Source organism: Stylophora pistillata, chromosome 4, assembly GCF_964205215.1.
Source record: "Stylophora pistillata chromosome 4, jaStyPist1.2, whole genome shotgun sequence".
In the NCBI taxonomy this organism is placed as follows: Eukaryota; Metazoa; Cnidaria; class Anthozoa; order Scleractinia; family Pocilloporidae; genus Stylophora; species Stylophora pistillata.
In genome coordinates this window covers 22486723-22628115 of record NC_142522.1, presented here as the reverse complement: position 1 = coordinate 22628115, position 141393 = coordinate 22486723, and the positions used below count along the sequence as shown (strand labels likewise).

General features: G+C 38.9%; 11 protein-coding genes and 2 long non-coding RNA genes across 22 annotated transcripts in view; 8 read left to right on the top strand and 5 right to left on the bottom strand.

The window, feature by feature from the left end:
- Positions 1-12400, bottom strand: part of LOC111323659 (hamartin) — a 16452-nt gene extending 4052 nt beyond the window's left edge. For both annotated transcript variants that reach the window (XM_088756555.1, XM_022927065.2), the window contains exons 1-14: positions 11977-12400; positions 11777-11866; positions 9434-9496; positions 8562-8706; positions 7325-7479; positions 6429-6502; positions 4447-5979; positions 3881-3927; positions 3215-3381; positions 2883-2959; positions 2493-2546; positions 1773-1869; positions 1128-1223; positions 121-262 (exon numbers count right to left, since the gene is read on the bottom strand). In XM_088756555.1, the coding sequence (XP_088612681.1) occupies positions 121-262; positions 1128-1223; positions 1773-1869; positions 2493-2546; positions 2883-2959; positions 3215-3381; positions 3881-3927; positions 4447-5979; positions 6429-6502; positions 7325-7479; positions 8562-8706; positions 9434-9496; positions 11777-11866; positions 11977-12207 (2971 nt within the window). In that variant the 5' untranslated portion in view covers positions 12208-12400. The remainder of the gene's footprint in view (positions 1-120; positions 263-1127; positions 1224-1772; positions 1870-2492; positions 2547-2882; positions 2960-3214; positions 3382-3880; positions 3928-4446; positions 5980-6428; positions 6503-7324; positions 7480-8561; positions 8707-9433; positions 9497-11776; positions 11867-11976) is intronic.
- Positions 12401-26889: 14489 nt separating this feature from the next.
- On the bottom strand, positions 26890-31882 carry LOC111323672 (uncharacterized). The gene is made up of 4 exons (XM_088758342.1): positions 31705-31882; positions 30288-30532; positions 28701-28780; positions 26890-28103 (listed from the first exon to the last, which is right to left on the bottom strand). Exons 1-4 carry the CDS (start codon positions 31769-31771, stop codon positions 27983-27985), a joined length of 513 nt encoding a protein of 170 aa, XP_088614468.1. The 5' UTR covers positions 31772-31882; the 3' UTR covers positions 26890-27982.
- Positions 31883-31905: 23 nt separating this feature from the next.
- LOC111323673 (uncharacterized) lies at positions 31906-34598 on the top strand. Its single transcript, XR_002694183.2, has 2 exons — positions 31906-32317; positions 33765-34598. It is a non-coding gene; the product is annotated as an uncharacterized LOC111323673 (long non-coding RNA).
- Positions 34599-35670: 1072 nt separating this feature from the next.
- On the bottom strand, positions 35671-68844 carry LOC111323639 (hemicentin-1). 2 transcript variants are annotated; one of them, XM_022927034.2, is made up of 33 exons: positions 67771-68844; positions 66215-66426; positions 64444-64774; positions 63594-63818; positions 62973-63230; positions 61194-61460; positions 59642-59896; positions 58884-59153; positions 58220-58489; positions 57584-57856; positions 56849-57127; positions 56065-56340; positions 54939-55187; positions 54046-54315; positions 52533-52784; positions 51290-51325; positions 50222-50482; positions 49745-49915; positions 48941-49111; positions 48043-48508; positions 47231-47412; positions 46121-46183; positions 44942-45064; positions 43311-43442; positions 42868-43008; positions 41779-41892; positions 40666-40797; positions 39448-39576; positions 38881-39003; positions 38217-38339; positions 37873-37998; positions 37255-37375; positions 35671-37043 (listed from the first exon to the last, which is right to left on the bottom strand). In XM_022927034.2, the coding sequence occupies exons 1-33, from the start codon at positions 68036-68038 to the stop codon at positions 36677-36679; spliced, it is 6936 nt and encodes a 2311-aa protein (XP_022782769.2). In that variant the 5' UTR covers positions 68039-68844; the 3' UTR covers positions 35671-36676. The 2 variants fall into 2 exon arrangements, with proteins under 2 accessions (XP_022782769.2, XP_022782770.2); XM_022927035.2 differs by having other exon boundaries at positions 66215-66411; positions 67771-68842.
- Positions 68845-69745: 901 nt separating this feature from the next.
- On the top strand, positions 69746-78194 carry LOC111323680 (tubulin polyglutamylase TTLL11). Of its 2 annotated transcripts, none has more exons than XM_088755810.1 (5): positions 69746-70194; positions 71473-71572; positions 72065-72956; positions 73257-73424; positions 73768-76298. In XM_088755810.1, the coding sequence occupies exons 1-5, from the start codon at positions 69844-69846 to the stop codon at positions 73784-73786; spliced, it is 1530 nt and encodes a 509-aa protein (XP_088611936.1). In that variant the 5' UTR covers positions 69746-69843; the 3' UTR covers positions 73787-76298. The 2 variants fall into 2 exon arrangements, with proteins under 2 accessions (XP_088611936.1, XP_022782823.2); XM_022927088.2 differs by having other exon boundaries at positions 69748-70194; positions 76162-78194.
- A 169-nt stretch (positions 78195-78363) lies between these two features.
- LOC111323701 (kynurenine--oxoglutarate transaminase 3) lies at positions 78364-94206 on the bottom strand. Of its 5 annotated transcripts, none has more exons than XM_022927111.2 (15): positions 94016-94206; positions 88548-88615; positions 87694-87745; positions 86901-86999; positions 86279-86356; positions 85423-85494; positions 84343-84429; positions 84124-84240; positions 83912-84032; positions 83499-83575; positions 82483-82572; positions 82151-82337; positions 80951-81027; positions 79884-79970; positions 78364-78837 (listed from the first exon to the last, which is right to left on the bottom strand). In XM_022927111.2, exons 1-15 carry the CDS (start codon positions 94124-94126, stop codon positions 78772-78774), a joined length of 1389 nt encoding a protein of 462 aa, XP_022782846.2. In that variant the 5' UTR covers positions 94127-94206; the 3' UTR covers positions 78364-78771. The 5 variants fall into 5 exon arrangements, with proteins under 5 accessions (XP_022782846.2, XP_022782849.2, XP_022782847.2 ...); XM_022927114.2 differs by having other exon boundaries at positions 93994-94102; XM_022927112.2 differs by lacking the exon at positions 94016-94206 and adding an exon at positions 90458-90587.
- Positions 90554-93409, top strand: LOC148732896 (uncharacterized). 2 transcript variants are annotated; one of them, XR_015999604.1, is made up of 3 exons: positions 90554-90653; positions 91381-91465; positions 92022-93409. It is a non-coding gene; the product is annotated as an uncharacterized LOC148732896 (long non-coding RNA). The 2 variants fall into 2 exon arrangements; XR_015999605.1 differs by lacking the exon at positions 90554-90653 and adding an exon at positions 90957-91098.
- A 59-nt stretch (positions 94207-94265) lies between the features above and the next one.
- LOC111323630 (Na(+)/H(+) exchanger beta-like) lies at positions 94266-118100 on the top strand. The gene is made up of 27 exons (XM_088755809.1): positions 94266-94648; positions 94803-94848; positions 96182-96223; positions 96934-97002; positions 97623-97704; positions 97922-97949; positions 98064-98164; positions 98470-98545; positions 99097-99167; positions 99352-99463; positions 100236-100317; positions 101323-101418; positions 101888-102009; positions 102706-102782; positions 104355-104483; positions 104675-104764; positions 105148-105213; positions 107490-107602; positions 108313-108369; positions 108621-108677; positions 110148-110189; positions 111300-111358; positions 111842-111921; positions 112866-112936; positions 114296-114464; positions 114830-114960; positions 115680-118100. The coding sequence occupies exons 1-27, from the start codon at positions 94408-94410 to the stop codon at positions 115861-115863; spliced, it is 2493 nt and encodes an 830-aa protein (XP_088611935.1). The 5' UTR covers positions 94266-94407; the 3' UTR covers positions 115864-118100.
- A 1214-nt stretch (positions 118101-119314) lies between these two features.
- LOC148732895 (uncharacterized) lies at positions 119315-120589 on the top strand. The gene has a single exon (XM_088757935.1). It carries the CDS (start codon positions 119315-119317, stop codon positions 120587-120589), a length of 1275 nt encoding a protein of 424 aa, XP_088614061.1.
- A 2231-nt stretch (positions 120590-122820) lies between these two features.
- On the bottom strand, positions 122821-125920 carry LOC111323699 (transmembrane protein 223). Its single transcript, XM_088758789.1, has 5 exons — positions 125788-125920; positions 125135-125419; positions 124708-124787; positions 124352-124473; positions 122821-123003 (listed from the first exon to the last, which is right to left on the bottom strand). Exons 1-5 carry the CDS (start codon positions 125863-125865, stop codon positions 122882-122884), a joined length of 687 nt encoding a protein of 228 aa, XP_088614915.1. The 5' UTR covers positions 125866-125920; the 3' UTR covers positions 122821-122881.
- Positions 125921-127405: 1485 nt separating this feature from the next.
- On the top strand, positions 127406-131446 carry LOC111323697 (histamine H3 receptor-like). Of its 2 annotated transcripts, XM_088758138.1 has the most exons (2): positions 127406-128813; positions 130398-131446. In XM_088758138.1, the coding sequence occupies exons 1-2, from the start codon at positions 128451-128453 to the stop codon at positions 130419-130421; spliced, it is 387 nt and encodes a 128-aa protein (XP_088614264.1). In that variant the 5' UTR covers positions 127406-128450; the 3' UTR covers positions 130422-131446. The 2 variants fall into 2 exon arrangements, with proteins under 2 accessions (XP_088614264.1, XP_022782841.2); XM_022927106.2 differs by lacking the exon at positions 130398-131446 and having other exon boundaries at positions 127406-130184.
- Positions 131447-132162: 716 nt separating this feature from the next.
- LOC111323629 (beta-2 adrenergic receptor-like) lies at positions 132163-135695 on the top strand. The gene is made up of 2 exons (XM_022927022.2): positions 132163-133502; positions 133862-135695. Exon 2 carries the CDS (start codon positions 134103-134105, stop codon positions 135198-135200), a length of 1098 nt encoding a protein of 365 aa, XP_022782757.2. The 5' UTR covers positions 132163-133502; positions 133862-134102; the 3' UTR covers positions 135201-135695.
- Positions 135696-137557: 1862 nt separating this feature from the next.
- LOC111323698 (histamine H2 receptor) lies at positions 137558-140256 on the top strand. The gene has a single exon (XM_022927108.2). The coding sequence runs from the start codon at positions 137848-137850 to the stop codon at positions 138886-138888; it is 1041 nt and encodes a 346-aa protein (XP_022782843.1). The 5' UTR covers positions 137558-137847; the 3' UTR covers positions 138889-140256.
- The last annotated feature ends 1137 nt before the right edge of the window (positions 140257-141393 follow it).

Here is a 141393-nt window from a genome sequence, read left to right as displayed (position 1 = left end):
AATTCTAATTTATCATCACACATCTTGGGTCCAATAGTCCTTGACTTTGTAGAGTACACCACTCACAGTATAACAGCAAAAAAACAGTATACAAAAAAACAGTTTTCTTAAGGTCTTTACCTCCCAGTTCCCTGTGACAACTATGTAACTGCATGGTGCTTTCTGGATTCTGCCCCTCAACTAGACTAAGTTTCTTAATTGTCTCTTTCTGTTGTTGATTTAATTCCCCCATGATCAGGAGTTCCTTGACAAGCTGACCCATCTAAACATACGGTAGAGAAACAAATATAACAACAAATATGTAGCTTAATTTTCAGATATTTACCAGTGCATCAATTCTCATTTTTTTTAATGGAGAAGTACTGGAGAAGTATTTCCAAAAAAAAAAATATTTTCTTTTCTAATGATTTGAAGATTCCATGTTAGTTCAAAGTCCAAACATTTTCCATTCCTATACAAGTCACATGTGTTTACATCATTTTTCAAATAATAATAATAATAATAATGATAATATCAAAATATAGTTATAGCAACAGAAATTAGATAAATAATAATAAATATTCAAATTTAAAGTATGGCTGTTTTGAAAAACAGAAATGTATCATCCAAGTCTTCATTCCAACTTTCTGAATCACAATAATACAAACATTTAATAGCCAGTTTAAAGCAGTGTCATTGAGGATACTAAAGGAAATTCATTACCTGACAAGGGAATTCTAAGTTAAATTGCACCCAAAAACTGATGTCACATGAATCACAAAGTGAAAATTGTGATATGGGTTTTCAAGTGTGTTTTAATGTGAAATTCCTCAGTCAGGTAATGGATTTTCCTTGATCACATAATTGAATAAAAATAAGAAAAAAAGAAAACAGCCATAATACTATTTGTTTTTATCGCGTTCAAAACAATAGATGTGGAGCAATATCACTAAGCTTTGACTCGCAATTCCATGCTAAATACCTCACTTGGTTAACCTATCAGAATGTAAGACTTAATTCAATTATGAAATTCTAAAATCTAAAATGATTTCAAAGGAATGTTGAAAATGTATGATAAATCATTGGCAGTACAAAAGTGAAAAATCAACCAGACACAGGTGGCATCCTGTTATGCACGTTTGCTGTACCTGATCTGATAGCCGGTCTTTTTCTGTTAAGCATGTTTTCAGTTGATCTAACTCTTTTTCCAATGTGAATATCCTGGCTTTTGCCTGGTTAATCTCCTGAAATTACAGAATGTACATTTTCAACAATAGCAAAATACACGGTACCATATTCAAAAAGTGGCAGAGTGCCATTAGAGCAGGGTTAATCAACATCTAGAATTATGGAAAGTGGTCACTTTTGGGAGATAGTCCCTTAGGAGAAGCCATCCTTTACCATGCTTTATGCACAGCACTTTCAATTAAGCAAAAAAAAAATCTATAAATTCCCAAGGTCTTTATTGAGGCTTACTGGTACTATATTGAGCCTACTTTACTCAACCCAATGATGCAGTAACCATTAAAACTAGTACCTAAGGATACAGATAGAAGCTGGATGTCGGGAAATAAACTTTTCATTTAGTTTGTGCAAAGAATAAGTTTTGTTCAGCTAGAGCATTTAAAGTGGAATTTTCATCCACAACTTAAGGTGTTGATCTTGATCTGGTCTAATCTCCCATGGTCGCTGTTTGATCACTGTGGTAATTTGTTTTCTTCTTTTTCTTCCTTTTTGTTGGGCAATCTTATGCAAGCACAAGAAGCTTTGAAGTTAACATGATCACCACTTACAGTTTGCTTTGTATCAAAATCTTTCTGCTGCACTTCAAGCTTCTCCAACAGTTCCTTTTGGGTGTATTTTAAATGAGCATTCTCATTCAACAAATCCCTAAACCAAAGAAAGAAATGAAAACATGTTGACAATCATAATTATGACAATGACAGATTCAAAGAGTACATTCTCCATATTAATATAATTATAATACCCTTATGCCCTTTACAACACTTTGCAGGGGAATTTGGCCAGATATACAACAATATAATCATATTATATCAATATAGAAATTTATGGAAACAAGAGCAGGCCACAACACTGGGAACTACATTCCCCACTCTTCAAGGTAAGTGTATAGGTTCTTTAACATCCTCTGCTAACCAGTATAGAGAAGATGGCCGAGCACCTCTTTTTTTTTACTCTTCTTATGTTTTCCTCACCTAGACTGCCACCATTCATACAACATTTTTTATCCAACTATTTCATCTACATAAACCATCATAAGTGTTCCTATTATTTGTGGTAAATACTTTCTTCAATAAAGGAATCACTAGCTTTTCCAGCTAAGCAAGTTCCAATTTCACCAAACTATTTTATTCTTACTCAAACTAGAAAGAACATGCTACTTGTACAACATCTTTGCCCCTTACTGGCTCAGATCCTTAGCAGATATCAACTTGGAATGGGATTTGTCTTAGTGAAATTTTTTTTGTGTGCAAAAATAGCTGACATCTCACCTCAGCTTCAATTGTTGTTGATGATCCCATGCAGAAGTAATTCCCTTAAATTCCCTGATTTTTGCAGAGAAAATCAAATGTTAAAGACACAAATCTCTAAAACAAAAATGCTACCAGACACAGACACACAAAAGGAGTTAAAAACTGAAAGTAACCATCAGATTCATGTAACAATAAGGAAGTTTTTAATGCACTTACATTGACCACTGTAAAAAGATTTGAGCTATAGAATCTCTTTACAGTGGCCAATTCACTCTAACAACTCTGTTGACTAAAGCAAATTATTTTTCAATATCCCTACTGATGCATTACCATAGTCTCTTTAAAGACTAACCTCCTAGATACAAGAAAATTTGTTTACATATACCCTCTAGTAACTTTATGCCAAACCTGTTTGCTTCCTCTCTATTTTTGAGTGCGTCAGTAAGTTCCCGCATTTTATCTTCTTGTAGTCTCAGCTGATCTTTCTAAAATGTAACAAAGATAAGTACACATAAATTGGGTTTGTTACTTAAGCCCTTGCTAAACAGTCAAAAATTTTCTTCCAACATCAGGTTTGATGGACAAGGTTGACCCGTTATTTACATCTCTCAACGATGCATTCAAATGACTTCCTTCCCTACTCTGTTCAGGGTGTTCCCTGAATAGAGGAGTCTCAAAGACACAGTTCTACTTGCACCTGTATTTTAAAACACAGAAAAGATCACAATCAACATACATACCGTGGCCTGAAGTTCTTCCTGATATTGTACAGCCTTGAATGTCTTGCCTACAAGTCTTCTGTTACGGATAGCATGAAGATCACACTTGTGTCGTTCAAACAGTAGCTGATTATGAAGCAACTTCACTTGTCCTCTCAAGATCTCTACTTCATCTACTGGGGGATCACCTACAAATTTGATAACCATGATAGAAATAGCAGACATAAACCATCATTAGCTATTTCTGCTGGGATTAAATTAAGTCACAAGTAATCAGACAAAGTGTTAATAAGTAAAGTAACTGATCACTAAACCAGAAAGACGAATATATCTTATTAACCAAGCGCAAGGGCCGTACTGGGAGAATATCAGCCCGAGGTCTTGACAGTACGGACCGAGCGCAGCAAGGTCCGTACAAAAAAGACCGAGGGCTGATATTTTTCCAGTACGGTCCCGAGCAAGCTTGGTTAATAAAAGATTTATTATACAACTGAAGTTCAAAGGGACACAAGTGCAGTATCATTCGGCACCATTCAGGACAGTGCCCGGTCCAATACTTAGAGAATATTGGACTGGCAATAGAGCATTTTGATTGGTTGATTTTAGTTATTGGCCCTCTGACTGCTCAAGTCGTGTAATAAGTGAAGTAACTGATCACTAAACCAGAAAGACAAAATCTGGTTATACCTCCAAAATGTGTCCAAACTGTACCAGCTTCATTGACAAGAGGAATCCTGCAGAAGATACAAAAGGAAACAAATTTTATTCCATCATTCCTAAATAAATACTTGTTTAACTCAAAATTTTAACAGCTGGCAAGGGGGCCTCCAAAAACCAAGAGGCTTACTAACAAAATTATCACCTGATCTCAATATTTCAATGATCAAAAATCATTTTAGTTTTTCAATTCTTGAAAGTGACTGGCTACAGATACTTTACAAAAAGTGATCTTTGACAAATAAATACATGGCTTCCATAAAACCATTCAAATTTTCCTTTACTGTTTTCTACACGGTTTTTCATTTGAGTTGTTTTCCCTCCAGTTACCATGGAAACCAGTACTTAAGTTTTGGCTTTATGACATTCAGCCAGAGAGTGCTCTTGACAGGAGAGTGTCAGGGGCAGTAGGAGTGGCACTGGGGCGAGAGAAGGCCTTTTGAAAATCTAGCAAAGAGTGGGAAAATCTATGATAGGAGTTTGTAGCACAACAACAATCGGAACAAAACTTAAGTAAGAGATGGACATGACCCTACCTTGAGAGCTCACCATAGTGTACGCTCTTGCCTGTTTTCAGATAATCATCAAGAATCTCAACTGGTGTTACGTCATGCATCTGCTGTTGAATTCTTGAGGATATCAAGTCATCTCCATCAGCCAAAGAACTATTAACAGTCTGCTCCTGGTCATTTCTAAGCAATGGCAACAGGTATGGAAAAGCTGCAACCAAGTCACACACTTGCAATGGAAGGTGGTTCTGCAACCCAGCTTGAATTAGAGAGTGAAGTTTAGAAACACTCGATGAACATTCATCCCACTTTAGGCTTGTTTCATTTTCATCCACTTCTCCCAATTTTGTTGGCTCCTGGTGTGCATTTAAATCAGGTTTACTCACTGGAGGCTTGTTTGGTTCTTTATTCATTAATGAAACATCAGGGACAGGATAAGAAAGATAGATATCTGTTTCCTGAGCTTCTGTACAAGGACAAGCATTTGGGGATTCGTTGGTTTTGTCAACAGGTGTGTTTGATAATGTTTCTGCCTCTAAAGATTGACCACAAACAGGGGTCAATGCATCTTCCATAACATCAATACTAATCGCATCCTTCAATGGCCCAATTGTCTCCAGTTTTCTTCCATCTGGGTCGCAATCCTTTTGGCCATTAGAGTCTCTAAATTCCTCCTTGGGAGAAACAATTAAATCATCCCTATGAATTTTTTCTGGACTTAAACTTGTGAGATTCTCTTTAAATACCTCCCCTTGTACTTCATTGGTACTTAGGGAAGTTGATGAATTTTTTCTCTCAAATAGAGCTGTGTCAAACTGGTCTTCCTGATATTCTGAAGAATCTCTTGGTGTCGATGTTTGTTGTTCCCCAATGGCTGCAGGGGCCGAATCATAACTTTGCCCAGCTAACACAGAAATTAAACTTTTCGTCAATGCTCCTTCCTGACTCCAAGCCTTCCCACCTTTAACAGAGTTCCCCTTTCCACCATTTATCCCCTCTGACATCACAACCTTTCCTCTACTGCCAGCAGTCAAAGAGGGTGAGCTTGAATATCCTAGTACGTCATCCCCAAGAGATGTTGTTGGGGATTGCCCTGGAGTGTCAACTATTCCTGGGGTACTGCAATGAGACTGGATACGAATAGATGATACCAGATCAGGATAGCTTGTGGAAGGCGACATCTGAGATGATGGCGGGGTGTTAAGCCCACAAACATCAGAAGGACTCCAGCCAGGAGTTGCATTTAATTCAATCCCGTCAGTAGCAATCACTGGCAAACTATCAGACTCCGTACCACTGTCACCACTTTGTAGAGATTTACCAGTCTGTGTTGCAGAGTCTGACATGCGACGTTCTTTTAATCTGCTTGTTTCAGGTCCTTGACTATCACCTGATGTTGTCAACATAGGGCTGATGGATTTGTCTGAAAAAAGTTCTTGGTGACTATGCATGAAAGTCCATGATGACATCAAACTTCCCTTCTCTTGCATTCTGTCCACTGGGTCCAGAGACAGCTTCATACATTCTATTACAATATCGTGAGGCTCCTTTTGTCGCCACCTGGATCACATTAATGTTACAAAATCAGAAATAGAATACACCACATTCATATAAACAGTGCAGTACACCATAAATTCCTTTTAAATACACTGCTAGACAAAATTAGTCTGGACACTTCTTCAGAACAACACCTACAACATTTTTTCACCCCTCACCCCTTCCAATGTGTGCATGTCATTTCAGAGACCATCACTGAGATGGGCAGGGGAGGTGATATGCATTCCAACAAATGAGTCTGGAAGGGCACATGAAGGTTGCAGAGAAATACAATAGTGTTTCAGAGTTTGAGGTTTTAATTCCACTCTAGAAAATCCTGTATACCTTGGGTCAACAATTCCCCACTGAGATTTCGGATACTGTGAAAGCCTGCAAACATGATACTTCAAACCAAATGACCTGACAGCGTATGCTACAAACTAATGTCACTGCTGGTACATTCATCAGCTAACCTGTGTTTTTCAGTCTCTGTATGCACAGTTTCTGTAATAATACATGGGTGAAGTTTCACATGCTCCAACATTGGCTAAGAAAATTAAACAGAAAGTAAGTCTGGGTTTTTATTTATATTTTCGTGATGGATATTAGGATCTAAAGTCAAACTACAATGTCTACATTATATAACAAGGAGGAAGTGGGACTGAATAGGGTGTACGCTCATGAAACCAACCAGACATGTAAATCAAGCACTGTGGTGAAATTTATTTAACAACAGCATTGATGGCAATCTCAGGAATACCCAGAGGAGAACTACACATGACAAGGCAAGGCAACTCTTGAGACATAAGGAGAAACTCTCCCAAAACAGCGTGAGATAATAGATTATTTCCATGGACTATAATCATATGAGAGTGTTGGAAAATAAGTTACAATGTAAATCAAATAAGTAGCTTAATTCTGATTACCTTTTGCCTCTTTTTCAAAGTGTTCCTGGAGCTCATCCTTTCATATAATTAAAAGTTTCATTCCCATGCTAGGCCTTATTTTGAAAAGAGGCCAAATGGCCTATTGTCTCTTCTTAAGTATCTTAACCCTTGAGCTCCCACAAGTAATTAACTTGTAACTTTCTCTATAATTAGATGCATATATTAGCTAACAAACAGGTAACGAGATCATGCACACAGAGTTATCAGGCAGAAGTTGTTATCTAGATCTAACACCAAATACTTGTAACCAATTTACAATGAAATCTGTAGTAGTTAGTGGGGAAAATTCATTATCAGATCTTGGGAGTAAAAGGGTTTTAAAAGTTGATGATGGAAGTTGCAAGTCTTGTTGACTGTAGACTGTATTTCAAAACTCTGCCGCTAAATGAAGAAAAGACTTGTACTCAAATTAAGATCCTCACCTTGATTGTCTTCTGGAAAAGTTTCTGTTTAGGAGGCTTACAGTAGGTCACTCTTAGATATGCCAAGAAATTGTTAGGATACATGGCATACAGACGATGAAACAGCATGTATACTGCAACATGAAGGTGGAGAAGGTGTACTTCCGGGGCATTACCTGGGCAAAACAAAAGTCATTCACATTACAATTGAAGGGATGCATGCAGTAACCTTGACTGACTTTTGCCACCTTTTAAAGGTTAAGTGCCAAAGCAAATTTTATTATAAACACTGCGAAACCTGCAACCTGGCACAATATTCAGTCTCTGTTGACACCTACACATTTTTGTTATTATTCTGTCATTCATTTACACAATTTGCTGAGAGACTTTATTTTTAAAAGAAGGATGAAGATAATAAATATTTTTAGAATTCAATTCATAAATGACATTGTGAATTTGCAGATGCTTACAATTATAAAGTATGAAAACTTGAAAAAGAAAATGGACAACCTCGGTTTTATAAATAACCAATGCAAAAATTTCATTTACAAAATGTAATTAAATCAAAACACAGTTGTTCTTTTAATAGTTTGTATGAAATAGCTCTCCTTTAATCTTCATCAGAACTGCTAGACAAGACATGGAGTCTTTTTCATGGCGGATTTTCTGGTGGGTTACTTTGGGTGACTGATTAATGGTGTTAATAAATTCATTGTAACTGGGAACTGTCCCCCTTGGATCACTCGCATTCCTGAACTTCAACTTTCTCTTTCGTTCCAACGAAGGGCTAACGCTCGAAACGTCAGCTTTTGCAATCATTACGGTGGCCAATTTACCATTTCAACTTTGTTGATATATCCAAATTATTCTCTTAAGAAAGGTTTTTAGTAGGCTTACATCTCAGTTAGTCTATGCCCTCAAGGTTTTGTGTTTTTGCTCATCTATTGTTCCTTCTATTAGAGCAAATCTTGGCACCTCTTCCTCCCTACTGTATTTATAGAAAGCCATGCTCTTGTTGCCCACCACTGTGAATAACTATTAATTGTGTCTCTGACTGGACGAACGATTTATTTTCAAAGTCATTTGCTTTTCTGATTGGTTGGTTGTGTATCATACAAATTCTTAGCTGGCTTTTTCATGAATAAATCTCAGTATGTAAGAAATAAATTAAATTACACAACTATCAGTTTGGCCTGATTTCTACTATATAAAGCAATGTAAGCACTCATGTGTACAGGTTAGTATAAAAGCATTTTACCTGAATGACGAACTCTAAAGTAGGATAGCCTTGAAAATATTTCAAACAAGTCCTGTAAACAATGACCAATGTAGGCTGGTACCAATGGTAACAAAGTTGTAATGGTTAAAATTCCACTTGTTAATACCAATACATCTTCATCTCCCTACAAGTGAAATAAAGAATTACTTCAGCCAATTTAATTGCACATTTTTAAAGATACATGAATTTAAAACAGCAAATGGTTTGGACCCAGGGGTAACTTGTGACTAATAAAGCTTGTTAAAAGAAACTTGCTTCTCTTCTCAGTTACATGTATGGAAACACATCTTGAAAGCCAACTGGGAGTATTCCACAGATCTTCTCGAGAAGGATAATGCTCAAGGCAAGACCAATAGAAACTATGTTTAAAATACATTTTAAGGGCAAAGTCCTGGAAATCCCAGGGAAAAAAACTTTGTCCTAAGGTAACAAATAGCTTCCAACTGAGTGAAAAAAGGTACAGTAGATACTCAAGCCAACTGCCAAGCCAGAGCTTATCCCGTTTTCCTTATCCTGGGGCAACAAGGAGTATCACCACTCCCCCCTAGCTAGGAACATAGTCCATCGCAAAGTTACCAGAATTTCATCAGGGTTCCCCGATAATTTACTGGTACCCATTTACACTCCTGGGCGGAGAGAGGCACTGTGAAAGTAAAGTGTTTTACAGCACCAAGTCTTGCACTCAGCTCTCTCAACCTAGAGTCCAGCCAACTAGATCTCCCACAATTAGCAAAGTGAGGGTGGTAGTTAAAGTACCACAACCCTTACAAAATGAGAAGCAATGTAGAACAATAATTATTCCTAATAATACAAGGGGTGTGATGTATTTTTGGACAAAAGGTGGTCTTTACCTTCATGCACTTCAAAAGACTTTCAAACAAGGACGTCTTGATAATCTTGTACAACCAGGAGGGCTACAGTAAAAACACAAGTTTTCCTAAAGGGACTTTTGAGAACTAATAGACTTTTGAGTTAACAAAATTAACACTTTGTGACACAAATGTGGACAATACTTGAATCATCATTCTCTTACCAATTGACAATTCTAGACTAAAAAGGCAGATAAGTGAATATTTTTGGGGATAATTTTATGTACAACCCCATACTATTCTAGTATAGAACCTCACTCCCAAAGGTAAAATTATCATCAGGTAATCTAAGTTTTAAGGTGAATTTCTAGTCGGATGGCACAAGCTGTTTTGTCAACTGATAGCTCCCAAAGTTCAGTTTTCCTTGCTTTTACTGTGGTATTTCAGTTTTCTCTTGACTCAATAATTCAACATCCCTGACAGAAAAGGGTAACTCAGAAGTTGGCAAATAGAATCCATGTTGCCATGCGTCTGTTCCGTTACAGATCACAGATAACATCAAAATGTGGTAAGAACAAACAGTGTCACACAGGTACAGCCAAATGTGTCACATTTGACATCTTCTATGATCTGTCGCAACAGTAACTGTAAAGATCCATGGCAACATAGAATCTTTTTGTTTTATAAAACAAAAAAAGCAAAATTTTGTCCATGGTGAAGTCATCTATTCATCTTTCCTCCAATTGATCATAAAATAAGAACCAATCAAAATACTTGTAGTATCCAGTTCACTGTATAAAATCAATTATTAAAAACTGGATCAATGGATAATGCAATTCAATACTTTTTATTGGCTTAGCCATTGTGGTATATCAGGGTTCGACAACTCCGCTAGCCTGGTAGCCCGAGGCTAGTAAAAATTTGGTCGGGCTAGTAAAAAACCATGTTTATTAGTCCTCAGGCTAGTAGAAAAATTGAAAGAAATTATATATAATTAGTTCACTTGAAGTTCACAGTTGATTAAAAAACAAGAAAGATTAAATTGTAATTATAATACCAATAAACAAGGCAGAACCCTTTCATCTTCTGGTGTCTTTTTTTGTCTTGCGTGTCGATCGTAAACATCCTTAAAATCCGAGACTCTATGCTTAATGGTCAATGTTTTCCCCAGTCTTCTCCCTACCAATAATGCGATGCCTTGCACATCACTAAACACGATCACTTCGCACTTGAAGCAATTGTACCATTCTTTATCATTTTAAAAGACCAATAAGTTTAGAGAAAGATTTGCATGTTTGGGGTTGAAGTAGACCTCAAGCGAAATTGATCTGGGCTATCAAGTTGTGTTTCGGGCCAGCAAATTTTAGAAATCACCAGCCCAGTGGCTAGTAATGCAGAGAGATAGGTGTCGAACCCTGGTATATGAGCCAATATACCATAATCTACAAATATGGTAAGCATATATGCATTAGCTTAAAATTAAAAGGGAGCTAAAAAATTTAATAAAATTTAATAATTTAATTTAACATTTTTTCATAAAACAATCATTCTACTCGCGCATGTTGGATATAAGATGATTATAGCCTCATACACGCCTCATTGGCTATCTATCATCTCATATCCAACATGCACCCATGGGATAATTGTGAAATAGAACACTGAAGATAATGGTTATATTGAATTTAGACTTAATTCTATTACATAGTAATAATGAACCTTGTTTAACACCTCCCTGAGAAGGAGAAAATTAATTTAACCTCTTCACTCCCAAGATCTCATTAATAATCCTCCCCTCTCTCTGGGATACAATTCTTATGATGTTCCTTTAGAGAACTTGGTATCTGATCAACTAATAATCCCCTAGTTGATATTTTTCTTTATTCTCATCACTTGTCTTCTTAATATTGTATTGGCACTGTAAGGAGAAATTCTGTCTTGGTCACACATGGGAGTGGAAGGGTAAACACCCTAATTGTCTGAGAAACAAGAGCTTGGACATTCACAACATGAAAATACTTAAAATAATAGTAACACCTTTTCCTATCTTTGCAGTTTAACAGTTCGCAGGATCAGGTGAGGAATTTTTGAGCCAAAATCAACCAGTGACAACAGCATATGAGGAAGTAGGTGTTAAAAGGGTGATTAACAGCAGACAAGTTGGTTAACCAAACGTGATTTCAACTTCAGCCGGATCTTAAACTAATAATAACCCTAAATGCAACACATGTGCCAGTTTGTTAAGCTGTCGAATTTATTTGTCATGCTTGGGGATTCCATCTCAAACGATTTCAACATGAATCTATAGCTATTTAGTTAATCTATAAAGCTAAGGGTACGTTGTTTCGTCAACAACTAATTTCAAATTCCGATCATGGTTACCCTTACCTGCCTTCGCACGATATGACCGAGAAGTGATAGGGTGTCCAAGCGGGACGGCGCCTGTTTCAGGCATTCGTTCATTTTCTCAAATAATGCCTTTGAAAAGAAAACAACACACAGCTAAAGCACACTGTAGAAACAGGTGTGTACTCGGACAATGAACAAAGCCTCTCAGAAAAAAATCCAATTATGGAAGATCAGCTTACCTGAGCTCGTGCTTCGTGGATGCCGCTCAAAATCTGCAGACATGCAGGGGAACGCGTTTTTAGATAATACTCCACCATGGTATTTAACAACCCCGAGTCACGAGAAGAATGAAGAATTTCCTGAATCCGCGCTTTAGTCTCTTCCACAGTGTTCAAGTTATCTGCATCTAGATCGAGCAGGGAAAACTCTCCCTGACTTGGAAGAATCAAAGTCTCTGCGGCTGCGTGCATGGTATTGAGCTACCGAGCTTGACTCGCGTTCTGTGGTAATCACGAGAAAGAGAGGTGAAGTTGAGGCATCGTTCCACGAGGCAACACTTTCGCTGCCTTTATTCATCGCCAACAGCCCACAACATTCGAAGCAAGTTCACTGTCAGAATCATCTTCGGTCGCCATTGTTGTTTGATATATTTTGGAGAGTCACGTGCTGTCTGGGCACACATTCCATGCAAATACCGCTATCCAATACGTGCTCACGTTCACGTCTTCTTACGTTCGATCACGTTTGATGGCAGAACTGGACAATGTCTGTGCATGCGCTAGATTTTGGCAAGGAAAACCGATGGTGAGGCTTTTTAGAGACTTCACCGCCTTGACCGGGATTGGTTCTACAATGCCAAGAACCCCAACTCTTTTATGAAAAGAAAACCATAATTTAATGAATATATGTTTTTTCTCCAAATGAAGTCGTTCGTAGCAGTGTTCAGTGCGTTAACAATAACTAGGCCCTGAATTAATAACCATGTCTTGACTGCCTATCAAATTTGTCATCCCCGAAGGTCTCTTGATGAGGGTATGAAAAATTGGAGAGAAGGTTTTTGAACGGGCCATATGTTTATATTTTTCTTTTTTTAAAGGAGTTATTGAAAGCTATGAAGAGTAACGGTTGTAATTTTTTAATCGAATTTCGATCGAACGACACATTACGAGTTGATTAGGAGCGGCCTCCACAAATCTGTGGTCCAAAAGAGTCCCACTATTCGGCGATCACCTTTAATTACATGTACAACCAAAATATTACATCTTAATTGAGTTATCCATGATCTCATTTGTCACTCACCGTTGACGTGTGCGGGTCAAATCTAAATGCTGGTAGACGAACAAAAGGAGCTCATGAGATATCTATTGTTTACTTCCACCAGCATGGTGGCATGAGGTAACGTGCGAACCACCTACTTCGATCTCAAATTTACCGCCACAAATAAAGACAGTTTCCATTGGAGAAAGGAAATACAAATCTCAAAAATTCTTGTATTGTGATGAAGACATAAAATAATTTTGGGGAATGCGCCCGCTGTTCACTGCTTTGGAGTAGCTGTAGCTCAAGCTGACTTGACTCTAAGAGTTCTACATCACACGACGGTTGATTGAAAAATGGTCCAGTGGTACCTAAGGCTCCTTTTATAGCGCGCCTTTGTGTTTAAGCCATACCCACATAATTCGTAAAATAGGATACCCAGCGCTAGATAGTTGACATAACCCAACACAAACAATAGAAAATACTCTTTAAATTTAGAGTATTCTATCATGCAAACTCAACATCAAGTTTCTGAACATCCAACAACAAATGTCTTACATTCTAAACTCAGTAGTTTAAAATTTTACATCATCAATACTTGAGGTTTATGTCGCGAAAATCCATGCGATCGTCGGTCACTATTTCCCGACAGTCCCAGATTTTTCCGACACATGAAAATTCGAAATCATAGAGACGCTTGGCGACAAATTTTGAAAATGGGGAACGGAAAATGTTTATTCATGTTGATTTGCCTATCTACTGTTCTTAAATCCGACCCTTTGGCGTCCCATTTTTGCGTCCTATACGCATATGAAAGGCAACCTTAGCGTCTCTTTTTTCAGTTGTATTTTAGCAATTCGAAGGATCTTGACCGTTGATAACTTTGTAAACCTGTAACCTTTGGCGCAAGTGGGACCAATATGTAAGTTTGATTCTTTTATTTTGCAAAGGTTTAGTTTTCTTTTATTTTGATCAGATCGTGAAGATACTCAAAGTTATATTGTGCTATGTACTTTTTTAATGGCTTTATGATAAGTGGCGAAAATCACTCTCAAAGTCTACGAGTCAACACCTTCCTTATAGTTTTGAGAACGCTTGAGCTATTAACTACCTGTTTGCGTGAATCTCTGAACGTACTTATTTTTTTATTTTTTTTTTTGCCTTTTTTACATTTTTTATCGCGATTTGCGTCGTATTTAAGTTAGAGTTGTTTTACATGCTTTTCTCTTATATTTCGTAAGTTTTCACCTCAATTAATAGAAACTCGTTGTATTGCCATTATTTTTAGTCATTTGGCTGTTTTAGCTACTTGGTCGTCGTAATATCTTGGTCGTTTTAGTATTCTGGTCTCATCGACAATACATCTCCGTAAGCGACGCCTCGCTTGAATTAAATTTTTGTTTCAGCCCCCGCAAGCGTAACAAGTGGGGGGGGGGGACAGGGGGGTCGGGGTCTCCCGCTTCCCGTGCCACGCTCTCCCGCCTCCCGTACTTGTGTGCCCCCTTGCCTCCCGACTCCCGTCCTCCATTGTGTTGCTCCCGTCTTCAGGTTAATCAAGAGGATCAGAAACCCGGGTTTAACTTTCAACCAGAGCTAAAAGTTAATATTCTTGTTCATTTCGGCTGGCCTTTGTTTTGGCTGGGGATCATTAGCTCCCGGTGAAAGCTACTACTGGTCAGTTTTCTTACTAAACTAAGTTCACAAACCGGGTTGTCACAGTTTGATCGTCGCTTCTCAAACTCATGAATAATTCTTAAAGTCAACTACAAATCACTGCATGTATACTACATCACGTGCATGTATTTGGATACCCAATGAAAAACTGGATAAAAATCTTTAGAGATTTGGATACAATATCCAAATGTTTACTGATTCTCGGAAAATTAATCATATGACATCAATAAATTAATTTGAAGTAAATGACATCTCAAGCAAACAACAAAGTTTTATTTCCTTCCAAGATTGTAACAAAATAGTTGGGTATTTCACATGTTATCGCAGTTCGTAGAATTTATAACGAGTTTAACAATACATTTATCGAAAATTAGTCCCTGAAATACTGAACTGACATGATCTGTATCGCCCATTTGTTCTTGTAAACCGTAGATTTCGGAACAGAATTGATAATAGACGCGTTTTCCTCGTCAGAAGTTTTGGGAATCCGAGACCTTCAACTTGACTCGTCCATCTCGCACAGTAAACTGAATTGATAAACTGTAATAAGTTGCATATGATGCACAATCCTCGCAGTAGATAGCGCTATTTAAGCAATAGCGAAAATCAGACCTGAAAAAAATCAGGCCTGTACGGGATTCGAACCACTGACCTCTGCGATACTAGTGCAATAAATAGCGCTATCTACTGCGAGGATCGTGCATCTTATGTATCTAATACCGCAGTTCAAAATATATGAACTTCATATATTTCATTGTATCTGATTTATCACTTTCACGGGTTTATTACGAATCAACTTAACGGCCTGCTCCCAGTTGGCTTGTTAGCTCAATTGGTAGAACGTTGCACTAATATCGCAGAGGTCAGTGGTTCGAATCCCGTGCAGGCCTGATTTTTTTCAGGTCTGATTTTCGCTATTGCATAAATAGTGCTATCTACTGCGAGGATCGTGCATCATATGTATCTAATACCGCAGTTCAAAATATATGAACTTCATATATTTCATTGTATCTGTAATAAGTTGGCTAACTCCCAAATGGAACATTCCAACGAAACCGTACCATTTTTATCACATTCTCTAACTATTGTTTCCAAACAATAATCGGCAACTCGTTTCAGAAGCTATACCAAAAACTCGTGCTTCGTGTTTCATCAGGGGTAACAAACACCTCCAAATAACAAAAGCACTCAGCCTGCGACCTCGTCCTTTCATCTGTTTCTCGGTGTTTAGAACCCCTGATAAAACACTCGCACCGAGTCGTTTTTGATATATTACTTCTGACATCTCGTCATAGAGACGAAAGTCTCAGCGCACTATGTGATGTAATAGCTATTGCCAATTCAAAGTCAAATGAAAAAATCTAGAGGTAGACGTGACGTTTAGCGTTTGCTTCTTCTGTATTCGTGCTTCCTTTCCCTTTTGGACGTAAGTAGGACTAAGTATTCGTAGTTAGTACATCAACTGTTGAACCGTTTGCATTTTGAGCGTTCAGTTTAATTGCTAGTGAAGCATGATTGAACAGTCTTGTTCGACCGATTATCAGATTTGTTGGATGGTTTGAAATCGTCTTTTAACCTTTGCGGTTAGAAAAAGCCTTCCTTGCGCCGGGGAGGCCACACTGACCTCTCCCTACTCCAAATTTTGGTTAGAGTCTGTTCTTCCTCCGAGTCAAGGTAACATTCTTGATTTTCTTCAGTTTCATTTGTTTCTAAGTCACATTCCCCTCGGCAGTCTGAACGGTTCTGGCAAAATCTTTCTTCAGTTAGCTCTAAACGCCCGTTGAATAATCGTATCAAATCTTCACCAATTTCACAAATAACGTCACTTTTCTTGCATTTTGCTTCTTCGCTAGATGTTTCGAAGAGAAAACAGCTTTCATCTGTTATGATATATGTCATAGTACCAAAGAAATCATTTGCGTCTATCGCACGTAAAATGAAGATAGAGAAAAAGTTGGATTTGTATTTGATTGCGTAAATTCCAGTATGTGATGACTGATACGTCTTGTGTTCATACCGAGGCAAGGGTACGGGCTCTACATCGTTTCTATAGTTAGTACCTGATGGATGCACTTGTGTATCTGCCTCCTTTTCAGAACTCATAGCCTTAAAAAGCTCCTGTATTGATGTAAGAGCTTGTTTCTCGGTGCTGTCGTATGCATCCACTGAAGTGTACATATAGAAGGAGAGAGTGCCAGCTTTGTCTTTCGTGAAAGAATTTCGCACGGACTGTTGCCTGACCCCTCGTCCAAAATCATTTCTCCAATTGTTAAGGCGTTTGATGTCCTCTTTATTCAGGAACGTAGCTGGCTCTCGTGGCACCGGAAGTAAGTCTTCGTACTTGATTGAAAACTGTGATGGTAGCTCATAGTGTTGTTTCTCTCGAGTGAAGCAAACATAACCAGGCCAAGCAATTCTCTTTAAGGTATCATCTGCTGCCTCAACGAAATTCATCGCGCAATCCAGCACAGTAGGTGTGTCTGTCACCTGTCGCATTTCACTATTGAAATACTCGTTAAGGAGTGTAAGAAATGTTCTTACATCAACAACTTCGAGCAGATGAGGACATTCTTTACTTAATCGCGTTCGGAGGCGATGGAGGAAGTTCTTGATGGAAGTTTCTTGATGAAAGGCGACTGTCTTCTCAGCTGGAGTTCCCTGCGTCGAAAAGTGGACCACTCCGCACTCTCCGGCGCGCTCACTGAAGCGGCATTCTTTTGAAACAAGTTTGCACCACGAGGCAAAATTTTCAGTAATTTGGGAGGTTCAGTCATAAGGAGCGAGCTCCCAAGAAGGTCTTCCATGAACGGATTTTTCGTGGCCACAATGGAAAATACTGAGACCGATTAATATGGTCTTTGACGACATTTGTCACAATTGACCTGAATGACCCTGAATCACTTTCTTTGTTGGAGATTTTCGACAGCCACAACTTACCAGACACTGTACATGTCATGCTATCTCATGACTAATGACGTAATCAATTTGAAGGGATTCACAAATTTACCGGAGGTAATGCTGTTTTCTTGCCTCCGAAAATGTTTTTAAGCATTGGTAGATGTTGACTGGAAATTAAAAAACCTTGCTATATAAGTGTTTATGACTGAGTAATATCCGGTAATAAACAACAAACTATCGCCTTATTTATTTCTGCTCCCGGTTCCCGCCCTCGTGTAGATACCGCTTCCGGCCCCTTGTTCTCCCGCTTCCCTCCCTCTCCCGCACCTTGTTCTCCCGCTTCCCTCCCTCTCCCATACCTTGTTCTCCCGCTTCCCTCCCTATCCCGCACCTTGTTCTCCCGCCTCTCTCCCTCTCCCGCACCTTGTTCTCCCGCTTCCCTCCCTCTCCCATACCTTGTTCTCCCGCTTCCCTCCCTCTCCCGCACCTTGTTCTCCCGCTTCCCTCCCTCTCCCATACCTTGTTCTCCCGCTTCCCTCCCTATCCCGCACCTTGTTCTCCCGCCTCTCTCCCTCTCCCGCACCTTGTTCTCCCGCTTCCCTCCCTCTCCCATACCTTGTTCTCCCGCTTCCCTCCTTCTCCCGCACCTTGTTCTCCCGCCTCTCTCCCTCTCCCGCACCTTGTTCTCCCGGTTCCCTCCCTCTCCCGCACCTTGTTCTCCCGATTCCCTCCCTCTCCCGCACCTTGTTCTCCCGATTCCCTCCCTCTCCTGCCCCTTGTTCTCCCGCTTCCCTCCCTCTCTAGCACCTTGTTCTCCCGCTTCCCTCCCTCTCTAGCACCTTGTTCTCCCGCTTCCCTCCCTCTCCCGCACCTTGTTCTCCCGCTTACCTCCCTCTCCCGCACCCTGTTCCCCCGCTTCCCTCCCTATCCCGCACCTTGTTATCCCGCTTCCCTCCCTCTCCCGCACCTTGTTCTCCCGCTTCCCTCCCTCTTCCGCACCTTGTTCTCCCGCTTCTCTTCCTCCCGCTAATTTGTTGTCCCTCAGTTTTAGAACTATAGAAAGTTTCGCAGGTTTTATTTAATCCGAATGTTGTGGTTATTTTAACTCATATCTCATTTAATACATGTTTTCTTCGGAATTTGGATTCTAGCCTCCTTTTTCGTTATTATGTGACTTAGGATGTTACGAGGAATCTAACCCGGTAGTCAACGGGCGATTAATCTATCAAAGGTGAACACGGCCGATAGGAGTTGAAAATGTTCTGTTGTCGTGTACTCATTCCCAGGGCTCCGCGCAGCTTCAGTTGATGTTTTCGATGTGTTTTCAAATTGTTTTTGGATTGACTCTTCGTTTCCATTTATTAGGATTCTCATTTAAAGAATTAGAGACTAATTACATTTCTTTCGGACACCTCTGATCTAGTCAAAACAACACGGAATCTAGTCTCGCTGACAGTTACTTGTTTTTTGTTTGACTGTATATTTAGACGGAAAGGGAAAGTGTCTTAATTCAAGATTTGGAGAATGATTAAAACGCTTTTGTCCAGGTATTCCTGGTTAAGTCAAAACAACTAATGTTATATAAGTATGGATCGCGAAAGGCTGTATGTCTACTTGCAAGGCTCACGTCCCACAAGCATCATGTTCAGGCGCCTTCCCATCTTTAAAAGTCGCAAGGCGAAACTCTACACTCGAAAGAGAGAAAAGCTCGCAAGCGGCCGCCCAAAAACCTGGGTTTGTTTTCGCCTTTGGAAATCTGGAACACCCCCTGAAGAAGAAAAATAATGAAATCAGTCACCCCATTGCAGCGGAAAACAAAAAGTATAATAATGGTCCTAACTGTTATTTCCCATCGTTGTGGTCCTTGGCTAAAATAATTAAGTAGACTTAAAGTGGTAAGATGGAATATTCAAAGGGCCAAGCAACTGAACCAAGCAACTGAACATGATCAAGTTTCTCAGCGTGATCAGGAATTGAGAAAACTGAACGTGGCGCCAGCCGTGGGCACCTGTTTGTGACATGAAAAAGAAATATGTTAGATTTCCTGCAGGAAAAAACTGTTTTCTCACTTTTCTGTTGCATTTTGGCGGAAGGCAAAGAACTGAGAATTTGTCGAGTGCTGTTCCCTTCAGCGTCGATTTTAAAATATGTTTAAGTCTAAGGTTATGTTCAAACATAGAAAGCGGCGTTTAACAGAATGCGCAAACTTGGCTTTTAGATCTTTTGAATCACCTGTGTTGTGGATAGTTTCTGGAAGTTTTTAGAGTGCTTGGGCAAGGCAATGTGGATACTTGAACTTTATGCCATACCATGGGAATTTCTTGAATATTCTATTAGCTCATATAATTGTGATATAATAATTATGTAATGTAGTAGTGATGTAATTATGATGTGATTTTCTGTCAGAATAGTTGACACGTGTTGTAGGCATCCCGAATGTTCGTTATGAACGAACATTCGTTACGTTATTCGGTACGTGAACATGAAAAAAGGACTCAGTCATGCAGGAATAATGGTTGCTGTTAGCGGCAGAGACCAACTGTCTGGAAGGCTATTGCGACAGAGAGCTGCTGCGGTCTACTTTGACCGAAGAAACAAAATAAGTCCTATGATATCGTACGCCAACATAATGGACTTTCGTAAAAAAGCAGGCCTTTGATTTTCATAACCAATAATTGAAAAATGTTCTTATTTCTTTATTTTATAACATTATCCGGCTCGAATAGAAATTTGCAAACAAACTAGATCTCTGCTATGATAATAACTTCAGTCATCTCGAAGCGCAAAGATTTTTCTCCCGTAAAACATAGAGCTACCAGCAAGTCGCAAGCTGAAATTCCCGTAACATTATCGCATCTATATCACATAGATCTTTCAACTCTGACCACAATCTTCCATATTTTGAGGGCCGCCTATTTCCAGCACTCTTATTTCAACATTACTTATGCCTCTTGGGAACCTTTTTGTGCAAACATTGCCCCACAGTAGTAATATTGGACGAAGTTCCTCGCTTCTTTCCCATTTTTTGCTTTTTAATTCAACCCTTTCATTTTTGCATGTACTCAATTACTCCTTTTTCGGTCTGACTAAGTCCTTAGATTTTTCGCAAAGGAGGTTTGATTTTCTCCTAATTCCTGGGTTAAACTTAGCAGCTGATTCGTTTTTAAATTGAAATACCTTGCAAAGGGCTTTAGATATCCTTTACCAACACGGCGGGGGTGTGCAAACTTTGTAATTACCAGGTGGCACGCTATGAGTCTGTCAGAATCAGGTTCTCTCACACTAGTTACAAACCAACGCACAAGGCAATAAGCCAGTACGGTGTTTTAATTAAAGAGGGTGAAAAGACTTTGCAAAGCTTGAAACATAATGGCAAATCAACAGGATAGCCTTACTAAATATGCTTTTTGTACGAAAGGTGTCGACTTTTCCTCTTCTTCGCGTTTGTTTTTATAGATTTCAATGAAAGTTTCAATTTTGAACTTTCATTTTGCGAACGAGTGTTTGTGTCTTATGCTTTCCGTTGAAGTTTTGCTCTGGAAATTGGTGCGCGGTCGCTCAGAATTGATCCCCACGCGCATGCCTGACGTTTGACCATCGCGTAAAAAAATCCGTAACCAAAAAAGGGCTAGAGTCCAAACTCCGTCGAACTATGTACTGATAAAATATATAATAAATTGACCAAACATTCGGATTAAATAAAAACTGAGAAACTTCCTATAATTACAAACTGATGGATAACAAATTAGCTTCAACGAAAACTCAAAAAAACAAAAAACAACTAACTCCGTAAAAACAAACAACAAGAAATACACGAGAAAAATATTCAAGTTAATTTTCCAGGTCAAAGTTACAATTCTTTAATGTAATTGGCTAATTTGTGAAATGACGCGCACCGCGCGTTAATGCAAAAAGAATTCAAAGGGGAAGAGGAAGAGGAAAATTTTAATTTACAACTCATAACCGAAAGAGATTCTCTTTATGCCGTGTTTCCCTTTACCTCAACAATTTTCACGTCCGGAGGGTCCCTTCATCTGTCTTTGTCCATCAATAAAACATCATTTGATAAAATTATTTTCGACTGAAGAGAACTTTGAGCTTTTATCCTCGCATTACTAAGTGCGCGATGTTGCTGGTTCGAAAAAGTATTATTCGGGCGTAAATTCTGTTTTTGTTACAACTTTTGATAAGTAGTTTTTTTAGAAAAGCTTTTCAAGATAAAAATTAGTGATAATAATTTTGAACGACGTTTCGACCTCGCTGAGGTCATTTTCAAGCTGATGAAAAGGACAATTTTTACTTATATGTACTAAATTCAAGACGTGGGAAAGATAAAGGCGCTAAAATATGGAAATATGTAAACGCTAGGCGTAAAATAGAAGTGATAAAATTGCAAAGGAGACAATACGAATAAATTAATATGAGAGTTGACGAAAGTAAAACTATAAATTCTATGAAGATACCGTAAATTATTATAAAAATAGCTTTGTGCGGATTGAGTCTGACTGTTTGTTCAAGCTTGGCTTAATTTCTTTTATAAAAAGCATCTCGTAAATTAGGCAGTCCAGTTTACTTTTGCATTTCTTCAGGATTTTGAAACTGTGATGCAGGTCACTTGGGGTATGCCCATGCCGCTCTTTAATGTGGTTCTCGATTGAAGACTGAGACGCTTTGTGTTCTTCTGCACGTTGGTAGAGGTACCGGCATGTTTAGCCGACATAGTCTGCATCGCACAGACCACACTTAAAATAATACACAACGCACTGCTGATTGATGATGTTGGGCTTCTTTTTCGTTGGTTTTAACTCATATCCGATCTTTCTGTTGGTGTACACAGGAGAAATGTCATTTCCAATTTTTCGGCTTAGGTCGCCAAGTTGCTCAAGAAGAAGCCCAACATCATCAATCAGCCGAGTATTTTACGAGTTTTGCCAATTTTGACGAGCCCGTAGGGCTAGTCAAAATACAAATAACGAGTAAAAATACTCAGCGATACTACACAACAAAACGTCTAATAAGTTATTTATTATCCAACACGCCAAACCGTTATTTCAGTGCGGGCGAATTTCGCGGGATATTTATAGCGGAGCTCCCACGCGTGGGGCACAGACACATTACATATGATTGAAATTGTCTGCCATCTGTTTTTTTTTTCGTAACTACAATCCAATTCTTCGCTCGCGCGATGCGAGAAAACCTGTTTAACCGGTACTACAATAGACGAGTACAAATACCACGTGATATTTGTACTCGTCTATGGCGTTATTTGAACTCGTGCAGGTGTAGTTGGATAATAAATACGAATATATATGATTTCTCTCCGCTAAGGAGTTAGTATATGTATCAGTTAGATGTAAGAGCGGGCCTTCTGGGAAAAGTGACCGGTAACCATGACACCTTGTTACTCTTACATAAACAAGTCAGAAAAGGGGACCTTGTAGACTTGTTCAGAAGTCGCTATTTTGGGCAAGTAATTCATGGCAGTCTCCATATAGACTCCCTGTTACCCAGTCTCCATATAGACTCCCTGTTACCCACTCTCCCTGTGTACCCTGTGTACCCGTCTGTACCCTGTGTACCCTGTGTACCCGTGTGTACCCATGTGTACCCTGTGTACCCTGTGTACCCTGTGTACCCTGTGTACCCATGTGTACCCTGTGTACCCTGTGTACCCTGTGTGCCCTGTGTACCCGTGTGTACCCTGTGCACCCTGTGTGCCCTGTGTGCCGTGTGTACCCGTGTGTACCCTGTGTACCCTGTGTACCCGTGTGTACCCAGTGCACCCTGTGTACCCTGTGCACCCTGTGTACCCGTGTGTACCCTGTGTACCCTGTGTGCCCTGTGTACCCGTGTGCACCCTGTGCACCCTGTGTACCCTGTGTGCCCTGTGTACCCGTGTGTACCTGTGTTTACCCTGTGTACCTTGTGTACCCTGTGTACCCATGTGTACCCTGTGTACCCGTGTGTACCCATGTTTACCCTGTGTACCCTGTGTGCCCTGTGTACCTGTGTGTACCCTGTGTACCCTGTGTACCCGTGTGTACCCTGTGTACCCGTGTGTACCCGTATGTACCCTGTGTACCCTGTGTACCCGTGTGTACCTGTGTACCCGTGTGTACCCGTGTGTACCCTGTCTACCCTGTGTACCCGTGTGTACCCTGTGTACCCGTGTGTACCCTGTGTGTACCCTGTGTACCCGTGTGTACCCTGTGTACCCTCTGTACCCTGTGTACCCGTGTGTACCCTGTGTACCCTGTGTACCCATGTGTACCTGTGTGTACCCTGCGAACCCTGTGTACCCTGTGTACCCGTGTGTACCCTGTGTACCCATGTGTACCCTGTGTACCTGTGTGTACCCGCGTGTACCCTGTGTACCCATGTGTACCCTGTGTACCGGTGTGTACCCTGTGTACCCTGTGTACCCGTGTGTACCCGTATGTACCCTGTGTACCCTGTGTACCCGTGTGTACCCTGTGTACCCTGTGTACCCGTGTGTACCCGTGTGTACCCTGTGTACCCTGTGTACCCGTGTGTATCCTGTGTACCCTGTGTAGCCGTGTGTACCTTGTGTACCCTGTGTACCCTGTGTACCTGTGTGTACCCTGTGTACCCTGTGTACCCGTGTGTACCCTGTATACCAGTGTGTACCCTGTGTACCCTGTGTACCCGTGTGTACCCTGTGTACCCATGTGTACCCATGTGTACCCGTGTGTACCCTGTGAACCCTGTGTACCCGTGTGTACCCTGTGTACCCGTGTGTACCCGTGTGTACCCTGTGTACCCATGTGTACCCTGTGTACCCATGTGTACCCTGTGTACCCTGTGTACCCTGTGTAACCTGTGTACCCTGTGTACCCTGTGAACATACAAAACGAGATTGTGGACAGCCAGAGAGCTTCCATTCATTCCAACTGATGTTCGCCAGGTTTCCTGTATACACGGTATACAGGGTATAGTTAGGTATACATGAATATACAGGGTGTACAGGGTATACAAGGTGGACAGGGTATACGAGGTATACAAGGGTATACATGATATGCATGGGTACACAGGGTACACAGGGTACACAGGGTACACATGGGTACACAGGGTACACAGGGTACACAGGGTACACAGGGTGCACAGGGTACACAGGGTACACAGGGTACACACAGGTACACAGGGTACACAGGGTACACACGGGTACACAGGGTACACAGGGTACACTGGTACACACGGGTACACAGGGTACACGGGTACACACGGGTACACAGGGTACACAGGGTACACACGGGTACACAAGGTACACAAGGTACACAGGGTAAACACGGGTACACAGGGTACACAGGGTACACAGGGTACACACGGGTACACAGGGTACACAAGGTACACAGGGTAAACACAGGTACACACGGGTACACAGGGTACACAGGGTACACACGGGTACACACGGGTACACAGGGTACACGGGGTACACAGGGTACACAGGGTACACACGGGTACACAGGGTACACATGGGTACACGGGGTACACAGGGTACACAGGGTACACAGGGTACACAGGGTACACACGGGTACACACGGGTACACACGGGTACACAGGGTACGCAGGGTACGCAGGGTACACAGGGTACACACGGGTACACAGGGTACACAGTGTACACAGGGTACACAGGGTACACACGGGTACACGGGGTACACAGGGTACACACGGGTACACAGGGTACACAGGGTACACAGGGTACACACGGGTACACACGGGTACACAGGGTACACAGGGTACACACAGGTACACAGGGTACACAGGGTACACAGGGAGAATGGGTAACAGGGAGTCTATATGGAGACTGGGTAACAGGGAGTCTATATGGAGACTGCCATGAATTACTTACCCTATTTTGAGCACGCAGCGCGACAGTGAGCACAAAGCGCGAGCGAACTGAGCGAGCGAAAGCGCGACGTTCGTGCGGGTCCTACCACACCAGAACAGAAAACCAAGCGAACGACTTTGAGAAAGTCTAGGGACCTTGAGATCAATGTCAGTATCTGAGCAACTGCTGAGCTGGCCATCAAATTAATTCGACATAAACTCATAAGATGATAAATCAAACTACAAACATATGAAATGCATATATATGAACTGCGGTTATGAAACGTATATGCGCACGATCCTTCGCAGTAAAGCACTATTTAAGCAATAGTGAAAATCAGACCTGAAAAAAATTTTTTTTTTTTTTTTTTTTTTTGGCCTGTACGGGATTCGAACCACTGACCTCTGTGATACTAGTGCAGCGCTCTACCAATTGAGCTAACAAGCCAACTGGGAGCTGGCCATCAAATTAATTCGACATAAACCCCTAAGATGATAAATCAAACAACAAACATATGAAATGCATAGATATGAACTGCACTTATGAAACGTATATGTGCACGATCCTTCGCAGTAAAGCACTATTTAAGCAATAGTGAAAATCAGACTATCAGAAATTGGTAGAGCGCTGCACTAGTATCGCAGAGGTCAGTGGTTCGAATCCCGTACAGGCCCAAAAAAAAAAAAAAAAATTTTTTTCAGGTCTGATTTTCACTATTGCTTAAATAGTGCTTTACTGCGAAGGATCGTGCACATATACGTTTGATGAAACAATTACCATAAAAGCCTGGAGATTATCCGCAGCTCAAAATTTTGGAAAAAAGGTTCGCACGTTCTGGATACAAGATTGGTTACAGCCAACTTGATGCTACATGCCTTGTTGGCAATGCTCACAATATAACTGTTAAATAACCATGTTTACATTTAAAATTCATTCTCTGAGTTTAACTTAAATGATGTAAAGTTGTGTCCTAAACAACAAGTCTTAACACATCATGTCCATATGAATGATGGATATAGGATCTTGCATTAAAAACTGTGAACCGCCTTATCATCCCATGAATACTTTGTCTTCACATCATTCTGCATTACAACTCAATTTGTGTTATTCTAGGAAAGCCTGATTACCGCAGTTGCTTCAATCCTTCTGGGATTGAAAAAAGGGGAAGGAAAGCAAAAAAACATGGAGCTTGGATTCATTTGCCATATAGGGTTGCAGGGGTTATCAGTCACTTGGCCAACATGTCAACTTATCGACATCACCTTCCCTACAACTTTGGTCGACTCGCTGACAGTAGTTTCTATGGTTTAACTTGCTATCAAAGACCAAAGATGACTGTTAGAGAGTCGATTTCAGGTGTCAGTGAGTTGACCAATGGTGTGGGTGGGTTGACAAGTTGAAGAAGTGACTGGATTGGCAGATTTTCTGCAATCCACAAAAACAAGTTACCACAAAATAAAACCTCACAAGTGAATTTTCTTTGAAATTTTGCTACTTTACTTCACCTGTAAATATATATATTTGCCAGTGCTGGATTAGGTGCTGTCACTTAAAATCTGTCATTGAGCTATTTGCCCCTTTCAGCAAGTAGTAAACCAAAGAAAAAGTGTCTGCAAAGAAAATTTCATGTGGTTCATGAAATATCATTACATTTAATTATCTAGGATCACCTGGTAGATTAATGTGTGGATAACAGTTGCTTATAAATATCAACTTTTAGATATTATACCCAATTCTTTAAACTTGGCAAGTTTCCTGTGGTTCATGAAAAACTGTTACATCTAATTATCTTGGATCACCTAAAAGATTAATGTGTGGATAACAAATACTTACAAATATCAACTTTTAGATATTGTACCCAATTCTTTCCAAAATTATCATAATGCCTGTTAGTACATAAAAAGCGGCTTAAGTTAGTGGGTGTCACTAATTTGTCACAAGCAATTCTAAATTTTTCCATTAATAATCAACAATGAGTCCTATTAAGATATTAAGACATGTTGATAAGTAAAAATTTTGACTTAAGTGTTAGAATGGACACTCTTCTTGATACCCAGATGGTTTCCACTAAGCCAAGTTAACACTGTAACACTATAAGACTTTCTAACTTACTAAAATAAATAAAACTACTCAAAATGAATAAGATATGGTGACACTGTAAGTAATTCATCCTTATGCTCCTACACACCTAAAGGAATGCTGAATGGTTCAACAAGTTATGTGCAGGAGGACTTCAAAGCAAGGGGGAGGAAATCTGTTCCCAGTGCCGTGCCATGCACCCCCACTCTCTAAAGAATTAATTTCATCCCTACTTACAATAGGGATAGATAGGGCTGTTTTTCATCCCCAATTGACATTTAATAGATTGTATTGGGATTACCTCCTACATTTAACTGTTATTAGGACGATGAAAGTTTTTCCTGGATTTACTGCACTGAGATCAAACAAGTAAACAGGGGTTGAATGCATGACAATTTCTTGTATTGCTAAGGCTCCTTGATAGCTACTAAATGTTTGTATCTCTTAACTTTACTCTGAGGTAATTAATACAATAATTTTAGTGTGATCTATTTCAATGGTCGTTTTGCATCTTTCACGTCAAACAGTGTCAAGTCTTCTTCTTCCTCCTCAACATCTCTGTCTAGTGGCTGTAGTTCCGAGGATGCTGCCCCATGAATTACCCCATACCTGGGAAATTTAAAAAAAAAAAAAGGAAAAAAAATATGACAATTAAATCATGATACTTCAGGTAAATCACACTTTCATGTACACTAAAAGTAGCAAATGCATATTATTAATAAGCTATGAGCTGGTTCTGACTAGCATTACTGCACAAGTATCTCAACGCTTCTTCAGAAGGGCAAGAGAATCAAGACTGTGACAGGCACAGTGCAGAGGGAGGGTTCCGTTTTTTTCCTGATGCATTTTCCATCACTTTAAAGGAATCCAAATTAGAATTTTCTTGTAGAACATGAAATTCATGCATACACATTTGCCTCTACACCCTGCCCCCCCCCCCCCCCAACACGTGAAAGGACTCACTGAGGGCCTGGTGCAATGGGTCACAGCAGACCCCTCACTGACCTCTTGCAAGTAGCTTGCTTAACTTCCTAACTTCTGGTGACTTAGCAAGAAGTTCATGATAAAAAGTGAAAGGATTGCTTCCTTGCAGGAAACAGCAATGACGAGGAAATAGAACACACACCACAGAACAATTAAAAACTGGATGAATTTAAAAAAAAAGACAAATAAAATTACTTTAATGAGTTATTTGTTAAAGCTTACTTCTTGGCTTTCCGTCTTCTTCTTGTTTTGATGGTTCGGACGATTAAGTAAAGTGCAACAAGAGTACTGATTCCTATGGCCTGCAAAGAAATTTGTTTTTAGAGGCTCATTGTGAAAATGAAAAGAGCAGAGTTCTACTTAGCAAGAAATGCCTTTACCAATTGTAATTTCTACACAATGTAACATGTTAAACATTAACCTCAGTTAAGAAGGAACAAAAGCCGTTTCACATGATACACCTTGAAGACAAAAGAATGGTTACCCCTATGATATTTCTCTAAACAATTATTAAATACTGGAGTTTTCCTGTGATCATCATGTTTAAAGTTATTTAAACTATGATACCTTAGAAGCTATGGGCAAAAAAGGAAGGGTGGGAGTGGAGGCTACCTCTACCAGTTTTAAAAGCAATAGTCAGCAATGTTTAAGAATAAACACTAGCGAGAAAAACACACAACGTTTCGATGACTCCATGTCATCATTCTCAAGTGAGAAGAGAATAAAAATGAATAGTTAATTTATACCGTACGAAGGTGGCAAACGTAAAAAGTTTAAAATATTTAAAATATTTAAATAAATAATTGCGCGTGTTAAGTTCATAAATGTAAACTATTAAATAAATAGTTTCGCGCGTATGGAATCCGATTGTTTGTTCAAAGAGGGCTTCATCTTCTTTATGAAAAGCATTTCATGAACTAAACAGTCCAGTTTCCCGGTGCACTTTTTAAGTACGTTGAAATGCTTGGTCAGGTTGCCGATGGTTTGTAGGCCGTGGTCGTTCTTTAGATGTTTGCCGATGGCCGAATTACGGTGCTCATTAATACGTTGATGTAAATGCCGGCTGGTGTACCCGACGTACTCTGCATCACACAGATCACATTTATAATTATATACAACGCATTGTTGGCTAACTATAGGAGTCAGCAATGATTTCATAAAATCATGGAGAGTATCTAAGGATAAAAACAGAGAAACCACACACCAATGTATGCTGCCATGGATGTGCCCAAGAAGTGCAAGAAAACAAAGAACTTTTTGAGGACTTGATGTCTCATGTATTTTTTTCACCTTTTTTTAACTACTTATGGTGTAAAAAGTTGTGTTTCCTTGTAACAGCTTAAGTAAAAATCAATGAGTTAACTGGTTAATGATCATATATATCCAATGCCTGTCAACTTAATAAATAGAAATAAGAGGCAAATGCTGCTTGTCAGCTCCACCTAAGGTGTGGAAGTTAAGTAATACCCCATTCACACCAGCAAAACAGTTTTAGTTGAGTCAGTTTTGACCTAATATAAATTAGCAATAAAAAACTGAAAGACTAAATGGTACAAAGGGTTCAAGCAGTCACTAACATTTATTTTCATTGTGTTATTTGAAGTCAACAAACATCATTTTATGAGAAAAATTTAGAACAATGTTTGACAAAACAGCTTTAAAACATTTTAGAATTGGTGTGATTGAGGAGTCAGTCACACTTTGTTAGTGTTAAATGCAGCGAAGGAAAAGCTTTGATGGTTGAATAGAGGCAGGATAAACAGCTTATTGTTTGATCAGGACCTGTTATTTTGAATACATCCTACTTACCACATATAATGACCTTTGAAGCATACCATCAGTAACCATACCACCACTGGTAGGGTGAAAACTACCACTGGTAGGGTTAAATGTTACCACATTAGTATGGTTAAGATGATTTTTTGGACTTGAGGTTGAATTCACTTCTTTCGTGTTGTGAGAACTTGTGGGTGTAGAAAGTGTGGTTTCAATAGTTTCATTTCTCCCCAAGGATTTCGATGTAGATGTGTTGCTGATGTTCTGTGCCTTAACTTCTGTGTCAAGACAAGAAGAAACAATGGTCATGTCTTGCTTACAGGTATTATTTTCATTTAAAAGTATACCTGTTAGTTATTTCGCTGACAAGAGATGCAATGGTCATTACAACGAATGGATGTGATATTTCTCTATATTGTAAACAATTTATTTACACAAAATTCGTAAATTGTTTGATCCTTCAAGTGAACTTCGATCAGATTCTAAAGCATACATTTTAAAACTACCAAGAACACAAGAATTTGATTTTTGTGCATATTAATGATGGGTGATTGTTTCTTTTCAATAGGCCATTTTACAGTTGTGTACTTAGTTGCCAAGCCTTTGATTCAGAGTAAGGCTGAAGGTGACCTTGTTGTGATAGAGACCTGTATCTAGTTAGCATGATAACAAAGTGACTCACATTTGAAAGGCAGCAAGCTTTGTATCATAACAAGGTCACCCCTAGCCTCACTCCCATTCAAAGGCTTGGCAACCAAGCACACAACTGTAAAATGGACTATTCAGTCACCATTTGCGATTGTGAAAATGCGAAATACAAGATAAGAAGTACAAGTACTGACAGGCTTAGTGTTGCTCAAATAGATCACGAGTGTGGATGGAAGCAAAAAGGCATTCAAAAAACTAGTGTTTGAGCCTAAACTAACATAATTAAAAGCAACTAAACAAGCAACTGATCAAAAACCTTAGGCAGTATTTCTGCGGACATGATGATAAAACGAAACTTTTATTTTCATGCAAGTGTTGAACCCGGCTTTATAAAAGCAATCAGAGTTAAAAATCTCCTAAAATCACTGATACTTTATATGATATGCACGTGTTTCAGCTTGTTATCGAAAGCAACTTAACATTTGACGTTAACTGTGCACGAAGAACGAACTATTATTAATTATTTTATTTTACACTGAAAGGGCCATTATTACATTCGATGTCAACCGAAAAATTCTTGTTTTTTGATGATGCAAATATAAAAATTAAAACAGCTTAGGGCGTTTTTAACACTAAACTAATTACAAATACTAAAAACACGTTTATTATTTTTCCAAACGTTTGTGCTTGATAGCGTTTTAATTATTCAAATTTACGAGAAATTCAAACGACGTGTCATGGCAAGTGCAGTACCGGTCAAATTGATTTTACACAAATAAAATCGCGTTAAAATTATACGCACCTTGCAATTCTGAGAGAGCTAAAAAGACGCAAACGGCGAAGATCACCAACTTCATCAAGACGTTCATTTTACAGACACTAGTATGTTAAAGCGAGATAAACTGTCGTGTCTTTGAAGTCATAAGACATCAGGAAAGCGCTCGATTTAGACGAAACATGTAAATTTGTTGGGAATACTATGTAACCACGCCTCATGTTAATAAGAACTAGTGCTTACAAAGATCTCGTGGATTTTATAGGCCAACACTTTTTGATTTTAGATTTTCGTTTTCTTCTTTTTTTCCTTTCAACTACAGGTGTGTTGAGATCTATTTCGTGGTATAAATGTAAGTTGATAATTCAAACGAGGCTTTAGATTTCATTCAAGGAGCAAGGAACATCCTTCGGAGGAACTTTATCAGTATCTTCGAAGCAGGTCCCTCTCCACCCTCTCTATGTTCAAATAAGGACACTTCCGGCTTTGTTCCGCTTTTTAAGGCTGGAAAGAGAAAACCTTTGGAGTAGGGAGCTGAATAAAGATATAAAAGGCTTTGAAGCAAGGAGCTAAAAAAGGATAGAAGTTCTACCTAAGATCAGAACGCGAATTTTTTACTGTCGACGAAAGCACAAATCAGGTAAGAGCAGTGAAATTACTGAATAAGTTTCTCGGGGAAAACGTCTGCAGTAAGAGGATAGTTTGATCGATTGAAGACATTTAGTTGTGAAAAGGGAAGAGGAATCTAACATCCGCACCCAACGCTTTGGGCCGTTTTTATTGCTTCTCGCGTTTAACCTTTCTTCACTATGCACTGTCCACTTGTTTTTACATCCCTTTTACTAAGTCGATATGCAAGGAAAAAAAGCAGAGGGATGAACTTGAGTCGGTGAACATGATTACTTCTTAGATTTACCTGGTAACTGAGCTGAAAAAAGTGATTTCTATAATATCACGCTCATTTTCTCTTTCTCATGCGCTCATATGTAGACAATGGTCAACATCGATATCGTTCTCTATCAGTATAGGTGATACTTGCTTCATTTTTCCTTTCCCTTAAGTATATCACGGCTATTTCCTCCTTTGGAGGCGAAGCCATAATGTTGTCCTGTTGAGTAAGTGAGGGTAACAATAGAATACGAACGACCTTCTAGCTCTTGGTTATGCTTGTTTCGGAGCATCTTTGGTCGTTTAATGCTTGGTGAAGATCTCTTTGGATCGCTTCGAATGTTACTCGGAATTAGCAAGTGACCACACTGTTTCCCGGTGCTACTTGTTGTTTGTTTCGGAGTACTACGGAAGACAATAAACATCTCACAATCATTTCAGGATGGTGCGTGTAAAAACAAAGCTTTACCTTGTAGAAATGTCTTTAAAGGTGTCATCGGGGCATCATGAAAATTTGAATGAAAATTTTTTTCTTTAAGGAGAGAGGATTTTACCCTTTGAATCAGCGAATTATGCCCAGTAATTGCGAAGATATATTTTTTCCAGTTCTTGCCGTGATACCACAAAAGATATTAAACTTCTCAAAGTAATTTCACAGTGGCGACATCGAAAAAAATATTTTTACGTGCGGAAAATGTCTAAATATTATCTTTATTCGAAAACGGTGCATTTTACCATTTCAATCAGCGACAAATGCTCAAAAGAACCACTAAATTTGCGAAACGAGCAATACCTTGAGTTTAACACGGTGACCCTATTTGATAGAACGATGGAACGGTGGAATTATTTATAATTGACTGAAGAAATTAAAATTAAAAGAAGTCTAGTTTAATCATTATTGGAGCCTAGAGGATAGATCGATAGAGGAACAGTGAGGTTTTTGAGCTAGTCCTTATAAGTTATCATTATTATTACAGTACTATTATTGTCATTATTATTATTATTATTGTCATTATTGGTGTCATCATATTTTTATTGCTAATAAGATTATTTGTGACCATCTTATGATTGATTGAGTGTCAATTAGTCACTATATTCTTGAATCATCTTTCTCTTGTGGAACACGGTTCTCGTAAATATGCGAGATGCGGCAGTAGTAGCCATACGCAGTCTGAACTGCCTGTTTTTTCTCTCGTCAGAAAGATGCCGTTGGAAACGCTGTCTCTGAAATGTCCTTGTGGCTACATAAAACATGACGTAATGTGCTTAGGTCTTTGGAAAGACAGCAACCGGCGACTCTTACAGTTTTGTGGCGGGCTTTTCATTCTTAACTCTAGTGGCGATGGTGTGACGTGCCGGAAGTGCAGCACTACAACAAAGATGATAGAATTCCACTGCTCGTTCTGTGACAGAGTAACTCATATTGGTGTGCAATATCGATTTAAGGTGAATACAGTGCGCGCTGTGCACATGCAGATGGCAGTACACAAAACTGTGGTTTTTTCCAACTAACTCGGAACCCCACTTGGGTCATAAGCGTAAAGTAATTAACAATTACTGGATGAGGTTGAGCATGATAGCGATAATTATCAAGGCCAAAGTTTGTGTTATCTGCCGAAGACGAAGTCTGAGGTGGATAACCCAGAATGAGGCCTTGATAATTGTCGCTATCGTGCGAAAACCAAATCCAATAATTGTTTTATTATGCATATTCCTGAGCTGCACTTGTAAAGACAAGAGCGCGTAAAACTATTGTCTGTAGGTATGACGTCACTTCTACATATATGAGATCTATTGTCTGTAGGTATGACGTCACTTCTACATATATGAGATCTATTGTCTGTAGGTATCGTGTAAGAGAATGTATAATAATCAATATTGTACCGCAAGATCTAAGTTTAATTGCGAAACATGCGAATCAACTGAAAATTCTTGTCATCTGGGTACTTGCCGTTATGATCGTCCAAGTTATCATTGTAACGTTATGAATTGTCTAGTACACTCTTGAATTTTGAATTAAAAGTTAGCTTTTATTTGTGATTTGCCTTTCCTGATCCAACTAATTCGTAGACACCGAGGGAACCAAGAAGGCTGTAACAACCCCCTCCCCCAAACCCTGCACGCAGCTGGCACTCATTTTTGGTGTTGCGACACGAGCTGCAAAGCCTGCGAGATTCGAGCCGGTAGAGAAGTCAATAAGGGACTTGGCACTAAGAATGAACCCTCGTGGATTTCTCGTGCGTTCACATCGCTCGCCGGCTAGAAACGCGTGGGCTCGCCGCTCGTCTCGCGCGGCGCCAATCACAGCCTATTCCCAAGTTGCCCCCCTTTGGTTAGCGTGGAACGAAATTGAAATGACTTTCTTAATAGCAAAGATGCCACTAGACTTTCATCTTAGTTTTGGCATGATTGCAAGTAGGACGCGCGTGTGCCTCGTCACTTGCGCTTGCTGGTCTAGATTGTCTGTTCCTACTCAACTGAAGCGCGTGCAACGTATGACGTCCTTAACAAATCCTTGTCCCGCCGTGCCTACCATCTTCAATCCATTGCACTATAAATTGTGAAGAGACACTCAAAAACCACCCCCCGCTTATTTTGAACGATAAAAGCGCGGCGTTTAATTCACATGCTCTTACACAATTCATTCAATACGCGATTATGTGGTATTCTTTTGTGAAGCTCTGATCATCAAGCCTAGTCACTTTCCATAATTTAATTTTTAATTTATTAGATTCGCCGAAAGGCAGGGACACCGCAACAGCTTGCGCCAATTACTGCGGGCCCAATAAGCCCACCCACCCACCCCAGGGGAGGACATCCACCCGACAGTAATCTCGTGCGTGGGAAATTAATGTCTCCTACCCCTAACCCTGCAGGAGACGGGGCCTACGGTTTATTCGTCCTTGTCCTAGAAGACTAGAATATCTATCCATTTCTTGATGTTATAGAAAGGTAGCAAATTCTCGTCTGTTATTTTAAGACGCTGAGTGTTGGTCCGGCCGGGGCTTGAACCCTAGACCTCCCGCACAACAGTCCGGCGCTCTACTTTATATTATTTCGCAAGTTACACCTATACCTCGTTGTGTAACGTTCTCTAGACAGCAGTTGTAAAAGTAAGAAATTTATTGTGTTGAGTAGTAAAATGAGTGGCGAATCCTCAGGATGCACGACTATGACAAAAGGATAAAAATGAAAACAAATTGCTTACTTAAATGGGCTTTTTTAAAAATTATACCATTTACACTGGTTGGTTTAAAAACCAGTTTAACGGCTTGCTGAGCGCACATAAATAGTTGGAAGAGTACAGAATATACAACATAGAGATGTATTCGAGGAAGATGAACTTCAGTTGCAGCGCAATTCAACTGAGTATCCCTAAAACAAAACCAGCACCGGAGTAATCTTCAAGGCCGATCAAAAGAAAGTCTATTCCCAGCGTTCAGTTGGCGAAACGGAGCAGAATAGTAAACGGCGCCAAAGTAGCGGAGGACAGAAAAGGCGAGAGAGATTTGGGTCGGGCCGAATAAAGAACAGCTGAGTAAGGACTGGAACCTATTATTTCCGTTCATATATCTTTCATATAGACCTTCACCGAAAAATTTTTATTCATTTCCAGTCCTTACTCGGAAAGCTGATTTTGGAGTATCTATTTAAGTCACAACTAAATAACATCACTGTTCATTACCTGACCCAAACTTCCCTCGAGTTTTTGGTTCCTCTGCTATTGTGGCGCTGTTTATAATCGCGCTTCGTTTGACCGACTGAACACCTCGAACAGTTTAACTCGCTTGAAGCACGACAAAAAGTAAGAAGGAAAGTCACGTCTGTTATAAATTGGTTAGGAAAGTAGCGCTAGTTAGGATTTGTACATCAATCACATAGCAGAGTTCTGTAAAAGCTATACATTCTCTGATCACCTTCGGCACTCAGTTGTAAAATAGCTCCAAGCCCGAAGTTAGGGCTAACCTAAGCATTTAAAATTGCGTGATTGTAGGTAAACAAAGTGTGACTGCCGCATTTTCAACATAGTCTGGGACAACTCACGCCAAGACCTTCGTCACGTCAAAATACATTTGGATATAAGTATCAACTGCTGTTGTACATCAAATGTTCAAAAACTAAACTTAGAAATGTCTATATACACGGTAAACACAGTTCTGCAGGCCAGCGTTCCATCCATATAGTGCAGATCTGCAGTGACTTGCAACTGATGGATATCCGCTTTTTCCAGCTTCTGTTTTGTGTAGATCACTGCCTCGTTTCCAAGCATCCTGATACCGAACGGAGAGGGCTGGGTTGAGAACACATACTGAAACTGGCAGTAATAACGAAGCGAAGCCATGTATGGCGGGAAAAATGGGATCAGACGAGCAACGTCAGTATTGGCGGGAAATCCAAGCGGTAGTGTAAACACTTCCTGACGCGTTGCTTGAGCCGTGCAGTAATAGCCTGGGGTCGAACATTGATTTACGCAGAACCTGAAGTAGAAAAAGACATCTTCTAAATAACAGTGTTTGATCCCGAAAACTCAGACAAATTAAGGAAAACAACAAGATTATTAAGGCCGGTACAAAGCCGACTTCTTAGGGAGTATACGGAATGTAGGTAATTCCCATTGAAGGTCGATACCTGATCGGAAAATGAGGCTAAAACGATCGGAAACCTTCGGGAAAAGCTCGGGTTACTTACCCGCTTCTAACGTTGTTATAATACCGTGGACATGAAGAAGGTAGACATTGATAACTGCCTCTCGTGTTATAACACTGATTCTGATTGCAAGGTCCACCCGTCAGCGCACATTCATCAACATCTAATGAATCGACAAAAAGGCGAAGTTAACTGATACCTTAATTAACTAAAAGATAGTAAAAACCTCTGCGTTATAAATTCATGTTACCTACAATAGCGCGATCTTTACTCTCAATAGTTTGGTGTAAAAAAATAATACAAAAACCTGGCATAGCTAAGTTATGCCTCAGTGAAACAGAAAGGGGCCCTCTTAGCGAGAGCTTAATTGAGTCCATAGGCATTTCTTTAAGTTCAATCATCTACAAACTATCAGCAGCGGACAAAATCTCTTTGAAACGAAGACAGAAAACGTCTTGAAAGTTTAAGGAAGAGGAAAGGAAAGCCGGAAAAAGGAATTAACTTCAAAACATTGCGTTCTTTGTAGCTCAAGGAAAAGCGACATTCATTTCGCGTCAAATTAAATTTTCGGGCGAGGCTCGACTCAAAAAAATAGAGACAAAAATTAAAAATAAAGAGTGTTCGCGAAATGACTCAGTAATAAATGGCGGATCAGTTTACCTTGACACTTCTTGCCGTCAGCACTGAGATGATAACCAACCGGGCATTGACATCTGTAACCTCCGAGTGTGTTTATACAGGCATACTGGCACGAGTTGGTGCTGTTGGATGAACATTCATCCACATCTGGCAAAGTAAGATGAGACAAATGTAACAATAATTAGCAAAACATTTCTTATAACTTCGTATAGTTTATAACATAACTTCGAGTGTCAGTTCACAAAAACAAACGCCGTGATATTTTCAGCTTTCAGAATGTCTCTTCCTTCCCCCTCTATTTCTGTTTGTTTTCAGGCAGTCACCCTTCTAACTCGAAATTAATTGGATAATCTGTTAATTCGTACCTATACAATCTTGCTTGTTGTCAGCGAGTCGGTATCCACGCGAGCAGGAACACTTGAACCCTTGCGCAGTAAAGTCACACTGTTGTTCACACTTTAAATTTTCAAGGGCGCAACCGTCCACACCTGGGAAACAAGTTTGTACCCACAGGATAAAAAAGAAAAAAAACTTGGTATCCACTTGCGTAAAAACAATTGAAAAAAAAAACAAAACAAAACGCAAAACAAGAAAGGTGCTTTATGGTGCTGTCACGAGCGCGGTACAAGGAAAAAAAATCCCGAATGCTCATGGGGAATCGTTCTGATCTATGAATTCTGCGCTCTGACGCTCTACCACGGAGAAACTGAGACTCTATGGTGAGCTGGACCATTATTAGATTCATATGTAATAATAATAATAATAATAATAATAATAATAATAACAACGCCTCTATTTAGACACGATAATGTTTAAAGCTGAACAGCTTGTGGGGTCGTGTGTAAATGCAAATAAACTCTAAATTAAATAAATTCAAATGATGATGTAACGCGTCCTGCATACCGCTAGGTTCAGCAATATCAAAAGCCTCGGCTGTATTTATAAAATAAGAAAGAGAGTGAACTCATTTGAATTCAAACGAAGTTAGTGATGATACCAGAGTTGACCAAGGGTTGTTTAGACACTTACCTGAGCAGGTTCGTTGATCGGGATTAAGGATACCGCCACCGGGGCATCGGCACTCGAAACTGCCGATAGTGTTAACACACTGGTGCTCACAAATACCTTGAAACTGTTTACATTCATCCACATCTACAATGAAATGGTTGGTTAGTTAATATGTTTAATCGTTATTGTACTGTAGCTGCTTCAAGACTGTGGAATAAAGCTCTAACGGAGATTTCTCTTCTAGTGTTTTTTTTTTTTTGTGTACGCGCATTCCACACAGGAAAGTGAAATAGCAATAAGATCGAATTAAAAGTACTCTTTTCATCACAAAACCAACCCTTGTAGAAGCTAAACTGAAACTTGTAAGAAAACTATTCTGCCACGACGAAACTCGACAAACAATGACGATTTGGCGATACGGAATGGTGTTCAAACTGTTGAAAGCATTAAACAACACATCAAAGTCGCCCGATGATGTTTTTTTTTTGTCTTCCTATGGCTAAACTGCATGTGCTTTCTGTTGCCATTTTCTGCGGAGAAACAGCTAACAAGCTAAAGTCACTCAACTTTGCAGTGCGCTGTTCTTACCTTTACAAGGTGAATTGGCCGTCTTGGCTGAATACCCTCTAGGGCATACACAGTAGAAACTGCCGTATGTGTTCATACACATCTGGTTCGACTTGCAGTTGTGTCGGCCTTCATCACACTCATCAAGATCTAAAACACACACGAAATCCAAGAAGAAATGTAAATTGAACTATTATTTCCCGGCGAAAGCATACGTCTGCGCGGAAAGAACCAACAGGTGGAGATACGTCGACTTTCGCAGGTTTAAATTTTCTTGCATAGGTGCAAGAATTTTACTGACACTGATTTATTGCACTGACCGAAAAAGGTCTCTCTTATCTATTTACTACTGAATATTTTTTTTTTCAGAGGTTTAAAATTGTATTGACAATCGTAAGACTACATCTCAGCTGTTTTTCAAAATATTGTTCGAAAAGATGGGCTTAAGAGCAGTAATGATGGAGAGAATACCATATTGTCAAGTTAAATGGATTTTAAGACTAAAACCTCATCTGAAATGAAACTAGTCCAACTACTTGGTTATAAAAACGTTTACCCTTTACACCTTAACATAAGCATCTATATTCTCCCTACTGTTCTCTCCACATTTCCTATGGCCCTAATAAGGAGAATTTGGTTAAAATTCAAGAGCTTTTCAAGTTCATGATCATTCCCTTAATTCTCACGAGCGGCGTCGTACTCTGATTCAGCAGTGATAAATGGTTAACAATTTCACTCATCTTGTAACCAAAGAAGAATTTTACCTTAGAGGGCTGCTTCAATTTCCAATGGAATTTTGAGGAGCAGGAAGAATCATATCGAAGAATGGACCTTGTTTCAACTAACTTAAAATTCTCTGAGCCAAAATTACAAGAATTGCAAGATAGACAGTATCGATAATGAATCGTTAGACACTAGGAGGGTTATGACGCCATTACACTACCGAGTTTACCTTGGAAGTGGACTTGTCCAGAAAACTCCGGATAAAGTACCCTTGTCTAAGAAAAACTACAAAAGGATGGAATTTCCTTTGAGCCATCGACTATTTCCTGGAGCAGGGTCCAGGTTAAATGAACTTCAACAATAAATTTATGCTTGAAAAATTCAGTATCCTAGACAAAAGTAAAATTTGTCAAACTGGTCGTGGGAAACTTGCTGGTGTAGTTACAGTAGTGTAGATGATGTAGGCAGCCCAAGGACGGAATGAGCACGTTATTTCTTACGCAAAATATGTCTTACCCACACATTCCTTATCATCCATGGTTCTTTTGAAGCCCAAGTCACACTTTCCTAAACACTGAAAGCTGCCGGGTACGTTCACGCAATGCAGACTTCCACAAAGAGTGCTGTTCTCTGCACACTCGTTCACATCTTAAAGTCAATGAAAAAACATCAACAAAAGAAACATTGATTTTCCACAGTATGACCTAAGCAGCAGATAGTGACACTACACCGAGTTCCGAACTGTCGCAACTGTACTGAACACGCTGTAAACTACTTACAAGAAATTTGGCTTATCATATCGGAGGATCATCTTATAATTGAGGTCTTGTCTTCAACTCTTTTTTTAATAGTAAGCCAGAATAAATTCTTGAATTTTCTGTTGCTAAACTTTAAACGATAATGTACAAAAGCAAATTGCCTTCCATTTCTTACTGCCAATTGAAAGCAGTTCCTAAATTTGGTTTGGGTATCGCGTCTGAAAAGCCTCACAATGAATTACTGCAGATGTAAGAGTTACTTGAAATAGAATTAGCTCTCACTGATTGCAACGATTGGTTTTTAGGTTTACACTGACAGGGATTTATGCGCTGCGGGACAGCGCGTCATGTAGGAATATATCTCTTTAGTATATACCTTTAGTGATTACTAAAACAGTGAATGAAAATTCTCGTCATGAAGTTTACCACTGAGCAGAATACTTCGTTCAAATTGATGTTCGGGTCGCTATTGTATTTGTCATCTGCAGGTTTCATATATCCTCAGTACTTCTTTTTAATCGATTATTTTACCGTTGTTTTTATACCCTTGGATACGCGAAACAAAGAAACAACGGCTCGATAAATATCCTCCACTTGCCACCTCCAATTCGGTGAATAGTTGTTGATTAATACTTGTCCAACAACGAAACAAATAACAGGAAAGCGTCGCAGTAACTTGTGTTGAACTTGTGTTGAACAGGTTAGAAGCCGAGACAACCTCGTTCCCAAGGTCTCTCATCTTCCCGCCCCCTCTCGCTCCAGGGGACGCGCGGGCGGGAAGATGAGAGATTTTGGGAACGAGGTTGAAACTGGGACCGCGTTTGGTTTTAACATTTTCACCTTAAAAATGATAAAACGATGCTTAACTCACCCACGCACTGGTTGTCAGATACGTAGCGATATCCTTGAAAACAGAAGCATGTATAGCCACCTTCAGCGTTTGCACATCCATGGTCGCATAGGCTGGTACTACACTCATCGATGTCTGCAAGCATTAAGATGCAATAAAGCAAATTCTGATAAAGTATTGTTACGTGAAAGCAAAGTAATCACATCGACCAATCAGAAAAAAAAGCTGCTCGAAACTCGGAGAAGTAGGAGTGACCAATGTTAAAGAAGGATTTGTTCATATAATAATCCTTTTCCCGCCCTTTTGTGGTTTTGCCGCTGAGGACCGCGGGCTTCGGTACTCTTTGTATCCTCCAGCGGCCATCTTAGTTATGTTTTGAGCTCGAAATAAATTACTTTATTTGACGACTTGTTCCTGCTTATTCAACTGTTCTAGTATCGAGAGCAACAAACTCAGGAATGGTTTCAGCTTTCAATCTGATTAATTATGGTGAGGCAAATTCAGTTAACGGTGAAGTAAAGCAAAAACTTATACAATCTTGGATTGCATCACACGGATCGTGACGCTGAAGATAGATGTTAAAAAGGATCGGAATCCTATCTGAGGTTCCAGCGCAGGAGGTTGCACTCAGTGATCTCTGAAGACGGAGCTACAGAGCTCGGCCGTATGATGCCTCTTCAAATAACTCTTTAGATATGTGCAAATGTTTTCGTCCCCCCTCAATCTGCCTTGTAAAAAGTTTAAGTTTGCAAATAACTGACAAAACCACAGGGAGAATAACTAGTATTTAACCGTAACGGTTCAATTGATCCTTCAGCATCACCTGGCTGCTCTGTTGAACTCATTATATTATTCACTTCATTATTATCGTTTTAATGACCTTTGCGCTCTTGAGGTAGGATTCCTTTGTTTTGAGACACTTAAACCAAAGACAGAGTACCCACGGCATATTCTTAGTCCAAACGAAGGAGAACTTAATTGCCGATTTAAACAATGCTTCGTTAAAATAGGAAACCAGTGGTCGATTAAGTGTTTTCATTGTTAGTTACTGCCAGATTAAAGCATGGCTTTACCACGTATCAAAACAACATCACGATTATTTTTTCAAACCTTCACATCGGTCTTCCCTCAGGTGATATCCGTCCTTACAATAACACCTGTAAGATCCTGGTAGATTCTCGCACTGATGTAAGCAGGGATCATTCCGGTGAAGGGAGTCCGAGGAATTTGCAAACTCGCACTCATCAATATCTGAGAGAAAAAACGGGTGACATATCTACGTTTATTATCCAACTGTGCTTCGTGGAGTACAAATAACGCCCAAAACGAGTACAAATATATCTCGCGGTATTTGTACTCCAGAGAAATTCGCCCGCATTGAAATAACAATTTGGCCGTGTGTTGGATAATAAATCTCTTATTAGACGTTTTCTTGTGTAGTATCGCTGAGTATTTTTACTCGTTGTTTGTATTTTGACTCGCACTACGGGCTCGTCAAAATACGGCTCAACTAGTAAAAGTACACGGTCAAACAAGAGAAGCACAAAAATTACCAACACAGGTGTCATTTGCAGTCATAAGAAATCCGTCGGCGCACTTGACACGACAGCGGTATGAGCCATCAGTGTTGACACATTCTTCACCTGAAGGACACGAAGCAATACCCAGTGTGCATTCGTCTATATCTGGAAGAAAAGATATCCCAAACTATGTCTATAAGGAAGTTATGCAGGGATACATTAATTCATTGTGGGCATATAACAACACATTTTATTTAAATTGAAGCAAACCTAGGAAGATAAGCCCCCACAAAAGGTATGAATAAACTCTATTACACGACTCGGGCAGTCAGAGGACCAATAACTAAAATCAACCAATCAAAATGCTCTATTGCCGGTCAATATTCTCTCAGTATTGGACCGGGCACTGTCCTGAATGGTCCCGAATGATACCGCACTTGTGTCCCTTTGAACTTCAGTCGTATAATAAAATCTCTTATTAACCAAGCTTGCTCGGGACCGTACTGGAAGAATATCGGCCTTCGGTCTTTTTTGTGCGGACCTCGCTGCGCTCGGTCCGTACTGTCAAGACCTCGGGCCGATATTCTCCCAGTACGGCCCTCGCGCTTGGTTAATAAGATAGATATTAACCCTTTAACCCGCGTTGAATCAAACATTAGGGTTATGAGAATAAAGGAAACGATCAACCACAAGAGAAGCTCCTGATCGTTAAACAAATTCTCCATGTCAGCACCATACCAAATGTATAGAGAACAGTGTGAAGAATACGCATATCAATCTTAGAGTCTAAAGGTCTAAAGGGTTCAATTTCCTTAGATGTTCAGTGGAAACGAGACCTGTGTCCTTTAGGGGTGAGTATTATTGTTAGGTAAAAATCAGTTCGTGGAACCCCGCTGAGCAGAAGATACCATCACTAATGAGTGCCCAAAAACGACTTCTGTAATATGTTTCTACTGTAATAACTTTTACAACTACTGGGTAACCACAAAGCTACGAGATTGTATGCTCGCTTGACTTTGATTCTCAACCTCCGAAGCTGAAGATCATTATTTGGAGCAAGTTTCAAGTACACCTGGTCAAAAGTGGCTTCACCTGTGCTCTATGAGAGATAACAGCACAGGAAACATTGCAGCATGACCAAAACGAGAAGTCTTAAATCCAACGATAACTTCCTTAGTTAGAGAACACTTACAAACGTAACCCATGCACAACAACCTGCAGATAACAATCGTTACACAAGAGAAAAAAAGTGGGACAGATCAAGGACATATTGAAGACTCAATAGAGGTTTTGCACGGCAGCCATGTTGCATGGCAGGAACAATGAAAATATTTTGCATAAGAAAGAAAATTTTTTCCCATGAGAAAAATAATATATTGTTCCTGCCATGCAACATGGCTGCCATGCAAAACCTCTATTGACAGGACACACGCAGATATGACAGTTTTTCCTACGGTGGACTAAAGAGACAGCCCCTCCCCTTCTCAAAAGAAAACACTGTACAACCAAAAGGTGAAAAAAGATCGTATCCAGGGAAATTACCCAAATGCTACCACTTTCTCCCTCCCCCCCCCCCCCCACACTCAAAAATATAATGGTAAATCCCTTACTGAAACACATGAAGTCCGTGAAGAGACGAGTAACACAATTCAAGATTAACGAACCTTCACAAGTTTTATTTTCTGAGGCGAGAGCATGACCACCAGGACAGGAACAACGGAATGATCCAAAAAAGTTTTGACAAAAATGAGAACACACTCGAGGAATAGCAGCACATTCATCGATATCTAAACATTTAACAAAAAGACAGCATTCAATATATTGCTGAATGATCACATTGGTCTGTACTCGAGCCCAGTGTCCCCACCCGGCCGGAGTTTATCTCTGTTTCCTTAGCACAAAGCCACTAGGAGTATTACCACTCCCCCCCCTGGATGGGATGCTAGTCCATCGCAAGCTTACCCCCCCTGCATTTCATCAGGCTTCCCTGACAATTTGCCGGAACGTATTTATAGTCCTGAGGGGTGAGACGCACTGTGAGTGTAAAGTGTTTTGCCCAAGAATTCAACACATTGACCCAGCTAGGTCTTAAACTAGGACCTCAGTGCACTGACCATTAGGCCAGTGCGTCTCTTGAATGAACACATTATGAAGGGAAAAATTTTGAAAACACGACCAGTTAACTAAAAAAAAAAAAAACAAACAAACACAACAAGGAAAATTGCAAGCGCTGCTGACGAAGTAACAAACAACAAAATACAGTAGAAATAATCTGTTGAGTTTCCAAAGTAAAATGAGATTGGAATTGGTTCTGTTTCACTTCGCTGAGCGATTGGTCAACGGATCAGCTACTCAACCAATTAGAAACAAGAGTCAGGAAAATTGCGACTTGGTCATTCGCTTTTCACCACGTGACCTTAATACATACAGACCCTGTATTAAGCGGTCACCCACGAAGGTATCCTGAAAAACGATACAAAACGCCACTTTATGCCATAGTTGACTTTGATTTTGGGAGAGAAACATGGATTAAAAATTACTTGAAAAATTATTCTTAGTTTCATTAAAGTGGCCCTCCCTTAAGTGACCATTCAATGTAGGCGGAGGATAATACAAAAACGGTCGTTACGACTTAGTTAAGGGTGACTGCGACCATTTAAATAGAATTGATCGCTTAATAGAGGTGAAAATTACAATGATTAAAGAGAAACATTCTGGATATTGACAACTGACCGCTAAATACAGGTTTGATTGTATCAACTTATTTTCCCAATGGCCATTGTGAATACACTGATTCTGGTCGCACAAAGGTAAATATAAATACGCTGTAACACAAGCTTTACCTTCACAAAACTGTCTGGTGGGATGAACAGCTAAACCTTCTGTGCATTGATCGGATACTGAAGCTGGATCAAGATTCAAAAGACTGATGTTACACTCAACTCTTTGTAATTCGTACCGTTGGGTAACTCGAATCAAGCAGCAATTGAATATCAGTTGATTTGCCCTATTTTATCTCTATCACGTTATTGTTTATTGTAGTTTTCTCTACATTCCACGCTCAGTTATATCATAAAAAGAAATACTTGAAATATTTACGAATTTTCAGAGGTTCAGAACGCCTCCTTAATTATTAGTGTGGAGCCGCTAGATTTTATTGACTCTTAATTATTATCAGTATGATTATCATCATTATTAGAGGAAGTTGTCAACCACTTGTCTCTTCTGATCTGTTATTTCGTTTCGTTAGCAAAACATCGTTACACTTTTAACCCTTGCTGTTAAATAAATCTCAAATATCACATAACTATCATTCATTTCAGTCACTTCCTATTCCATGATTACTCCAAATTTACTATTGGTAATGTTGCGTAATCATTAATTACGTAGGGCTCCTATTGATACCAGCCTAGTGCTGAAACGGCCACCCTGCTTAAATAAAAATGAATTAAGGCTGATAGTTTCGAAAGAAACTGTTTGGGGCTGCGTCGGTGGAAGTAACGAAATAATTTGGATATATCAACAAAGTTGAAATGGTAAATTGGCCACCGTAACGATTACAAGAGCTGACGTTTCGAGCGTTAGCCCTTCGTCGGAGCTTAAATAAAGACGACTTTGACTTTGACTTTGCAGTCTGATTGGCCAATTGCTCAGTGTTGTCGATAAGAGTACAGACAACGCTGCTCGCGTCAACTTGTCACGCACTGAAAGATTCGTTTTATGTTACGTTGATATTTTGGTGATTAAAAACAAAATCGACAGTGGACTCACAACTTTTTTCTGTGATGAGGAAATAGCGTTGTCGATGAGAGTTCAGGCTACGCAAAACCACTGTCGGTTTGTTAATTATCCCGGTAACTCGAACATATTATCACTTCCCAAGTCAGTTACAAGGAGTTTACTTTACTCCTGGGTGATTTTAGCCCAAATACAGAGGAAAACAGCTCACGTACCTCGTTGTATAGATGTTCTCATTTCCACCTTAAGTGTATCAGACTGGGGAAAGCTATAATCCACAGCAGAAACTTGTACGGTCTGAGACAGCGATCTGATCCGCTGCTTATCATCAGGAGAATAGAGTATGGTGGAGTTACACGAGAAAGGGAAAGGCTTCCCGTTCACATCAATAACTCGCCTGCGAAGAAGACAACGATTGGATAAAGTAAATGCATGCGCATGAAGGCACACAGTTTTTGGAGAAAAACTAAACAGGGTCTCAAACCAAAACAGTTCTTCAGTAAGTCTACAGTTCAATGTTCTCAGTCGTTCTGCAGCCGTTTTCCTAACAACCAAATAGCCGCACGCGCCATTTTTCGCGCGTTGCCTTTTCGCTCGCTATTTTCTTTATCGTAAATAACTTTTTCCTTGACTCACGGCACGAAGCGCATGTGATCGCCAGTCAAGAAAATTGTGAGAAGTTTCTAGAGAGTAATCATTTTGAATAGAAGTCTGTGTTCCTTTCTCCTTTCTAGGTTTTGTATTCTTTCGTTTCGCCAATCGTGTTCAGAGACCTTGAAATTGAATCTGAAGTCGACAAGGGCACTGGTTTAATTGTTTAGTGTTAATTTTTGTTAACTCAAACTTGTTGCCTATTTTTATCAGTGGAATTAAAGTTTGTTCAACGCTTTCTTTCCAGTCAAATGCAAATGCAATACATTCTGTGCAAAGTAACAAACGGAGTTTGGACCCTAACATCTTTATCAGAAAAAAAAAGAAGTCACATTGATACTTTGAAGTAGAAAAAGGAAGGATAACAAAGACTTACTGTGATGCAGAGCTTATTTCTCCAACGTCCGTCTGAACAAACGTTTCTGCAAAGTCTGGAAATTTGAATTCATCATCAGATGCAATCTTAGGCGTTTTTCCTTTGATGACCACATCCACCACAAACACGCCTTTTTCATTAACCCCTTTTCCATCGTGTTCAATGAGCATGGTTTCTCCTGAGCTAAAATGAACCCAAGTCTTGTACACAAAGCGCCCTTTTGTAATGGTAAGACCATTCTCTGCATTAGGTTTTTCCTCTGCAGTGGCCCAGTATATAGGAGCGGTTAATGGAATTGACAACGTCTTAAGCCAGTTTCTGATTGGTCCAGGGAGTCCGCTGATAGAACAAGATACTTGGGTTTCATTGGTTGGAGTCTTAGTGAGGTTAGCCAATAGGAAAAGAGTTGGTAACATCACGTTATTCACGGTTCCGTGAACTTGTCCGATAGCGACTCCGACGCCATCTGAAAAAAGGTTATCACTTAGTAATTACTTATTTTGCGGGTGACAACGAATAATACCACACCCATCGTTATTCATTTGCAAACAATTCCAGTCAAGTGCAGTGCTGTCCACCTCGTTGTACATGGTTGAGACAGCTGTTACGATTTTTAACCTGTTTTCAATTCTTATTTTAAACAAAAGGGCCCTGTCCGTAAAGCATGAAAAAGAACAAAAAAGGATGGAAGCAATCAATTCGAGAATAAGAAGGATTTTGAGAGTTACCTATATTTTTGCTCGCAAGAAGTTGTTTGCCATTTGTCAAGGACCTTATATAGTTATCACCAACAACCACAGTCAGATATAATTTCTTCTTTTACGTACCTCAACTGCATGATACATAAACTATGTACGTTAAAGCCTCCGCTACCTAGGAAAACTTGGAATAGTCTTACCAGGACATGCGAAAAGGTTACAGGGTCTTGTTTCCCGCTTATCTCCCAAGCAGTCATTACCGCCATGTTGTGGCGCTGGGTTATTGCACTCTCGGGAGCGAGTCTGTTCCCCGCCATTACAAACTTTCGAACACAGTGTCCAATCTGTCCATGTGGACCAGTTTCCGTTCACTGAAATAAACATCAAACAATAAAAAGCAAATAGGGAAAAGCATAAGCATGAAGCTGAGTGACAGACACGATTGCCTGATGGCTAACGCCTTGTGCTGTGTTCTTTCGTAAACACTTTAAGAATGTCACACGGAGCAAATCTCGTTCTTGGCTTATGCCCACCTCCACTTGCTTGGGTGCGTGTTTATAGTTCAAGTTCATTTATTTGTTTAAGCAGGTTGATTAATTGGCAGCTGTAATAGCTGATGTGGACCTGCTGTCCTAACCCACCCGTCCCACCCCAGGGGAGGACATCCATCACAGAGTAATCTCGTGTGTGGGAAATTAACGTCTCCTGCCCCAACCCTGCAGGAGACGGGACCTCCATTTATTCGTCCCTATCCGAGAAGACTAGAATATCTAACCATTTCTTGATGTTATAGAAAGGTAGCAAATTCTTCTCAATTATTTTAAGACCTTGAGTGTTGGTCCGGTCGGGGCTTGAACACTCGACCTCCCGCACTACAGTCCAGCGGTCTATCCACTGAGCTAACCGGGAGGCGGTTACTCATGCCTGACATGAGGGTTAGGGTCTCTGATGAAACAAGCTTTGAGTTCAAGTAGCACGACAATAATGGCTCACATTGCACTTACCCGGACAGGATTGCACATTACAGAGCTGCGACTCTACATCATTCCCTGGGCAAAATTTACCGCCGTTGCTAGGCGCAGGATTGTCACATAACCTGTATCGATACTGGTACCCAGATCCACACGAACTGCTGCAGAGATCCCACTCTTGCCATTCATTCCAATTCCCATTTACTATGAAAAAGAGGATTACCTTTTTCAAAAACAGTGACAATCTTATCCTAGCAAAAAAAATAATAGAAAAGCCACAGAAAAGAAAAAGAATAAGACTACTACAAAGCCATTTTAAATGGCAACATCTTACTTTTTTTTTTAACATTTATCAAGACGATGACCAAATAAAAATAAAATTTAAAAATATCGTTCCTGAATCCCATTGTTTGTTTTATCGGTTTTCGATTTTAATGAACAACGCTGTTTTTTTTTCTTTTTTTTTATCAAAATGTTTTTGGAACAGCTTGTAGCTTACGGTTATCTCACCTCGAACTGTGAGCATTGCCTGTACCACGCGAGCACTGACACCATTACTGGCGCTACATTGATACTGTCCTCCATCGTCAGACTTAACTCCTTTAATTACTAAACTGTTATTGGCCAGGACAGTGATATGCTCAAGCTGATCCACAGGTTGTCCATCCTTTGCCCAAAGTAAGAAAGGGGTTGGTTTTCCTGCGGCTGTACAATCCCACACAAAAGTTGCACCTTCATCCACTATGGTGTCCTGTGGTGTATGCACAAACTCTGCGGAAATAAGCAGGTCAATTCATATAATAACAATAATAATACGGGAAAATTCATTATACCTGACGAGGGAATTCCGCGTTAAATTGCAAGCGAAAACCGATATCGCACGAATCACGATGCGATGAGTGCGGAATTCACGTGTCAGGTAATGGATTTTATTTCAATTGAATAATCGCATAAAAAAAGAAAACAGCGATAATAGTTTGTTGTTATCCTGAGCGCGAAACAATATCCCTTGGCCTCGTTTTCAACTCACAATTCCACGCTTAATACCTCGCTTCGTTAACCAATCAGAATGCGAGATTTTATTCAATTATGCGATTCTAAAAATGAAGTCGAACCTTTACGATCGGATGATCGCTCTCTACTTGGGTGACCTTTGGTAGTGCTGCTAAAACGGAACATTTACCGAAGCCTTACGTTTTTTGTCCTTTTTTTCCTTCTTTTTAAAAGCACCTTATCCGAATGTTTAGAAATGACCGTTTTGAGACAAACCTTCGGTATAATAGTAGGATTGGTAATACTGAAAGCTTCAGGCTCAGACTGCAGGAGAAGTTGGAATAGGATGGTCATTTTAGCCTGAGAACAGGCCCTCCTCATTACTGCTTCAGGACGCGTGTTTCTCCGCCCGCAGGAAGATTAAAGACGAGTTGGGAATGGTTTTGCAAGAGTCTAGCACTGATGGTACCAGACCTCCTGCTGGTTCGCTCCAAGAAGCGCTATTGATGGGGGTTGCTCGCAGGCTATGGGAATTCTAGCTTTTGATCTTGATGAAAAGAAGAGTTGTAATAAATTGAACTTTACCTGGCCTTCCTGTTTGGGCAACGCTTTGGTCTTCTCCTAGAAAACACAGAAATGAAGCAAAAATTTGCATTACATAGGCATCAACCTGCTCCTAGGCGAACAAACAGAGGAAAAGAAACACATCCACAAGTCATGACCACGTAAGAATATTTTTCTAATGGTCTAGTGTTGAGTTGATAACATCTCTTGCTCGTTCACTTCACCTACTCGTAAGTAAAGTAAACTCATCCGGGATTACATTGTTTTTGCTTTACCTCGCTCTGTAATGGTTCCTGAGAACTAGTGCCATTCGCAACCCATCAGATGTAAAACTCAAACCAATCACGATTTGGTCGCCCGCTTTTTCCCGCGCTTGTTTTTACATTGAGTTCTCATTAGCTCTTCAGGGAATTTTCCTTTCTCCTGATTGGCCGGCTTAGTTACTTTGGTTTCGGTTTTACGACACTAAATCGAAAAGCGCTCTAACATTAACGCAAAAAGGTCATCTCGCAACCACAAGTGGATATAAAATGTTGTACTTATTACATATTATAGATATTTTACTTAAACGTAAAACAGGCGAATCAAAGGAATTTTAGGACTCATCGCCCACACTTAAATTAAACTTCTGTAATGATGTAATATACCAGGTTACATTCATAACCCTGATATCGGATAAATGTCGTAGATATATCATAAACATCACCGTCATCATCATTTATTAGCCACTTTAGAATTAATGTTTATACAAATGCAGGAGTATGATAGGGCGAGGAGACCTCCAAGAAACCACCAGACTTATGGATAGGGGAGGCAACGTCCGTCGTTGCTTGAAATTAGGTTGTGGATGTGCAGCTTGGCCAATTCAGACTCATTTCCTTAAAAATTCCATCAATTTTTTTTTTCAAATGTAGAGAAGCTACAAGTCGAATCAGTGATCGATATTGCGAGACAATTCCAATTTTCAGGACCTTGGTATTGTAAATTTCATATATAAGGCAAAAGTCATTCTCACAAATGACGCAAAAAACTCCACAATGTCCATTTTCAAGTACTGCAACAAATTAAGAACAAGTAACTCAAACATCACTTTTGCTCGACGAGTCGAACTTAGTTATTGCTAATGACAAACTTTAGTAGCTTTGAAAAGAGTTTTTCAAGTTATAGGAAAGCAAAATTTTCCTCGTGCTAAACTGCGGAAATGTATGCCAGTAGTACTACAGTTGAAAAACTTTAATGTAATATCAGTTTGCATTGAACAGACCTTTCACTGCAACCCAAGCACTGGCTGTAACATTCCCAGCTGGATTCTCCGCCTCGCAGCGATACATCCCCTCGTGTTCTGATTTTCTGGCTTCAGTTATCTCCACCAGTGAAACGTTAGCAACCACAACACTACCATTTCGATACCAAGTGATCCGAGGCACAGGGAACCCACGCACTTCACATTCCAAGATAATGGTGTCACCCTCGTTGATGGAAATATTTTCAGGACGCTTGATAATCTCGGGTGAAACTGCAAGCAAAAAAAAGAACGAATGAATAAAGGGGATAAGTTTCTAAAGAAACTGTGGTGCTACGTCAGTGAGGGTAACAAGGTAATTTGGTTACATCAACTAAGTTGAAATTGTAAATTGGCCACCGTAAATAGTTAAAAAGCTGACGTTTCGAGCGCTAACCCTTCGTCATTCGCTCTGACGAAGGGCTAACGCTCGAAATGTCAGCGTTTATCTCTTTATGGTAGCCAATTAAAAATTTCAACTTAGCTGATATAACCAAAAAAAAAAAAAGAACGGTTTTGGATCTTGTACATTTAGCCTATAAGTTTCAAGTTTGTCACTTCTAATCTTTTCACTTTTAACCCTTTCACTCCCAAGATCTCATGAGCAATTCTCCTAACTGTCTGTCACACAATTCTTATAGTGTTAGTTTGGGGAATTTGGTATTGGATCAACTAAATCCCTTCATTGATATTTTTCTTTATTCTCATCACCTGTGTACTTGTTATTGTATTAAAATCGGTGAGGAGAAATTCTGTCCTGATCACTCGTGGGAATTAGTATGTGTAATCAAATGGCGACGAGTGAAATTAGGATATAATTTCACGCGCGTTTTGTCAAAATTCTGATAATTTCTCGAGCCTTTAGGCGAGGGAAATTATCAGAAATTTGACAAAACGCAAGTGAAATAATTTCCTAATTTCACGAGAAAACCATTTGATTACCTTTTAATATCGTGGGTGACAAATTACGTTCACAACCGTAATTGTTTTTACTGGTTTATTCTATCGAAAACGGAGAACATGAAGAATAATATAGTTTTCGTTTAATGCATACATTATTGTTAAAGTTCGTAATTTTCTGAGTTTCTTCATAAAAATTACCTTTCGAATTCTTCGTGCCTGTTAATAATTTTCGGCCGCTTCTTTTAATTTCGTAACTTCTTCAAGGGTCACCGTCTTTAATCTCGACGCCATCTTGGCTCTGATCGAGATACAAGAGATGTTACCATGGCAATTTTGTAATTTCACATGTGAAATTAAAGATTAACGCTGAAATTTCGCGCCAAAATTAAGGAGTAATTTGTCACCTATGATATTAAAGGGTTAATTATCCCCGTTGGGTTTTTCTTGCCTCTTTGCCATTTGTCCGTCCAGAAAAACTTTTGTTTACAGGCCACCTCCTTACAACCCATCTCAACACTTTCCATCAAACTTCCTTTCCACTTTCATTGGAAAGGGAAAAAAAATTCTTCTGCTAGCTTTAAACAAATCTCACCTTGTACAAAGAGTTCCACTGGCTGGCGAGACACACCGAGCGGATTGGAGGCCACACACGTGTATGTTCCACTGTCCGATGGTTTAACTTCAAAAATACGAAGGCTTCCCGACGGTAGAACGAGATACTTCGGGTTGCTCAAACCGATGGGAACATCTTGTCGTAACCAAGTCAGTTTAGGCTTTGGGTTTCCACTTGCATTACACTTCAATTCCGTCCAACGTTCAGAGGTAACTTTCACAGGTGACATGGGCTCTATACTGGGTGAAGCTGCCAGTAAATACAATACAGGAATAAACGATAGAGCATTTTCAATTGAGTGTTGAAAATAATCCGAGATTGCATTGGTTTTGCGTTACTTCTGTCTGTTATTGGTCCAGAAAACTCGCGCCACTCTCTCAACCAATGAGATGCAAAACTGAAAACAATTACCTCTTGGTCGCCTGCGTTTTCCCGCGCTTTAAGCAGTTTGGTTGTTTTCCCTTAGAGTTTTCATTGGTTCTTAGAGGTATTTTCCTCTCTTCTGATTGGCTGTTGTGATAACTTTGTTTATGGTTTTTCGACACTCGATCGAGAAGCACTTTAAGTGATGTAATACTTAGGAAGACACGAGTGGCTAGTGATTAACAGGCTGGATCTTAAATCCAAAGGTTCCAACCCTGGTCAGGTGAATTGTGCGTTGTTCTATATAGGAGAAACTTTACTCTGACGGCGCCTCGCGCGGCCTTGGAGTATGTAGAACGAAAGTGAGGCAAGAAATTGTAAAGAGAAAAACTAGCAATTACGGCGAATTAACATGGGAATCTCGTGGCGAATTTAATTAGAAACATTGTCAGTGATGACTTCTTTGTGCAGTTATTGACTACCAAATTCGTAAAACTTAGGGTACTCACCCATGACAGAGAGCGTAGCTGTAGCAGTGTCATTTCCAGCCATATTCTCGGCAACACATAGATACACCCCAGTGTGTTGTAGAGATAAATTGGCTATCTCAATAACAGAACCATTGTATGGAAGAGGTTTCTTGTTTAGGAACCAACGAATGCGTGGAATGGGAAAACCTCTTGCTACACACTCCATCAATATGGAGTCCCCAACGTCCACAGTCAGGTTTGGGGGTGGTCTGATGATCTCTGGGGAAACTAAATGAAATAAAGAAAGAAGTAACGAACCATACCTTGCTGACTCTTAAAGGTTTCTGGGTTACGGCATCTTCCGCGTGTCAATTATGATAATTGGGGTGATTATAATAGTTATAATAACAGCAGAATTTGGTCAAGATATAAAACCCCTGAGCAGATAAGTTTGTCTATGCATTCATTGTCTCTTGTTTAACGGATGGAAAAACTACAATTAAATCACTTTTGAGATCTTAAAGCAGGAAGAGCAACTTACAGCAATCAATGATAAGAAAAAATTTCATGCCTGATAGATACCACTTTAGGTAAGAGAGCTAATATGTCAAGCCGATATTTCCCTTGTTGATGTCTTCACTTTTCATAATTTTGCATATTATTCCCCTCTCTTGGTTTTTAATTGTTTCGTTTGCTTTTTCAGTTTTCAGTCCTGAAACTAAGAACGATTGTTTGATCACGCCCATTATCAAGAGCAAACTGTGAAAAATCTAAAAACAACTAGCGTGTCTTCCGATTACGTGTCAAAATCAATACAGGATTGCGATAGTTTTGTTTTACTTCGCTCTGTGATCGGTCCAGAAAACCTGCGTTACTCTTTGAACCAATCAGATGCATCGGGATTCCATGATTTTGCCTGACTTCGCTCTGTGATTGGTCCAGAAAACCTGCATCGCTTGGCTCCCAACCAATTGGATGTAACACTTGTCCAGTTTACAAGAATTCAGCTGCAGTTCTCGTTGGTTCTTTATGACAATTTCATTGATTCTATGACACTCGATCGAAATCCACCTTAATAAGTTGGTAATATTCACTTAAGCAGATACAGGGACAATTCACTTTAACTCGCCACTGAGAACACGTACAAATGAAATTTAAAACTCACTGTACACATAGAGAGTGAGGATAAGAAAATCTTGGCCAGTGGGGTTCTTTGCAGTGCACAGGTAAGTTCCCGAATCAAAAGGCAGCAATGAACTGATCACCAGCGACCCGTCATCTGCCTGTTTGAACTTGACGCCGTCTATGGAAATCGGCCGTCGGTTCTTTTGCCAAGTGATCGTGGGCCGGGGGTTACCGATTGCTGGGCACCGAAGTTTAACTGTTTTACCTCTGTCAGTAATAATGGTGGTCTTATCTGGTTTGGTTATTGCAGGTGGTGCTAAGAGAATACAAATGAAGTACCATGAATACATTCCAACTGAAAAAAATATACTACTTGATAGTGGAACAAATCATAAGTAACTTCAACAAAAACTTACGAGGTGATCTACGTCAGGGGTTGTATTTTTGAAAAATTAGGCATAATTTTTCTTGGAAGTTGGTCATTAGTTAAGCGTTTTATTTTTTCGGTTTAGCTTGTTTTTTCAATCTTGCAAAGCTATCTTTTCGTAGCTTCCTTTGAGTTGCAGGTAGTTTTGTGTGTCGCAGAAAAATGACCATCTCTTAAATGGAGAAGTCTTTCTTTGGCTTGATGTACAGTGTTTCTCCCCAATGGAGACGATCATTGCATCATACGCCATTGTAATTTTTGGCAAAAAACTGCTGCGGCCTGAAGTCATACATATACTTCAAAATTAAAGACTGCTACTTATTGCCTGTGATTCGCATAGAGGCCTGTGCACTGGACTTCAATGACAGCTAAAGAACTGATAGTACAGCAGACTTACTAAGTCCCGTAAGAATGAGAGTGACCTGGACTGAATCTCTCCCCAGACGGTTCTCTGCATTGCACACATATCTCCCAGCATCCTTGAGTTCTATGTCCTGTATGAACAAGTCACCTGACGGCAGAACTGTGGCTCGAGGATCTGCGTCAGCGGCAATTCCTAAACTGTTCTGCCAGGTGATGCGCGGTTGAGGCACTCCTTCCGCTCGACAAGTGAATGTTACATTACCACCAAAGGTGACAGTTTTATCTGAAGGCCGAGTTGTTATACTAGCAGGAACTAGAACGTAAAATGTTGAAATAATTAACAATTTAGAAAAGTGATATCCTTGTTAAATACGTTTGTTGCACACGAACATATTCCAACAAGTTTGGTTTTATTGTCACTGCGTAGCACAAGCACACAAGAAAGAAAGAAGCACTACCAAAGCTGAGGCTTCGACGGAATTCGAACCCAGGCCTCCCAGATTCTAGTGACTTGGGCTAAAGTCCCCCGACGACAGAACTGTGGCTCGAGGATTTGTGTCAGCGGTCAACTGAGCCACGAAGTCACACATTACAAGCGAGGCAAATTTTAAAGGGCTCTTCTTTCCCCGTAGAAAAATTTGATAACATTTTGTAAAGAAATAAATTTCGTGTCATGACAAGTTTCCGGCATAGTGCTAGGATCAGCAATCAATTTTCTTTTTCTTATCATAAAACAGATAAATGAAATTCATTCGCTTTCTACACAAACCTCCCTCTCCCCAAAGAATAACCAGCGCTCTATCTGTTCCAGCTGGACTTCTTCCAACACAATGGTACTCTCCCACATCCTGTGGAATAGCATCCCTGATAATCAGTGTTCCATCATCAGTGATGTTGATTCTGTCGTTTGACTTTAAGGGCTTATCATCCTTCACCCATGTAATGGTCGGCATTGGTACACCGACTGCTGCACATTGTAACACCAATGTTTCTCCAAGAATCACAGGAACCTCATCATAGTCGACTGATACGCGTGGAGGAACTGTATAAATAAAGAAAAACTCAATGAAACAGTGACTCTCCTCAAGAAACAATTTTGGTAATTCTCTCATTCCACCAGTCCCAGGGGAAGGATCAAAGTTGAGGCAAGTTCGTGCTTCCATGGTTAAGGTCTCCGTCAAACCAAGACTCTTCAGGAAAATTAGACAAATCTACGGATTCTTTGGCAGGCGAACGTCTAGCGAATAATTTAAGATTAGGTAGTTTCATGACTGTGCGAGTTTACTCTGACATAGGCTGATTGAAATATATCCTTTTGTCAAATTAGCCGTTATCATTACCTCGATTTTGGTTTTACTATATCTGACATTTACGAAATCCACAAGGAAAAAACATCTCAACTCACTCTGCACTTGTATACTTATAGTGACCGAGTCCTCCCCAGCGGTATTGTTGCCAAGACACGTGTAATATCCACCATCCTTCAATCCCACAGCATTGATAACCAGATGACCCTGGCTACTGATAGCAATTCGCCTGCTGGCAGTGATCTTGTCTTGTCCCTTATACCACGTGATCATGGCCCTAGGCGTACCATTTGCTGTACAATGAATTGTGATGGTCTCACCAGCATTGGCAGTCACTTCTTCCTGATCTACGAACACTGATGGTGGTACTGTAGAGAAAGCAAGATAAGACATTACCACTACCACTGTAGACACTCCACTAAGTCGGTCCCACTCCCTTTCTTAAGCCCCCTCCCTTCCCTTCCTCCCCACAACTCTCTAATAATACGCATTGTTACAACTGCAAGTTTCTCTCCCCTCTGCCTGACAAAAAGTTTATAAAAGAACAAGGCCGAAACGTTAATGCAGCAGTGATAACGCTAAGCAATTGTTTACAACATAGCATTGTTACTCATTTCGGCTTGGGATCGTTCAGTACAAATTGCAATTATAGTTGAGACCCTGTGTAAGATCCCGTTTCCAAATAATCTACTTTTATCATTCGAAGAAATGCATTCTGTACAAGGCATTCATTGAAGTTTGGTGAGAGTTCAATCATCTAACCTGTGTAGAGCAGTTCTAAAGAGGCTTGGCTCTGCCCTGCAATGTTCCACGCAATGCATTCATAATCTCCTACATCAGACAGTTGAGCATTGTTGATAACTAGCTCGCCATCCTCCTTGGCAATAATCCTCTCACTTAATTCCAGCGGAAAACCTTCTCTATACCACATGATGGTTGGCGCAGGAAATCCACTAGCCTGACATTTGACTGATAGACTATTTCCAGCTCGGAAGGTCTTGGTAGGCGGGCGAACTGTAACAGATGGCTGTACTAAAAACGAATGGAGAGAGAAACTGGAGTTTGAGATTAAAACAGATTTACTTCAAACCTGCTATTAGGAAAGTCATGGTCATAGGTACACAGGTTGTGGCTGAGAAATTACGCTACCGGCTGAAATTTTAAGTGAGCTAGTTCAAAGGTGGTGAACGATTGCAAGTGTGTAACCTCAGAAGTGCCAGTTGTGCTTTACCAAGCGATTGCCGGCCAAAAGTCCAGCCTACATTCGTCGCTTTTTCTTCCAGTGAATTCCGCCGGAAGCCGGCGCTTAGCGACAACCCCGGGTACAATTTCTGAAATGCTGAAAAACAAAACGGTTTAATATCTAGGCAGCACATGTACATGCCAGCGCTTCCCTGACAAGGGCAATTTCTATCACAAAGAGCTCTTCCCTGTTGAATTCAGTAAAAACACTTGATATCTTTCAAAAAGATGCAACTTAAAAGATAGAAATCCTAAAGAGATCACAATCTTCTACTCACCATAAACAACTACATCTACGACCAGAACTTCTTCTTTCGTTGTGTTTGTGGCAATGCATTCGTACCTTCCACTATCATTCCGCCTCTGGATGTGTAGAAGAAGGGAATTGTTTGCTTGCGGAGTCAATTCACTGCCATCCTTTCGCCACACAACTTTAAAAGGGGGGCCAACGTCTGGTGCACAACTAAAACTGACAGCATCACCAGTAACAAGTGTCAGGCTTGTATTTTGGTTAATGACAACTGGTCGTGGAACTAGAGAGTGAAAATGTCTTGGTTAGTACAGGTTGAATCAATCATCATATCATTGGCTGTGGCATCCATCTGTTAAAAGGATGGCCCAGCAGAGTGAAATTTCTAGGTTAGTACAGGTTGAATCAATTAATTGGCTGTGGCATCAATCTGTTAAAAGGATGGCCCAGCAGAGTGAAATTTCTAGGTTGGTACAGGTTGAATTAATCATCATATCATTGGCTGTGGCATCAATCTGTTAAAAGGATGGCCCAGCCCTATATATAAGAAGGGTGGATCATATCACCATGCCTAAGGTCTGATAGGGCCTTTTTTGGTTTAAGTCCAACAAATGGGCAAGGTAAGAAGAAGACATTTTTTGCTCACTTTTCAGAGAGAAGTTTAACCTTTAAGAGAATTAGCTGTGATTTCAACATGATCATTGTTCAGATTTGGAAAAATTCAGCATAGTTAGTGAGAGGTGTAATCACACAAGAGTTAATATCAAAATTTTCCGGCCCAATTACCAAAGGGTGTCATTAGGCTACCGTGTCTTCTCATATGAAATCCTTGAGAGTTTGAAGGGGTGAAATCTTGGAAACCAAGCCAGTTTGTTGGACCAGGCTTAATTGAAGCTTAGGCCCTTTGAACTCGCAAAAGCATCCCATTTGATCACACCCAACAATGAAAATCTAAACCAGTATTTAGAGGACACTTTTCATAGCTAGTGATTCAGTGGAGATTTGAAGGTTCAGCCTCCCTTACTGGTGTTGCCAGCTGGCCTTATGCACTGATCAATTGGAAGCTTCAACATCTCTCCCTCCCTGAGCAACTCATAGGCATTTGACCGTCATCCATGCCCAGGGGGGGTGAGGAATTTGAACATTGACTGGTGGAGATGGGGAATTTGAACCATGCCTAGCTGGGGTGGGGTGGGGAATTTGAACTAGGAGTGTCAAGTCCTACCAGGGGAATACAAGGAAAGGTAAAGAGTTCACTTTTGTGAGCAAACAGGTCAGACGAAAAGGTCTAACCAAGTCTAGCTTTTAAAGCTTGGTCAATGAGTAAAACAGTCAAGCCTGAAGGATGCTGATTTTGCATTTTATGTGAAACTTAACCATCAAATTTGGCACTTGAGAACAGCACTTAAACACAATTCTGGCCCCATGGGGCAGGAATTTTAACAAACTATTTGTCAAAAGTTGAAATGCCGTGGGGGGGGGGGGGTTGGGGAGGGGGCAATGCTGGAGTTTCAAATTCATAGATGCATAATTGTGGGGCATAAGGTTGTCTGAGTTTCATGAAGAGGCAAATGTCTTACCTTTAACAACAACAGTAGTAGTGGCCCTAGCTGTTCCTCCCACATTACTGGCAAAGCAAGTGTATGGACCATGATCCCTGCTTGTGACTGACGTAATGATGTAAGTGACATTTGCTGATCCTATGCGTGTCGCCACAGGCCCAAGGGCTCTTCTGTCCACAATCCACTGGACCTTTGCAGGAGCTCCAGTCTGTACACTGCACCATAATTCCACTGTAGCACCTGGAAGGACCTCAATACTTGCTGGTGCTGTGACAATAGGAGGATCTAGAATATAAAAAAGGTATTTATGTACTGCTCAAATTGGAAAAGGAGATCATTATCTCTCGGACTTCCAAGGAGGCTTAAGGAAAAAAGGCATCTTTGCTCAAGACTGCAGAATTATCATCAGAACTTCACAACTTAATTTACTCCAAAGTGAGTGCTAATAGTACGATTGTAATTGATTCTTGCGCAGCAGTTTGCTTGAAACTAAAGTAAACTTTAGTTCATGAAATGTTTCCAATATAAACCACATCCATGTACCCAAAACCTTTCATGCATCTTTATGTTTCAAGAGAAAAAAATCAATTATTTTAGATTTCTGTCTTTCATTAACCATTCATGCCCTTACATCAGAATTAATAATCTCCATAGAATTCTCTATACATTTCCTTTGGTACTGATAGATAGAATTTGTTTGACAATGAAAGCTTCTTATGCTAGCAATCATTTCCTTTATTCTAATGACATAAGTGGCAGAGCAGTAGGGGCAAGGGGGCCACAGCACCCCCCCCCCCCCCATACCTGCCAACTCTCCCAGTTTTCATGGGAGTTTCCAAGTTTTTCATCAAATCTCCCAGTCTGCTGGTTAGAGCACCAAATCTCCTGGGAAATACCTACCTTGGATTTTTCCAATTTTTTTTTCAATAACTTAGTTGTTTTCAAGGCGTCAAAAAGGATTTAGTGCTCTTATTTAAGCTGTTCTCAATCGGAAAAAGTAAAACAGAGCAAACAAATCGATATACATTTAACGAGTATCGTAATTGGTCAGAAATCAACCAATCAAATTGTACAATACATGATACAAATTTGGAGCAGTTCAGGTTGTTGTGCACAGTTTACATTGGTCGAATTGAGACATCTCAAGACTTTTGTACTCTGGGGGTTGGCAGGTATGCCCCCCTCCCACTCCCCACCTTTTGGTGCTGAAAATATCTCTAACACACCATAAAAATTGGTAGAAATAATCAATCTCCTGATCTTTTCATAAATCCTTAAATCAGCATCTTGTTTGGTGAAATAATATGTCGTAAAAAAAGTTTTTGAACAGCTCCAGCCTGTGTTCAAGAAGCTTATCAACTGCAGAAATTCTCTATTAAACTAGACAGTGCATCTGGGAATGTAGACATGATTTAATTTTGTCTGTGGGAATGCAATCGAATGCTAAGCTGAAAGATTTTAGAATGAGCTAGAAAAAATGAAAGTAAGTCACAAATTTATTACAGACACACTCAAAACTGTAACAAATGCAAAGATGTTTGCTTGTGTCAATGAACAAAGGGAAGGGCATTTTAGAAAATTTGAGTAGGGATATATGCATGGCTGGGTGAGAGATAAGCCTCCCTCCCATGTTTCAAAATGCTCCACTGCCTTTGCAAGATCTTCATTCAAATGATTCACCAGTATTTCTGTAAGGAGAAATTAGAGTCTGGTCACTCATAACCTTGAAAGGGTTAACAAATGAATGGTCTCAGCATCTCAATGAGCCAAGTGATAAAATGCAAGTATCATGCAAACCTGGTAGCACTGCACTAAGGGCTGTTGGACTAGCCCTGTAGAAAACATTGCTATCATCATCTACACCAATCACACGCAGGTAAAATAGTCCTTTAGGAGGTTCAAAATTTTCCCAATCAAATGTAAATTCATCCGTGATTTGAGGACTAAATGGTACTTCACCAATCAGACCACCTTGCAAGTCCAGTATCTCAACTCGTTCAGGTCTTCCAGGAGGTTTCAGTCCATGTACTTTGACTAGGACAAAATTCCTAAAACCTTTAAAGTGGAGAGTGAATCAATCAAAAGAGACAATTAAACAATTATTTGACGATTCTTACCCAAACAACCATGTCTCAGCAAAGTTAAACTGACAAGGGAGTTACCTTTACCTACACGGTCCAAGATAAGGTTTAAAAATCTGGGTAAGTGAACAACTGTAGGATGTGATATACTGAGTACCTTCAACCAGCGAAAGAGGGATAGGGAGGGTAAAAGGGGAGAGGGGAATGGTGAGAGAAAAGGGACCTCACCCCTCCACTTTCCATCTCCACCTCTGTCTCATATTGCAACTCCTTCTCCTTCACCATAAAAATTTCCTACATTTTAGGCTATCAATCCCATTAAAACAAAATTACTAACCAGCAACTGGCTGTGGCAGAGCTTCATTCACACTTTTAATTGGCTGCACCCCAAAGCCACTTGTGAAAGACATAGAACTAAAACCAGTCACTCTCAAGGTGTGGCTCCCATTACTACTTGCCACCAGTTTCCAGAGACCGGGCTGGGGATTCTTCACAGAGACAATCTTTGCTCCCCTCAGACTCAAGAGCTTCTCAAGTTCATAATCTTCAGTGAAAAGATGACCTGATTAAAATGATGAGAAAAAAAAATAGATAAACAGATTGTTCAAAGAACTGATCCCATGAATGACATGTTGAAAGTTTCTCCACTGACACCCCAAGGGGGGTTTAAAAGGGTGAGAGCAGAATGTGATAGCCAACAACTGTACAAAGGAGTCATGATTAACAATGTTTCTAGTTAAATTAACTGCAAAACTTCCATGTTGATTTGCCGTAATTGCTAGTTCATCATGGGCAACCTATACACCATGCCCATAGAAATCCCTCTACAATTTGTCGGCTCCCTTTTAAACTCCTAGGTCGCATGATGCACTGTCAGAGGGAAGTACCTCTCAAAAGAACAACTTACACAAAGTACACCCTACCAAGGCTGGAACCTATCAATCCAGAGTTTGGCTCAAAATTTAGTAGCCAAAGGCTGCCAGAAAAGGGGACTTGTGATTGGGGACAACAGGCAATGGAACTCATGGAAGCCTCTGGTTTCTAGGCACAGGAACAATTAACCAAGCTTGAGAGGTCTGAAATGGTTTTTCGCATCAAGATCAAGTACCGTAATATACATCACTCTTAACAATTTAAACTGGCCTAAAATCTTGAAAAAAAAAAAAAATAAGAAAACCACAAATTACCATCAGGATGATACAGATCCAATGTTGATTGCTCTCCACTTAAAGCAATGTTTAACTCCAGCAAAGCATTATCCACAGGAACATAGTATGTTTTGTCTGCAGCATGTCCAGTGTCAGTTGAAATAAGGTTTACCCTGTTCACCTGAAGAGTTTCCTCTACAAACTTTAAAACTTGGTTAACATCTTTTTTCTTTAAATAAAACACTTGTCCAGAACTAGCAGCCGATATCAGCTCATATGCTGTTGAGCTTCCAGAGATGGTCTGATTACCACAGTCTCCAGTAATTACAAAGAGGACTTGACTTTGCTTCTGCTGGATCAACTTGAGCACCTGGCAAGATAATTAATCAAAGGCAATGGAGATTGCTAATTTCATAATAAATAATGAACCAATCCTTGTGGATAATCTGGATCTCTCTCTACTTTAGGTTACACCCCTTCATTTTATCAAGGGCTACTGACAGTTTGCCAGATCCTATACCCTTTAATGAAAAGATCCTATGTGAGAGTCAAGCATCTTGTATAAGAACACAACATGATGACCTGGTCAGTTCTCCAGACTGGACCTGCTGACCAGTAGTTCAATGCACTGACAGTTAGGCCACTGCAGCTCCCCCAAAAAACTTTAACAGTTAACAGAGAAGAAATCATGTTCATTTCAGCTCTACTGAAAAAAAAAAAAAAAATTCCCATTCAAAGATAAGCTATTTACAGTTTCAAAGAGAGACTGGGACAGAAAGGTAAATTTAAAAACATTTAAGAGGAGTGGTACCCTTTCCAAATCATTACCTCCATATTTCAAATTTGCAGTGATTGGCATATCTGTTATTTACTTTAAGTAAATTTCACTGTATTCACAAGAACAATAACATGACCATAAGGCTACAATCATTTGATTTAATTTCACATTAATTCTGGTGTGTGGATATCTTAACCCATTAACCTTTAACCCCTTGGGAGTGACAAGCATCCAATTTCTCCATACAACACCATCCCCAATTCAAACATTAAGGTCACAAGAATAAAATAAATGATCAAAGACAAAACAAGCTCTAGATTGCTAACCCTTTCCACCCTAAGATCAGTATATATATTCCCCATACTGTTCTCTATGCATTTCCTAAAGGGCAGAAAAGGAGAATTTGTTTAACAATCAAGAGCTTCAACAATCAATTCAACAATCAAGAGGCCGATCATATCCTTTATTCTCATGACTTTTATGTTTGATTCAGGGGTAATACTGTTAGGAGAAATGATATGTTAATCACCCTTGGGGATAAAGGGTTAAACAAATTCTTTTGTAAACACCTTAGGAAATGTGTTAAAAATAATTGCACACTAATTTTTACCTGTGCCCAAGCACTGCACTTAGAACATGTGCTGCCAAAATTTTAGATACATTCAAGAGAAAGCCACTATGAACATTTATTTTTATTTTTTTTTCCCAGAACTATAAGAAGTTGGAATAGCTTACCTAAGGACATTGTCAACTCCACCACCCTTGAACATTTTAAATCTGAGCTTTTAAATTATTTAATTAATAACAATAATTAGATCTTCTATTTCTTCCCTTAACTTTCATATAGAGAGCATAATATATAGTTCTAGACATTATTTTTTAGCTGTAAATAGTTGGTGCAATTTCTATACAATTTTACTGACTGAACATAAATGTAGATGTAGATACTGATGCTGGTGTGTGAAGAAGAGTTAAACTAAATCAAGGTAAAGTACCTCAGAAGGTATAAAGTGCAAATAATTTCACTGTCACCTTTTGAGTTTGATCAAAGTCCTTTGCATTTGCATCAGTGAAGACATATATGAAAGAGCCAGGCAAGCTGATTTCTAGAGCTAAAATGATTGCATTCAAGGACATTTCTGGACAATCCCCTCCCCCTTGAACAAACAGATTGTCTAGACGTTCCTGGAACTTCTCTGGACTTGTTGTCACAATGGCTGGACCCACATCTGTTGATATAAAGGCTGCAAGTTGAATGGTAAGGAAATATGGTAACATATAACTTCTTTAATTACAAGCTTCAGCACAAACTAAATTCATAAATTAAAGAACACGGTGAATCAAGAGGCTAAGCAGTCTGAATCCCTCACACACATCCCCAGTTCCTACCAGCATGACAGGAAGAGGGGCTCGCCTGGTCCTCTTGGAAGGGATAGTTTTAAGGATAAAGTCACAAGCCCTAGCTTCAGTTTGAGTACCATGCATGACCAAGACAGAATTTTGCCTTACAACATCGATAAATATATTATGCAGAGAAGTGATGATTATCAAGAAAAATATCAATTAAGGGATTATTAGTTGATCCAATGCTAAACTCCCTGAACTAACAACATAAGAATTGTATGGCAGTCAGTAACAAGAATTACTTATGAAATCTTGGGGGTGAAAGGGCTAATTAATTAAGTCAAGAACACAGCACTCAAACCTAAGGCATGCTCACGGGGATCATTTCTTACTGGCCCCGTGCCAATTTCCCATGCAAAATGTCAAAGGAAAACATCAGAAACAACTGCTGTCTTGCAATATTAGATCTCCCTGAGCATAACTTCAATCCTGATCCCCTCATTCATGATCAGTCCCCTAACACAATGCACAAAGCCACCAATCCTCTCCCCAAGTTTGTCAACTGCTTTGTTTCAGTCTCATCTCACAAATTAACAAATTAAAAGTTGGGAAAAAACTGAAAAACTTCCAGAAAATTAAGCCTACTTGCAAAGATTCGGTAGAATGCCACACCAACACGAGCTGTAAGTTGAAACCGCAGGCTTCCGGTAAGATCAGTTTATATTATCAGAGTCATCTTATCTCACCGACGCACTCAGTGAACTCGTTCCGCGTGCCAATTTTTACCTCCATCAACGTTCGACGCACACTCGCACAAATTTGAGAGAAACGATTCCTGTTCGTTATTCGTAAGTTTGCATACAAAAAATCCCCACGACATGAAAGCAATTCTGAAAGCCGCAGCAGCTTGTTCACAGCCGCGTGTAACGAAATTGCTAACATATGTTACAGTGATAGACTCACACGACCTAATTTTATTTTCATTATCTGCCTAAGGGTTCGACACTCGCAAGGAATCGATTGAAATAATGGACTATTCGAAGTAAATATAACGATTGATCAATAAATCGCCCTAAATCATTTTGTTGAAATTTAATCAACGTAAACAAAAGTGTTAGTATACATTAAACACGCACAATCATAGTATGAAATTGACAAACTGAAGATCATCAAGATATCACATCAATTAGTGTCCATCTGAGCATAATGAAACAAATGGCTGTGTAATATTCCAAAATACCCACCTGGATCATGGAAAGGTATCAAAACATAATTATACAAAGGCTTGACTTTCCTCTCTAACGTTGTGGAGAGAATTTTAGCCGCTCCAGCGCGAACTTGAATCAGATCGTCGTACATGCTACCTGTCGTGTCGAAAACGAACACAAGCGAGGCAGCGCCTTCAGGAATTCCATTCTGCGCTTTGGAGTATCCCCAATTTGAAACAAAAACAAAGAACAGGTACACAATAAGATTTGCGTGAAGTGTTCTCAAACGTGTTTTCCCTGCCATTGTCTTCCAATTTCAGAGCGCGAAGAGTAATCCAGAAGAGATCGGAAAACCTCGTGTCTGCGCCAAATTCGTTATAGCAGACTTCCAGATCACGATGATACTATAAATCTCTTGACAAAATGGTCACGTTACTTGAGAATAGCTATTGTAGCTCAACTTCCAGGTTAGCTTTTGGTTGCCTTGTATATCTCTAAGTCGAAGTCCACGCAGAGCAGATAATAAACCCCAATTAAATGCGGAAGGTTTTGAACGACTCTTGATTTACGCGATGTAGTGACAAGCATATGCGATCGAAAGATAAAATAGTGCAGATCAAAGCCGTCTGACCTGTTACAGAGTTGTGATACAGCCGCTACAGCTTTTTAATTCAGAACTGAGTGGGGCGTCAGTGGTCCAGTGGTTAAGTGCGCTGGACTCTGGGTCGAAGGGCCCGGGTTCAAGTCCTACCAGGGACATGTCGTTGTATCCTTAAGCAAGATGCTTTACCCACTTTGCTTCGTCTCTCGGATAAGACGTAAAGCCGGAGGTCCCGTCTCTTAAGGGTAATGGGTAAGAGACGTTAATTTCCCACGCACGAGATTACTGTGTGCTGGATGTCCTCCCCTGGGGTGGGTTGGGTGGGAAAACAGCAGGTCCACATCAGCTTAATAGTTGCCAATAAATTCAACCTGCTTAAACAAATAAATCAAATAAAAAATAAAAAAAAATAAAAATAAAAAAACTGGCGATTGGCGATTGTAACCCGATACTAGTTTATGGAAACCGTCATCCGATACCTTGGGGTTGACCAAGAGTTGAACAGAGTTTTAGCCTGGAATTTTAGTAAGGGACCGACCATTTAACTTTTGAGGGGGGGGGGGTGGGTAATTTCTGGTCATCAAGAAATTTTTTTTCTAGAAATCTGCTGGGCAGGATATTTTTTCCGTTCTAAATGCTCTTTTTTTCTTTTACATTTGGGCTGCATGCAATTCTTTTCTTCCAACAAGCGCTTCCAGGAAATATTTCTTCAAAATAACCCACCCCCTCTCAAGAGTTAAATGGTCGGCCCCTAAATGCCTGATGTTACTTGTGATAAAAGGAAGAGGTACTTGATTGCTTGCTCATAAAAAAGGATAAAAAACAAAAACAAAAACAAACAAAAAAACTGTGCAGTAAGAACATCTTATCACGTACTCTTTTTTTAAGCTGTGCTAAAAAAAAATGAAGCAGAAATGACGCGATTTTCGTGAGAAGAATTTAAATCAAATTCCACATCTTAGAAGAATTAAATCTCAAGGACAGAATTCTGGAAATTCGTGTAATTCTTTTTCAATTTTAACCGGTCATCTGAAATTAACAAGAAGGGATACACTCTACTTTCTAATGCAATGTATATATGAAGTTCATATATTTTGAACTGCGGTATTAGATACGTATGATGCACGATCCTCGCAGTAGAGAGCGCTATTTATGCAATAGCGAAAATCAGACCTGTACGGGATTCGAACCACTGACCTCTGCGATACTAGTGCAGCGCTCTACCAATTGAGCTAACAAGCCAACTGGGAGCAGGCCGTTAAGTTGATTCGTAATAAACCCGTGATGATAAATCATATACAATGTATGTATGAAGCTCATATATTTTGAACTGCGGTATTAGAGACGTATGATGCACCGGCCTCGCAGTAGAGAGCTCTACTTACTCTAAGAACCCCGCATTCCGAAGTCGAGCCTGCGATCTTCAGCGCCGTAAACAACCTCGGGGGTCTCAGTTGATTTGCGGAAAGCGTTCTTACCTCCTTTAACAATTTTCAGTCTTGCTCACTATGAAATCTGATGATCCTGAGACGGACAAAACCGTGTCCATTAGTCAAATACAACCGCTTCTGGCTCGGAGTGTCCCTCGCGTGATCGCGCCGATTACTGACAAGAACAGTAGACACGAGAGAGAGCACGGTGGCGTTGCTAAGGCCACTATCATACATTCTGAAAGCGGCAAGAAAGACCGCAAAAAATTACGCAAGCTAGTCTCTGAACTTACTCTAATGGAGGTGAAGAAAGATAAAGGAAAAGACAGGAGAAGGAAAGCTGTTCGCGTGCCATATGTGGATACTTCGCGCGCGAGAGGAAGTTCTGATGTTGTGCGTCTTGCGATCAAAGAACTTGGTTGGCGAGAGGTTTGTGCTGAACTAGATTTAACACCTCTTCTTACAACTGTCTAAGTTTCGCATATGAAAAGCAAAATCTGCAAAGCATATTGAATTACTGAAATTTTAAGGGCAGTGTTCATGGTAACTGTATTGTTTTGAATCCGCTCTTGCGTTTGAAACTTGTTCTAATAATGGAATCTTGATCAAGATCATGCATATATGCCATATATTTCAACAGTACACGTCACTTTAGATTTACTTGGCTATATTGTTACTTTGACAAACACTGAACCAGTTCCAATAGACTAGGTTAAAGGTCATGCAAATATTATTTTTGCGTATGGCACTATTTGATGCATTCAGAACTAATAGTTAAAAGGCGTTAGTAGACTAGTGACTATAGTGCTACTACGAAAAAAATTGGCTAATTTTAAATTCTGAGTGACGAAGCGTAACCATAATACACATTTAATTATCGTATAACTGTTGAGATCTGTTGAGGACTTTAAATCTTCAAAACATGATGTTTCGAAACGTACACTCATATAGAATTGGAACAGCTGTTAGCATCAAACAGAACAGTTGTGACTTGGTAGAAGAGCAAGCACTCAAGGCCGGTTATTTAAATAAAGTTCAGCTGCTGTCTAACAAAACCGCGTTCTTTATACTATCTTCATTTTAATGGAACCTTTTTATCTGAACATTTATTTTGGGGAACAGTGTCAAGAAGGCTGAAAACTGAGAGTCAAACAACACTCATTTGATCAAGTCAACCCTCTAATATAGAAAATACCTAAGGCCCATCGCCCGGGTAAAACCGCGCTTTGGGTTAGACCTCGTTAAAATAACCGGCCCATAATTTAATAAAATTCAAAGTGATCTATGAAGTTTCGGTGTTCATCTCAACACATCTGTTCAACTTCCCTCCCCGTACGTGGCTTTAATTTGTCGAAAAGAAATCCAGAGTAAAACTGATTTAAAGAAGGAGTGATCGAGAGGCGTTGTGTAATAAATGCGATACGAACAATAGGAAACGATCACCAACATAATAAGGCGAACAATTGGAAATGTTCACCTCGATTCTCGCAAATTTATAAGATTGGACGCTTCACTTTGTAATAAAAACAAAAAGAAACTAAGAAGTAAACATCATTTATTCGTTTCGTACATTTCCTGGGTGTTTTCGTGCGGCTACTCGCACCACGATTTCTCTATCCCTAATCTTGGGCTCTAATGAGTTTATTCCGTAAGAGGCCTTTTTCTTGATTGTTTGTTTTCATGTTTTTAATGGACACTTTTTATTAGTACCCTACAGGTAGACGGAATGGTTGCGACTTCTACTGGCTTGGTGGACATTTTGAGATGCCTGAATATCCAGAAACAGGATGGCTGAGCAAATTCTTTGGTAAAATGTGTTTCATTGTTTGCAAGTTTGTGTTTTTAATGTGTGCACTACAGTTATTCGCAGTAAGGATTTGCAGTGAAACACTTCATGTGTGGCAACTACATTTCAGCACCAACATGAAATGCAGCAGCAAAAATAAATAAATGAGTTTAGCAATCTTTTGAAATCATTCCATCAAGATTGTGATTAGTGAAATTATATGCGGTATAGGGCTTTTTTTATTTAAACAGCAGTAGCCCATGTTCAAGAAGTGGCCATCAAGAATTTGATTGGAAAAGGGTAAGGGATGTGTTGTTGGTTTAGTATATGGGATGAGCCTGCCCCTCTTCCCCTCCCCCCCTCATACACCCTCACACACTGCTTCCTCTACACTAAGGAATTAGCCTTGACTTACAGGTACCTACTCTTGTGTGACCTGTTACTATAATTACCATTCTCTGTCCTGATTACCTTTTCTATGCTTATCTATAGTTTTGAATTACTTCCTTTAAGGCATGTCTGAAGCTACCCACAAAGTAGAACTCACAAGACACATCAACAGACTGCATTTTTTATTTCCTCATGAGTTTACCTTTTATCCAAAGACTTGGATGCTGCCAGAAGAATTTGGTGAAGTCTCTGCCTTCATGTCCAGAGCAAAGAAGCCACCCACTCTCATTGTCAAGCCTGATGGAGGATCTCAGGGGGATGGGATTTTTTTAATGCAGAACATTCATGATGTACATGTGAGCACTGCTCTTGCAAGGCCCTGTGTTGTGCAGGAATATGTTGCAGAGCCTTACCTACTTGAAAAGTTTAAATTTGATCTTAGGATTTATGTTGTGTTAAAGAGGTTGGAACCTTTAGAAATCTTCATTTGCCGAGAAGGCATGGCACGTTTCTGTACTGAACACTACCAGCCACCAACACAGAAGAACATCTTCAAAACTTACATGCACTTGACAAACTATTCATTAAACAAACACAGCTCAGGATATGTTCAAAGTGATGCAGAGGATAAGGGAAGCAAGCGCAAGTTAAGTGCCGTCTTCAAGCAATTGGGAAAACAAGGATGCAACATTCCCCTGTTGTGGGCTGAAATAGACCAACTTGCGTGCAAGACTATCATTGCTCTTTTACCAATACTGAAACTTCAAACCCAGGTCCTAAGTGCAGAGCTGAAGCAAGATCTCAGATATTTTCAAATCTTAGGTTTTGATATTCTGTTAAACAAAGATCTCAAGCCAATCTTGCTTGAAGTGAACTCCAGTCCAAGTTTAAGAATTGACTACGAAGAAGAGACAGTCCCTGGTAAAGTTGACTACTTTGTTAGCAAAACAGACCTGGAAATCAAACTTCCTATTGTGAAAGATATCATGTCATTGGCCTGGCAACAAAAGAAAATGTAAGTTAACAGGATAAAGGGCTGGCCAACTTTATAGGAATGGCTAGAAGTCAGGTGTAATGTTTAATTATCAGCTAAGTGGGAGGGCTGGACAAGAATATGTTTAGTTCAAGCTCACATCAGACTGAGGATAGCAATATTTGCATGACCAAGAGAGACAATTTCTTGTTAGAAAAAAACAGAAAATTTTCAACCCTCATCGCAAAAGTTGTTGTGCAACATGCCACCTGCTCTTTAACACAAAGATGAAAATTCATTAATTTAGGTTATTTTTAATGTTTTTTTAACTTTCTGTTCCAGGGACACACTACCAGAAAAGTCAGGTTGTCTTTACCAAATTTACCCTAAACTGGCTTCCCATTTAGATCATCTCAGAGTGGTGGAAAGATGTGTGACACTTTTTAGACATTTTGTGGGGGTCCGCACATCCAACAAGATGGGACCAACCTCCTTTAGAATGATGGCAAGGTAAGACATATTGTGCTAAATAGAGGCAGAATGAAGTACGCTAAAGCTGGAATTTATTGCATCTTAGTAGATGCATCAACCAATACATGGGGTAGACCAGGGTAAAAAACTAAGATTTAGGCTAAGACCAGGTAACCAACCTCCTTTAGAATGATGGCAAGGTAAGACATATTGTGCTAAATAGAGGCAGAATGAAGTACGCTAAAGCTGGAATTTATTGCATCTTAGTAGATGCATCAACCAATACATGGGGTAGACCAGGGTAAAAAACTATGGCTACTTTGTTCACAGATCTCCATCCCATTACTGCACAGTATGAAAGAATTCTTTTCTTTGATTTCAGTGTGCACAGGTGGAGATAAGTTATCGGAATTATATGACTGTGCAGTGTGTGGTACAATTCCTCTCCCTTAAGTCCCGGATTCTCAACAGGACACTAGTATCAATAGCAATATTGTAGTTCTCTGCACTGTTATTTACTAAGGGATTTAGTTACCAGTACTTTGAAATTTAGCCAGAAATAATTACTGATCCCCATGAAATTCTATTGTTCTCTCTCTGCATTAAATCAACAATTGTAGTCTTTAAGATGACAAAACGACTGTATGAGGAAACGGAGGCAGTCCTTTTTGTTAGCAGGGAAATTATCAGGGGTAATATAATTAAACGTGCTAAATAAGCATGCTGCAATATCAAAAATATTGCAGTGTCCACGCTGCAATATCAAAAATATTGCAGGGTCCACGCTGCAATATTAAAAATATTGCAGTGTGCAGGTTACAATTATTAAAAATATTGCTTCTTCCACTCCTCAAAGACTTTCAAAACCCACGCCCATTTCCAGCGGCTGGCGTCTGAAACCCAACTTTTGTCAAATTTCTCGCATTCTGAAGCTGTAATTGGCATTCTAAATCTTTGCTCTATTTAAAAAAAGAAAATGGAAACGCCATCTTTGGAAGCTGATAAAGAATTAAACCACTGACAGAAATGTCCAAACGTTACACTACATTATCTTCGATTTCTACTGAAATAACTGCCTTCGTAGAGCTCTGTGTAATAAATAATCCTTCGTCTTCCGACGAATCCATCCTCTTTCTGAACCCAGGTTTGCACTGAGTAAAATGACTGAATTCTCTGGCTTATAAAGTATGCAAATTAGCAGTGTTACACGCCTTGCACGAATTAATTCCATCATTAGAACTGTTTTGAACAACTATAACAACGAGCTACAATAACAACCCTCGGCACAATTAAAATCTACGACATAATCATCACAACAAAGAACAATAGCAATGAGCATCACAATTATCACACATAGGTGCGACTAAAATCGAAGATCCAACACACAGAGAGAACAATAGGATTTCATGAGGATCAGTAATTATAATAGATAATTACTTCGGCACATGGCAATTATGAGAAATATTGCAGCCAGCTGCAATATTTCTCATAATGCCATATGCCGCAGTAATTATCCATTAAATAGTTATGCTGGTAATGCTGGCATCTGCTTCTGGCAGAGTATAGAAGAATATTACCTAAAGACAGATTGAAGTAACAAATCCTTCAAAACAAACTAACTTATTTTCAGGCATAGCCTTGGGTGTAATTCAGTGGGTTCCATCTTGAATTTAGTGCTTACCATAAAATAAGGGAGCATTCATTTTTTATGGGAGGGGGTGGGCTGGCAAGATTTTCAGTGAGATTAAACAAAATATCCTGACCCTGCTCTATAAGAATTAAAAATGTCATGACCCCTCTTGTGGTAATTGCAAAAATAGCTAGCCCCCCTCCCCCCTAGGACTATCAAAGCAGCTAGGTTAAAAGAAGTGAAAAATATCATTGAAATATTTAAATTTATTGCAAAAAACCTTAACAATACAATTCTAGAGTTTAAAATCTAAAGTTGATACAAAATGGGTAACATAATACAGAGCTTTCAATAAGACCCGGCACCTGCCGGCGCTCAGGCAGGTATTTTGTTGTGAATCGCCGGGTATTTTTCACCGTGCTCAAGTCGCGGTTACCACGCTCAAGTCGTACTCAAGTCGCTCTCCGGTGGGTGCTGTACCGAGGTAGCCACCTAGTTCAAATCTTATTGAGAGCACTGATAATATAAGAGATATCCTACGGTACTGTGTCCAGTTTGGTATGGTACTGTGTATAGCTTGAAGAAGAATAGCTTTCCAGTGTATGCAAAGTTAGCTATTGTTCCCTATATCTTGTATGGCGGGTAGTAGAAATGTTCTACAAACTTAAACCCACATTTGTTGATGATTTGTCGCAACAAAAAGCTTTTGACCCCCTTACATTATTCCCAAATTTTTCTAATGACCCCCCCATTATTCTTGCCAGCCCTTCCCCCGCCATAAATAATGAAGGCTCCCTAAACTGGAGTAGAACCTACATTTCTAAATTAGACTGTCCATAAAGCAAAAGGGTAAAACCCAAAACTCTCACTAACCAAAGATTAACCCTATACACACAACATCAGTATGCATAAAATTATTCCCTTTACTGTCCTCTGTACAATCCCTAAGGTGCTGAACAAGGAGAATTTGTTTAACAATCAAGAGCCTTTTGTTCAATTTGTGATCATTTCCTTTATTCTCTTTACCATGAGGTGTAACTTAGTGGTGATATAGTGAGGAGAAATTAGATGTTGACATTCGTAGGAGTCAAGAGTTTATGCTTGGTTAATCTAACCTGATATAGTCCTCTTTTCTTTTTTTGTCAGGCGATGTCATTTAACAGATTTTGGCTTCACTCTTGCTTCATTTGACATAATGTTCATCAACATGAGTCGTCGTCATCCAGGTTGTGAATCAGGTCGTGCTTCTCTTAATTTCCATGGGTTTTGCGAATCCCTGATTGCAATAGGACACAAGAAATTTGCATTGACTATGCGGAAAGAGCCTGTGCAGATTTTATTGAATGTTTTGAAACATTGTGAACATCACTTGGAAAAGAATGTGAAAGGCTCACAACGCCGAAAGATGCCTGAGCCTTACTTGAGACAGTCGCTAAGTGATAGAAAACTGTCAAGCTGCTTTCAGTTCTCTTTTCCTACTAGCTCATTGTTTTAAATGCAGATAGGCTTATTCCAAGTTCTGCATAAGCATCAGCAAGCATAATTTGCCAGGGTTTGGGCAAGGATTTTCTGTTACTCTCTGCATTACCCCCTTGTTTTTTCTTTTACTTCCTCACTCATCCCTACAAACTGAGTGCATGGAAAAGACTAAATAATTATTGTAATGACTTGAATTTTGTGCCACTGAATTCACTTAAACACACAAAACTAATTTTGTGTTAAGGCAGGCCACTGCCAGGTTGAATTGAACAGAGTTCAGTACTGCATTAGCACAACATCTTAAGTACCTTCATTACCACTGACCAATCCACTGCAGTCTCACTCACACTACTGGTACGCTGTTGCATGCAAACAGTCAAGTACATTTGCATGACCCAAAAGTCTGAAATCTTCAGTATAGCAGCAAAAGGGCTCCCTTAATTTATGATAAAAGGGTAGAGATTGAAATGGTCAATTATTTTACTGTTATAATCTCTTATAACTGTAAATAACATCAAATAATCAATCGTGAATCAAAATTTTTAAGGAAAATAAACTTCACAAAGGTAATAGTAATTAGCATGAATGTTCAACCCCCACAAAGCTTCTTAGCAATAACTTACTCCAAGTTCACATTTCATAAATTTAAATTGTTTTATTGACAGTTTTATTGAATGCCTGATGACTATTTTCTGCAAGTACTGCCCTCTTTATAATTAGGAAACTTTGAAATTATGCAGAAATCCAATGTTATTTTGACAACTACACCTTTGCTATAATGTAGAAGACAATTAACCAGTACATCAATAAAAATACTTCAGTCTTTCTCAAGGTTTATGTCAAGGGGGACATGCATGTGACAACAAATTTAATAATAACAAACATATGAAACATAATTTAATAATTGCCCCCTTGTGGACTCTTCTTCCTAATCTTCTGATAAACATGCTATAACTTCCCTACGTTAATGTACATTTTTTACCAAATAGAAAATTACATTTTGTATTTATTGTTTCAAGGCATTACATTTTTCCCCTGGTATATATTAATTACCAAGCTGTTGTTGGCTAATTCGATTAGACACTGTCACTAAGGACACAACTAGTTCTTCCCAAATAATTAGGCAGCTACGAAAATGTGTTCCACTGAATAGTAATACATGAAAGTTGTCTTATCAGGAAAGATTGGATATTCTACGTTGGCCTACCCTAGAGAAGCGAATAGAGTATCTATCACTGGTGGAATCTTTTAAGACAGTTCATAGTTTAAATGGTCTAAATCCTTCTTTTTTTACTTATGCTAGTGCCTTTCATCCTCTCTGCTCTCATCATTGTTACAAATTGAAAGTCAAATCAGCTAGATTAAATTGTTACAAGTACTCACTCTTTGTCAGAATCGTAAACCTGTCGAATAAACTACCTAAAGACGTAGCTGAAGCAGAATCTCTATGAACATTTAAGACCAAAGTCAAGAATTACCTTTTTAAATAATATTGTAAATAGTTTTTATAGTAAGTATTGTATATAGTTAAATCGCAACTTAATGTTCCCATATTTTATATATTCAAATAGATGTTTAACTAGATGATTATTTTGGAAACACCCTCGATAGGGCTAACCTCTGGTGTCTCCCTTTCTTTCAAATTATTATTTTTTGTTTTGATTTGATTGAATAAAGTATTATTATTATTAAGATTCACACCAAGTTGTTTGAAATTAAATTAATTCTAACCAAGAGATATTTTATATGGCAAAATATTGTTTTTCTTTTCAAGTAAATGAGGATTCCGGTTCATTGGGTTCAAACACTGCCTTGTGTGTGGTTCATAGTTCCCCAACTAATGAATTTTAAGTAAATTCAAACTCACTGTTTAGAAAAGTATGAGTTTATTTTTCAACTGACCTCCTTTTGGCCACTGCATATGACCTACAATGTCAGAGATATCTCAGAATTCTCTGACTTACCTCAATAAATTAATAACAAGAAGCAGCACCTATGAACTTGACAATCTATTCCTACCACCCATATTCAACATTTTAATTTGTTTATTAGTCTCATGGCAAAAGAATCTCCTCAGTTTTATGCCTAAAAAATATATTTTTTGAAAGGTTCTTTATAAAACCCTACCCCTACATTAGTACCATTTGAAACATGTAAGTATGATAATATGTAGACTTCCTACAATTTTCTGGATACATGTACATAATAAATCGTCAATTTTTTATGATTCAAGAGAAGAAATGACAACTACTTTATATTAAACCTTTCTTCTAATTTTCATTTCCCCAGTTCAGCTTTCCATTCTTTAAGCTTTTTTGCACCATTCTCTAAAGTACTGTCCTCCTACAATTGAAGGTAAAATTATTTCATAATCACACAATATAGCCAGTAAAACATCAGTGAGTTTAATTACCTCCAATCAGTAGTTGATGGTAAAATGTAAGCGAGCTTGAATCGAATTCAATTATAGACATTCTTGGGGTGTGAGAAGTACTTATCAGTTTTTCTGCATCCAATTTTCTATTTAATTTGTGGATTGACACTATATTAGTATAATTGCTCAGGTGATTATAGAGGTGCACACACTCTGATTGGTCAAGGATTTCATCATATCTCCCTGTAATCATCTCATTTCAAAATGGCTGCCTAGCATTTTCTCAATGTTTCTGAAGAAGTGATAAATGAGACAGAGGAAAATTCAGTGGACAAAAGTTTAAAAGATGCTGCTGAGTTTGGCAGAACACGTTTCAAAAGAAAGATATTATGTTTTTGTTGACTGAAATAAATACACCTGTTAAATTCGTGATGAGTAATACACACAGTTGGAAAAATGTGCTCATGCAATGCTTTCTCTATTTACAAAATTTATGACAGAATTCAAAAGCACTTGTTGTGAGCAATTATACTAAAACAATTATTTGCCTCAGGCTTAGTAAATAGTCACTGTGTTAAATAATTCCCTAGACTTCTTCTTTGGGATTATTCAACAATATTCACTTCCCCCTTGGCAAATAATTGTTAATTACAAAGAACATTAGAGGTGAATTTTTACATCATATTTTGGAGTTACATGAAGATAACATCGTTACAATTGTATGTTCAGACAGCCTGGGTGTATGCATGGTAAACTTCTATTACTAACTGTAAATGGTTAAAACCAGACTGTTTAAGTAAGAGTACTTCATGAAGAACATAATTATTTGTATTTGGCAAAATTAGTGCTTGACATTTCAACAACCTTAGAGTCACTTCTAATGAAGACTTTCGCTAAGGTTTTGCAGAACATCACTTAATTCCTACAACCAACAACAGTCCTTCTCAGAACCACACACAAAGGCGGTAAAAAAAATAGCCTCAATCAGGTCTATGAAAAGGTAAGCACTACCTACCTTTATAAAGCAAAATCGAATGTATTTGGCTCCCATGTATTTATGTTCAGGGGAATAGAATGCTGATGGAGGTATAGCTGCAATTCCCTATGATGAATATCAAATAAAAGTAGATATAATGTACTGACTGGTTATTATCTAGAATATGTGTTGCTACATGTTACTAAATGGAAAATGAACAGTTAGACATTTATACCTTAATATCCAAACCTTATAATTTCAGGCCAGTTTGAATAAGATTATCATGATTAAATGTTAAGAAAATAAACGAGTATCCCATAATTTTACACCAAAACTTGTCAAAAACTGTTAAACATCTTTTCTTACTCCTAGAAGTTGCTAATAACCCTGAACCAATCTTTGTCAACTTCAAAAGCAGCACATTGAAAATGTAAGATAGAGATTACTTGAATCCAATGGAAAATTCAGTGAATAAGCAACCTCATTCCCAGCCCCCTGGAGCAAGAGCCCTTCTCTTGCTCCAAGGGGCAGGAAGATGAGAGACCCTGGGAACGAGGTTGGTTAATAAGTTCTATGTTTCTGTGTAACTACTACATTTTGACATCAATATTGGGGACAGTGGCCACAGTGGTCAAAAAAAAAAAAAAGAAAAAAAAAGAAGTAACCATGTTGGGATTGTTGACTAACAGTCACTCTGAACTTGAAACAGTTGGTATGTTGTTGCATGTATTTCATGTTTATTGTAATTTTTCTTGCTAAGGTGTGATTCTGTTCTGAGCTTGATGACCAGAACATTTGTAGAACTTTTGATGGAATATACTCATAAATAAATGTTTGAGTTATTGCTTTCAAGTCTTATGCTTGTGTGGTTCTGTGAACTGCAAAATATTTTCATTCAGTTATAAACCCAGTTTAACTAAACATGTTTTGCTGGTGTGAATCAGATAAAAGATAAAAATAATATTGTTTAAATACAAATGAAGAAGATATTTGGGTCAATACATGCCTATAACAGACAAAATAATCCTTTTTAATACACTAGATAGAACAATATCTCTGATGGAAATTAAAGGTCCCATTATCAAAAGAATGTTTTTCTTTCCCACCTTCTCTTTTGTCAACCATCGTACAAATTTGTAGTCATGAGGGTCATCACTTTTATCATATTCATCAAAATTCACATCTGGTGAATAAAAATGATTTTAGCTTGTAAATTAAAAATACAAAGAAATGTTATCATACATTCGATTGTGACAGACCAGTATCCCATCTGAGTCAAGTAATGGTTCCTCTAAAGATAAACCTAATACTTATCTTAAATAATCTTGGAGTTAGAAATTTTTTTCCTAAAAAAGATATTTTAACAAAAGTTTTCAAGTTGGTTCTACATATAAAATGCATATCTTTCCTTGAGTACTCACCACAGACCTTAAAACCATTCACTAATAAAATTCTGATATTTTGGTTGGTTGTTATACAAAAATTATGTCCCTTCCAAAGAAGGTGATTTAACCCATTAATGGCCGCAGCTTTTGTGGAAAACTGTGTTTTGAAGCTAGTCCAGCAGATTTCGGGTCACTGTTGGGGTTTTAAAAGCTCGAACTTACCAAAAACCACTTGACAGCTCGTGCACTCGACGGCCTTTCGATCCAAATGCAAAATGGCAGCCTGAAAATCTCGGGCACGCGCAGAGAGCAAAATTTCGACATAGTTTTTGGGTTGAAAAGTCACGCCCCACTTACGACTTCTACTTTTCTCTCTTTCTCCTGCCCTTTTTTTCCCCTCTCCTTGCCTAAAGTTTCTCCTCACTTGCTGGAAATTGAGTAGGCTTCATTTTGGTGTAGAGATTTTTCAGAAACTACTCATTATTTTCAAAGCACATGCTCGGAAAGGTAGGTGGGTAGTGAAACACGATCTTCGTGCAGATTTTCCAGTCAGAGTGACACGGTTTTTTGGCTATTTCTCCAATCTCCTCCACTCAATTGCGCTCATTCTGGTATCGTCTGCAAGATATTTTCAACCCGTTCAAGTACATGCTCGAATTCGTGCTCCAGAGTTCAAATTGATGACGTCACAGGGCGTAGAAAGGGTGTGGGTCCCCATGGGCGCATACGGGCGCACTGGACGTTAATGGGTTAAAACCCTATCACTCTGGAAATTCCAGATGTTTCATAGTACATCACTTTCAAATTTATGTTTTTGAGATTCCCTCTGCTGATGAATTTCACACCATTACCCTCCTTGAGGCAAGAATGTTATAATACATCTTCCTGAACTGCATAAAAACAAAACAAATTGTGTTGTACCAATTCCTGATGTGTCAGCCATCATAAAGTAACCTCCTTGAGGAATGATTGGCTTAAAACCAACTTCAGTCAGAAGTTTAGCCATCACATCACGTTTTCTCTCCAACATGGTGCTGAGTCCTGTGAAATATGACTTTTCTGTGTCAATAAGTGGAATTTCATGTTCAAAGGCTTGGGCAAGGGCTTCCTGTGAATGACAAACACAAGCTACATGTTTTGAAAAATTGTACATTTGGTAGACATATAATACCATCTAACTATTTAGTATTCTGACCTAAATAAATTAAGAACTTCAGGTGAATTTTCTTCATACTTCCTGAGTGTTTAATTACCTGTGTGGGAGTTGGCAAGGTATAAGTGATTTGTGCTTGAGTTGTCTGCAAGTTTTTAATTAATTCCTTAGGACCAATTGACCAGCCAAGCTGAAAAGAATAAAGATGATGACAACTTCAAATTACAATAAATCATGCTCCCTCATTTTAAAAGTACACTCTCAGAATTAATTTTAGTATTACCATGTTTAGCCAATAAAACTGCAGAAGTGCATCCAAATTATCAGCTGCAATGATATAAGGTTATCTGAAAGTGCAGCTTAGTATATTTTCTTTTTTGAAGATGCATGCAAAGGCCCAACAGTTGGCACACACAGCTCCCACATGATAGGTCTAAGTTCAAGGCATGGTCATGAAATGCTATGCTGTTTTCTTTGGCCAGACATTTTAATTTCTCTGGAGTATTTACAGTTGGGGTAGCAAAGAACTGTTTACCAATAGGAGACCCAGTGTTCTCCATTTAAAACAGTAACCAGTAGAATTTACTGCCTAAAGTACCTCTTACTACTGCCTAAAATTGCTTGGGGTTCTTGAGAATTCATCTGGTGAAAGACTACTCTTCATGGTTTGAAAATTGCTTTCACCTGTCAAGCTCAAAATAAAGGAGGCCACTGAAGACCCAATGGACAATTGAGAAGAGTAGCAATACACCAAGGAAAACTATTCGAACAAGTGTCAGTGTGGGCCACTCATCTTATAAGCAAGACTGAACTAGACTAGACTCTAAGTTTAAATTTCAACTTAACCTCAAAGGTGGAGGGTGCAGTGTCCAAACAATTAAGCTGCTTTAATATGAGAGCAAACTGGAAAATGCCAAGCAGTGGAAGAAGTAATCATAATGCTCTGTTCCTCTTAGTTATGAAGCCTTTACCTGGCTTAAAGTTAACCAGTCTGAATCACAAGCTGCAGGTTTAGACAGGAGTTCTTGCAGCTTTTTTACTTATAAAACTTCACAACATGAGAACTACACACAAGTTTAAAGGTTGTTGACTGTATACACTGGATGATTAGATTACCTTCCACCCAGTGACGCTAAAGGTCTTCCCTGCACTACCAATAGTTATTGTCCTTTCCCACATGCCAGGGAGTGTGGCTATTTAAAAGAACAAGAATATTACTTGATAGTAAATCTCGCAAATGAAAAAAAGTTCAACATCTGTATACTGGACCCTGTTTGAATATTAGACAACCAGAGATCTGAGTATTAGTGCTGGTGGAAAAGGTGGTACTGTAACAGATGTTACAAATTAAAGTGCAATGATATCATTATCCAAGGTTTTGCTTTCAAGATCTGAGAGCTTTTCTCTCTCAACTGTTGACCAACCATTTCTTTGTTAGCTATTAATGAGAAACAAACTTAAGGCAATTAAAATCATTGGCTAATGATTACACAAAAATACTCAGACAAAAGATGAACAAACATTCTTACCAATCCTTATGTGCTGTTCTCCACCATAGACAAGCCACTCATAAACTTCATCACTGATACAGATGACATTGTACTTCTTACAAAAATCAGCAATTACCTGCAACTCCTCCTTACTGAAGACCTTTGAGATTAAAATTCACAAAACTGTTTTACATACTCTGTATCACCTGCAGGTCAGATTGCACTGCTTAGGGAATAACATTTTTAATTACCTTGCCAATAGGATTATGTGGAGTGTTAATGACAATAGCTCTGGTTTTCTCACTAAATGCTGCCTCCAGCTCATCTTTGTCTAAAATCCAGTCCTTAGTTGAGGTAGCATTTTCTCTCTGGTGAACAAAGAAAGAGCTATTTATTCCACACTACTTGGATCACAGTTTTCCAACTCAACAGTTCAGCTTAAAGGCTGGTAAGAGCAACAACATACTTACAGCCCTCAGAGGAACAAACTTTGGTATTCCACCAGCCACTGATATTTGAGGTACATAGCAGTCAAAATATGGCTCAATAAGGATAACCTGTACATCAAAAAAAGGTAACAACTATAAATAAAAGTACCCCAACTAGAGAAGAGAACTATCTAGTCTAGGGAAATCACACAACAACTGGCACAATACAACTCTGATGGAAATAAAAAGACAATTTTGACCAAAGGACTGTAGATCAAGGATTACAAACTTGAAAGTAAGTCTGAACAATCATTTAAAATCGTATGAAAGTGACATAAAAAAGAAGCCATGGTTAGATATTAAGCACTTCCTCCTCAACCCCCCTCTAGAGATAAATGTTGTTTAACATTTCATTCATTCTCAAGATTTACTTATTAAATAACCACTCAGACTCAGGACAATTCATTGACTCTTGCACCTCTAAGAGTGACTATCATTTAATTATTAAATAAAGTTGAAATTCCGGCTCTTTTTTTTTTTCATTCAGTTGCAAATCACAGTCATGACTCCTTATCATGCATGCATGATGTTTTGCCTCTGACGCATGCACAACATTTTGACTGATGAGCACATGGCATGATATAATGGCGAAGGAAGAGAAGTTTTTTTGTGGAGCAAAATCAGCACAGATATTGTGTATAATACATTCAAAATGCACACAATATATACACAGCATTCACAGTAGACTCACATTAAAAGACCTCAAGCATTTTTGGAACAGGTCAGTCCGCAAATCTTAATAGAAATCTCTTTATGAGTGAAAATTTTTGAGTAAACCTTTTATTGACAAACATGCTATATCAAATGAGGTTCGTACCCCATGTTAATCAAGAGAAACATAGATGCAAATTTCATCCCGTACAGACGAATGCAGGCACAAAAAGCAAAGTTTCTTGCTGACACAAATTAAAGCCTGAGTGAAAGCAAATATGCATCTACTTCTTACAAAGAAGCTCTTGAATGTCAAAAAATTCTCTGTGTCAAGAACTGTAAAGAGAACAGTATGGAGAATATGCATACTGATGTTCAGGTGTCAAGGATTAAGAGTCTATTTGTACCTACCTCATCACCAGGATCTACTAAACCCAGAAATGAACAATACAGCGACTCATAGGCTCCTCCTGTGACTAAAACCTATGGAATGGAATCCGAAATGTATAATATCTTGTGGACAGTTAGTAAATAAGTGCACTATTGTGACAAAGTGAGCATTCAGTAGAAACATAATTATACTATTTCGAACATTAAAAATGCCTTGTACCAGCACAAACATATTTCAAATGTTTACTTTTCCAGACAATCAATATACATACTAACACTGCACATATATATGAAAGTATGAAAGTAACAACAAACAAGTCCTGACTCTGTAATGAATTCAAGTTATAGTGTCCATAGTAACAGAGAGGTGCAGGAAGATTCCACTGAACTGACTCTGAAATCATGAGCCCACACTTGACCTTTTTACTCCCAAGATCTCATCAGATATTCTCCTTACTGTCTACTTTATAATTCTTATGATGTTACTTTGGAGAATTTTTTGGTATTAGATCAACTAACAATTTCCTAATTGTTATTTTGCTTTATAATCTCACTACTTGTCTGCTTGAAATTGTATTGATAATGAAAGGAGAAATATTCCATCTTGGTCACTTATTGGAGTTAAAGGGTCAAGAAGAGTGAACTATGACTAACTTTCCAAACAAAGTAACCAAAACAACAGGAAAACCATTAAAAAAATTTATTCATACAAATGATCAATACAAGTCTATTTGAATGATCAAGAGAAGGTTAGAAGTTTTTAGGCGCAATACTTGTTGAGTTCATTGAGCAAAACCAGAGTAACTCCAGATACCTTTTGCCAATCATTAGATTTTTACAAATGGACTTATCACACTACCTAGTAAGTAAAACTTACTTCAGATAAAGGATCAATCTGTCTCTTCAATAGCTGAGTGTAAAGCTTTCCAAGGGCATTAACTAGTCTTGGATGACCCTGAAAATAAATGTTCAAATTGCATGATGATTTGTAATTTCTGTTACTATGAAAGGAAGTTCTAGATCTGAACAACAAATCACTGTTGAATCTATATGGGATACTAAGAATAAATTCTGCTAAAAAAGAAAAAATTATGCTAAAATCTGTGTCAAAGGCATAATGTCTTCCCAAGGCATCAAGCTAAGTCTGTTGGACTAATAAATATATCTTATTAACCAAGTGCGAGGGCCGCACTGGGAGAATATCGGCCCAAGGTCTTGACAGTACGGACCGAGCGCAGCGAGGTCCATACAAAAAAGACCGAGGGCCAATATTTTTCCAGTACGGTCCCGAGCAAGCTTGGTTAATAAGAGATTTATTATATGACTGAAGTTCAAAGGGACACAAGTGCAGTATCATTCGGGACCATTCGGGACAGTGCCTGGTCCAATACTGAGAGAATATTGACCGGCAATAGAGCATTTTGATTGGTTGATTTTAGTTATTGACCCTCTGACTGCCCGAGTCGTGTAATAAAAATTTATTAACACCTTAGTCTCACCTGACTCCTAGTATACTGATTAATGGCAAAATCAGAACTTGTGGCCACCCTGCCAAGGGCTTCTTTGACAAAGTGAGGAGGGGGCATGTCTGGGAATCCCTAAAATTGGAAATAGAAGAACTAAGTAAATGGGGTTTTTTTAATAATCTTAAGAAGCTATTAAAAGAATCCTAGTAAGAAAAAACATTCAGGGGTGAACTCTTCTCGCAATTATTCTTAACATTTAATTGTTGCATACACATCATCAATCATTCAGTAATTGTCAGTAATTAATGAAAATATGGGTGCATAGTTACTCATATATAATTTTACCAAATTTATACATTAATTAAGGCTTGAAAATACTGACTTGAGTGCAGAATTTTTGACAAGCAACCATGATAGAGTTGGTTAGCCAAATTGTCAGGTTAGAAAAAGGGATATTGTCTTCATCAAATAACATCCGGAGGGTTGTATTTAACTAAACACTCTACAGGAATTCCATTGTATTTTATTTCCTTTTATTTTAAGCTATTTTATGTTAGCACACATGTATTTTGAACTAGCCTTCTAGTTCACTAGAAACAACACGCATGAATAAACAAATGACTGATTGCATTGCTTGATTGATTATATTTGAACTTGCCATGTTAACTTGCTTTTGGTTTAAATACAGAGCAAACAAAGAGAAAAATGGACAAATTTGTCTGACAGAAAAATAAACTGAAAAAAAAGATATGGAAAATTACTGCTGCTGCTGGTCAACATGATAACATTATTCAGTTTTTTTAAAATTAAAGGATTAGTTTATTACCTGTCCTAAGTTGACAGCTTTATAGTTTCTTGCTAGAGCAGTAAACTCAACCCTGTTACAAAGGAAATCATTCGCACATAGATCATACACCATCAAAGCTGTAAAAAAAATCCTTTTTAAAAAAAAAAGAGGTTAGACTGCAACGTTCTTATAAAAGATAAGTTGGACTTCTTAAATCAGCCATTGCATTTAGTTTAAATAAAGATTTTGAAACTTGTTTAATTCCAAACCAAACAAGTAACATGGCAGCATGTGAATACGAAAAAAAGATCTACGTGTGGGGAAGGGAGGGGAAGAAGAGAAAAATTGTAGCCTAACATATAAAAATGTAAGATATGTTAAACAAAAGCTGCCATCATGATGGGACAGGCAGACTATTTTCCTAGAGGCAAAAGAAATCTCTTAGAAAGTAGACAATATAAATGGAAGACACAGTGGTCTAATGGTCAGTGTTCTGGACTCCAAGGAGAGAGGACTGGGTACGAGACCCTGCTGAGTCGATACGTTGTGTTCTTGGGCAAGACACTTTACTCTCACAGCGCAGCTCTCCATCCAGAAGCATAGCTGAGTACTTGCAATTAGTCAGGGATGACTGAGGAAATACAGAGGGGATAACCTTGTCATAGACTAGCATCCCATCCACGAAGGAGTAGTGATCCTCTTAGTTCTTTCATGTTCCTTAGAATCTTGGATATGATCCGGCTAAATGGACCACTGGGCTAAAGTACAGACATAAATAACCCTCCAATGGATAGTTGAAACACTATAACCCACCAAGAAGTCTTCTACATAAGATATATATATCAATTTAAAAACATATAAAGTTTCAAATCAGTTGTATTTCCAGTACATACCACACATTCTTGTCAAATCCTATATTTCTGTCTGCTGGTTTATACAAGTCTTTTGAGCTCATTTTCCTCTACAAGGAAAGTTAAGAGTTCTGGTTAAAGTGAGACACCCCATATCAACTTCATTTCAGGGGGCAATGTCATGCAGAAGAAACACATCCTTGACCTTTCCATGACCTCTCTTTATAATACAGTGCTAAAAAGCATAATTTCTTTTGAAGCTATGATCAAAGGATAATACACAGTTTATCAAAGCCCACTCTAAGGGTCTTCCATGCAGTTACACCACAAATTCTCAATTGTACATACAACAACAAAGTAAAAGTACGTATGATGCACGATCCTCGTAGTAGGATTCAAATAGTAAAAGTAATGTTTATCATTACATGAAGCACATATTTTTGGGGGTTTGTTTATGAGATAAGTAATTTTCTTTCATAAAATTTCAGGTGCATCGAATTAAACAAGATACTTGCCTTCAGGACCCTAAAGTTAATTCGCCTCAGGTTAATAAAAAGTTCGCAAATCTTGGATGATCAAAGAATTGCTGACATCCACGAGACGTTGCTAGGACCCAGATCCCCTAGAGATAAGAGTTTCCTCAAGGTAAAATGGCGGGTCCACGTTGCAGCGCGCAGCTTTTTGAGTCAGCAAAAACGTTGTGACTTAAACTTACGAATGAAATAAAAGCTAGTTACACTGTATCTTAATGATACTTCCATTAAATTTCTTCTGGAATAAAAGCCTCGTCTCGTCGACTTTACTGCATATAAGCAATTTAAAGGTCATCCTCGCGCGATCGACATATATCTATATATATATTAGAAGTTTTGTTGTTTAGTATTGCTGAGTATTTTAACTCGTTCTACAGGCTCGTCAAAATACGGCAAAACTCGTAAAAATACTCAGCGATACTACACAACAAAACGTCTAATAAGAGATATATTATCCAACGCGCCAAATTGTTATTTTTGTGTGGGCTAATTTCGCGGATTTTTCTGGAGTACAAATATCGCATGATATTTGCACTCGTCTCGCGCGTCCTTTGCACTCTACGAAGCGAAATTGGATACCAATAACTATAATTATTACTCGGCACAACTCTATTGTAATTTAGATCAATAATAAGCGTTGAATTTAACATTTTTTGATAAAATAAAAAATCATCAGACAGCAGCCATAATTTTTTCAATCATCAAGTTTTCTATTAAAATTGAGGTTTTAATAGAGTGTGCAGCGCGCAGGAGACGATCTTGATCTTCAACACTGGTACACTTTAAAATGAAAAGAAAATAATAGTTATGGAGAACTGTAAAATAGAACCTTTGGAAAGATTTCCGTATAACCCCATGCCAATCAAAAACAAAGCCGTAATCCCAAAGGTATAATAGAGCAGTCACGACGGCAACGCCACGGAAGACATCGATTAAAAAATGGCTTTCTACTTTTAGTTAGAATTTCGAAAATGGCTGCATGTGTTTACCGTCTCATAGGGCGCCAGACCTCAAACTCAACATAACGTATAAAAGTAGCGTTGAGTTCCAAATGTAAATTAAAATAATTTGCCGCCGCGGTTTCGGTTCGCAGACGACGCAAATTTTGGGGATTTTACGTTGTTGTTTTGCAAAGGACGGCTAAGAAATGTACAAAGTTTTAAAACGCACGTGCTGGGCTATTGTTCTGCCAATTAGATCTATCGTTTTTCCACGTTCTCGTTGCCGTCGCCGTCGTGGTTTGCTTAAATTCCCTAATCTGTTGTCTTCCCTCAGCTCTTTTATCCAAGAATTTGTATACATAATGAAGTATGGGGTTATACGGAAATCTTGCCGAACCTTTCAAGTGTACTCCTGTATTTTTAGCGTTCTATTTCTAAAATGTATATCCTCTACAGGAAGGAGATTTCTGTCGCTTACCCGATTTTGGAGTAGATTTAACCCGAATTGCCACGAGCTCTAAGTGCGGAAGAAAGGAGAAATAGTCGGGTATCCCATTAGCCCTTGCGCGTTATTATCGATGAGAAGGTGTCACATTGCATCGAATTCGAGTGCACGCGCTGGAAAATCGACTGAATTTTAAACGGCTGTTTGTCCTTATTCAGGGGCACGGAAGGTGATTTGAACGGTTTTATGTATTCTTGTAACAGTTAAGTTGACTTTGGTACTTGAACCTTCTCTAAATGGAAAAAAAAAAAAAACGCCTTTGTTATGAGTGGTACAGACGACTGATCATGAGTGGCTTTGTTTATGTAGTTTACTTTAACGCTTGATCGATATATTTGCCTCTTGTGCTATTATTGGTGAGTACTTAAGCATATTATTCCGCCTGGTGGTGCCTGAATAATGGCACTTTTCAATATTAGCGAAGGTCCCCTTAAGTCCCCAAACTTTGTAGGAATATGTGGCCGTTGAAAATTGCTTAAATTGGCGCCAAAATTTTGATGTCTTTCCTCGACTGGTGTATCACCAGGCCCGCTTTTGATCGATCAATAGCCTTTGCTACCTGTATTAAATGTCCCTTTTAGTACATCTGTGTAAAGGTTTGCTCCTGAATTAAGGTTAGTATCTTGGGATGGAGTGTTTTCTTTATTTCTTTTGGTAACTCGAGTCGCTTGCCACTTCTTCAGAAGACTGGCTTTTCACGGCGATTTTTCCTTTCGTTGGGTAGCAACTGCAATTACAATTTGAGACTTGTAAGTCTAGCCAGGTCATTTCTGGGATGTTTTTGTTTCCTTCATATTCGTCATATGGTCGAATATCCGAAGCGGCAAGAGACCGACTTTCGACGCAATCGAAGTCGAAGATTATAAGCACTGAACGTCTTCGATCTTCGCTTTCAGCCTCTAGCTGTTTGGGTAAATGGAAAGAATATGACATTGAAAAGCCTGGAAGTCCCGGACAACAAGCCAAATTGGAAAGTTTGATGTAAGTCTGACTATCCAAATCCAAGCAGTTGACATAAAATGTTCTAACTTAACCAAAGTAAAGCGCGCACTCTGATTGCTCAATTTAGGGTCCCCCATTTGCCCTTGCATTTCCTGCTGACGTGAGCAAATGCGAAGACTATTTTTCCGCGCGCGCTTCTTTTATCTGGTCACCTAAGATTTGTCAAGTAAAAGGGAACTCTTTAGCTACAATGCATCAATGTTATGTTGTAAAACAAATCGTAAACACCACAGTGGTATCGACTGATCTGGTTACCCACAGCTTGCTTACACTTTATAAGAATAGCTTAATCTGTGCCTCCTTCCCTTGTGATTGGAAACTATTTCGTATTACTCCTGTGTTCAAGAAAGGCAAACCAAACGATGTGAACAATTACAGACCGATATCTCTGCTTAGCATTCCTGGGAAAATTCTCGAGGCTGAGGTGTGCAATTCCATAAATGATCATTTGCAGTCCCACAATTTATTAAGCTGCAACCAGTGGGGCTTCAAAAAAAAAACTGCTCAACTGAGGGTCTCTTGCTTCATATGACAGAAACTTGCAAGTCAGCTCTGGATCAAGGCTTGGTAGTGGGTGTACTATTTGTTGACTTCCGCAAGGCTTTTGACTCAGTTAACCATTCAATCCTGTTGGAGAAACTGAAAGCCACTGGAATATCGGGGTATCTGTTTTCTTGGCTTGCCAATTATTTGTCTAACCGAAATCAGTTTGTCCAGATATCTGGAAAGAAATCTGCCCTACAACCTGTGAAGTATGGAGTGCCCCAAGGCTCCATCCTGGGGCCTAGATTATTCTCAATATATGTTAATGACTTGCCTGAATCCATATCTTATGGTGACCTCTATATGTTTGCTGATGACACCACAGTTTATACCATTGGTAGGGATACAGACATGATCATCTCTTCACTTTGATGTATTCTATCCCAGCTACACATATGGTGCACAGCCAACAGACTGATTGCACATGAATCAAAGACTGAAGCAATGATAATATCTAGATCCACCTTTAGAGGCCCTCTGCCAGCTTTGAGATATGGCACCAACACCATTGAGCTCAAGTCTTCATCTTAGTGTCTTAACTTAACTATATACAATAAGTTACCTTGGCAGGATCATATTAGGAATGTTTGTATTTTATTTAACAAGAAATTGGCTGTTTTGAAGTGAATCAAATTCCTACCTCAGTCCATCTTGGAATCTATTTCAATTCAATTATTCCTAGTGTTGTATATAATATTTGTTGTTTGGGGCTCTGCTTCCCCATCACTTATGGAGGACATTGAACGTATTCATATGAGAGCAATTAGGATTGTTTGCAAGCTACCTATGACCACTCCAGCTGATCAGATCAAGAAATTGAGGCAATGGAATCCCATTTCTTTGTATTATTTTAAAAGACTGCTGGTTCTGACCTATCAATCCTATCATAGCTTAAATATGGAGGATCTAAATATTTTAATTGCTAAGGCAAAAACGAATTACAGCTTAAGAAATTCTCTAAATTTAGAAGTGCCAAGACCAAGATCTGAAATTGGCAGGTCTTCTTCTAAACACAGGGCCGCCTTGGTATGGAATGTTTTCCCCATCAGGTCAAAGAATGTGCTACCTTAAGATTGTTTAAGATTAAGCTTAAGGCCAACAAGCATCTTCTCAATAGCATAAATTTTGCCAAAGATTCCTGCTGTGTTTCAATGAAACACGATGACTTTCTGTATTTTTAATTGTAAATTTAATATTATTTTGTATTTAACTTACCTAATTAGAATTGTATTTAAGAAGTAATTTTACTCTGTTTTTCCAATTTTTTATTATATATTTTATTGTGATTGTATTTAATTTGTAGTTAGGCAGGTCCACATCAGGACTTTGGTCTTGCCAGTCTTTCTAACCTGCATTGTTAAATAAAGATGTGTGTATGTATGTGTTTAGACAACGACTTCAGTCGAGATGTCTGTAAATTGTGCTTCCGGTTAAGTCGATCGCGGCTCGTCTTCACCAATTCAAAACCGCTTCAAGGGTGTCCTCTATCTGAGTAATTTGGTAATATCAGCTAAGTTGAAATTGTAAATTGGCCACCGTAAGAGTTAAAAAGCTGACGTTTTGAGCGTTAGCCCTTCTCCATTCGCTCTGACGAAGGGCTAACGCTCGAAACGTCAGCTTTTTAACTCGTTACGGTGGCCAATTTACAATTTCAACTTGTTCGATGTTACCAAATTACCTTGTTACCCCCACCGACGCAGCACCACATTTTCTTTAGAGACTTACCCCCTTTAGTCATTTGTCCTCTATCTGAGCTGAACTGCTCACACACAATTTTACCTATCTAACAGATCTATGCATGGGAAATCACTCACCCGGATATAATAGTGTCATCAGACAAGACATGGTGAAAGACTATAGTAAATCGATGGCTTGTAGAATAATTAATAGGCTTAAATCAATATTCTGTGATAATGAAGGGTATGCAAACAGAAACATTGATCATGATAAAAGTTTCCGCTTACAAAAATATCTGAACGTCCTTACGTGTTGCTCACGTATCCGATGCTTGATACACAACAGCGAACACTGACCATTGTGAATCAGATTCTCGAACCTGCTGAATAATTGCCTCCCTCTGCAAACAATTGTGGCCATATTTCAATTTCAACTTCGCAGAGCACCGACTTAGCGACAGCCGACTGACCGATCTCGTCTGTTTTGGTTCATGTCACGCCACAACAACGTTTAAATTTCGTGTTGTTTACACAAAGTAAATGAGTTTGCCACTAGTTACCAGTCTTTCGCCGTTGACTTGATGTAAAGGATTACATTTCTTGCAGGAGAAACTTTTCTTTAATTCTTGAAAATCAATGGGTTAAAAGACATCAGGGGGAAAAGGGACATCTGGAGGAGGTGACAAGGTGTGAAAGTTTAAGATGAATTTCATAAACCCAGTTGCAATTTTGTTGTCAGTGTGCGTGCTAATCCTCCGTGTTGAGTCATCGGTTGACGACAAGCAAAGTGCCAGCCACAATAACACTTCTCATGAAAACGGAACACCAGGTCATGCCAGCGATCCGCCACCGGAGCTTAAAGTGGCAAAGTTTGACTTTGCATATGTGGCTGGGCCACTGACGATCATTGTATGGATTTTGATTGCAAGTTTTGCCAAACTCGGTAAGTGTTGACTAGAAATGTAATGCGGAGGTAATTAGCGGCTTCGCTGGAAGTAGTGGTGTGACTTGTAATTCGACAATCGATTTCTTATATTTTCGACTCAGAATATGAAGAAAATTCAGAACTGTGAAATCCGATTTTCTCTTCCTTTCAGTTTTTCATTTGTCTCACAAGCTGTCTTCGATTGTACCGGAGTCATGGTGAGTTGAATTAATTAACGCAGCTGCCGTCTTTATTTTAATCTGTGTTAAAGAGGGGCAGATAATTTTTAAAAGCTCTGTCAGTTTTTGCACTTTATAACATCGATGCATTGAAAAAATTAAATAATCAAGATTAACGTTGAAAAAATTGAATTTATTTAGTGGATTTTAGAAGCCTTTCGAGATAATATCAAATCTATAGTGTTGCAATTTTTTTTTTTTTTCACATTTGATTAAAATGCAGATCGACCTATCTTTGACAGCTGGCCAGCCATTTCGTCTCTCTTGATCAGATCTGTTGTTGACTCTAGCTATGTAGGTTATGTTCAGGTTGTTATAGAAATGAAACCTTGAATTAAAAGTATATTGTTTTCTTCAGCTGCTTCATTTTGGGTGGAATTTTGCAAAAAGAAATCAACTTTCTAAAGATTTATATGTGGTTTTCTTTTCGGGTGTGTGTGTGAATTGGAGATATTTTTCTCAGACGTGGATTCTAAACAATCACCCAATTAATTTTCCTTGTTTCCTATGAGTAAAAATCTCCAGCTGGAAAAACTGATATTCATCATCCATTTTGAAATACTAAGTGTGATGAATAACTGTCACAATGTTAAACAGCTGACACAATTTTCTGTATTGAAACTTTTTTAGTTTTGGCATAATCCAACTCATCATTAGTGACTGCTTATATACAATCTCATCTACTGTACAAAAATTTGACTCTATTGGCTGGCTGTTTCAACAGCAGTCACCTGATTTTGCAGATGTTTCAAATTATGCCTCATTTTTAACACTTTCATTCCCAGCTCAACATCATTTTTTTACATTTTTTTAGTCATAGATCACACGTGACATCAAAAAGTGGCAGATGGTTACAGGCTAATGTATTAGTGATTTTCTTGCCACATTTTGATATCATCTGTAATCTATTATCGCACAGACCAAGGGTAACATGGAAGCTATTTGTTTTATATAATAACACAGGAATATGCTGTTAATGGTGACATCATCTAGGGATCTAATAACCAAGAAGCTCACTTACTACAAATGTTTTCAACTACTGAATTAACAAGTTCAAAAAATGGATTGATAATTAAAACCAGAGTGTCTAACTTTGTTTATTGAAAAAAAGCAAAATTACTGACTGAAATCCAAGTGATTTCCAGTTTAAGCATGATATTGGTAGCTTATATATTGGCAGTCAGAAAACTGTACTCATATACCTTGATCAAGTATTTTATATTGTATTTTCTAGTGATCCAGTTTTTTCTATCAAGTAATGATTATATTACTGATAGTTACTCATTATTATCAATCATTTCCTTTACTTCAGTCTGGTAATTGTCCTTGGAATTGTTATTGGAGGGATAATGAAGTAAGTGATGAGGAATTATGTATAATTTCATTGATGTAACCTGAATGTGGTAGTGTTACACAGCTCACAGTACTTGACAGTCTGTATTGGTATTTGAATAGGCCATTTTATAGATGTTTACTTAGTTGCCAAGCCTTTGATTCAGAGTGAGGCTGAAGGTGACCTTGTTGTGATAGAGACCTGTATCTACTTAGCATGATAACAAAGTGATTTACATTTGAAAGGCAGCAAGGTTTGTATCATAACAAGGTCAACCCTAGCCTCGCTCCCATTCAAAGGCTTGGCAACCAAACGCACAACTGTAAAATGGACTATTCACTTTTCCTGAAGCTTCCAATATAAATAATCTACCAAAACTGACTAATTTAACTGGTAACCACATGAAAACCAGGTAGTGGAAGATACCTATCAATGGTGACAAAGTTAAGGTATCTATATACCAGTCTTAAAATAATTTATACTTGATTTGTGCTAGAAGATGTCCTTTGATTTGATATTTAAAAAGAGAGTCACCAAACTTTGCTTTTGAGTCTTTAGAAATTAGGGAACTTGAAGGAACAGACTCTCTCTCTCCTTGTGAACAGTATCAGACACATCTTCATCATTTCTTTTGCTGGTGTGGTACTTATTAGTTGATTCATTAAAACAGATATTTGATTAAACAAAACAAACAATTTACTCAGTGTCATTGTACTTTTACCTTCATCCAGGGGTATAGGCATTTTGGAGATGGTTCCCACCTTCTCATCACGCACTTTCTTTCTGTTTATGCTGCCGCCGTAAGTTATTTGTGTTGAAAATCATTTTTTTAAGTCTCTTTTAAATCTTTTGGCTGTAACAAGAAGTAAATTACAGTGTAAGGTTACAGACAATATTTTCTTAGAAAATTAATGTACCTCCCTGAGGCATCTTTCCTGAGTCAGACTGTTTCACCAATATGAAAGTAACTGTATTTTTTCTTTTAATTTTGATATCATGCCCATTGATGTGTTTTTCGTTACATGACAAAAAGGCTGGAAAATTAAAAGGTCAGCCAGAAGGCCGGGTTGTTAAAGCTGGGTTATGATGACCAACAGTGTGAAATCTGATTTCAGATCCGCAGTCTTATTAAAAGAAAATTCATCATAGGTTTCTTTGGTCTTACTAGAATTTGATTATTGGAAGATTGAAACCAAATAGAGAAACTTATCTGAAAAAGGCTTTGAAAAAAGGAATGAAGAAACCCTGATTAAAATTTAACCTTGGGTTAGTGCTAATCAGGGGGTTTGAAAAGATCAATGTGTTCACAATTTTTTTCGCAGATTGTAGATCTCTCTTAGCAAGCCATTTCCTAATCTTGCTCAATCCAATTAACATGACTGTAATTTATGGTTTCTTCATGTTACTTTCTGGTTTCCAGAATTGTCCTTGAGGCTGGTTATTTTCTTCAGGACAGAGCATTTTTCAACAACATAGGAACAATTTTGTTGTATGCTGTTGTGGTATGTTTTCTATTTATTTTAAAACTTCATTGTGTAGTATCTTTATGGAACATTCCTTTTATATTTCTTGGATATTTGCATTGTTTGTGTAGCTCATAGGTACATACATTCATATGATCAATAATTTTTGGAATGATTATCAGACCTGCATTGATAATGATTTTGAATCATTTTATTTATCTATTTATTTCTCTCATTACTCTCTTTTTGTGGACAGGGAACAATTTTCAATACATTCACTGTAGGTGAGTCTTCTTGAACTGTCACTTCACTACTTTTTCTCTTAAAAGTATAGCATCTCAAGTCTTGTGTGAAGTTATAAATACTGAAAACATCAACTTTTCTAATTTCATTACCAGGGCTGTCATTGTTTGGGGTATCACTGACTGGCGGGCTGAACTTGACTTTGATGCATACATTGACATTTGCAGCCCTCATTGCGGCAGTGGATCCAGTTGCTGTAGGTTGCATGCTTATACATACAAATTTGACACCTTGTGTGCCATGATTACAAGTTAAAAATTGATTCATGTTGTCAGGGTTGAAGGTAAGAAATTATGTTGTTGGCTGAAATTTCAAGTGAGGTGGCTTAAAGGAAGCGAACGATGGTAATCTTGGGTGTAACCTTAGAAGTGCCCATTGTGCTTTACCAGGCAAAAATCCAGCCAGTGATTGCCACTTTTTGATTTTGTACATTTTTCTGACAGCTGGTGCTTAGTGACAAACCTGTGCTCTATGCAGGTTAACTTCCGATTATTTTATCAGGTGCTTGCTGTGTTTGAAGAAATTCATGTTAATGTTATGCTGTATATCCTGGTGTTTGGAGAATCACTTTTAAATGGTAAGATAAGCTTTTTTGGGTCTCTCCATATCTTTTTTCATAGGTTACTCTTTGGAATCTCAAAATTTGACTTGTTTAAGAGTTTCATCTTAACTATTATTGACAAGTTGATAAATTGCATAACAGATAGGCTTCTTCAGAACCTTCTAAAACAATGACATCATAAGAACTTCATTTATAATCTTAGCTTTCTGAAAGAAGCATGTAGGGTCTCTCATAAGAATCAAGATTTTAAATATTTTTGGTATGATTGTAATTTTGATCCAATTTGATAATGGTATACCTAGATAGCTTAAGCCAAATTCTGTAGAGAATAGGTCCACATCAGCCTCTGCATGGCTGCCTTTAATTTAATAATCAAGATTTTAGAAATTTTTAGTATTGTAATTTTGATCCAATTAGATAATAAAATACCTAGATAGCTTTAGCTGAATTCCGTAGACAGTAGGTCCACATGAGCCTCCAGCCGCCTTTAATTTAACCTACTATATCAAATAAAGTATGATGATGATGATGATGATGAGACAAGCGGCTCTCTTGTTTTTATTCAGATGCTGTGACTGTAGTTCTATACCATCTCTTTGAAGGTTTAGCAGGGTTTGATGAAGTCTCTTACAAAGAGGTACATTAACGAGTTTTATACATAAATGTAAACTAGCTACAGTAGGTTTTTGCAAATACAAGCTTTTAATTAAGACCCACCCTTTTCCCTGCCAGAAAGTTTTATCATTGATTGGAGAAAAAGAGCAGTACAATTCAAGCAAACTATTCATGTCAGTAGTAAATGAACCAATCAACTCTTTCAGATCCTTACTGGCTTTGCATCATTCTTTGTGGTCAGTCTCGGAGGGACAACTCTGGGGTTGCTGTGGGGATTGGCCACCGCATTTGTAACCAAGTATACTGATCATGTTAGAGGTAAGTTGTCACTGTGCAACCATTTCTGTGGAAGACTTCTTAAAGCAACCATCAATTCAAAACTTCAACATCCCCCCCACCCCCCTTGGTAACCCACTGACATTTGACTGTTGTCCATGCCTGGAGAGTGGGAAATTTGAACCTTGCCTCCATGGGGTGGGGCATTTGAACCAGAAGTGTCAAGTCTTTCCAGTTCAAATACCTGTTTTAATGGGGAATTAAAAAGGTAAAAGGTCTGCTTTTGTGTCTTAGCAAAAGCCTTAGAAAGACAATTTCCACATCATAGAATGATGCTTGCAAGTGAAAAACCCAACAGGAGTCAGGAAAAGTATGACTGAACTAAATTCTAAAACATTCATTGATCACACAAAGAATCATTCAATATTGTGTGGGGTACATATTTGATGCCAATTTGGTCCAGAGGGGAGCAGGAATTTGACCAAGCCAATCTTCAAAAGTTCAAATGCCTGGGAGGTTGGTTGTAGGGGAGAGGGATGTCAAAGCTTTGAATTGATCAATGCATAAATCAAGTACTAAGGGATCTAATTGTGCCAGTCCTTTCACTTCATACATGAGGCAGTTCAATACTCATGAGTCATACTTATTCTGAGATGAGAAAATTGAAATCGTTTTGATGGTGAAAGCTATATGAGGTGTAATGGGCAAAAAAGTGATAATAAACTTTTAAGATAGTGTTGATATTGATGATAACAATGATTTGGTGAACTGGAATGGAAATTATTTTAATTTATTCTTGGTTCTCTTTTTGTAGTGATTGAACCCATCTTTGTGTTTATTATGAGTTACCTTTCATACCTGACGGCAGAACTGTTCCACTTGTCTGGAATTATGAGGTGATAAACTTATCAGTGCATGATCTTTATCTGTGTGATGTTGTTTGTTTTCAGCACCAATTTTCAGACTTTTCAAACTAACAGCCTACCAGTTAGCTCAATGGATAGAGCGCTGGACTGTTGTGTGGGAGGTCGAGGGTTCAAGCCCCGGCCGGACCAACACTCAGGGTCTTAAAATAATTGAGAAGAATTTGCTACCTTTTTATAACATCAAGAAATGGTTAGATAATCTAGTCTTCTCAGATAGAGATGAATAAATGGAGGTCCCGTCTCCTGCAGGGTTGGGGTAGGAGATGTAAATTTCCCACACACTAGATTACTGTGTGATGGATGTCCTCCCCTGGGGTGGGATGGGTGGGAGGGTGGACTAGCACGAATGGTTCATATGTTCCTTTCTAATCCTTCCCCACTGCAAATAATGCAGTGAAAATGGAGTAAATTAAATTAGGTGAAAATTAATGTGTACTTACTGACTGAGTGGAAGGGCTGGATAGTAAATTATTTTGCCCAAGGTTATGCACGCAAGCACAAAAAAAAATCTGCAAGTAAAACTTTTCCTTAATTTTTTTTTTAAGTCAGAACAAGAAATTCCCAATTCCTCGAAAAATGTGACTTTTTCTCTCATTACTCTCTTTTCTTTGAGTTTTTTCATCAAAGCAATGTGAAAGCAGCAGGGCCAGATGGCTTTTTCCAGATTGGCCAACATTGACCCATCCAGCCCTACACGTCCGCTTTCTCTAGTGTTTCCTATGGGATTGTGGGAGTGGGGCACAATAATTTTTCTCCTAGCGACATTTTGAATTTTATATTTATGCTGCATGTTTTAGAAACTTGGAATTCTTCAAGGAAATAAATATGATTGTATAATTAAAACCCTGATTGCTTTTGGTATTATAAATATTTTACACTGTATTCCAAATTTACCCTTTTGCTATCTTCATTGTCTAGAATATATGATTTGTATGTGCGAGTTATTTTGACAATGATGTTATTTGCTTAATACAGTATTGTCACTTGTGCTATTGTCATGAAGCCTTACGTTGAACGTAACATCTCAAGAAAGTCCCATACAACAATCAAGTACTTTTTGAAGATGCTGAGGTACTTTTGTCTTGTCTCATACTATTATACCACTGTCTGAGTTCTGATTGTGGTCATGAACATACTCATTCATCTTTATAACAACTGCAAGTATGATAATAGCAAATGGCTTGAACCCAGGAGTAATTGTGGAATGAATGCTGGCAATTGAACCAAGAAATGTACTTCTAGTGGCCAGTGGCACATCATCCATTACTTTTGCTTAGTACACAATAGGCCATTTTACAGTTGTGTACTTAGTTGCGAGCCTATGATTTGGAGTGAGGCTGACGGTGACCTTGTAATGATGGAGACCACTGTATCTGGTTAGCATGATAACAATGAATTAATTTACATTTGAAAATCAGCAACATTTGTATCTTAACAAGGTCACCCTTAGCCTCACTCCTGTTCAAGGGCTTGGCAACCAAGCATGCGACTGTAAAATGGACTTTTTTCTTACAATTATTCTTTTTGTTTTTATTTGCAGTTCAAGCAGTGAGACTCTGATCTTCATGTTCCTTGGAGTGCAAGTGGTCAGTTGGAGTCATGAATGGAACACACAGTTTGTCTTTGTCACACTGGTATTTCTCCTTGTTTTCAGGGCCTTAGGTGAGCTACTTTTATCTTTATACCAACATTTTTTTTCCTTTGTGCTATAAAAAATTTGAAATGTGCCAGAGAGGAAGCATGGAACTTTATCAGGGTAGTCAACAGTAAAGTTAAACTGTAAGTCAAGGGTGAAGAAGAATGACTAAACTTCTAAAAGTTGGACAGATTGTGAACTTTGAAGGAACTTGACTTAAGCCTTTTGGTCCCCTGAGGAATATAGGGTGGTAAAAACACTCCTCCAACACACTCAGTTCTGTGCAGTTCTCCTCAGCTGTGCCCATGTTGTTCCGATGGCCTTCGCCTCTGTGTCAGTGCTCCTGCGCCAAGTCTGTTTCGGTCTTCCTACTTTTCGCTTTTCTCGCGGATTCCAGTCAAGGGCTTGCTTGGTGACGTTTGAGGGGGATTTCCTGAGTGTGTTGCTGATCCACCCCCATTTCCTTTTTTCTGATCTCCACTTTGATGGGGATTTATACAGTAAGACAGACTTGACATTGGTGTTGAAGATTCTGATCTTGTTGGGAGGGAGAGGGCTGAAGAATTCCAACTGGGGTGGAGGGTGTTGAATGCATGTCTGGCCTTGTTGATCCAGCTCTTGATGTCTTCATCTGTTCCTCCATCTTTGTTGATGACGCTGCCCAGGTAGACAAACTTCTCCACTTTGAAGGAATGTAACTGTTTATTTTTAATTTATTTCAGGGGTTGTCATCCTTACCTTCCTTGCCAATAGATTTGGTCGCATTAATAAACTCAGCGCTGTAGATCAATTTATTATGGTAATCAGAGTTTTTTATTGTTGTCTGCTTTGGCTAACTACATGTGCAGTATTAATTTGCTCACCAAAAACAACTTGTATACCAAGAGACTGTGGGTTTAGATGTTGCCATTTCTTCACCCCTCTCCTCTCCCCCTCAAAGCAAATGTGAATTAGTTTCCTATAGAAACTGTTATACCTGTTTGGCAAAGTAATGGAGCACAACACTTTAAGTTTGTTATCAAGGTGAATTTGATAAAGGTAAATTAATTGCTCTAATTGTGAGTGTTGAAGAGAATATTCAAGCATAAGAGTTTGTCATAATCATGATGATAAATGTACCTTTACCAACTTATTAATTATAGTCAATTATTGTCATTATTTTTTTGGGTTTATTTTTCACCTCTAAACTTATGAATGTAAGATGACAGAGGTAATTGTGGTTTTATCAACTGAGTTGATAAAATGTAAACTGGCCACCGTAAAGGGTTTCAAAGCTGTTGTTTCGAGCGTTAGCCCTTCGTCATTCGCTTTAGAAATCTTTACGTTGGCCAATCAACTCCATTGATAAAACCTAAATTACCTTGTTATACTCCCCCACCGACGTAGCACCACAGTTTCTTGTGTATGAAACTTACCCCTTTTATTTATTAATATGAGAGCTTGCCAAAACCGTGCAGGTTAACTCCCCAGCATTCCCATCCACAGTCGGAATTTCTTTAATTCTGTCACTAACCCGATGGGAAACTGTAATTGTACTCATTGAATTAGGGATCTTCCTGTCCTCAAGTCAAAGCATATAGCGATGAACATTTAGTTGATACCTTACATAATTTATCTGAACTGTAAGTACTAAAATATGAGAACCTAGATATTAGACAATATCACCCAAGTGATTTTCCCCGATTTTCGAACCTCATGTCCACAACTGTACGGTAAGTCTTCGTTTAAAATTTTTATTCCAAGATGAGAGAGCGTTTTAGGGTTGTTACAGAAGAAGGGAAATATTTTTTTGTTCAAGAAGTCGTGCCCGAGAACACTCAAAAGAGAACATCTCGCGTAGCAAACAGTACGCTGTTCGTAAACATTTTTTCACGCGCGTTGCAAGATAGTTGAACACAATAGCTTATATTTTGCGCGAAAATATGCTCGTATATTTGTCCTTGGACATCATCTGTTCCTCCACGCTCACAGTTTTCCTTGAGCTTCGCTCTCAGAAAACTGTTCGCATGTTAGAACAGATAGGCCAGTTGTTTAAACAAAGTTCAGCCATTGTTTAACAAAACCTCGTGCAAAGCCATCCTCAGTATAGCCGAACCTTTCATCTGAACATTTATTTTTGTGAACAATGTCAAGAGGGTCGAAAGCCAATGGTGGAAGGACATTTATTTCATCAAATCAACCCTTTTATAGAGAATCCCTGAGGCCCACTGTTTGGGTTAGACGTCGTGTAAATACCCGGTCCATAATGTCTGCGTGCAAATATCCGCGCATATTTTCGCGCCAAATAGAAGCTGTTGTTTATTTAAGTAGATGATTTCTTACTGTGGTTAAGATTCCAGACCAACCATTGCTTCTTTTGTCTTTGTTTTAGAGCTATGGTGGTATCAGAGGTGCTGTGTCATTCTCCTTGGCTGTTTTACTGGACGAACATCATTTTCCAATGAAGAACATGTTTGTCACCACCACAATTGTTATTGTCCTTTTTACAGTTTTCTTCCAGGTAAATGAGCAACATGGCCAGCAAATTTTCTCAATTTGCAATTTTTGAAAGTGAACACCAGGGCAAAACTCTTGTGCTTATCTGCTCAATTCTTCGATTCTTCGAAAAAAGCACAAGCTACACGATGGATAGTCCGATAGAAGTAGCAGGTAATGATAATATGCCTGTCTGATTATATCTTGTTATTACAGGGGATGACGATCAAACCTCTTGTGCGGATTCTTCATGTGAAACTGAGGGGAAAGGAACAACTCAGCATGTGTGTGGAGCTTAACGAAAAGGTAATTCCTTCTAATCTGGTTGCGTCTCAAAATTGCAACATCACCTTGTTTGATTGTATGTGGCTCGTGTTTTATTATCATCAGTTGTGTCCAAATAAGTCTCGGTTACTAACGCCGGATTCGGTGGTCTGTTCTCTAAAACTGATGATAAAAAGCTAACAAGCAAGAGTATTCATACAATTACTTCTATCTTAAATGCTGGATGAATGTTGGTTACCACGCAAGTTTAATTTAGAAATTCATTGAAATATGTTTATACTCGTGATTGGAAAGAAACACTGGGATTAATGAATTTAAGACCCCAGCGACAAACAAAGTTCCCCTGCATAAAGTTGAAGTTGTCTCGAAACATTTATTTAACACACTTTCATCCCTTTCTATAGCTTTTAGACCACCTTGTGGCTGGAATTGAAGAAATCAGTGGCCATCATGGTCACGGGTATTACTGGGTAAGAGTTTCCTGTGTGGAATTTGTGTATTAAGACAAATTTCAATTGAGTATCCAAAGTAATTCGTGATTGCATTGGTTTTTCTTTACTTCGCTCTGTGATTGGTCCAGAAAACTCGTGCCACTCTCGCAACCAATCAAATGCAAAACTAAAATAATAATAATAATAATAATAATAGTTTATCAATTTATAGTGCGCTCTTTACATACAATGATCAAAAGCGCATTACACTTTTGATTAAATTAAAAATTAACTTAAACAGTATAATATGTCAAACTGAGAATAGAACTGAATATGAAATTGCTCACCGATAAAGAGTTCTGAAAAGATAAGTCTTGATATGCGCCTTAAAACTGTTCACATTAGTAATCGCACGAAGTTCTTTTGGAAGAGAGTTCCAGAGCCTTTGCGCTGCTACCATAAAAGCTCGATCACCTAACGTCTTGGATCGAGTAGCTGGCATAGAAAGTAAAATACTATCTGAAGATCTAAGGTTATATAAGGACGATTTAAATGTTAGTAAATCACATAAATATTTAGGAACAGGCCGTGAATTGCTTTGAACGTAATAAGCAGAATCTTAAATTCTATACGGGCTTTAACAGGAAGCCAATGCAGACCGCGAAGAAGGGGCGAGACATGACAAAACCTAGATGCATTACAAACTAGCCTGGCTAAGGCATTCAAAACTCTCTGCAATTTGTCAAGCTGGTAGTTGGGCAGCCCATACAAAAGACTGTTACAATAATCAACACGAGATGTAATAAATACATGGACAAGCATTTCTGTTGATTCTCGAGACAAATACTTGCGAATGCGTTTGATATTGTGCAAATGATAAAAGGCAGCACCACATAACTTGCTAACATGAGTTGACATAGTAAGCCGCTCATCAAACCATGAGCCTAGGTTTCTAGCAAACGTTACCGGACAAACATCAATCGACCCAACCCTAATGCAATTGATGTTAACCTTGGCTAGCTGCTGCCTGGTACCTATAATTAAAAATTCTGTTTTGTTATCGTTCAACATGAGATTATCTGAAATCAGCCAACTCCTAATGTCATTGATACAGTCAGTCATTGACTTGATGGAAAAATCAGCATCCACGGATCGATTAGGGTTGAATGATACATACAACTGTGTGTCGTCCGCGTAGCAGTGAACTTGTAGAAGATGGCGTTCAACAATCTGAAACAGTTTGCGCGTGTAGATAATGAAAAGCACAGGGCCCAAGCATGATCCTTGAGGAACACCTTGTTTTAAAGGAAACTGATCTGAGAGACTACCATTTACAGAAACACGCTTGGTCCGGTCAGATAGATACGATTTAAACCAGGCAAGCGTCAGAAATTCCCAAATCAGACTTAAGACGACCAATCAGCTTATCATGATGTATCGTGACCAATTGCGACTTGGTCGCCCGCGTTTTCCCGCGGTTTTTAGGCAGATAACTTGTTTTTACTTTTTAAGTTCTCATCGGCTCTTGAAGGTATTTTCCTTTTTCCTTATTGGCTGGTGTGAATTCTCTGGTGCTATGACACGCAATCGAAAAGTGCTCCGACTCATTTACTGATGCAGCTGTGTGATAGCTCTGACATTGTCATAATTCACAAGACGCCATTGATATTTCCTCTTCTTTCGTTCCTTAACATTAAACTCGACGAATTGATAACTTGGACATTTCTTATCTGACTAGTGGCTATGGAAACTCTTTAATTGCACCTTCCCAGTTCCTAAGTCTTGAGAAAGAGTTATTTTCTAAAGGCCATTTTTTAAATTAGTTCTGCAGTATCAATCACTTGGAAAGGAAGGATTGCAACAGCTTTATTTGTACCCTTTTACATGACACACAAAAAAAACCATTACATGAAAAATAGAAAGAGAACAGGCTGCCCCTAATAACCATGGTGGGCTAAAAAGATAGGACAGCCCTCTTAGGTTATGAATAAATAATTATATTAAAAGGGCCAGGTACCGCACACACGCACACACGCACGCACACACACGCACACACACACACACGCACGCACACACACACACACACACACACACACACAAAACACAAAAGAAAGAAGAAAAAAGCTAATAGAAAAAAGAAAATCAATAAAGGAAAACTTAATGTGGCAGTATCGAACAACGGAAATCCAGAAAAAAATGTAGAGTTGTGAGGTTGAATGTAGAAAAATACTGTTTAATCCTCGATCAATCAAAGGTCCCTTTTGTTAAAATCATGTGTCTGAGGATCTATTCTCATTATTGTTATTACTTTGCAGGAAATGTTAGAGTATGTGCACACACATTATCTGAGGAGGTGGTTGATACGTGACAACGATCGGTTTGTCCAAGATGAAGAAATTTTGCTCGCGTACAGAAGACTGGCTTACAAGTAACGCAAACTTAAAATCTTTTGTTTTTAGGTGATGATATGAACTGCGATGAAAAAAAGCTATGGGGTAATAGATACATGATTAACGTGACGAAGGTAGACTTCAATGTAGACAAGAGCAGAGTACAGAAGAGTTTAGTGTAGTCGGTGTTGTTTGAACCTTTCACTTGTAAGTGTGTCTGGCTTAAAATTTCTCCGTACAGTTTCGCCTTTGAATCGAATGTAAGGTTCATAAAAATGAAAGGAGTGGTAATCAATTTGAGAAGCTCCTGATTGTCAAACAAGTTTCCTTTGTCAATACAATAGGAAGGAAAGAGAATAGCTTGGAGAATATGAATGCTCATGTTAGCGTAGAAAGGGTAAATGTGGTCGGTGTAGTTTGGTGTAGTTGGGGTTGTTTAATGAGGTTGGTATAGTTTGGTATAGTTGGGGTTGTTTAATGAGGTTGGTGTAGTTTGGTGTAGTTGGGGTTGTTTAATGAGGTTGGTATAGTTTGGTGGAGTTTGGTGTAGTTTAGGTCTTTGATATACTTTGAAATATTAGATGACTCGGACGTTTGTCGAATAGCTATCCAAAATTCAGTTACATCTGCTTCAAGTATCTTTTAAATTTTTGTATTGATATCAATTCAATAGCTGTAGAACTGACGATCTGTAACTTTTCAAAGGGGTGAAATAACTTTAATTTTTCTCCCATGCTTTATTTTGCAGAGATGCCTTGACACGCTTAGAAAAAGAAGGAAGCGGATCAGCCATATTTCCCACAAAGTAAGGATCCTTTCATTTACATAACTGAGTGTTTTTAAGTTTCATTATTTCTGGCTCTCTGTCGTGCACACCAGCTAAACCGGTATGAAGATTACAAAGCTTCGTCGGGGGTGGTGAGAGTGTATATTATGGTATCTTGTAGGAGTCAATTACAGTTCGAGCCACGGTTATAGTTAAATTCAACCTTTCTAAGGATGTGGAGTTCTCCCTCCTCGGGAGTTAGTAAAAACGCTTATCTGTTAATCTTGCAGTATCCCACTTGAGCTGTTAGCGAAGAGTGCTTTTGAAGCATCGGCCATCTGTGCAAAGTAAGTGGCTTTGTTAAATGTACAGTAGTTTTTAGCGTAGCTCGTTATTAAGAGTACATACTGAGATAAGCCTAGTTTCGGAACTTCTGAAACGGCCATAAAAATCGTAGCCTATTTTCATTTAAATTGGATTTGATACTTCGGTTTTAGCGGGGCTCCCACGCGCACGAAGCGCGCGTGGGACAGAGCCCCATACCCATGTAATATGGTCAACCTCTTTTCGTTTGGTTGTCACGTGACTGACCGAGCTTACGTACGTACCTACGTACGTGCCTTCGGATTGCACGGGTAGGGTAGGGGAGACTATCAAAACGAAGGGAGGGATGTCTCAGGCGAGTCTTGGCAAATGCAGATCTTTTATGTTATCATTAATATTACGAACTTGGGAGCTCCGCTTTTAGGCTTGGCTAAATCTATGTATTACACCTATATCTGACGTCTAACCTGGCATGCCAAAATTACTTCGTTTGGAACAGGTCTTCAGCCTTAGTGAAGTAAGATTTATTCGTTCAATGGTAGTTTTTTTACTTGAAAATGCTTAAGGTGACGATATCATCATCAAAAAATATTTGACAGTCGTCTTAGTCAGCAGATATGGAAATTAGCCACATGCTTGTCACGAAATTGGTAACTGTTACGTCTGAAATTTGATATGCAAGACGTCTTTGACGTCTTTATTTTTACGCGAAAGGTAATCGGAAAAGCTCACACGGACTTCCCAACGCAAACACCACTTACCTTCTTCGAATTACTGCGTTCTCAGAATGAATTCGCAGAAGAAAGCACTTAAGTGGTCTTTGTCTGCTCCTCGATCTAGCAATCTAAGCCTCCCGTAACAACGATTTCGTCGATCAAGCGCGATAGAACCGCGATGAACGCGACAGTATTACACTTCTTGCGTTAATTTCCGGTTTTCTCGGTATAAAGGTAACTAAAACTGCGCTTTTACCACGTCCCTTACGGTTCCCAGTCGACTTCAAGGATCCCACGTCCCTTACGGTTCCCAGTCGACTTCAAGGATCCCACGTCCCTTACGGTTCCCAGTCGACTTCAAGGATCCGTGAGATTCGCAACTAATCTTCACGTTTCACACAAGCAGCAGCGACCCACGTAAACGCCCCCCCCCCCCCCGCCCCTGTGTCTTGTCTCAAGTCTGGTTTACATGTAATCGACTGGATCGTCCTAAATGATGCGCAAGCAATTAAGACAATTTTAATAAAACCAAACTAAAACATCACTAAATACCCAGACAAAGGGGCAACCCTATCGTCCCTATAAAACTGAATTATGCTTAGCTCCTATTTCGTCCAATGGCCCGTATCATTGAGAACTCCTCCGAACCGGGTCGATCGGGACCATGAAGGCAATTTTATATAAATTAGGCCTTAATCCATACAAAGAGGGGTCATAAATTTTACATGGCTCTTCGTTTTTAACTGATTTAAATAATGCTTTTTGCTTTTCTGTTAGTGAATCAGATGAAGATGAAGATGAAAATAAACCCGGGCTAAGGTAATGTGAACTTGTATTTTACTTCAGTTGTCACTTTAACCCTTTAAATCCCAGAGGTGATTAACATGTAACTTCTCCCTATAATATATAAACATTATCCAGCAAACAGTTGATGAGAATACTCAAACTTATCAGGGCAGAAGTTGTTCTCTTGACCTAACATCAAATTCTTGTTACTAATCTACAAAGAAATGTGTAGCAGCTAGAGGAGAGAATTAACAATCAGATCTTGGGAGTGAAAAAGGGTTAAATCTTTTGAACTCTATCAGAGGGTCTAGACTCTTGGGATGATTTTCAACATTAAGCCCTTTTTCCTATAATCAAGTTTTTTCGGGGGGGGGGGGGCCTTGGAGACGAATTTTCACTAATTTGTGATCTTCTCAGATTTCGGCCCACAGTGTCGACCTTTCTTGTCACCTGAATCGGTACGTAACCTTTAGGAGTTGCTTGACATAAATTCTGAATGGAGTGAGTGTTCCAGCAACCTTCAGCACAACATTAAGCCCTTTTTCCTATAATCAAGTTTTTTCGGGGGGGGGGGGGGGCCTTGGAGACGAATTTTCACGAATTTGTGATCTTCTCAGATTTCGGCTCACAGTGTCGACCTTTCTTGTCACCTGGGGCCCGTTTCTCGAAGGTCCCGGTAACTTAACGGGCCCGAAGCAATGTTTTAAAATCAAAATTTAAAGGATAGGGAAGCAGGTTCTGGCACCCAAAACAAGTCCTTTTTGTTTCTTTAGCTGATAGTTTTATTCCATCATTTTCAAAACTTTTGAAATCGCTATCTTAAAAGAAAACATAACAGCTTTACGGGTCCGTTAAGTTACCGGAACCTTCGAGAAACGGGCCCCTGAATCGGTACGTAACCTTTAGGAGTAGCGTCTTTGGTCGTTGTAAAGATTAATTCTAGCCGTCAAGTGTTTTGGTTCTTAAAAATGGCCAGAAAAAAAAGTTTGTGGAGTTTTGTCGGCAGTCAAACCTCTTAGTGGTACTACGCAGTTATTCTTAGATACAACGTTTAATTTTGATTGAGCTAAATATAAACACTTTCTTCCTTTTTTTTTTTTTTTTTTTTTTTTCAATTTTAACACTTTGTCCTTTCTTCTACAGGGCAGGAGAAGATGTTCGTGTTCCTGATGCTATTCAAGTAGATTGGCGAGCGTCAGGAGGTACTGTTATGTTTATAACCCCATAGCCCACTGACTACGCGTAGTGTCACAAAAATAATCTTTGAATACTCTTTTTGAACATTGCGTTGTGTATGTGGCCGTGATTCAGTAATGCTTGTAATCAGTTGTTCATGGACACATATCAAAAGGTTCTGTCGCAAGACGTAAGACAGAAACTCCTCAGTACATATGTATTTAACAGCTTGTCACAGAATGGGTTCAGGGGAAAAAACTGTTTTCCTTCTTAACCATTTACACCCCAACATCACTTTGCATATTCCCCATACTGTTCTCCATGAATCTCCAGTTGCTGACAAGGAGAATTTGTTTAACAATCAAGAGCTTCTTTAGTGGGTGATTATTTTCTTTATTCCCGTGGCCTTAATGTGTGATTCAGGGGTGATATTGTAAGGAGAAATTCGACTCCAGTCCCTCTCAGGGGTCATACAGTTAATGTTCATGACTCTTTCTTTGACATTTCAGTACCAAGTGGAGGCGAGCTTGAAATTCACGACACCTCAATGCATAGCTTAAACAATCTCATAGAAAGAAACAGAAGAAGTGTAAGTATTACTGCCACGGGCGACTAATTCTAACAAGCACAATTTCAACACGGCGAAACGATACGACACGAAACAACACGGTTAAAACTGCAAATAAAACAGCAAACGAAAACCTATTATAACATAAACTACACTAAATACCCAAGGAAAGCTACAAAGAAAACGACGACGAAAACTACATAATACAAACTTACATTTGTTGCGATGTTGTGAATCCTGCCAAGTGGCGAACAAGCTACGCGAAGCGAAAAGAACGAATATACAAACTACACTTGACAAACTGCACTGAAAAAACTGCACCAACGATGAACAATACGGTTTAAATTCATGCTACGTAACGTAATGACACAAAGAAAGCGCACGCAAAACTTTGCTACAATTAACACTACTGTACAAGAAACAATGGACAAAAATAATGCGTAGCGATCTATAGTAAGTTATGTCAGATACAATGAATATATATGAAGTTCATATATTTTGAACTGCGGTATTAAATACGTATGATGCACGATCCTTCACAGTAGATAGCGCTATTTATGCAATAGCGAAAATCAGACCTGAAAAAAATCAGGCCTGTGCGGGACTCGAACCACTGACCTCTGCGATACTAGTGCAGCGCTCTACCAATTGAGCTAACAAGCCAACTGGGAGCAGGCCGTTAAGTTGATTCGTAATAAACCCGTGATGATAAATCACTGGCCTGCTCCCAGTTGGCTTGTTAGCTCAATTGGTAGAGCGCTGCACTAGTATCGCAGAGGTCAGTGGTTCGAATTCCGTACAGGCCTGATTTTTTTCAGGTCTGATTTTCGCTATTGCATAAATAGCGCTATCTACTGCGAAGGATCATGCATCATACGTAGTAAGTTATGGTTATTAAATTTTCCATTGTGTCTTTTTCCACTTGCACTTCTCAACCTGATTTGGTAATTTCTTTCTGTTAACAGAGGCACAGGAAAATGTACAGAAATAATTTGCTTGACGACGACGAAGATTTTCCTCGCTACCTTTTTCCCATGTAAGTACCTCTTTTTGTAACTTTGGCTGTTGTATTGAAACGCTTTCGTTTTACCGACCAAACCTTAAAACCGAGGGTAAAAAATCGTGCCAGTGGCAAACGTTGATAATAGAGAGATTTAGCACCGCGTTTACGTGAAACGGCAAACGTTAGCGTGCCCTTTTACGTTTCACGTAAAATAGCATGAACCTTGCTGCTGTAGCTTCTCGTAAGCTCACGTTTTGGTGGATTTGAAGGCGTTCCTCTATGACTTACAAGAAATAGTTTCGGTGCCCTTTTTCCGGCAATTAACTTCTACTCTGTGAAGGAATGAGTGGAGAAAGTCTTGCCTACTCGGCAAACGCGAAACAGGTTACTTTCACGTAGAAACGGCAAGCGCAACCAGCAAACGTGAAAACAATTGGGGGAAAAAACAAGGTCACGTGGTCACTCTTACCGTTCACGTTTCACGTAAACGCTGTGCTAAATCTCTCTAATATAACGAAATGAACGGGAGAGCATACTTCTGTTTTCCAGAACATCAAAGAACGAACATGCGTCAAACATGGAAGAACGTGCAACACGTCACTAGTGAGGGCGGAAATAAGAATACTGCTCAGAGCACGTCAAGATTTGATTTTACGTCTGCTTGGTTGAAAAGCTGCGCGCCTGGTGCATTTGGTCGAGGCACTTTTTTTTTTTTTCTCTTTGTAAGAAATTGGGGATGAGCTTTGCGAAGGCAATCATTTTATAATTGAGTGGAAAAACCATGACAAAAACAATGCTCGTCAGTAACTCGACAAATAGTTTTGTACTGAAAACATTCCTCTTCGTCAAAACCTCTCCCACGCGTATCAGCTTCTCTTCCTGTACCAGTAGTTTTTCTTTTCATCTGAGCACCGCGGTTCCTTAGCTGATTTTTCAATTTACCCTTTATGACTGGAGCAGCGGATCGAAGCGGAATAGGGTTAAGGGTTAAGCAGATCCGTTTTTAAGACGCGGACGCCAACTGAAAGAAAAATGAAACTGATTCTGGTGCGCCTTAACGCCACTGAATCGACCGTGAGGTCGTCGTTAAAGGATTCATAACCAAATTGTGCTGACCAAAAAATGTGTAGTGGGCACCGGGAATAAAAACTTTTAACTTTCGGCCGCCTTTCATGTCTCGCAAACGTTTGTGCTAAATTTCCGATGAAATTTGTGCCACTTGAATGTCACCTCGCCGCAAAACTTAAAGAGACCGATCATTTTTCACGAAGGTCAATCACCATCACCGACCCAATCCTATACTTTCTGGTGACTTCCGGGTCGACGCCATGTACTGTGTTATCCTACATACCCTAATCAATGGTTACCTCAATTTGATTTTTTTTGTACCAGGAAACCAAGAGATACTGCCTACCAAAATCAGATTTTAGTGAATTCGAAACCTATTCACTTTCATCGCAAACATAAACCAAGGCATCACCATAAACGACACAAGCATCATAAGCGGCACGAACAGCTTCCTAAGAAACAACTGTCCGCAATCTTCGAAGAGGATGATGAGGTACGTGTGTATCCTCAGGGATATGTACCCTACCAGGTTCTGTACGTTAGACTTAGTCATAGTCAAACTTATGGTATCCGCAGATGGATCGATTTTGGTCATTCAAGCACTGATTTCTTGCGCAAACTTTTAAGAGAATAAGGTAGAAACGACTGCTGTCCGCAATATGAACCAGAAAAACATTCAAAAGTTCGGAGACATCTGTAAAAATAGACAAAGTTTAGGAAAAGGAAATTTGAGAGTTCTCGGACTCCAATTTTATCTAATTACGGTATTCTGCTAAATTTGATATTTAAAGGTTTGAAGATGACGTTTACAGTTACTTAAGTCTAGAAAATTGCTTTTAAAAAGTTTCTCTCTTCCAGGCCGGACGGACTTCACCGTCAGCTGAATATCCTGTAGGTCCCATTCCCTCGAGCAGCGAGGATGAAGAGCGTGGTATATCTTTTGAGGCGAAGCCGAAGGGCAGAATAGGACGGTATCCTTCCTTTGAAAGGTTGGTGTGCAATCAAAAGTCAGTGTAACCATCAACAAAGGCTTGTTGGTCCCTTGTTACCGAGATTCAGTGGTAGCCAGTTTATATGAAACCCATTCGTCTAAGATCTAACCTCCTTCTCAGCCTCTCTTAATTTTCGCGCGACATCCCAAATAACGGTTGCTAAACGAAAAGATCGCAATATAAACAACTCCAAGCCGAAGAACTCGGAAGAAATGCAGAACTTAAAGCCAAGCAGTGGCACGGATGGGCAAGGTTGGAGGCGGATTACTTTTGGGTGAAAAACGTCGGCCTCACTTTTCAGGACAAAATGGCGTTAGGGTAGGAAAGGGAAACAAATGCCTCTCTTGTTCTGAAGACAAATGATTCAAATAGAACCACTTCAAGGAGTAGTAATTATAACAATATCAATGCAATGCCAAGGAAACAGGTGATGATCGTAGGTAAACTTATTCAGCTTAATAAAGCGCCAAATTATCCTAATGTAGTTGAAACGAAATGTAAAATAGCTAAAGGGGAAATTTACAATCGGGTTTGAAATTGCAAATATGAGCAAACAAGGCCTTACAATTTGATTAACACCACAGACTTCTCTAGTTTCCTTGTGTGCTTTCACGTTGTCTGAGACTTGTAGTTTCCACAAAAATGCCCCCTACATTTCATTGCACACGTTTTGCTACATGTAATATGCTGAAATGCATGGTTGTTTTTTTCATTAGCAAAGACGTAGGTCCTCACGAACCACTCCTTAAGAATGTAGATGATGAAGATACCAAAGAAAAAGACGACAGGAAACCCACGGAAGATTTACCGACAGAGCCTGATAGTATTCCCCTGGATTCGTTTGTGGTACAAGTAGATAGTGACAAAGGAGAAGACAAGAATGCTGAAAGCGAAATGTAATGACAAAATTCATTTAATTGTAGGTTTAGTAAGCAATATAAACCCTTTACTTTTAAATTAAATGAAAATGAAATAAGTATTTTAAGCGGTAACGTATGACAACGAACGAAGGTAGAAAGCCTAGCAACTGGTAATAACATTTCGTGTGGCGTTTCACGTTACCTAACAATTCTCTTGGTCTATCGAAAAGCATGTGCTGTCTGATCTAACGAACCGGACGGAATGCGAAATTACAAAATTTCAGTGAACCTATTCGTGTTTAACACATCTATAACGACAAAGGCTAAACTTGAGAATGCCCGGCCACACTTAATATGCGTCTTTAGCACTAGTTTATACTGCCCTTTTTTAAAATCATTCTTCAACTTCGTGGGCGTTGGACTGCGGGGGCACTAGTTTAACTGCCCTCTCTTTTCATTATTCTTTGACTTCGTGAGCGCAGAACTGCGGAAGCACTGGTTTAAATTCCCTCTCTTTTAATGTTATTCTTCGACTTCGGGAGCGCGGGAGAATTCGATTCGTAATGGTCAAAAGTGGGTATTCTGAAGTTGCTCCAAGACAAACTAAACAATATATGTTTCAGCCGAAAGTGGAGACAGCAAATAAAAAGAAAACGAAAAATGTTCACTAAAGTGCACACTTTAAAGCTGACAAGACTCAAAATCACTTTTCCTGTTAATTTTGTCTTATCAGTAAAGGAAAATCTGGCCAAGTGTTCACGTGTAGAAACTTTGAGTTTTCGGTTTTTGTTTTTGTGAAATATCGATTGTAAACGTGACAGATAAGAATTGAATTACATTTCTTAGGGATGTCGAGAATTCTTATTTTTGTAGGAAAATTGGCAGAATTACAAAGTAAGAATTATATTTTTCATTTTTTTAAGTTTGGTTTTTAATAATTCTTGTAAAATATAAAAATTTTCACAAAGTGGTCTTCATATGTCTGTAGCCATTTAATTTGCTTATCATTAACAGTTTGCCAAATATTTGGCTCAAGTTTTACCCATGAATTTGATTGAAAAAATGCACCAAATTGCAATGTTAGGCTCACACGATAAGTTATTGACAGAAGTAAAACATTAGGGATGTTGCTAACTATGAATTTAAACTTAGCCTAGTCTTAATTGGTTCGCGAATTGGAACACACACTCACTATCAACAACCTAAGTACTTTGTTATCCCAAAATGGTGATCACCACTGAGATTATTTTAAGGAATGGAGAAAGAGCTCATCAGTGGTGAGAACACCAACCATAATTTGTTATTGATTTTGAGGTTTTTCTCATGGCCTAAACTTTAACATGATTGGTCAGTTGACCTGTCAGAACCAAACAAAGTTGAAGGTAATACACAACTTTGTGATGGTAAGCAATTCAAAGCTGTGTTTGAATTTCAGTACCTGTAAAATGTTTTGGAAGTGCAAACTAAGCATAGACGTCAAAATTTTAAATTCATCCAATTCTTTCTTAACTTGCAACTCTTAAGTGGAGTTCACCTTAACCATGAATTTCTATGAAGAATTGAGTAGAATTGAGTGGGGGCAACCCCGATAAATTGATGGGTAAACCAAAGATACACATTGGTGTTCAAGAGTGTTATAGGAAATAATCTTAAAATTGTAGTAGCATGCCTTTAAATATTAAAATACCCAGCAAAAAAGTGGGGGAATACAAGTGTAATGCTATTTAATAGTCAAACGTATGATGCACGATCCTCGCAGTAGAGAGCGCTATTTATGCAATAGCGAAAATCAGGCCTGTACGGCATTCGAACCACTGACCTCTGCGATACTAGTGCAGTGCTCTACCAATTGAGCTAACAAGCCAACTGGGAGCAGGCCGACGTATCTATAACCGCAGTTCAAAATATATGAACTTCATATATTTATCATATTTAATAGTCAAAATTAGCACGTTTTGGTTAAGTAGTTGTATATGATGCAGTAATGTTTTTAAGAATCATTTTGCTATTTATCAAAGTGTGGATATGCTAGGCAAACTATTTAAAGCTAAATTAAATAATACCCTTGTGGAAATGCCTGGTCGAGGGGGTAACATGATACAATTTCAAGTAGAGGACATGGAAAAGTTAACTTAAGATTACAAACTGTTCCCAACAAAAGTAGAGAATGATCTTCAAGGCTGTAATTTTTTTATCTTGTTGAGTGGAAATTATAAGAATAATTAATTAAGCAATAAATTTTTGTAGTTCTTAAGAAAATAAACTTATTTTTGGAAATTTAGTTGTTCCTTATCTGTTCCAAATACATTTTGGTGTTTGTCTAGTGAAAAAAAAAATGCATGTAAAACACTCTAATTGTCATTTTTGGCAAAAATGTACACCAGAACACTATGAGGTTTGTCAATTTTGATCACCCAATCTGCTGATATAGTAAGTTAATTGATCACACCGGTATATTTTCTCTCGAATTGCTATGGAGTTTTCCAATGGATTATGCTTGGGAAGGGGGAATACTCGCAGTCTAGCAATTATATTCCATTGTTTTTTCAACCTATAATACATTTCTGTGAAGAAAGATAGTAACAGAGAAAAGTGGTAGGTTTGTGCATAGAGCCTTATCAGGCTTGCAGATAGCGTGAAGAGCAGGTGTAGTTTGGCCAGGGGAGTGCTCACTTTTTTCTTAGCTAAAAATGGCCCTCATCTTTGATTCTAATGGCAGCAGAAGACTGGGGAGAGAAATAAATTTGTGCTAAGGGATGTAAGGGTCAAAAATAAGGAGGGGCTGGAGTGAATATTTTTATCCCTTCCCACCCCTTCCCCCTCCCCCTCCCCCTACTGTCAACTCTAACTCCAAATTAAACATGGCCAGTTAAATATACGACTGTGCACTTCTTAACGTTGACTCACCCTAATCAGATGCCTACACTGCAGCCTAGCATGCAGAGATCGCAAACACATTTTGGGTCAGATTGTGCACAACAGTGGCAAATGGTAAATAACTACATTACACCTCTAAGAGGAGGCCTGTTATTTCCCCATCCATAAAATCGGACAGTTACTGAACACTTATCTAAATTCAGTGGCAAGGTTTAATATGACAATTTTACACCCCTTCAAAGATTTCTTCATGAGCCAGATATGTTTTGATGATGGTAAGACGTGTATGTGATCGTTCTGCACTCTTTCTCCTCTCCTTCGCTCTCTACTGGACCAACCAACCATTTCTGAATGGAAGACTTTACAGAAGTTACTACAAATTGGCCTCGAAAATGCGACTCAAGGCTGAATATTCTGCCTCCTAGAAGGGATTTTTTTTCTATCCACCGTCGCATTTCTGTTCGACCTACAAAGCTGCCGGAATCTTGCTTCACAATACATCTAGTTACTCTAACAAAGATGTTTTGTTCACAACGAGCATATTACATCGCTGGACGAATTGCTGCACAATCACTGGTTCGCTTCTGCACAGGAATTTATCAAAGCGGCGCAGGATGAAAAACACAAAAGACCATGCTTTTATTATCCCAACAGCTTCGCCGCTTTCAACCGATCTGACATTTAAACTCAATCCCGGATCCTCTATGAACAGAAAAATACCGGTCATTGTTTCATCGCAAGCCAAGCGCAACCATGCATTACAGCCAACCACTGTGTTACACAACGTCACCCTCGGCTCCAAAAATTGCTGTCCCAGAGGAGTGAATTGGCACAATCTTATCAGCATAAGATGCTCAAAGCAAAAACTGCAGGATGGATTCGTACCCATTGACTTCTGTTTGTTGAATACCAGATCGATCAATAAGAAGGAACTTGCGATCAAAGACTATGCAGTTGACAATAACGTGGACATTTTGGCAATGACTGAGACATGGCTGAGCAATAATGAAAACTATAATTTTTTCATCACCGAAGTTTGCCCCACTGAATACCAGTTTTACCACGTTCCTCAGAAAAACTCACGAGGGGGAGGAGTTGGTCTCCTAATAAAGAAACACGTGAAGGTTACGAAACAAACCCAAAGAAATTTCAAGTCTTTCGAATACCTGGACATTGTAACGACATGCTCCACTGGGTCTACAAGAATTGTTACCATCTATAGACTACCTCCATCTAAGGCAAATCAACTAAATAGTGCTCTCTTCTTCGAAGAATTCTGCATTCTCACAGAACAGTTAGTTGTGTTCCCTGGTAACCTACTTATAGTGGGTGACTTCAACTACCACATGGATAATATCAGCAATTTGGATACTCTCAAATTTAACAACATCTTAGAATCGTTCGGCCTAGTCCAGCATGTAAATGGACCAACCCATAAAAAGGGCCACACCTTAGACCTGATCATAACTAGAGCCGAGGACGAGCTAGTAAATAGCACTGAAATACGGGATCCCATGCTGTCCGATCACTATGCTGTACACTGCAAACTTCGTCTAAAGAAACCACCTCTGAAACAAAAGGAAATTAGTTATCGAAAACTGCGCTCGGTAAATATGGGCAGTTTTAATGATGACCTACAGCAGTCCAACCTTCTGTCAACTAGCACCCCTGATCTTACAGGTCTCATTGAGAAATACGAAAACACACTGACGGAAATACTTGAAATGCAAGCCCCTTTAAAACGACGCGTGATAACCCTCCGCCCATCGGCACCATGGTACCACGAGGGTATTAGTGATGCTAAGAGAAAACGCCGGAAGCTGGAGCGCCGCTGGCGATCCTCAACACTGTGCATCGACAGACAGATATCGACCAGTGTCGGGTTGTGAATAAAATGGTTAAAGACGCAAAGGCTTCATACTACTCACCTATTATTTCAGAGAATGCATCAGATCCAAAAGTGCTTTTCAACGCAGTTGACAAGCTATTACACCGCAAAGTAGAGAGACGCTATCCGACCGCACCCTCAACGATTGAGCTTACGAACAAATTTGCCGACTTTTTTGACAAGAGGATAGCAACAATAAGAATAAAGCTATCCAATGAAGCAAATACCAGTACCCAAGTCCTGGGAAGCAAACAAAAGGCCTTGTCACGCCGAATTCAAGGAGTTCAGTGATGTCAGAGAGAGAGAGATTGAGGGTTTTGTAGACACTATCGGTGAAAAACCTTGCGATCTTGATCCTATACCGGCATCTATTCTAAAGGAATGTAAATCAGCCCTTCTACCTGTCTTAACTAACATCGTTAACGTGTCGCTCCAATCAGCATCAATGCCTGCTGCACTAAAAGCAGCAGCGATAAAACCGAAGTTGAAGAAGGACAACCTGGACTCTGAGGATTATTCAAATTTTAGACCTATCTCAAATCTGAAGGTCACATCAAAGATAATTGAAAAGCCAGTTTCTTGTCAATTGAGTGATCACCTACGTGATAACGATCTAGAGGAATCTTTTCAATCTGCGTATAGGCGTTTTCACAGTACCGAGACTGCCCTCTTGAGGGTGCAAAATGACATTCTCTTAGAAATAGACAATCAAAAATGTGTTGTCATGCTCTTGTTGGACATGTCTGCAGCGTTTGATGCAGTCGACCACGATCTACTACTGGAGAGAATGGCAAAACGCTATGGAGTAAAAGGAAATGTGCTAAAATGGTTTCGACCCTATCTCCAAGACCGAAAACAGTTTGTGATAATTGATGGAAACAAGTCAAAGACGAAAGAACTTCGGTACGGTGTTCCCCAGGGATCAGTACTGGGTCCGATCCTATACTTATCATATACTTCACCCACTGGGGACATCATCAGACGGCACGGACTAAATTACCATCTCTACGCCGATGACACCCAGCTCTATCTCCCTTTCAAGCCCAACCCAGCCGAACAACCCAGCTCTATAGCAAAAATAGAGGCATGTGTTTCTGAGATAGACTCATGGATGGTGTGCAATAAACTGAAACTAAACAGAGAAAAGACAGAGCTACTGATCTTGAGCGCACGACACCGTCTACCCCCATTAATAGAGTATGGTATGTTGATGTGTCTGGTGAGCGTATCGAGCCATCTTTCTCTGCAAGAAACATTGGAATTATGTTTGATGAGGACATGTCATTAGATAAGCATGTTACCAGTACCTACAAAGCCTGTTTCTTCCACCTTAGAAACATTAGCAAGATAAGAGACTGCCTATCTCTAGCAGATACTGAAAAGTTAATTCATGCATTCATTACATCTAAGCTAGATAACACCAACTCGCTACTATACGGACTGCCCAAATTTCTGATAGATCGCTTACAAAATTTCCAGAATGCCGCAGCTCGTGTCGTCACTCGTACAAGAACGTACGACCACATCAAACCTGTCTTAAAGTAGCTGCACTGGCTCCCAGTTAGCCAGCGCATAGATTACAAGATACTACGTCTGACCTACAAAGCGCTCAACGGCCAGGCCCCTAGTTATATCACTGAACTGTTGAAGCCTTATGTAGCAACCAGAAATCTGACGTCCTCCTCTAAAAACTTACTTAAAGTACCATCTATAAGGTAGCAAGTTATGGTCATAGGTGTTTCTCTTTTGTAGCACCGACTCTATAGAACTCTCTTCCAAGCAACAGAAGAGTGAGCGGCTCGCTATCACATTTTAAGACCTGTATAAAGACATACCTTTTTAACAAATTTTATAATTAGACTATTACCGCTAGATAGTTGGTTAGTCAATTAGTTGATTAGTTGGTGAGCTAGTTAATTGGCTAGGAAATTAGTTAATTTCATCATAAGTTTTAAAGTTTTTACTCTCACTATTATAGACTACCTTATTAGCTAGTTTCTTCTACTCATGTTTTAGAGATTTTTATGGTTTTATAATCTTATCGGTCCGATTTATAAAATTACTGTACAGCGCTATTGGATAGTGATAGAAATAGCGCTATATAAATGCCGTATTTTTATTATTATTATTATTATTATTATTATTATTATTATTATTATTATTATTATTATTATTGTATGGAGACTCATAGGAAAACAAATTCCCGTTATATCATAGAGGTAACTAAGAAAGTCCAACTGGTGTACATTTAATAATCCATTTGTCCACATTTACAATCACCAAGAGCCAGCAATTAAAATCTCTTCACACCAACAGTCCTGTCAAAAAGAGTAGGTTGAAGGAAGTCTCCATCTTTGTCCATAAGGAAAAAGAAACGATGCCCCTTCACCTTCAGTGACACTTGAGCCTTTGTCCCTAAAAAGAAAAGAGCCAAGGTTGAGTAATCTGTTGACTACATATGTCTGGAGGGGAGATCCAAGTAAGATACCTAATATATATGGTATACATGGTATACATATGGTTTCCATATTGTATATATATGGTGCATATATGGTATGTGTATATATGGTGTATATATGGTATATATATGGTGTATATATATGGCATATTTAACAATTATTCCACAAGCACGCCTTGGATATGAGATGATAGCCATGAGGAAATATAATCATCTCAAATCCAACAGGTGCGAGTGGAATAATTGTTTTATTAAAAACGCCCCCAAGAAATAATCATTTTGTAAAAAGAAACCGGAGTTTTTAGCTCCCTTTTGATTTTAAGCTGACGCGTACGCTTACCATATTTGTAGATTATGGTATATTGGCTCATATACCATAATGGCTAAGCCAATAAAAAGTCTTGAATTGCATTATCCAATGATCCAGTTTTTAATAAATATGGTGTATATATGGTATATATATATGGTATATATATATATATATATATATATGTGGTGTATGCATATGATATATATATGGTATACAGTATATATGGTGTACATGGCGCTGTTGTAGGGTGACATTTATGAAAGGATGCAGCATGAAATAAAGTGGTCAACGTTATTTTCTGTAAGAGTCCAGATACTGAATTTGCTGAGTTTAGTAGAGTTTCTGTGTTTTAAGTGTCTGTCAGAATGATGTGGTGTGGTTTCTGTATGTAGTTTTATAGTCGCTTTCTGTGAGTCTGCTCTTTCTGTGAGTCCACTCTTGCTAATGCAGGTGCACAATTTTTTGTTGCTTTACAGGGGGGGAAACAGCCATCTATGCATATTTTGAACTTTTCGATTTTTCAGAGAAAAAAAAGCACGATAGCACTTTTTGATATAATTTTTGAGAAGGGTTCATTAAAAGGGTCCTTAAGAAAAAATAAAATGAATTATGAAATTTTGCAACTGTCAGCAGATTCTCAATATTTATGGTTGGTGGCCTTAAGTGCTTTGCATTGAGTTTCAGAGAGAAAAGTAGAGAAACTTTCAACCTTCAATTGAAAACTGCTCTATGATCAAATTTGATTGCTTCCCAAATGGACAATGAGCAAATTCCCTCTTTCTCATTCAATCATCAGAGGAGTTAAAGAACTTTAAGAAAAAAAAGCACTCCTCATTGTATGAAAACTCCTAACCAGAACCACACTGAAAAAGGGGGTTCTAAGCTAAGAGAGGAAGACTGCTTCTCCACAAGTCATATGGTGTACTTGCATTCTTACTTATGAATGACCAAAAGATCAAATTTATGAAGGCTTATCTGTAAATAACATAGGTTACCTGTTCTGGAACCTGAACAGGACACGTCAGAAATTGGCACCGTAAATGACCGTGTTCCTCCCAAAGGTGTGTGTGTTACCACCCTTAAATTGTTTCCTTGAAGGACTAGCCGGTTTACACTCCTGTGATGGCATCATACAGTTGTATACAAATATCAAACCAAAACAAAATTTTGATTAACTCATGTTAGTCCTATTTTAATCCAACTTATAGTAGAAATCATGATTTTTCAAAGTTACCTGCACAGCTACAATGCTTACAGCTCAAAAAGTTCACAATACATATACAGTAGTATCAAGAATGATTTAAAAAAACGACTTTTCCATTATATCAAATGCACACATCAATTTAAATACCTGAAACTATAAAGAAACCCTGATGTGGTGAAAAACAGTCCCATAACCACAGCAATACCAGCCAGTAGTGCTGGATTATCCTGTAGATTGTAAAGAGATGGATTGGAGCATGACTTCAAGCCTTTATCTCAATTAACATTAATTTTTCCTGATAGTCAATGCAATTCTCCTTGTCAGTACCATGGGAAATGTTTAAGGGACAGTATGGAGAATATGCATACTGATGTAAGGGTGCATTTAGGGTAAATATTTGTGCTGTTTGACCTAAGATATGGGTTTCAATCCTCACCACTTTATTATGTTCTATTCTTAGGAAAGTAAGTAAGACACTTCTCTTCCAAATTCCCTCCTTCCCTATTGATGATTATTTCTAAAAATTATCTGCATCAGTTCAAAGAGAGTCTACCTGTGGATTCTTATAACTGACCTGCATAAATCTGACGATTTTCCATGACCCTCCCGCCCTTGTTGCGACATCAAGAAACTCATCTTGGTTTCTGTTCCTTTCAAGATTTACAAGGTCAACCAATTTTACTTGACTTATGTTGAAATAAGCCATCCATGACCAAAATATGAACTGGCTAGCACAAGCAAGGCCAACCAGACGGAAGAACTTCTGACGATTGTAGTAATAGAGGGTCACATCTTTTACGTCTGTTTCTTTCTTCTTGGCAAAGGATGAGAACCTCGCTTTCCTTAGGTTCTGAAGATACTGCAAAATTGATAACACAGTAAACCCGAATGCCTCTATTTTCATAAATACCTCAGCCTGAAGTAATTCAATTTACAGACGCAAATATATAAAGATCTCCCTTTTGTTAAAAACTAAACCAATGTAGATTAGAGAACACTACGCTGAGATTTTTGTTCTACTTTTGCTGTTTTCATAAATATCCAATGGTTTTAACTGTAAGAGCTTTCCTGAAAACAGGTAAAGGCATGAGAAATGACACAGAAGGTGCTATCTCGATACAACACCGAAATAATTTCTGAACCAAATGACAAAGAAATGTGGAACACAAATGGTAAGATTTCCAAAGCGAAATTATCACTTCAGCTAAAATGCGAGATTTTAAATACCTTTAAGCACCTTACACAGCGTAAGAAAGAGACTGACGGTGCCTTTCTTTGAAAAAAGGAAATAGAGAAGAGAAACATTGGGGGAATTTGGACAAGATTGCTCAGCTATCCGCCATTTTGAAAGTTATCTAGTGCCAGACTCCACGTTGGTCCACCGATGACGAAAATTTTGGCCACCATGCTCCCTAGAGCGCGGGGTTGTGGTGGTGGGAGCGGGGGGGGGAAAGGGTTGTTAAACCAATTAATTATCAACTCATTTGAGAAAGCCAAATCATCTTGTAATAACCCCTACCGACGCAGCAGCCCAGTTTAAACTTACCCCCTCTATTACAATCTTAAACTAACGCCCTCTTAGCTAACCCCATCTTTCTTGGACTTAATCTCGCACGGGCTCACTTCCCGAACAGCGGTTTGCAATAGCGCCTGAGGTTTCAGTAGCGTGAAGCATAGGGTGTTTCCGAATTGTGCCTAGGAAAAAGGTAGAGACATCAAGGGAAGACTTTATGACAAATTCTTAACTTGAAAAATAGAGATTTGTGCATTCAGTTTTTAAAATTTTCTCCTTTTGGTACAGGAGCAGTTTTTTCGCGTTTGTTGGCGGCGTTGATTGTCTCTACATATTGCGTTGCTGGTGAGGATTGCCTCCCTAACGACACAGACTGTTGTCTTTTAGATGGTAATAACGTAGCGGTCTGATATGTTTAAGAGGAAAACTTGAGCGGGAAGCCAAATATGCTAGCGTAAATAGCTTCGAAATCACAAATTTGGGGTAAAAAGTTGTTCTTTTAAGCCGCTTCCTATCGGAAAAACGTGCCCCTTCCTTGTAAATACTATATCATTGGTCATTTGAGATCTTCTCGTTTGAATCCTAAAATAATTTTAACATGCCCTCATTGTTTTAAAAGAACACATTTCAGATTGAAACTTAAGTGGTTTTTGCCTCAGGAAACATTTAATTGAAATGTATATTATAGATAACCAGGTAAGACCATTGAACGTGATCTTGAATTGAAGTTCGTGCTAACCTGATAATTAAAGAAATTTGAATGTCGTTCGATTCAAATTTATTCAATGGCTCGAAAAATAGATTAAAAGCGAACGCAGCAACGAAAAAGTTTTAATCTTAGTCTGCATAGAAAGCACTATTTAACACTGAACGCGTTTTTGAGAATATTACTCGTGCTGAGATAAAGTCTTCAATGCATTAAATTTCTCGAAGCCGGCAATTGAATCACGATACGAAAAAAAGACAATCGCTCTCTCTCTCTATCTCTCTCTCTCAAAAACCGGAAAATTTGCTTTGTGATTGTTAGTTACATTGAGAAGTAATTAAAAAAAGAAATTTCAATTGAAATGTCATATATGTCAACAACAGTCAATATAGATGGATAAAAAAGATTTCAAAGAAGTCCTTCTGCAAAGTGTTCTTCCAAGTAATTAACTTCACTTCGGTTCACCCGTTTCCACCTGACATGCAAATTGTGAAGTGTGAAAAAAAAAAATTTGCGGAAAGACGTCAGAATGAAATCTAGAGGTTTCGTGTTCATTGAGATTTTTTTCGAATGATTCACAGACTAATTTATTACATTTATGAACCATGTAATTAAAATTTCCTTTTATTCGAGGTTACAAATTGCATATTTCATTACGCAGTCGGTGGGATGACACCTTCTTAAACAGATTGAAGAACTCACAGAAGAAAAGAAAACCTTTGGGATTTCCCAGCAAACTATTTACTTGGGGGAGCTTGTTTACAGTAAAAACGAAGTCAGTTTAAGATGTTTATTGGTATTGGAACTAAATGTAACTAACCTAATGGCGGGCTGGCGGGAACGTGTAATAGTTTTGAGTTCTTTTGCTAATAATTGCTGATGTTCGACCACACTTGGGGGTTATCTTTTCATGACATAACTCTGCAAACAAGGCATCAAAATCTTGTTAGAGATTCTAATTACCTCCAGTGACAGTCCTGGAGCCTCAAACCATAGCTCAAACCACCGTCAAAGTGGCTTATATTTGCAATAACAATCCGAGATGAAAGTTTTCAATGCTGACAATTGATAAACATAGTTGACGATTATGGCATCCGGTATAGGAAGGAATAAAAGAGAGGTTTTAATCAAACAGAACCGCCACAATCTGGTTTGCGGTCAGCTTTCGATTCGTGCGATCAGAATTTTCATCGCACTGGAAAATCATCTTGCCCTCAAGGGAAACACGTCTTAAAGATATCTCAAAAAAGTTACAAAATCTGAAACAGAATATCAAATTTAAAATCATGTTAATGTTAATTTTATCTGTTTAGACAAGATTCCGGAAGAAGCTGGCGTATTCTTTTCATTTTAAAAGTATTTGAGCTTCGTTCTAATTTGATGTGGATCTGTCTTCAGTCTCTACGAGAAGAAACTTAACTGTGTGTTTACGTGGTGAAGGCTGAACAAATCGCTTCAAAAACGGAAGATACTGCAAACGAACTGAAACGATCTCCAAACTATACAACTGGACGTAAGTTGATTGTAAGTGATAAAAAAAAAAACATTCGCTTCGTTATAAAGTGGTGAAAATCCATTATTATTGAAAAGCCAACAGGATATTGATAGCAAAAGGAAAAAGAAAATATCCAGCTTTTAGACATAAAAACGTCACTGGTTACAAACCGAGTCATGAATTTGAACAACAGCACGGCCATGACTGTAGCTGTCAATGCGGGTGGCTCGGCGAGTTTGCCCCACAGTTTCTACTTTGTTACAGCAACTGTGCTAATACTTATTATCATTTCCGCCATCATTGGAAACATATTGGTGTGCGTGGCCATTCTTGTCAATAACCAGCTCCGTTCATCGCCCACCATGGTTTTCATTTTTTCCTTGGCTGTGTGCGATTTGTTGACTGCTTGTCTCTCAATGCCTTTCGACGTGAACCAGCAGCTCACCAACTTCAAATGGACATCTAGCGAGGGCCTCTGTCAAGCCTGGACAACTGCGTACCTTATCACTGTGCCCTCATCCATTTGGAACCTTCTGGCGGTAAGTGTTGACCGGTACAAGAGCCTTAAGGACCCCTTGAGCCGCTATAGACAAAGTCCCTTTATGACGCGTAAGCGAGCGGCTCAAGTAGTTGTGCTCCTGTGGATTTACTCAGCGGTTTTCGCTCTAGTACCTGTTATGGGATGGAAGTACAACCCAGCAAGTGTCAGAAATAACTCATGTTACTTCAACATAACAACAAATTACTCCATATTGAGCTCATTCGTAAACTTTATCTTCCCACTCCTGGTCATGTGTTTTTTGTATTTCAAGATATTCATGATAGCTCGAAACATAAACAAAGAAAAATTTGCCCAACCCAACAGTCGCTCATGGGGGAGATTATCCAACGAAGCTACTTCAACGGAAGACGTTTTTAAAATCACCAGGCGCAATAAGCGAAGTGACAAGAGAATCAAACAAAACATAAAAACTGCTAAAAATATCTTGATCATAGTTGCAGCCTTTTTCCTTTGTTGGATGCCCCACACGCTTCTCAGTTTAACCATGATTTTTCACGGGGTTGAGATGGCGCATAAAATTCCCTCAGAGCTGCTCACAGTCTTCTTGCTCCTGGGATATCTGAACTCCGCTCTAAACCCACCTCTGTATACATTCCATAACAAGCGGTTTAAAGAAACCTACTTGAAATGCCTCGGGCTCCAGAGACGAAAGACTCCACCTCCAAACCGTTTCTCGAACGTCACGGCCTTGAGCAACATTGACTCGAACCATTCGGGGTCTCCGACGAAAAACATGGACAATGAACAAAACGTGGAAGAACTTGTTGACATTGAAGAAAATAGCGTGTAGAGTCTAACTTTAAGCAGCCGCCAAACAAGGGATTCTATTACAAATCTACTGGTAGTTCTTTCTCTGGTTCTGCCCTAGAAAATTACCTACTTATTATCAACAGTATCAGCTGTACAAGATATAAAAATGACTTAGTCGTAAAGTCTACTCCTTGAGAGACAAGCTTTGATATTACAGAACCATATTAAAACTTTTTAAACGGCAAGTTTCTGAAGCTTTTCATTTAGTACCATTTTTCATCCATCCCATGAGAGAAAAGTAGTTTCAGAGTATGAAATAACAATCTATTTTAGAAGAACTAACTATATAGTATAGCGAACTCTTAAAGCAGTTGAAATCATAATTTAATCGACTTGGTCTCAATTTGGTCTTGACTTTTCATTGAAATGTAGGTATGTCACACTTGTACTTGTATAATTATCATCTACAGACACTTGACATGCATAATTTGCTGATAATTCTGAAATTAGAGCCGATATTTCCTTTGCCCTCTCAGTTTCCTGTTATATCTTTAAAACACATTTTGTTTTCATTAAAGCCCTACAAAACGTTTTCAAAGATCGATCATGGTTGCCACGGTATGGGCGGTTCTATTAAAGTTGTTACATAAAAAGATAAAAAAAAAACATATTTGTTATAACCGGCAGAGTTCCTTTTTATCTGGAATCATACCGCCCCCTGAAGCACCCATTAGTAAGATAAATACAAAAAGAAAACAACCTATACTGCCAAATAATAATGCTCAAATCAAGCTTTCCCCTCTCTTTTTAGGCTCGAAATTGGACAGAGTCTTAAAATCAGGATCAAGAGTCATCGAAGGACTTTGATAACTTTGCATCACCCGCCGTTTATTTATAGATGTTAAACGCAGTATCGATTTGTGTTAGTAAATAGTGTGCATGCTGTGGTTTAATTTCAACCTAAATGTTCAAATCGTTGTACAAATTTATTTCTACCCATCAATTATAAATTACTGTGTCCTGGGAACCAAGAAAACTGAACTTTGAAGCTGGAATAGAAATTGAACGAAACTTATACTGATTATCCTCGATACTCTCCAAGTACAATACACGTGGATGCATTTTAGACACAAATGGTTACAATAGCAGAAAAAAAACTAGAAAAAACATGGATTTTGTCTCTCACAACAAGTTACGTTTATTGTGATGCTGATTTAGGAGATCATTATCAGATCGAGCAGAGGAAACCAATCTTTCAAACAAAGCTTACGCCAAAATTCTCTTTAGACAGGCCCTAAAATTGCGAAGGGATTCTTGTTTTGAAACTGCTAGTATTCCAATCAAATCAATCATACAGACAATGTTGACAACCAGCTGCTTTGCGCTGCTGTATTGAATAAAAGGCATTTTTAGGTGATAGTGCACTTTAACAGATGAAATGAAATGTAAGATTCCATAACAGGAAATAGAAAGCGTTTTCGGAAAAGACTGTATAACCTTCTCGGAAAAAAAGAAGGTGAGACAAAAATTGTAACTTTTCTTTGTTTAGCTGCATAAAGGTACAGCCTACTGGAACGCATAAATTGGTTACTTTATATACTGAATTGTGGTCTACGCAATATCAAATTTTTAGACGGAAATTCAGTATGGAATGTTTTTCGTACTCATACTCTGCCATGTCACTTCTAGCATAGCATAAGGCAGGATTTGCTCTTCCTAATTCAATACTTTGTCAACAATTTCACAGAATACAGATTTTAAAGTCCCAAAACTTCGAAACTGATGCGGGCTTTTTATACCTTAATAGCTCTGCGCTTTTTTTTTAATCTAAAATACAGCTGATCAACAAATGGTAAACACCACAGCGTACACTATTGAGTTATGGATGCACGCGGGAGGTTGCTAAGCACGAAAGAAGCGTAAGAGTCGCTCGAGGCGATAGCCGAGAGCGACTCTAGCTTCTTAAGTGCTTAGCAAACCTCCCAAGTGCATCCATAACTCAATAGTGTACGCTGTGGTGTTTACCATTTGTTTTATAACATAACATTGATACATGGTAACTAAAGAGTTCCCTTTTATTTAACAAATCTTACGCGACCAGAAAAAACAAGCGCACGCGGAAAAATAGTCTTTGCATTTGCTCACGTCAGCAGCGTACACCCATGGGCAAATGGGGGACGCTAAATTGACCAATCAGAGCGCGCGCTTTACTTTGGTTATGTTATAATGTTTTTTATTTGAACCAATGATAAAGCACCACCTTTCAGACTTGACCCCAATGTGTGCATAACCTCTCCCAAGTAGCAGAACATCAAAAATAAAAAAAATAAAAATTGCATCAGTCTGTCCAGTTTGCGAAAGAAGTCAACTTGAGGATAACTTGTGTTTCGTGGTCATTCTTAAATTTCTCCTGTGTGGCCTACACTGTATAAGTACCCAGTGCTAAGAGGAGAAACTTATTTTGATAGATTTTAACACTTAGATGTTACATTTTCATTTTCCCGTCTTTAATGAACGGACGTGTCATGATATTTCCGAGATATATATCTGCAGTAATTATTCGTCTATCGCTACTGTTACAATAACTTTTATCTCTGTAATTTGGTTGTATGAATGGAGGCCGGAACAGGCGTTCTTGTCTCTAGCTGTCGCTGAATCCTTATTCTTGAAATATCCTCTGACCGTGAATCACAACATTTCAGTTTGAGTCGTTAGTTAATTTCGGTGGCCGGGTGCCCTATCCAGCTTGTGTTGTCAATTAATAAAACTATTTTAATTAAAAAAAAAATACCTTCGGGATCCAAAAGGGCTTCAGAAATACGTGATGTATACCCAAAATATTACCAGATAATATAGAAAAACAACTACTGTAATTTGCTTGGGCCTGAGGCTTAAAATGCTGAAAGTTTTCGTGATCTATTTGCACCTTAAATTGTATTTCTTTATAAACATGAACACATTAGCTAACAGAGTTGAAGAACTATTGTTGGAAGTACTAAACTCGAGAGACGACACTTCACTTATAAATATATATTGCGACTTAGTGGTTGTCAAATTATCTCCAGTATACGGGTTATTGCCTATCTGAAAATTCAAGTTAATAGAAAGAAAAACGTTAATCAGAAAAAAATCAACACATTTACGAGTAAACGAAACTTAAAAAAAAAAAAATACATGAAGAAAAAAATAAGAAAAGGTTTGTTTAAAATTAAGGAATTTTTTCTGACAATTTTATGATTCAGCAGTGTTTTGAAGATAAATTGTTTTTTATATGCCGCGCGCAAGACGTTCACCTTTTCAATACTGCACAGCTTGATTAATTGAATGATTTCACCATTTTCAACTGTTTTTTGTACATAATGCTGTCGGCAAGAGTTAAAATTAAAATCAAAGGAGTATTGTTCGAAAAGTGACTGAAATTAATATCGCTTTGGGAAACAATATTCTGACGTTTTGAATTCAAAACCATGGGAAGTCTTTCGATTCAAGCTTGTTAAAGCATTAAAAAATTGTCCTCTTTAGAATTGGAGAAGTTGTGTAGACGTTCTTATTGAGCGAAAAAAGCGCCAAGTTGCACTTGGTTACAAAGAAGGAGGTGTAATAACTCGTGGACAATATTATATCGGAATTAAGATGAGATTAAAACATATCTGTGGATGTCAGACAAACAATGAATGCTATAACGTGAGGGTTGCCTAGCTCTAGCCTTGAGGTATGGTCTTGCGATATCGCCGGTGTGCTGCGATTGGTGTCGCTTTATTAAACTGGTACCGTGATCGATGATTTTCACTCATAAACGTCAGGCTGGAGGATTATCTGTTGTGTAAGTCGGACAGATGGTTTCCTCCAAAACATCGATTCGTCGCCTATTGTCCCTCATTGCGAAACAATCACCGGAACAACTCACTAATAAACGGTAATAAATTGATGTTATCGTCAATTTTGTTCTCTGAACAGGTCATTTATTTGTGAGCAGTGCATATTAAGAGGTTGCAGTCAAGAACACCTTGGCAGTTTAATGTCAAACTCAAAAGAGTAGAGCTGGTTGTGGACCGTCTAAGGATTGCCGAGCAATTTTCCCTCAGAATTTAATCTCTTTACAGCCAGAACACATTCTCAGTTTGTGGCATCTGCAGGGTGGGATCTAAAATCGCGAAAACATCAACACTAAGAAACTCCAGAGACTTTGGTGTCCACTCTTTTAATTTACAACGTCTCAGGGTTACACTGCCGACAGCGCATTTTTTACAGAAATAATTTTTGCTATTTTTTCAGTGAACAACGAATATCTTGCAAAGTAAAAGCTGATTCTTGCTGGAGCATTATCAGTTTGGTCAATTATTTGGATAATCTCTTTGTACTGACCGAACGCCGATCGACACAGGACTGAGCTAACAGGTAAAGTTATATTTTTCTTGCTCGTCACGGCAGAGGTCTTTGGGATCGGTCGATCTCCCTTACTACAAAAACTCGAGGTTTTTCGTGAATATTCGTAAATCTTCTTGGTCCTATCGAGATGAATTTCTCGGAAACAAATCTCTCTGCTACGCCACCAGCGTTGTTATGGAGTCCTGGTTTTAAGTACTTTAGTGCGACACTTTATGTTGTTATAATCACAATGGCATTCATTGGAAATCTTTTGGCTTGTCTCGCATTTACCTTGAATGGAATCGTTCGCACTTCAACGACGAATCATTTCATTTTTTCGCTAGCTGTGAGTGATTTGCTTACCGCGTGCTTCGCAATGCCCTTCGATCTGGAGCAGCTTTTAACTAATAATACTTGGAACCATGGAGAGGTCCTATGCCAGGTATGGACAACAGCTTACCTCCTCACTGTTCCCTCATCTATTTGGAACCTTTTGGCTGTGAGCGTGGACCGCTATAATAGCCTCCAGGACCCGCTCGACCGTTTTCGCCAGACTCCGTTCATGAGCCGTAAGCGTGCAACTCTGGTCATCCTATCGCTGTGGATTTATTCAGGGCTTTTCGCGCTTGTGCCAGTCTTAGGCTGGAAACGAGTCTCCCAAAGCGTAACTGCACTCGGTTTTTGTGACTTCAACATAACTACAGAATATTCTTTGTTGAGCTCCTTGGCGAATTTCATCTTGCCAACCGTCTTTATGTGCGCGCTGTACTGGAGAATCTACAAAATTGCAAACGGTCTAAGTAGGCAAGAGACGCTAGATCCTTTGCAGAATTCACCTTACACGGGAAGAAAGTCGGCCAAGAGTCTGAAACGGCGGATCAAGACGACAAAAAACATCCTAATACTTGTGTGTGCTTTTTTCTTCTGTTGGATGCCGCACACTGTCCTCAGCATCGTCGCCATAATCATGATTGAGACATGTCAGTCATGTATAATAGCCATTCCTTTAGAGCTTTACATCGTCCTTCTTATGCTCGGATATTCAAGTTCAGCTTTGAATCCTTATTTGTATGCGCTGAAAAATAAGCAGTTCAGAAATGCCTTCTCTAGGCTTGCCTCTGCGTTCCGTTGCAAGGTCACTCTGCGGATACCTTCATCTATTACATCCGGGAATCAAAAGTCTAGTAAGTTACTGCCAAACAACAGTAACGGACAGAGCACGCTAACCCGAACCACTACTCTGTAAACTGGGCTGCCTGTGCTGGCTCAGCGTGGTTCTAATCAAAAGTCTAGTAAGTTACTGCCAAACAACAGTAACGGACAGAGCACGCTAACCCGAACCACTACTCTGTAAACTGGGCTGCCTGTGCTCGCTCAGCGTGGTTCTAACCAATTTATGGCGGAGCAATCGTATTTTCCAAAGGTTGCTTGTTCAGATTTTAGTTTTCCACTGTGTAAACAATTCTGATTCACAAAAACCGGGAGTGTGAGTTCTCATTTTATCATGAAGATTAGAAAGAAGTAAAGTATTCGAGAAAATGTACCTTCATTGTAAAATAAGTAACATTTATCATAGTTAACTGTGTGGTGCAATTCAAAAGCGCTTCAGATACGTTATGAGAGCAACACTAAACACTATTTTCAAACTATATTCTCAAACACTTCACGAAAGGTATCTAATATTATATAAATGTATCTACAATTATAAACAATAAATGGCAAACGCGCATCATTAAATCTCCACGGTTAAGTCTGGCGACAGTCTATTTCATAATTTGCATGTCACGCAAACATTTCAGCGGAGCGAAGATATTCGTAAAGAGGCATTGGGAAGCACTTTGACGTTCCTTCTCTGATCATTACCTAGGTACATTATCTTACTAAAAGACCCATTTGCGGGGCTGGATTATTCAATACCCGACGAATATCAATCCTGGGTAACGGCAAACAAAAGTTATACGTTGCCATGCAAATAAAATCAGGATTAGAGCTAATCCTGGCAACTATGCCTGGGAGAAAGAGATTAACAGAATACTGGGAAAATTTAAGTTTTTTCTTATAGAAGAAAAAAATTGAAAGGTGTGGTTTTCTGTGAGGTTGCAAACAACTGAGAAATTCATTACGTGTAAAAGCCTTCACTAGTGCTCTATTTTTAGTGAATCGAGGAGAAAGTTTACAAACAAACACAGAGAACTGAATGATTGTTGTCACTTTGAAATGATAACAAATACCCGCTAGACAATATAATCGTAGACACGAAAATTAATGGTGAAAGCGCTCATAAATCAAACATTGCAAATTGCATATCCTTTGATAACAACTGGGCGAGAGATTGCAATGCGATTTCACACTTATAGAAAAACATCAAAACACTTTAAATTTTTTGGAAAGTTTTGAATAACTGTCGTACACAAAAGCTTTCACAACGACTTCCAAACTGTCCCATCGTTTTGTTTCATATAAATCGTGTAACACAAAACTTTGCATAGATAAAACGAAAGTAGTTTTTGTTTAATGTTATTTGACCGTTAGGAATTGAAAGTCTATTTAAGCTTGAGTATTTTTCAGTCCTTCAGAGGGCATCCTAGATATTGTAATTATTTTATAGCCTGTTATAACTGTCGTGATAATCTCGCTTCTAAATGTTTATGCTAAAGTCGTAGATGAAATATGTAAGTCATAATTAGTGTAATGATGCGTGCGTAATTATGGAATAGTGACCTTTGTTCTGGTTTGACTTTGTCAGGAACAGTCAGCTTAAAACTAGTAACAGACCTATTCACGACTATGGCCCCGGCCATGGTGGTGAATTGGACTTTTACTAGTACCGCGAAGAAAGTATGTAAATAAATAAATAAATAAAGTTACATTCATTTACATTTCAAAGAACTGACATTACCCACCGTCCAAGAACCGAAGTAAATTCAACAAACGATGGAAACATAGTTTAACAATCTTAAAACTGTCTGGTGTAAGAGAAAATTTTGATGTATGTAATATCAGGTGCACTCCTCTGACGCCAGTTAATGGCAACGGTGAAAACAATAACTGATGACGACCTTCTCTTGATAATGCACGTTTGAAAAATTTCCACTTAGCGTTGTTTGAATTTGACTGCAGAAGACTCTTTTTCATATTTCAAAAAACAGGTGACTGGTTTAAATAAAATGATGTCTGCATCCTTTCCTTAAGTTGTTTAATCATTCGATGCTCTTATGAAAGTATTTCAACTTGGAGTGAAATGATATATATCAGAAAAAAAAACTTCTAAAGTATAAAGTACAAAAGAATTTAAACCACTGTTGTTAAGAGGCTTGAATTGAACCAATATCGATTGTGTCACGGAATACGTTCAGGTAAGAGTGTTTTAAACTGTTCTAAAAGTAAACGAGCTCTTTCCTGTCAAGAACCTGAGAGATTTTAAGGGAACTTTCGTAAAGAGCAGAGGAATCTTAAACAATCAAGACAATTCACTGCAACCAGTCTTTCCCTCTTGTTGTTAGAGAAACATGGGAACTTGCCAGTTCTAGTCACTTAAGGAAGATATTGTTTTTCAATATAAGCCTAGGGTACATCATTTATTTCTTTTTCGGCGAGCTGTGCGTTTTTATCAACGCAATGAGTCAAAAAAGAGAATAAAAGAGGTCAAAAGATATATCTTGTAATGTTTGCGAGGTACACACACTTTAGAGGATGCAAATAGGAAGTAACCGGAATCCAACTGTTTGCAATCTTCATTCTTGAGAACAAAGGAACTTTGAAGAGTGCTCTCACGTAATGGAATCTGACCATTAATTAGCAGAGGTGTGTTTCCCGTTTACTCCCATTAGATCGTGCTGTTGTCGTGTCCTATACAACACTCTTCAGCGGGTGCTCGCACGGTTTGGAAAAAAATGAACCGCTACGCAACCAATGCTTCGGATGAAGCTTATAATAGCACTTTGCAATCCCCAGTGGGACCTCAGGGATATTTAAACTTTTCTAAGGGATTCACCGTATTCATAGTGACTGCTTTTCTTGTTATTATGGTAGCGGCAATCATTGGTAACACTCTGGTTTGCACTGCAACACTTTTCAGCCCAAGCTTGCGAAAAGCCAACACAAGTCTTTTTATCGCATCTCTAGCCGTGTCTGATCTTCTTGCAGCGATTTTAGTGATTCCATTTGACGTCTATGTCATTCTCAACAACGGACTGTGGTTTCATCGTGAAGCAGCTTGTAACCTTTGGACCACTGCGTACCTGATGACTATTCCTACTTCGAATCTCACTCTGCTGGGCTTGAGTATCGACCGGTACCTCACCTTAAGCCAGCCTCTGAAGCAGTTCCGCAGCGGAAAGGTTGTAACAAGAAGTCGCATCGCCGGCTGCGTAACAGCTCTATGGGTGTACTCCCTCGGTTTTGCCATTTTACCTATGACGGGTTGGACATTATGGCGTTTTAGAACGAACAGCGTCAACGGTAGTATCTGTTTTTTCAACGGTTCTCTCTTATACAACATCTTGGTGTCTGTGCTGCACTTTATTGTTCCATCTTTGGCTATGTGCGTGATTTATATCATGATCTATGGCCAGATTCGTCGCCACACCAGTAGAGCTGTTCGACCTATTGATTCCCCAGTGGCGCAGAACACCCAAGCAAACCTCCTGCTCCAGAGGAATATCAAAGCGGCTAAGCGGATTGCGGTAATTGTAAGCGTTTTCCTGCTGTGCTGGGTGCCTTACAGCATTCTTAGCATTATTGGTAACCTGTGTCAGGAGTGTCTTCTTGACATACCACAAGAAGCCTTTTATGTCACTCTTATCGCCGGCTATCTGAACTCTGCATTAAATCCTGTACTTTACTCATTCAACAACAGAAATTTTATGGACTCTTACTGGAGATTATTCAGAGCGATCAGACGAGGACTGGGAAGATTTGGCGGTATAAAATAAGAGATATTTCTCAATCCAGAAGGAGAGTTTAACAGGATTCTGACTCAGACTTTTTAATTTTCTCCTATAAGTAAGTGGATTGCGAAGAATTTACTAAACAAAGTGAGAGATAATCCTCAATCCAAATGGAGGGTTAAGCGACTTTCAGTCGAACACTTTACCATATTCTCCTGTAATGTAATCCTGTAATCGAGTTTAGTGTCTTTTGCGTGGGGCATGGTTGCCCATATTGCCCGAGCCAGAGGCTCATATAATCGCAAGACAACACCCACCCATCCCACCCCAGGGGAGGACATCCCATCACACAGTAATCTCGTGCGTAGGAAATTAACGTCTCCTACCCCTAACCCTGCAGGAGACGGGACCTCCATTTATTCGTCCCTTTCCGAGAAGACTAGAATATCTAAACCATTTCTTGATGTTATAGAAAGGCAGCATATTCTTCTCAACTATTTTAAGACCTTGAGTGTTGGTCCGGCCGGGGCTCGAACCCTCGATCTCCCGAACATCAGTCCAGCGCTCTATCGATTGAGCTAACCGGGAGGCGGTTTTAAAACATATGCGCGATGACTTGCAAGGCAGTGGTTCCTACTTCAAGAATACCGTGCGGTAGATGCACACATTGACCAATAAGCAGCACAATAGTTTACTTAAAAGTCTCTTGAGGTAAATTAAAAGGTCGCATATCACCTTAAAAGCATCGGAAGTAACAGCTTCATCTACAACAATATTAATGTAGATATACTTATATTGTTTCATTGTTTGAGTTTGTTGAGTTTAAAAGAAAGCGCTCTGGAACAAGCAAGAAAGAAAATCACGTTATCGGAAAAATTTGCCTCGATCACTTTGTAGAGCGCGGACACAGGAGTGACTCAAAATCTGCAAGTTATGCAAAAAATAAAAGTGCCTTGTAATCGGCATTTATAAATACCTACTTACTATTCAATTGCATGACCACACTCCAAGATTGCAATTAAATGACACGGCTCTTTTTCCAGACGAGCCAAATAGACAGCAAGCCATGTTCGTGTACTTTGTAAGGTATTTTTTAATTTTTTTTATAGGAAGAATTCCTCAACGAATAGTCCGCTGTAAAAAAGGGTTGACCTTGTCTTGAATATTTCATTGACAAACAGTTTAAAGAGTAAGTTTTGATATTGCACCCAACATTCCGATACATATCGTAAAACATGAAGTCGTTCAGTCTCAAAAAGCGACATAAACATATTTTATTTAATGTGTAAGAGTGTAAGAAGTCTAGCTTTTAGCTAAAAAAAACTTAAAAAAAACTTTAAATTATTTGGTTGTCAAGAATAGATTGTTCAGTACCGAGTCTGTTAGCGTTCAATAAAGATAATTAGAACTGAAGCGCTGTTAGAGTTCCGTATTGAATAGATTCCAACGGAATGTTCTCAGCCAAGAATGAAAAAAATTTGATTCATTTCAATGTTTCCCATTATCCTTTCTCAGTTCTTGAAATTTGATGGATGTGGTTCTGCGTTTTGAAAATTCCATGATGTTTTTCACCAAACAATATTAATGCTTGTCACGATACCTTCTTCGATTACGTCAAGTTCTGATGAATCAAGGGTAAAACGGAAACACGAAAAGAAAAATGCGTTTACAATAGAAGCTGTCGCCAATATCGGAATTGAAATATCTAATAAATCATGAAAATGTCATTGAAAACAAAGAGCTTTCCTTTTCTTGATTAATACAATGTGACGTAGGAAGCCTAACCCTTAGTCTTCATCCACCACAATTACTGGATTAGAGAAAAAGTTCAGTGTAAAATAGTTGATGTAAGTAAATTGCAGATAAGAATTTATTCATAAGTGGGCTTCGAATTTAAGCAAAGGACCTCCTTGTGTGACCTGCGTTGGCGGGTTGAATTGAAACACCCACGAATGGTTATATGTGTAACCTGCGACACCTACTGGAGACAAAAGTCTTCGGAGAGCTACTAATATTCTAGCCGGGTCAACTCCTTCTATTCGGGTGTCCTTTAGTTTGCGGAACACGCGTAAATAAAGAGTCCGCTAAAACAATCGTAAGTCAATATTCCACTTAAGCATTTAACTTGTTTTTTTTTTTTTTTTTCTTTTTGTTTACCAAGCGCTAAAGCTCTACAATATATTGGACCTTGTGCAAAAATTTACTTACCTCTATAATCCTTATGCCTAGGTTTTGGTCGATAGCATGGAGTATTCACGTCAAATCTATGAGGTTTAAGATGTAAATAGGCCAGCCACGTTTGGTTTATGGGTCACGATCCGTACTCGTGTTATGAGACCTTTTAAAAATTTGGTGATGATGACAAAGACCATGAATCCCTTTGAAAGTTATCGGTTCATTCTTTACCTTCAACTATCACGTTGAATTTTTATACCTTCAGATCCCAGACAACCTTCAGATCCCAGACAACCTTCAGATCCCAGACAACCTTCAGATCCTAGACAACCTTCAGATCCCAGACAACCTTCAGATCCTAGATAACCCGCCCTC

What these genes read in the sequence shown, in the direction of transcription:
- LOC111323672 (XM_088758342.1), bottom strand. Translation starts at nt 31,771, where the DNA reads ATGAACGTCTTGATGAAGTTGGTGATCTTCGCCGTTTGCGTCTTTTTA. An exon ending in TTCAAAGGTCATTATATGTG is followed by an intron (nt 28,781 to 30,287) that starts GTAAGTAGGATG and finishes ATTTCTTTGCAG; the next exon opens with GCCATAGGAATCAGTACTCT. An exon ending in AGAAGACGGAAAGCCAAGAA is followed by an intron (nt 28,104 to 28,700) that starts GTAAGCTTTAAC and finishes TAAATTTCCCAG; the next exon opens with GTATGGGGTAATTCATGGGG.
- LOC111323639 (XM_022927034.2), bottom strand. Translation starts at nt 68,038, where the DNA reads ATGGCAGGGAAAACACGTTTGAGAACACTTCACGCAAATCTTATTGTG. An exon ending in TCTCATTCTTACGGGACTTA is followed by an intron (nt 56,341 to 56,848) that starts GTAAGTCTGCTG and finishes GTATTCTCTTAG; the next exon opens with CACCACCTGCAATAACCAAA. An exon ending in TAATGTGCAATCCTGTCCGG is followed by an intron (nt 49,112 to 49,744) that starts GTAAGTGCAATG and finishes TGTTTATTTCAG; the next exon opens with TGAACGGAAACTGGTCCACA.
- LOC111323680 (XM_022927088.2), top strand. Translation starts at nt 69,844, where the DNA reads ATGAAATCTGATGATCCTGAGACGGACAAAACCGTGTCCATTAGTCAA. An exon ending in ATGGCTGAGCAAATTCTTTG is followed by an intron (nt 71,573 to 72,064) that starts GTAAAATGTGTT and finishes ACTTCCTTTAAG; the next exon opens with GCATGTCTGAAGCTACCCAC. An exon ending in TCCTTTAGAATGATGGCAAG is followed by an intron (nt 73,425 to 76,161) that starts GTAAGACATATT and finishes TTTTTTTGTCAG; the next exon opens with GCGATGTCATTTAACAGATT.
- LOC111323701 (XM_022927111.2), bottom strand. Translation starts at nt 94,126, where the DNA reads ATGGCCACAATTGTTTGCAGAGGGAGGCAATTATTCAGCAGGTTCGAG. An exon ending in AAGCTGTCAACTTAGGACAG is followed by an intron (nt 87,000 to 87,693) that starts GTAATAAACTAA and finishes TTCCAATTTTAG; the next exon opens with GGATTCCCAGACATGCCCCC. An exon ending in GGCTGACACATCAGGAATTG is followed by an intron (nt 81,028 to 82,150) that starts GTACAACACAAT and finishes TTTATTCACCAG; the next exon opens with ATGTGAATTTTGATGAATAT.
- LOC111323630 (XM_088755809.1), top strand. Translation starts at nt 94,408, where the DNA reads ATGAATTTCATAAACCCAGTTGCAATTTTGTTGTCAGTGTGCGTGCTA. An exon ending in TTTCAATACATTCACTGTAG is followed by an intron (nt 97,950 to 98,063) that starts GTGAGTCTTCTT and finishes TTTCATTACCAG; the next exon opens with GGCTGTCATTGTTTGGGGTA. An exon ending in CACTTGTCTGGAATTATGAG is followed by an intron (nt 100,318 to 101,322) that starts GTGATAAACTTA and finishes TGCTTAATACAG; the next exon opens with TATTGTCACTTGTGCTATTG.
- LOC148732895 (XM_088757935.1), top strand. Translation starts at nt 119,315, where the DNA reads ATGAAAAACACAAAAGACCATGCTTTTATTATCCCAACAGCTTCGCCG.
- LOC111323699 (XM_088758789.1), bottom strand. Translation starts at nt 125,865, where the DNA reads ATGTTTCTCTTCTCTATTTCCTTTTTTCAAAGAAAGGCACCGTCAGTC. An exon ending in AAATCGTCAGATTTATGCAG is followed by an intron (nt 124,788 to 125,134) that starts GTCAGTTATAAG and finishes TACAATCTACAG; the next exon opens with GATAATCCAGCACTACTGGC. An exon ending in GGGTTTCTTTATAGTTTCAG is followed by an intron (nt 124,474 to 124,707) that starts GTATTTAAATTG and finishes ATGCCATCACAG; the next exon opens with GAGTGTAAACCGGCTAGTCC.
- LOC111323697 (XM_022927106.2), top strand. Translation starts at nt 128,451, where the DNA reads ATGAATTTGAACAACAGCACGGCCATGACTGTAGCTGTCAATGCGGGT.
- LOC111323629 (XM_022927022.2), top strand. Translation starts at nt 134,103, where the DNA reads ATGAATTTCTCGGAAACAAATCTCTCTGCTACGCCACCAGCGTTGTTA.
- LOC111323698 (XM_022927108.2), top strand. Translation starts at nt 137,848, where the DNA reads ATGAACCGCTACGCAACCAATGCTTCGGATGAAGCTTATAATAGCACT.